Source organism: Stegostoma tigrinum, chromosome 13 (assembly GCF_030684315.1).
Source record: "Stegostoma tigrinum isolate sSteTig4 chromosome 13, sSteTig4.hap1, whole genome shotgun sequence".
NCBI classification, from domain to species: domain Eukaryota; kingdom Metazoa; phylum Chordata; class Chondrichthyes; order Orectolobiformes; family Stegostomatidae; genus Stegostoma; species Stegostoma tigrinum.
Genome location: NC_081366.1, coordinates 55,884,221 through 56,028,399, shown reverse-complemented (window position 1 = coordinate 56,028,399; position 144,179 = coordinate 55,884,221). Strand labels below are relative to the sequence as shown.

Below are 144,179 nucleotides of genomic sequence, written 5' to 3'. Positions count from 1 at the left end.
CACATTTTATCATAATGGGTCTTGATGTTTTTCTTTGTCCAGAGCTGGCTGCAAACAGACATCTAATTTTCAAGCCCTTCGTGTCAGTTTTTACTGGAATGTCTGTACAATGCAGGAGGCTCACAAGCTTCTGGAAATATAATTATGTGATCTGCCCTGGTCGTTTTTTGCATCTAGCAAAATTGTCCCTTGTTACAACTGGACTTTATTTTTTTTCCTTGAATGCCCTTTGAAAACAATTTCTATTCAATCAGGCACTTAGTTCATTACATCATTTAGAGGATGCTTAATCTCTTGAACTTCATTTGGAGGTTACCTCTTTCCCCCTGAAATAGTGAACATCATCTGGGGAATCTTTAGTCTCGTGAATGTCCCTAAACATCACTAAGGAATCCTTAATCTCATGAACGTCATTCACAGAAAACTGTTGGTCTATTAAAGTAGGTGTATCTGATATCTGAAATCCAGGCAATTCCATTTTAACAGAATCTTGGATCTTCACACCAGTGAAGTTTCTTCTTGTTTGTGTCCTGTATCACTGGGCATTAGTTGTTCCACCTCATTGATAGCTCACATGGAGTCATACAAAGCCCAACTTCAATCTATGCAAGTAAATCTTTATCCTTGATCCATCAGTTAATCTGTGCTAAACTTTATTATACTGTACACTATGCTTCGACTTGTTCATTAAGTTGCATATTTCTACTGACTCCCTGCAGTCACTTTACTGGTAAAACCAACATTTTCACTTCCCCAGTCATGCTACTTATGGATTGCTGCTTACTTAGTACAATAACCATCATTGGTACTGTTTATTCTTCCATGGATATTGAAGAATATTCTACTGGCACTTGTATCTTCACAGCATCTGCATAATATCTGAATCTGCCAAAATTAACAAATGAAATGTTCATTAATGTAGACCTCTTCGTGCCAAAATGATTTGCTTGGATTATCAATTTCTCTAAGAAAAACATTGATTTCTATTTGGGTAGCTCTGTCTCACCAATATTTTTGTGTGAGAAGCTATTTAACCTTTTGCGGCCTTGTAACCATGCCCTACTGCTGCACATCTTCTGGAAATTACCTATTGTTTCATAGATACAATATTCTTTTTAATTGTTGAACCTGTGAGGTTTACTTTACCCCATGACATTGACACTGCTCTGCAAGCACAAAGAGCCACAACTCCAGCTGACATCCACTTCAACTCCTCCTCCCACTCTCCTGGTGACATGTCCATCCTTGGCCTCCTCCACTGTCAGAGTAAGGCCAAATGCAAACTGGAGGAACAACACCTCATATTTTGCCTTGGAAACTTACAGCCCAGTGACCTGAATATTGACTTCACCAGCTTTACAATCTCTCCTCCCTCTACCTGTCCATCTTCTGACTCACAAATCCACTCCACCCTTCCCATTAACCAACTACAATAACCCCCATCTGCATCACCAGCTTCAAAATCTCTCAAGCCCCAACCTGGCCACCTTCCCACTCACCTATCCACTCCAGCCTTCCCACTGATCAAACACCATAACCCCTTACCTGCATCAGCTATCTCCATCTCACCTACCCTCCCCCCAGTCCCACCTTCTCCTTCTATTTATTTAAGAACATAGAACACAGAACACTACAGTGCAGTACAGACCCTTTGGCCCTTGATGTTGCGCCGACCTGTGAAACCAAACTGAAGCCCATCTAACCTACACTATTCTATTATTATCCATATGTTTATCCAATGACCATTTAAATGCCCTTAAATTTGATGAGTCTACCACTGTTGCAGGCAGGGCATTCCACGCCCTTACTACTCTCTGAGTAAAGAATCTACCACTGACATTTGTCCTATATCTATCACCCCTCAATTTAAAGATATGTCCCCTCATGCTAGCCATCTCCAGCCAAGGAAAAAGGCTCTCACTGTCCACCCTATCTAATCCCCTGATCTTCTTGTATGACTATATTAGGTCACCTCTTAACCTTCTTCTCTCTAACGAGAACAGCCTCAAGTCCCTCAGCCTTTCCTCATAAGGCCTTCCCTCCATACCAGGCAACATCCTGGTAAATCTCCTCCGCACCCTTTCCAGTACTTCCACATCCTTCCTATAATGCGGCGACCAGAACTATACGCAATACTCCAAGTGTGGCCGCATCAGAGTTTTGTACAGCTGCAACATGGCTCTGAAACTCAATCCCTCTACCAATAAAACTTAACACACCATACGCCTTCTTAACAACCCTATCAACCTGGGTGGCCACTTTCAGGGGTCTATGTATATGGACACCGAGATCTCTGCTTATCCACACTACCAAGAATCTTACCATTAGCCCCGTACTCTGTATTCCTGTTACTCCTTCCAAAGTGAATCATCTCACACCTTTCCACATTAAACACCATTTGCCACCTCTCAGCTCATCTCTGCAGCTTATCTATGTCCCTCTGTAACCTGCAACATCCTTCTGCACTGTCCACAACTCCACCGACTTTAGTGACATCTGCAAATTTACTGACCCATCCTTCTAACCCCTCATCCAGGTCATTTATAAAAATGACAAACAGCAGTGGCCCCAAAACAGATCCTTACGGTACACCACTAGTAACTGAACTCCAGGATGAATATTTTCCATCAACTACCACCCTCTGTCTTCTTCCAATTGGGCAATTTTTGATTCAAACTGCTAAATCACCCTCAATCCCATGACTCCGTATTTTATGTAATAGCCTACCGTGGGAAACCTTATCAAATGCTTTACTGAAATCCATATACACCACATCAACTGCTTTACCCTCATCCACCTCTTTAGTCACCTTCTCAAAGGTTTTTCTCAAGGTCTGATGCAAAAGGAATAAACTATAATTTGGTGGTTATGGCAGTAACGTTTAAAAACTGACATTAACAGAAAAATATACAGCATTCGCAGAACATTCAACAGGGTATAAGCAGACATTATGGCATGGTTTAATATCCTCTTTCTCTATTAATTTGTGTAATACATTAGTTGCTAATCAGCGTCCCTTATAATTTGAATCATGTCCTTGAACAAAAATGACAGTAGTACAAGTATGAATGAACACAAAATTCTATCACAGCACAAGGCTTACTGAGAACACAAACCAATTTTGCACTCAGCACTTCAATTGATAGTGTAGTCATTTAAATTGACTTGCTAAAATTGTTTGTCTATCACAGTCTCATGACGTGTTGAGAAGTGATGAAACAGCTGTCAAGTTTGTTTGCTTTATTATGCAACTTATGTTACAAGGAGGTGGGGTGAGAACGGTTGCCCTTGACATCAAGGCAGAATTTGACTGAGTAGTCCTTGTAAAACTGGAGTCAATTGGAATTGGTTAACGCTCTCTGCTGTTTGGAGTCATACCAAAAACAAAGAAAGATAGCTATGGTTTTTGAAGGTCAATCATTTTTATTTTGGGATATAACTGCAGAGGTTGGTCAGGATAATCTACTCGGCCTGGCCATCTTCAATTGATCATCAACATCCTTCCCACCATCACAAAGCCAGATGTTCTTCATTGGGTCTGTGCAGATGATAGGCCAAATGGCCTCTATGTGCAATGTAGAGATTTTATAATTGCAAACTGTTCAGAACTATTTGTAACTTCTCAAATATTGAAACAATTCATATCTGCATGCAGCAAGACATCAACAACATCCCGACTTGGGCTAATAAATGACAAACAATTCACACTACACACATGCCAGGCAAAGGCCATCTCCAATAAGACAGAATCTAACAATCACATTGTGACATTATAACTGGTGAATCCCCCACTATCAACATCCAAAGGGCTAGCATTGATCAGGAACTGAACTGGGCCAACATAAATACCATGGCTATAAGGGTGAATTAGAGATTCAGAATTATGTGAAGAGTAACTTATCTCCTGACTCATCAAAAGCGGTCCTCCATCGATTGAAATGTGACAGAATATTGTCAACTTTCCTGAATCAAACGGATTCAAAATTATTAAGAAGCCTGACACCATCCAGGACAAAACAGACTTCCTGATACACACCCGCTCCATCATCTTCAACATTCATTCCCTCCATTATTGTGCAAAAATGGCACCCCATAGTCTGCAGTGGTTGAAGAAGATAGTTTAGGGCTACATCCTCAAGAGGAATTAGAGATTAATGGGTAATAAATGCTGGCCTATCCAGTGAGACCCATATTCCATCAACGAATATAAAATAAAATTGGAGGCAAAGTAAGTCGCGAGGATGAATCAAGTCTGTAAGATGCAAGATGTAATGCAATATGACACAGGAGCAGGAGTAGGCCTTTCACTCTGTCGTGTCTGCTTCATCTTTCATTGACATCATGACTGATCTGACAATCCTCATTTTCACTTTCCTGCCTATTCCCCATAACCCCCGTTTCCTTTACTGTTTAAACATCTGTCACTCTCAGCTCCAAATTTACTTAATGATCCAAGATAACAAAGTGTGAAGCCGGATGAACACAGCAGGCCAAACAGCATCTCAGGAGCACAAAAAATTACGTTTTGGGACTAGATCCTTCATCTGATGAAGGGTCTAGGCCCAAAACGTCAGCTTTTGTGTTCCTGAGATACTGCTTGGCCTGCTGTGTTCATCCAGCTTCACACTTTGTTATCTTGGATTCTCCAGCATCTGCAGTTCCCATCATCTCTGATACTTAATGATCCAGCCTTGATAGCCCTTTACAATAAAGAATCCCACTAATTCACTGCCCTCTGAGAGAAGGAATTCCGTTTCATTTCTATCTTAAATGGGTGACCATCTGCTTTGAGATTGTGCCCTACAGTGCTAGGGTCTTCAGTAGGAAACAATTATGTTACTCCTGTCAAGTCCCCTAAGAATCTTAAGATAATAAAACATGAGGCTGGATGAACACAGCAGGCCAAGCAGCATCTCAGGAGCACAAAAGCTGACGTTTCGGGCCTAGGCCCTTCATCAGAGAGGGGGATGGGGAGAGGGAACTGGAATGAATAGGGAGAGAGGGGGAGGCGGACCGAAGATGGAGAGTAAAGAAGATGGGTGGAGAGAGTATAGGTGGGGAGTTAGGGAGGGGATAGGTCAGTCCAGGGAAGATGGACAGGTCAAGGAGGTGGGATGAGGTTAGTAGGTAGATGGGGGGTGTGGCTTGGAGTGGGAGGAAGGGATGGGTGAGAGGAAGAACCGGTTAGGGAGGCAGAGACAGGTTGGACTGGTTTTGGGATGCAGTGGATGGGGGGGAAGAGCTGGGCTGGTTGTGTGGTGCAGTGGGGGGAGGGGGCAAAATGGGCTGGTTTAGGGATGCAGTTGGGGAAGGGGAGATTTTGAAACTGGTGAAGTCCACATTGATACCATTAGGCTGCAGGGTTCCCAGGCGGAATATGAGTTGTTGTTCCTGCAACCTTCGGGTGGCATCATTGTGGCACTGCAGGAGGCCCATGATGGACATGTCATCTAAAGAATGGGAGGGGGAGTGGAAATGGTTTGCGACTGGGAGGTGCAGTTGTTTGTTGCGAACTGAGCGGAGGTGGTCTGCAAAGCGGTCTCCAAGCCTCCGCTTGGTTTCCCCAATGTAGAGGGAGCCACACCGGGTACAGTGGATGCAGTATACCACATTGGCAGATGTGCAGGTGAACCTCTGCTTAATGTGGAATGTCATCTTGGGGCCTGGGATGGGGGTGAGGGAGGAGGTGTGGGGGCAAGTGTAGCATTTCCTGCGGTTGCAGGGGAAGGTGCCGGGTGTGGTGGGGTTGGAGGGCAGTGTGGAGCGAACAAGGGAGTCACGGAGAGAGTGGTCTCTCCGGAAAGCAGACAGGGGTGGGGATGGAAACCCAACCCCTAAGACCAACCCCTAAGAATCTTAATTGTTTCAAGAAAGTCTCTTCTCAGTTTTGTAAACTCCAAAGCGCAACAGCCCAACTAACTCAATCTCTCATATGAAAATCCTCCATGCTCGGGATCAACCTAGTGAAGCTTCACTCGTCTGTTTCGATGGTAGTGAATCGTGCCTTAAATGAGGCAACCAAAGCTGCTCACTATGTTCTAGGTGCGATCTAACAAGTGCTTTCTATTGTTGTAGCTTTCTCTCTGAAGTAAGGGCCAACAGACCATGTGCCTACCCTATTACCCACAGGCTTTTTGTGAGTCAGGCACAAATTTATTAGAATTATTTGAGGAAATGGCAAGTAGGTTAAACAAAGGGGAAATCAGCAAACACAATATATTTGTATTTCCAAAAGGCTGCCAAACTAAAGCTATTCTGAGCTTACCTCTCCCTCCCCAATCCTGAAGAAGGGTTCCGACCTGAAATGCTGACTTTCCTTCTCCTTGGATGCTGTCTGACAGGCTATGCTTTTCCAGCTCCACGTTTTTTGACTCTAGCTTCCAGCACCTATAGTCCTTTATGTCTCCACATTGATACTCACACTTAGTATCTGCTGTCTGGTCTATTTTCTGAACTGGCTTGTGGACCAATAAAGAGATATTTGTTTGTGCGTATCTTTTGTAGCAGTGCTATGCAGATTTATCTTGACTCTCCCAGCATCAGCCAGTGCTGCTGGCTGTTACCTGCACAATCTATTGGATACTGCTAGGGTGTTACCCATTGTGATCAAGCCTCCACTAAGGCAAAAGCAATGACGATGTCTTGAAGGGGTTTGCCGATGGTTGGCCAGAGTGGGTATGGTGGACATTGCATCCAAAGAGGTGACTTGACAGCTGTGGCCAGAATTTATTTTTAAAAATCTAAATCTTTATAGAGGGCATGGCACCCTGGCAGCTGCTATCCTGGAATGAGCAGCACCCAGCTCTGACTGTGGAGCTGCAGTCATTTCAAGTAATGTGTAGTTTCTAACTCTCACATACGATATAAGGTTGCATTAGGTGGGGTATGGTTTTGTGGACTCAGTAGCCACTACTTTGTCTCTTTTGGGGAGTGTTTGTCTGTGCCATGCCATTCTTGAGATCAGATGGCAATAGTCTAAGTTTCACAAGGTAGAGGGGATGACTACAGAATGGAGATTAGAGAGTAATAAGCACGGTTCAAAGAATCTGCCAAGGTTAAAAGTTGGTCTGGCCAGGAATAAAAATTGGCCATGCACAGCCCCACTTCATGAACTGACCTTCTCAACTTATTAATGCAAATATTATCCAAGTCCCTGAAGAAATGAGTGATCTGTATAACGACAACTTGCATCCAGATGGTTCCTTGTAAAATGATTTGACATCTATCCCAAAACGAGGCTGCGCGATCAGGAAGTAAATTTACTAGCTTGGCTGCAAACCTATTTTTAATTTATTTTCCCTAAGCACACGAAAAAGATTACTTACTGATTTATGGAATATCACAGACCCACTTTCATTCAATCTGTTTTACTTACAATGAAATGTTGAGATTAAAGGAAATACTCAAAGTGCAGTGAATATAAACAGATATTATTCATTTTTGATTTTCTTGAGTATGACTGGGGCATGTGGTGTACTTAACAATTCATAGCAAATTAGTAAAGAAAAAGAATAAAGATTTTTCAATAATTAATCAATGTAGGAACTTCTCAAATGTTGACTACATTTGTGATTACATTAGTAACTGGAAATTGCATTCATTCTTGGGATTCTAGTGTAAGTGTAGTGTAAGGCAATTGTACATAAAAGTTATGCATTGTTCTGAACAACAATATCTGCAGAAAAGCCTTGTGTAGTGAAGTGAGAAGAAAAAATGGGATGTTCCATCAAAAGCTCTGCGTTAAACTATGTGTATATCTGTAGACTCGTGGAAATTTTTGTGTGATGATTAAATGAGATTGTTTACTGGAGTAGTTGAGCTATAGAGTTTAGCAATATCATAGGATTGATCTTCAGGCTGTGTTGAGTTAGCAGATCTCAGCTGGGTTGACAGTGGGGAACTACAAGTAATTAGCCTCAGTGCTCCTGTGATAGAAAGAGGAAAATTAGACCACTATCCTGTTCCCGATTGCTATCTAGTGGTTTGTCTTGAAACTGTTTTTGCTTGAGCAATGGTTGAGGACAGATTTGGGCACAGCTGTGGTGCCCTCAGTGGTCAAATATCACGTTAATGCTCATTATCAAGCCTCATGCATGAATAGCAGACACTTGGGTAAAGATTAGAGAGCACCTGGTGCTTGTGGAGCTGTGTTTGTGCAAGGAGTCAACACTTCCAAGGTGAGAGCAAGAATTATAACCAATGGGCTGTGCCATGACAGTGTTCAAAGGTTTTGTAATGCCACATTATTGCATGTAGCTTTTGATTGCTTCAAAATAAATTACTTAAAATAATAACATTTTTGAAAGCCTATTAATATACATATCGGGTCAAGGGAGGGGAGGCCATATAGAGGTCTATAAAATCATGAGAAGCATAGATAAGATAAATAACAAAGGTCTTTTCCCTAGGGTGGGGAATTTCAAAACCAGGCAGCATATTTTTAAGGTAAGAGGAGAACATTTTAAATAGGACATGAGGAGGGCAACTTTTTTACATTAAGAGTAGTTTGTGCTAGAGGAAGTGGTAGATGCAGATACAATTACAACATTTAAAAGACATTTGGATAAATCCATGAATAGGGAAGGTTTGGAGAGATAGCGGCAAAATGCAGGCACGTGGGGCTAGTTTAGTTTGGAAACATGGTTAGTTTAGACTAGTTGGACCAAAGCGTGTGGGCTATTGGCTCTGAGTAATACTGCTTTTTATGCCTCAAAAAGGAGATGGTTTCCACTGTACCTTATTTTGACACACAATTCTTAGCCTGCTGAGACTAAATTACAACAATTTTCTCTAGAGTATGTTCATTTTTTTTTCTCTTTTTTTAAGGTAAACAGAACAAAACCTGGTTCAACCCTGTTAATATGTGCAGGGTTGTTGAGCTGTTAACGCTCAGTTATGACACTCAAAACAAAATTCCTTCTGTTGCTTTTTGTACTTTAAAATTTCTATTTTTTTTAATCTAATGAATGAATGTTTGTTACAAATGTCACCTAAATAAACGTTAAACTTCTCCCTTATTCTTCAGCTGTCTTTTAAATTTTAATATAACTATTTCAATATTAATGTTAATTAAGCATGTATTCCCACTGTTACCTTCAGTTCAAAATGTACACACCATGTACAAATATGTTCAAACTCAGCATATAATGTGGTGCATCTAACTGCAGGAGGGATGTAGGTACATTTATGGACAGGCAAGCAACGTGCTTATTCTTTGCGCTTTAGGAAATGGAAACAATCTCATCACCAGTGAGGCCACAAATTGGTGGGTCATCGAGCAAGGAGAGCAGCTTGTGCTGAACAGCTGGGGCACGAGCCAGAAATCTCATTAAAGTAAGCTGCTTCTATTTTTGTCTGGTAATAGAGCTTTAGAGCTTGATTATTTTCTCTAAGGGCAGATCACTACAAATGCAGAGCTTTCTAACTTGTGTATTAATCTGACAAGAAATGTTAGAAAAAAAAATTAAATTGGGGTTGATATATATACATGGGTATACACATATGCATTTATAATTTTTATTTATACATTAAAATTACAGAAGAGTTTCAATTTTTGTTGCTGTTACATTAAAGTACCATCTAGCATTTGTAAATGCCTATGATGTACCTTGTTATATGTTTAAAAGTAATTAGATGCTTCAAGGCAGAATGCTCACAAAATGTTTACATTCTATGCTCATTAAATACTTCAATAGCAGTAGATGGCTCTTTATAAAGATTTTGACCATATTAAGTTAAACAACCTGCTATACAATTATAATCTGCAGCATTTGCAGATCTTGAAAATTTAAAACTGAACCACAAACATGGTACAGTCAAAGAGTCAAAGTGGAAATATCAATAAACTGATATTTCTTTGTGCCTAGAAACGAAGGAACTATCTGAAAGAATTTGATTTTTGTTTACCTAATGTTGGTAGGTTCAGATAGAGGCCTATAAGAAAATGTCCATTTGGAACATGTACACTGAAAGACAGAGAAAGGGATATTATACAAAAAATAGAAGAGAGTTATAACATTAGGAGGAGAAACACATTTCCTGGATTTGTAAGCAATGCTTCAGGATATCATTGTGTTAAATGCTCTGAGTTCAAAAGATAGTCTTAAATTTGGAAACAGCCTTCTTCTCAAATTTTTCAACATTTTTTCATGAAGAATTATGCGGACGCTAACAGACTGTTATTATCATGTAAGCTTGTGCATTGCACAATAGTATTTGGAGGAGCTGCTGATAATTTTATTTATATTTGCATCAGTTGAGAAACGAATGGTAAGTTGGATACCAGGAAAATATTTTCTGTTTTAATTAAGAGTCCATGGGAATTCCCCATTTTCTTTTGATGTGTCCAAATTAAAGTGGTTCTTTAATATTCATCTGGTAGCAATTTGAGTGCTCTCCTCCAAAATCAAGTCTCCCCCACAAGATACTTCTACCAGAGAAGACTGAAACTAGAGTTCATCAATAAAATTCACCAAGAAATCCAATGCAGCACTGAGGAGAAGCTTTATCTAAAGAGTTTAATAATGATAAAACTCGTATTAGTAATAATAACTATTAAGAGTCAGAATACAGAGTTCACTATAGCAAGTAATCTATACAGCTAGTATAGATGCCTTAAAGGGGGAGTTGGATATAGACAAGAGACAGAAAGGAATGGATTGCTATGCTGATGGGTTAGATGCAGTATTCAACATGTACAATTTTAAAGCCTTTACAGGATTTAAAAACTACTCATACAGTCTTTCAGTGGCTGCTGCAGCAGTTAGTCATGTTGCCTGCAGGCAAACTTGTGGAAAGATTAACAATAAAGAAATAGAACTTAATGGGAAAGCCTTTTACTTCAGACCTCAACAGAAACACAAATGAACATGATGGATAGAAGGTAGCCACATCTGCAGTTACAGATGCCACCTGGAAGGGAGGCTCATTAGAAGTTCATCCACAAAGCAAACTGGTATCAGAACTCCACCAGTAAAGTTGAAAATATCTGCTGGGTAAGGCAAAAACTTTAAATTGGCCTGGAAGAATCTGAGAAGGCTAGAAATTACAGAAGGAATATATATAGCTCACAATGTGCATTGACACCATGACAATTGGAGAAAAAATTCAATAGGGAAATCAAGGGTCATGGAAGTAATTTTAAAAATAAGGTTGTAGCCGTAGTAGTATCATTAAATCAGAATTAAGGTGGACAAGGGGGAAAATTAAAAGCCTAAACAGACAGAGTGTAACAGAAGAAAATAGATGACTATTGAGGCTGTTAATAAGAGTGGGAGATCATAATTTAAACTGTGGTTCAAGCAGGAAGAATTTATTATGGCATGAGGCTTTATTTGGGTAAACAATGGAAAAAGACCAGTATTATGTATTGGGCCACGAAGATGGAAAATCATCTGTTATGAGTGCAAAGAAGTAGGAAATGTTCATTGTGACTACAATTCACAGGAAAATCCCGAGTAAGCAGTGTACACGTGCAGATTGCTATATTACAGTTTAAAAGTCTAGTGGGTAAGACAGCATCACAACATTTACAAAGTAAGTATCCACTTGAGAATCAGATTAAAACAATACCAGACTAAAGCAAAAAAATTAAGAAGAATGAATAATCACATTCTGACAAAATAGCAGAAGACATAATACTGCCAAGCAGATTTAGTATCAGAGATGTTGATCAGACATTGTGCTCATCATAAGAAGGTTCAGCCCAGTGATGAATGTATTGGTGGGAGAACCTTTTAGTTTTACAGTATTAGACAGTGGATGTACATAGGCGGTGAATAGAATAGACTGACTAAAATGCTATCTAGATTCTCTGAGAAATAACAATTAGATAAATGTGAAGAAATTTGACAGTTCCATCAGTTTCAAATTTTTGGTTTAAAAATATTTAAAAACAGCAATCATTCCTGGCCAAAGAAGAAAAATAATCAAGCACTTATTAGCATGGATGCTAAAATATTGTTGTTATGAAAAAATGCAGATAAAACTGGATTTGAAAAACAACAAAATGACTGTATTTGAAAAATTTGTAAATTTGCAATTGATATAATCAGAATGCTATCATATAAATAACATTTCAATTAATGCCAGCTAGTGTTACAGGGACATCAGGGGCAAACATTTAGAAGGCAGAAGTTGATTGCATTAAAACTACAAAGATAATTTGCATATCTGTACTCAAAGTTTAACATTTTTATTAAGGGTCCAGGAATACGGAGTGATGAATACAATGGGATATAGAAAAGTGGTAGGCGTGAAATTTGAAAGAAAAGCAAAGGCCACAATCTAAAGTAATTAAAATAACTCTATCCTGAGCGAAGGAGTTTAATAAAATAGCAGCTATGGATTTAAAAGTGTGGGATAAAGATCAAAATATTTTCATTTTAGTTTTAATAGATTTGGGAACCAGATTTAGTCAGTCAGCAATAAGCATAGGAAAGTACAGAAAATCATTTGTGTGTAAGTAATAGAGAAGTGGACAGGGAGCGAACCTGGGCCACTGGCAATAGTTTTGAATACAGAAGTGGAAATCTCTTGTAGCAACAGGGTATGTGAAAGAAGCCATGCAGAAATAGATAAACCGATTCATAAAGTATTGCAGACCAGCTGAACTGAAAATGATCATCTGCAATGCCCACGCTAAGAACTTGCTGCAGTTTGTCAGAGGATATATTCCATACCAGTTGGATCTTGGTAGAAATCCCATAATTCCATAAAAAATAAGTAATCAACCCCAGGTTGGGAAGAAAACATACTTAATCTAGCAACACAGAGACACAGGTAAAGTTCTGCGGATTGGCAAATTGTGGAAATTGAATCTAACAAAAATCTAGAATTAAAAATCTATTGATGATCATGAAACCATTAGGATTGTGTATAAAAAACTGTTAGGTCCCTAATGCCCTTTGGAAGAGGAAACTGCCATCCTTACCTGAACTGGCCTACATGTAACACCAGACCATAGCGATATAATTGACACTTCACTGCTGTCTGAAATGGCCAAGCAAACTACTCAGTATTATGAAAAACAGAAATTGCTATAAAAACTCAGCAAGTTTAACAGCATCTGTGGAGAGAAATCAGAGTTAACATTTCGGGTCTAGTAACTTCTCAACCATCAATAAAGGGATAAAAGATGTCATCAACAGTACTATCAAGCAGCATTTGTTTATCAATAAGCTTCTCACTGATGGATTGTCTATGAAAGGACAGATCAGGTCTTATGAACAAAACAAGGCCATTGATTCCAAAAATATATGAAAAGTCTGCTCTAAAATAAATATTCACCAGAAGCGGTTAATGGAGAAACATGACCCTTATAAGCAGAGTTAATTGAATGTGCATGATGACGGGCAAAATGTTAGATTCATGGATTAGGAATATGGAGTATGCAAATGGAAGGCAAGAAAGTGCAGAGTACACTCAGGCAGTAGCTCTGGGAGCAAACATGTTCCTAGAAAGAAATTATAAATTATTGAAGCCCAAAACAACTAGAAAACAAGACAGAAAGTACAGTGCAATAAGGTTAAGAATTAAAGTATAGATCAGCATTTTCACCAGCTGCAGAATCCAACTTGATTGGGAAGTCTTAGTGGTTATTAACAACTTAGAAGACAAGGTAACAAAAGCTGCCCAAAAAAAAATTTACAAAACTGGAGAAAATTTGTGTAGTACAGAGGTGCCAGATAAGGGACAGCTAGCTCTCTCATGTAGATAGATATGCACGGAAAAAGTGTCTCTTGAATGGACCTACAAAGCTACAGCAAAGGTATTGACGCCAGATTGTGAGGAAAACCAGGCGATTAAGTTTTGTGTTGGCAACAAGTGCATGTGACTGTAGATTAATTGATATTAAAAGTTACATTTCTGCAGGAAGTCAGCTCAAAAGGAATTGTTTATTTGGTCATTAAAAGAGGAGCCAAATATATCAGGGACACTCTGAAAGTTAAATAAATGCAAATATAGCCTAAATTATGCCTTTACAGTTTTGTACTTCATGTAAAGTTCATCCTATTATACTTGGGTTGCCTGCAATTGAAAGCAGATCTTGTCATGTTTTACCTGCATCATGAGAGGCTCAGATATCTTTATGATGCAAGTAGAGAGTGCTCTTGAGGTCTGGATTCAAGTTCCACCTGCTCCAAATGGAAATCATAACATATCTGAACAGGTTGATTTAAAACATCTATGGTGCAGTTAGATGATTTTTGCAGCATGTGTGTAGCGAATGTGAAAACATTGTCATAAGTGGGTTTAATGCAGAATTCAGATTTAGAGGCTAGGCTTCTGAGACTTTCACGTGCATTAGATGGAAATCAAGCAGAACGAATCAAGTGTCGCTTTGGATCAGCAATCTTATTTGTAAAATGTTAGACAAGTCACAGTTAATCATAGTGGGTCCTCACGAAAAATGCAGTGCCTTCTAAAACTGAAATAAAGGAACTGTGAGTCTAATTGGAAAGCTAAATTGGTTGAGAACCCAGATGAGTCCAAAAAACCAGCAATAGGAAGGGTTTTATTGAGCTGGAAAGGGTTCAGAAGGGATTTACAAGGATACTGCCAGGTATGGAAAGTATGAGTTATGAAGAAAGGTTTTATTTCATTGGATCGTATAGGTTGAGGTGTTTATAAAATCATGAGAGGTATAGCAGGGTTAATGGTAAGTGTCTTTTCTGTAGGATGGATAATTTTAAGTCTAGGAAACTTTTAAGGGGAGAGGAGAGAGACTTTAAAAAAAGACATGAAGGGCAATTTTTTTTTACACAGTGTGCTAAGGATGTGGGCACAATAACAACGTTTAAAGGACATTTGGATAAGTACATGAAGAGGAAAGGTTTGGAGGAATATAGGCCAGGAGCACGCAGATGGGACGAGTTTAGTTTGGGATTATGTGCGGTATAGACTGTTTGGACCAAAGGGCCTGTTTTCCATGTTGTATGACGCTGTGACCCTACGAAGTGTTATAGCTGAGTACAAAGACTTAAAATTCAAAGATGGAAGATACTATTTGGGCAAATAACACATCAGAAAAGTTAAGATGTAGCATTGTGTTTTGAAATTTCCATCATCACGAAGTTCCAGGAATATGGAAATTATTGTTTGTAGCGACGCTTTTTCTGCAAATCTCTGTGGAGGTTTCTCAGGGAAGTTTGCAATTTTTCTTTTGGGAGCAGGAGATAATTGTTGCCTTTAGCTTAAAAAGCTAAAATGATCAGAATAGTCAGAAAAAGTACCTTAGCAGCAGGAGCTCTCCCTCTTTTTGAGGCAGTAGATGCGAAATATTTCTCTGTGAAAATATTGGAGAAAGTCTAAAAAGGGATTCACAGCAGGAATACCCATTGTTCCTTGCCCTTCATGTCTTTTTTTAAAATCTCTCTCCTTAAAAGTTTCCTAGACTTAAAATTATCCATCCTACAGAAAAGACACTTACAATTAACCCTACTATACCTCTCATGATTTTATAAACGCCTCAACCTATATACCCATTGAATACCCATTGTGCCATACTGTTCAAAAGTTACTATTTTAATAGCATACATTTGACAAAATGCATGCATGACAACACACTAAGAATTTATGTTGCAGTTTCAAACAGATGTTGGAGAATGAAAAAAGATCCAAATTGAAATAAGTAGTTAGCAGCAGTCTGATTGTTTCACAAGGAGAGGAATAAACTCTAAAAAACTAATGGAAATACTGAATAAAGGACACTTGGAATTCTCATATCACTAAAGAAGAGCAAGAACATTACATACCTGCAGTTTGCACAACATGCGGTAATTTTGTATTTTTGCTTTCATTGTTTTCCATTATTATTGTAGGTATTAATTTAGTTCAAAAAGAAAAAGTGGATCTGTAATCATCTAGTTGGGCTTGTCAAAGATGCTTAAGACCAATGAAACTAGGAAATATGTTACGTCAGGGTTAATTGGGAGAGAACTTGGCAAAATAAGTAATCAATGTGTTGGAATTTTGTGCTGTGTGGATTGGAATAAAACTAATAAAACTCTGACTTGAGAAGTATATACCTAGACTTTGTCAAACCAACCTAAATATCTGGTGTCTACTATTCCTGGGGAAGATTGGTTTGAAAGAACTTTTTTGTGTCAATACACTTCTAACTGATTTTAAGCATGATATAGAAGCAGGTGTCATTCAGTTATCGTATCATTTACTTTGAGTGAAGCAATAAAAATTACAACCAGCAGAGATGAACTTCTCTGGTCCAGGCAGAACTGTCCTCAATAATCAAGGTTTATTACCAGCAACACTGAAAAACAAAAGGAGTAAGGTTGTTGAGATGTGGACATAATTCATAATCCAGAAACCTTGCTCTTGAACATGCATTCATTTTATGCTCAAACTTCTTCAAGAAATTTAACCAGTTACAATAGACAGTGAACAGGTGAAAACAGAACAAGTCTGTCCAAAGACAGGCCAGTCAGAAGCAAATAGTTACTGAACAATCAGTTAAAGAACAACTGGCAGAACCAATCATTGGGCTTCCACGCTCATGGCAGAACTCAAAAGGAGGGATTTACTGCAATTAGCCTTGCTGGTATAAGATTTACGTTTCATACACCCAACAAGAACCATTGGCCAACAAATCAAAACAGACTGAAGAACATCTGATAAGAGCAAAAGACTGAGAACGTGCTATAATTTGCTGGCATTGATTGATAGCCAAACCAAAAGAGCAACAAGTCTGCTGAGAACATGTGCTTTGAACAGTGGCATCATTTTACAGTCATAGATATATTACAACAATATGAGATAAGTCTAGTTATTCCAGCTGACCTTTGGAATGTTGTGCTGGAAGGTTTACATTAGGGTAAAGGTAGGGGCAGCACAGTGCCTCAGCGGTTAGCACCGCAGCCTCACATCACCCGGGTTCGATTCCAGCCTCAGGTAACTGTCTGTGTGGAGTTTGCGCATTCTCCCCGTGTCTGTGTGGGTTTCCTCCGGGTGCTCCGGTTTCCTCCCACAATCCAAAGATATGCTGACTAGGTGGATTGGCCATGCTAAAGTGCCCATAATGTTCAGGAGTGTGTGTGGGTTATAGGGGGAAGGGTCTGGGTGGGGTGCTACAAGGTGGTGTGGGCTTGTTGGGCCGAAGGGCCTGTTTCCACACTGTAGGGAATCTAATCTTTAAAAAAAGGTAGAGTTGCCAAAATCCTGCCAGATCATAGGGCTGCTCTCCTATTACTGATAGTGTTTTAACCCGAGGGTCACCATGCCTCAGGCCAGGGGAGAGGCTGAGAAGCTTTTTGTAACCACCCCATCAACTTGTTCAGCTTGTTGTAAAAATAAGTGTTGAGTACTAATTGAAGAACAAGAGGGAGTCCTACTGGCATCCTAACTAATCATTGCCTCCAACAATTACATATGGTCATTCATTTTATTTACTTTTTGTATGGCCTGTTGTATATTATTGGCTGTGGTGTTTGCTAAAGTAATAACTATGACAAAATTAATGCACAAAGTCACATGAAATAATCAGATCTACATTTTACTGTTCGGCAGTGTATTTGTATTTTTCTCTAATTTCACCAACTTTTGAAGTAAATGTTGATGAACAGAAGATAAAACTATATCTAAGGCTCTTCCAGCAAATAAATATGCCCTGGTCTGTGGCATAGTTTTCAGGGAAAAAAGAATGTGGTTAGCATGTTTATAAAATAGCTTGAATACTCCATTTTGCTTAGTCATGCTGCTCTGCATGCACCTTCTGGCATACATAAATCAAAATGATTAAAGCAGCTCAGCACACAAATAAACTTAATTAATTAATTTCACAGGAAGCCTTCAGCATACCTTAGTCTTGAGAGGACCGAATAACCATGTCAGTCTCTATGTGGATATGGTTCAATGAATAATGTGAAATGTTATTCAAATAACAGATAATGAAAAGCTTCATCAAGCTGTCCTTTAGATAGGAGCATAAAATAAATGTTAAATCTTTTGCAAAGTCTGTATTTCTAAGTATGGTTTTTCCAAAAAATCTCTTCACCCTTCCCATCTTTTTCCGACACTATTTCCCACTCTGCCTTGGCTATTACATCCATCCCCGCACCCAGAAAATTTTCTTCAGCTAAAGGATGCTACTAACAACAGTGATACTCCAAACCAGTTTGGTAAAGAAAAGTACAAAATCAATATTCTGACGGAAAAGTAAGCTCTCTGTAATCCTGATTAGGTAAAATTCAGTATCTCTACTATCAGAGCATCTATGAAAGGAATACATGTACAGTATTATTAACTGAGTTGTAGTGAAATCCTGAGCTTGTTCCTTTTACTTTCAGGCTCCTTAACAAGAAAACCACAAGTTCAAAGTGTACGGTTAAACTAAAAAAGTTTGCTGCTTCAGGAAATTCTGGGCCAAGAATTACATACAACAAAAATGGGAGTTTACGGTAATTAAGCAAACATCATTTTGAGTGGACATGCCATAAATGAAAATTTTATTCCTTTCTTTTAAGAGGCTTGGACCTCTGCACTGGATAAATGTGCTGAAATGATACTGCACATGTACAGGAAATACTATCCAGAAGTCATAGTAGGCAAAACATGACAAACTATGGCGCAAAAAGGGCATCTATCTAAAAATTCTAAATGGTGAAACACAAAAGTCAAAATATGGAAGCAAAGTCATTGGGGTCATTTAAGAGACTGCTGGACATGCATATGGTCACAGAAATTTGAGGGTGCATACATGAGGATCAATGGTCGGCACAACATTGTCGGCTGAAGGGCCTGTTCTGTGCTGTACTGTTCTATGTTCTATAGCAGACCCAGGCACCAGGTAATCAATTTCAGATGAACAATTAACCTGCACTGAATGACTACAACGTAGGCGGTACATAAAATTTATGCTATCTGCTGTTTTAAGTGATTTCAACATCCATCCAGTTCCAACTGCACTGATGATTAGCCAGATATGACAGTAGTGTGGTTAACATTGAGTGGCTAATGCCAATCAAAGCTGGTCTACAGTGCTGCAGACTGTACCTCACAAACGGATGGGATAAAGTGGATGTAGAAGGTGCTAGCAGTCTTGCGGCACCTGTTCTGACCTGGTAAATACAGAAAAATCAATCACAGAATCCCTACAGTGTGCAAACAGGCCCTCCGGCCCAACAAGTCCACACCCACCCTCAAAGCATCCCATCCAGACCCATCACCCTATAACCCACCTAATCTACACATCCCTGAATACTACAGGCAATTTAGCATGGCCAATCCGTCTAGCCTGCACATCTTTGGTCTGTGGGAGGTAACTGGAGTACCCGGAGGACACCCACGCAGACTTGGGGAGAAAGTGCAAACTCACACAGACAGAGGCCTAAAGGTGGAATCGAACCGAGATCCCTGACGCTGTGAGACAGCAGTGCTAGCCACTGTGCCATTGTCCTGCCAAATGGGGGACAGCAAGCTCAAATGTTACATTGAAGGGCTTTTTGCTGTAGGAGGGGAAAGATAGAAGGATGTCCTAAAGTAGGCAAGAGCCATTTGGCACTCAACATTTCCTGCCTACCCAGACACATGGTCAGAGGACAGTGGGAGCAGATAATCATGGAAGTCAATGATGTAGGTCAGAATGAAACCATTTGCATCATAGCGCATGTCGGCCCACAGCTCCATTGTTCACTCAGTACTGCTTCCCTGGTGACTGTAATCTCACAAAGTTCCTCTCTCAGTTCCACCTCCTAACACACAGTTGCAAAGACGTGCATTCTGGCAGCCTGACTGAGGGATCCAAACAGCACCTTTTAGGAAAGAAGGGAGGAAGACACTTATGGTATCCCTTCAGATTGAGGTCATAAATGATAGAACCAACTCTCTAGGCTTGAATGTAACTCCATTTGGATATGTCTTCCATGGCAATCTTCAAACAAGCCAATAACCCAATGTCCTGACCACCACTGTCCTCTCCTCCATCCCACCCCTACCTAGTATCAGTGGACTTTCCTGCTTCTCCTGATGGTCTCCCTTGTGCTGCTAACTCAAACAAAAAAGAAAATCCTTGCCTCTGATCCAAAGATTGAGCAACCTCTCCTGGTGCATGCCACCTTTGAACTATCAGGGAACAGAAGGCTCAAATTCCCACTTATGAGCATTCATGGTATGCAAATACATTCCAAACAGATTACTGCAACTGGGTAGTGTGATTCATACTCGACCATTAACACACTGAGACTTTGCTGAACTCAATCCAACTCTTGGAAAACTTAAATGTTGACTTCTGCCTACTTATGACCCTTGACTGCCTCTTCATCTGCTTACTACAGTCCCATTACATTCCACTCAATGTGTGGTTAACATGTGGTTAACTGTTGGTTAATAAGAGTTTGGGACTGTAGTTTCTGGCATTGCACTCAGGTGAGTTAGATTCTGCCTCATCATATCCTGCTCCTGAAATGCTTGTTTTGTAACTGGGGTGAAGATTATCCCTTCATGATAACATGTTTCACTGCATGAAACAGACCATAACAAATCTTGTAACCTACTGGGGTACTTCTAGGCATTCCAGTCCCAATAATTACACTGACTTTGCCATGTATGCTCACAAAATTCCAGTCTTTACTCTCAACCTCTACTAAATTAAGTTGATCACAGACAGGAGCTGAAGGGGCCCCTCGGTTAACTGAGGGAGGGAGGCCAGGATTCTCATTCTTGAATTTGTATCAAGTGACCCTGCAGGAAACTGCGTTAGTGTGTGAATAGGATTGGGCTCAGCTGCGACATTTTCTTTCACCTCCCACATGGTCAAACAGCTTGCTGATACTTGATGCCAGCGTTTCAACCTGAAGAAAGGCCAATTTTAAAAAAAGTTAGCTCGCTGCCAGCACACTAACATATCAAGGGAAAAAACAGTTTAAGGAAAGAGAAGAATATCATCAATTCAATTAAACCAAATGCAGGACGTGCAAGTTACATTTAAACAGTGACTGATTAGCAATGGCAATGAGGTTGGCTTTTGGAATGATGTACATGGCCCATCCTAAACAAGCTATGTAATTCAGTAAATCAGATTTCAATGTTCCACTCACACAAAATGTTTCTACATTTTAAAATTAATATAAAAGATATTCTTTTATTCCATCCCTAATCTCTCAATGTTAACCATTGCTCAGTCTTTACCACTTTTCTTAGTCAATTAGAAGGTTGTATTTTCAAATCCCACTCCAGGGACTTGAATTCAAAAATCTAGGTTAACTGTCTGAGACAGTACACAGGGAACAGTGCACTGTCAGAAGTGTTGTCTTTCAGCTGAGAGGTGAAACAGAGCCCCAAATGCTCTGGAAGGAAAAAAAAATGTTCTCACAGCCAAAATTTCAACAAGAGGAAAATAGAACAGATTATCTGATCATTCTCACATTGCTTGTATTTGTGGGACATGTTTATAAAAACTGACTGTCATGTTTCCAATATTACAACAGAAACATTGGACTGATTTTAACTTCTATTGGCTATGTCAAAGTTGCATCAGACATTTTGCAAGGGATTCCCTCCGCAAGGCCCTGCCAGATTTCTTGCCATTCCTTAGTAAACTCATTTTATTAATTACTTCCCCTGCCCCTATGGCACACATCATGTCTGATTCTAGTCCTGATACCACATACCATTCTTGGAACAACTCTGCGAAAACATCACCATCCCTCTTTAAAAGACTATTGTGCACGTAGACAAGCACTGCCAGTCTAGAGCTGCCCTGCACAGTTTCCAACATTTATCCCAGACATGGCAGAAAGAGGAAAATTGGCATCTTCATGTAGTATATGTTTATTTTTTATATTTTTTTAATGAAATAAATAAATAAAACCAAACAATTAGAATGCATTCAATCACACTTGTCATCTGCATTTAAGATGAGGATGTAAAACCTCTCACCCATCACCATGCAAGTTTTTTTGTTTCAAGTCTGCGAGAGCAATGTATACTACTGCTGACTCAGAAGCAAGGATTTAGCTATCAAATACAGTTGCCAATGGCAGTGACATTAATTATTTAGAGATTGTTTCAAAGCTGTACAGTGCCCAAGAGAGACTTGTCCTTTCATTTTGTTTCCTACTGGCTCTTTTGAAATGCTATCCTGATGGAAACTACTCGCAGTGGGCTTGAATGTGAATTAAAATATCAAAGGAGAATTTATAAGGAGAATTACATTAAGGCCTACAAGGTATAAAATTCAACATGATGGCATTACCAGAAAATGTAACAATGTTTGTTTTTGATAACATGGGGCCTTTCTGCCTCTAGATTAGTGCAATGTGCCATGGACAAAAATGTGCAGGTTTATTGTTGGAGTTTGTCACCTGGTGAGAACTGTTTTTGACACAGCAAAGGATGCAATGAATTGAGAGGAAGGAAAACACTTTACTGTACTGTAGGGATATGTTTTCTATTCACTACTTATCAAAAGGAGGCACAAAACATAGCAAATCTGCCTAACCCTCTTAGTCAACATAATATAGGTAATATGAAGAAACAAAATGAATAAAAGTTGCATTCATGTCATTGATACGCAGCAATAATTTGCTGTTATGCATTTAATACAGAAAAATAAGATAAAGGAGCAGAATTTTGTGATTTGTTCCAATGAGTCTGATCTACCACTTGATCATGGCTGATATGTTTCTCAAACCCATTCTCCTGCCTTCTTCCCATGACCTTTGATGCCCTTACTAATCAAGAACTGATCTATCTATATAAAAAAGTGAAAGAACTGCTGATGCTGCAAATCAGAAACAAAAACAGAAATTGCTGGAAAAGTTCAGCAGCTTTGGCAGCATCTGTGGAGAGAAATCACAGTTAACATTTCGGGTTGAATAATCCTTCCTCAGAATTTCCCAGTTAACTCTGATTTCTCTCCACTGATCTATCTATGTCTTAAATACAAATGACATGGCCTCTCAGCCTTCTGTGACATTGAGTTCCACAGATTCACCACTCTCTGGTTGAAGAAAATCCTCCCCATTTTGGTTGTAAAAGGTCATGCCTTCCCTCTGAGGCTGCAACCTTTTGTCCTAGTCTCTCCTACTAGTGGAAACCCTATCCATTCTATCCAGGCCTCTCAGTATTCAGCAAGTTTTAATGAGAACCCAAATTCCATTGAGTACAGGCTCAGAGTTCTCAACCACTCATCACACAGGAAACCCTTCATGTCTGGGATTATTCTTATAAATCTCCTCTGGACCTCATCCAACAACTGCATATCCTTCCTTAGATACAAGGCCCAAAACTGCTACATTTCTGCACTTACATTCTAACCCTCTTGAAATTAATGCTAATATTGCACTTTCCTTCTAGACTACCAACTGACCTTGCATGTTAACCTTAAGAAAATCCTGAACTAGCATCTTCAGTCCCTTTGTGCTTCAGATTTCTGAAGCCTTTCTCCATTGAGAAAGTAGCCCACCACCTCCATTGATCCTACCCAAAGTCTATAACCTCACACTGTCCCACATTATATTCCATCTGCCACTTCTTTGTCTACTCTCCTAGCCTGTCGAAGTCCTTCTGCAGCATCCCCATTTCCTCAACACTACCTGTCCCTCCATCTATCTTTGTCATCAGTAAACTTCACAACAATGTCCTCAGTTTATTCACCCAAACTGTTAAAGTATACCTTATCTCAAGGAGCTGAATCATGCATTTTTTGGCTAAGTGCAAGTTGCCTTGAGTTTTTAGGTGCAATCTGTCCATAAGGCTCAGCAAATGTTTCTTAACATATCTTCTCAAACCCAACTCATTAACTACCTATGGAATCCCTCGCATCCAATTCGAGTCAGTCTATGCCACACACCATTCAAAGAATAGCTTGTCACTCACAGGATATCTACCAAAAGACCGGTATCCCATCTGTCAGCACTTTATTTGAAAACCTGCTGTGCACCCTGACAAGTATTGGCAACTTGCCATTACCCCTAAAAGGCAAAGTAGCCACAAAGCCACATTGCTCACAGCACAAAGCTTATGTGACTGATACTTCTTTGCACATTCACACATACTTGTCCTTAGTTATATCCCATCTAAACAAAATAAAAACAAAGAACTGTAGATTTTGGAAATCTGAAACAAAAACAGAAATTGCAGGAGAAACTCAGCAGATCTTGTATCTATATCTGTGAAGAGGGAAACAGTATCCAGTGACCCTTCTGCAGAACTGAAAACAGCTGGGAAAAGGTGGTATTTATGCTGATGGGCATGGGGTCATCTTTGGGCAGTGAATAGAGTACATGGAGATGGTACCAGAGAGAGAGAGAGAGAGAGAGAGAGAGGGAAGGGGCAGGAACAGAAAGAGGTTGCAGATAATAAGTTGAGAGAGAGAGGACGGAGAGATAAATACTGTGTAGGGTGCTAATAAGAAATGTAAATTGTGGAAAATGGGTTACTTTGTTGGGAACAACCCATTCAAACCATGACCTAGGATGTGGTGAGAGGATAATGAACATAGAGGAGAGTATCCTCACAACACCTTGCCATGCAATTGTAGAAGGTGCAACACTTGTCCATTTATCTCCTTCCTCCTCATTATCCAAGGCCCCTGACACACTTTCCAAGTGAATCAGTGATTTACCTGCACTTATTCAATCTAGACTACTGTATTTGCTGCTCACAATGTGGCTTCTTCTACACTGGGAGATGAAAAGCCATCTGCTTCTGCCCATAAAAATGACCCTGAGCTTCAAGTTACCAAGCATGTCAATGCATCGCTGTGTTTTCTTGCCAATATTTCTGTCTCAGGCCTGCTGTACTGTTCAAGCAAGGCTTAATACAAGCTACAGCAACACCACATCTTCCAGTTAGGCATCTTACAGCCTTCGGGACACAACATTGAGTTTTACGATTTCAGAAATTGAACACTCTCCTCTATACTCATTATCCCTACCTTAGTCCTGTTCAGTATGGGCTGCTCACAGCAAAACCAACCTATTTTCAACCATTTATTCTTATAATTAGCACCCTATTCAGCATTTCTGTCTCTCTCAGTTTATCTGCCAGCCAGTAGGATTTTTCCTGCACTTTCTGATTTTGTTTTCCATCTAAACAACCTCTCTAAGTCATTGCTGCTCTGTCCTCAAAATCCAATGAACAGTTGTCACCTGCATCTTGACATTGTCCATTAGAGGCCCATTACAAACAGACAAGTAGTTGGATAATTCCGAATATGAGATTTTTTTGACAATCAGCAAAACGTAACACAAAAGAAATGAATACAAACTGTAGTTCTCCCCCACACTGTGAACCAAATGACCTTGAAAATCCAGGTCCTGTCAGCCTTATATGGCCCAATGTAGCTGACCACTGTCATACACAAAGAGAGCTTCCTCTAGCATTCATCAGGAAGCTGTAATTGCTTGGTGTTCTCTAAGTACCTTTTAAAAGAGACCACACAGCAGCTCCTGACTGTTCCAGACGATCCAGACAAAAGTCTGTATTTTATAATTCAGCTGAAGTGTGCTGGTACCAGTGTCCTGTCGAACCATATAACGAGATTTGGAAAGAGAACTTTTACAGTAAACAGTGGAGGAAAAGGTTAGGTGAGAGAAGGATTCGAGAGTGCTTGTGTGTAAATCACAAGAAGTCTGCATATAATTACAATTAATTAATAAAACAATTTGAATACTAATCTTTATTAAAACAAGGATGAGAGAATACTGGTAAAGAGACTTGCTATGACTGTATAATGCATTAGTGAAACCACCCCAAAGGTGCTGAGCAAAAATTTGTATGCCTTACTTAAGTGCATATTCATATCGGAAGCAATTTACCAGGCTCATTTCTGGGATGAAGCATTTGCCTTATGAGGAAATTTTGAACAGACTATGCCTATACTCATTGGACTTTTGAAGAATTATATTGAAGCTAATAAGATTCAGGGGGAGTTTAAAGCTGGGAGGAGGTTTCCCCTCTTGGGATCATCTCATGTAAAACAAAAAGTCTCAATTTAGGATAAAAATGAGCAGCATTAGTTCTCACTTTAATATGTTGAAAACTGAGTCAAACAAACTTGTAATGTTCAAGAGGGTCAAGGGTTTTGAGGGACTAGGCAAAAAGTGGAATTGTGGCCAAAACTAGATCTGCCATGAACTTAATGAATGGTGGAGAATGGCTTGATGGGCCACGTGACCCATTCTTATTTATTGTCATTGCATATAGTCCACTTCATGAATTATGATTGTTGGTAAATACTTTTCACATTGGTAAATACTTTAACATATGCAACATAATCAAGATGAGAAATTAAAACTCTAGACCTGTAGAACTTTAACCTCAAAGAATGTCCAACTGGCATACATTAACTGACTTAAATAGAGGGTTAAAATTAATAATTGCAAATGACGTAAATCACTATTAACACAATCCCTCAAATGAGATTTGCTATGGGAATGATATGTAATCTGTATGAAATATCTTTAATTACAGATAATGGTAATTGGAGACTCATTTGTTTTATTCAATGTGCAATTTCTAAGAAAATGAGTAAATCTGAATTGAAATCAACTGAACCATGACATGTTCACACATTTAACTAGTGGGCTATTAAATCACAAGTAGTCACAAGATGTTTGATTTCTTACGGTCTTTAGCTGTTTTAAACCCAATCTGCTTCACATTCTTCCATTCTTAACAGTAGGGAAAACTATTCCAAACTGGCTTAACAGTAACCCAGCAGTCAATTGGTTGAACAACTGTACCACAATAAGTATCTCAATTTTTCACTAACTACATCAACAATACACTCAATGCCCTCTACCCCAACGTCACCTCACTGTTTTGACGTAAGCATGGTGCCACGTTCATCTTCATTTATTCTATTGCCTTCCGTAATCATAGATGATGAATCAGTACATTATGCATAATTAAGACACAGAAACAGTGCCTCTGAATCCTTTGGGAAATTTTCCTATGTTAAATATGCTATATAACTGTGAGTTTTATATGCATTTATATAGAATCATAGAGTCATAGAGATGTACAGCATGGAAAAGGATCCTTTGGCCCAGCTTGTCCATGGTGACAAAATATCCTAAATAAATCTAATCTGATTTGCCAGCATTTGGCTCATATGCCTTTAAGCCCTTCCTATTAATAGACTCAACCAGATGCCTTTTAAATGTTGTAATTGTACCAGCCTCCATGACTTCGTTTGGCAGCTCATTCCATATAAGCATGAAAAAGTTGTCCCTTAGATCTCTTTTAAAACTTTCCCCCCTCACATTAAGCCTATGCCCTCTAGTTTTGGACTCTCCCACTCCAGAGAAAAGCCCTTGTCTATTTATCCTATCCACAATATCACCCCTTAGCCTTCGACACTCCAGGCAAAATAGCCCCAACTATTCAACCTCTCCCTACACGTCAAATCCTCCAACACGAGCTACGCCCTTGTAAATCATTTCTGCACCCTTTCAAGGTCCATAACATCCTTCCTATAGCAGGGTGACCAGAATTGCACACAATATTCCAAAAGTGGCCTAATCAATGCCCTGTAAAGCTGCAACATGACCTCCCAACTCCTATACTCAATGCACCATGCAAGAGGTATAGATAAGGTAGATAACCAACAGCATTTGTCCTTGGTGGGGGAGCCTAAAACTAGAGGGCATAGGTTTAGGGTAAGAGAGGAGACACAGAAGGGACCAGAGAGGCAATGTTTCACACAGAGGGTGATGAATGTCTATAACGGGCTGCCAGACTATAAGACCAGTATAATTTTGTCATTTAAGAAATATTTGGATGGGTACATAGATAGGACAGATATGAAGGGATATGGACCAACTGCAGGCAAATGCGACTAAACTACTCGTGAAAACTGGATGGCATGAACAAATTCGGCGGCCAAAGGGCCCATAAACCTTTATGTTTCTAATTGTTTGTTGAGTAAGCACTTCATCACCTGTGGATGTTTGTTTTAAAATCAGGATGTTTGTTTTAAAATCAAGGTGCTTGGTCTCAACGACTTTCTCTGTGGCTCAATGCTTTCAAATGTGTCTTTGAATATGAAGACTGTAGGCTAAAGCCTGACTCCAGTGATTCAGGTATTCAAGTTTAACTAATACTCAATTTCAGTGTTAAGGGATTTCTGTACTGATGGAGGAACTGTCTTTCAAACAAGATTTTAAACTAAAGTCTTGTCTATGCTTTGTCCTTGCCAATATGCCAAGAGCAGCATCAGACATATCTGAAAATGAAGTGTCAACCTGTTGATGTCACAACACAGGACTACTTGTACACCAAAAGGTGGATACAGCATTGACAAGACAGAGCTCACAATCCTGTAACTGATTATCGGACCTAATGTCGGCAACTCTGCCACATCAGGCATGAATGGTGGTGACATTTGAGCAACTAATGATAGGATGAGGTCCCACAACTATCCCTGTCCACAATGGTGGGGAACCCCACAGATGCATGCAAAAGATAATGTGAAAGCACTTGCATCTATCTTCAGCCAGAAGTGTTGTGTGGTTGAACCATTTCAACCTCCTTCTGAGATCCCCAACATTTCAGCTGTAGGTCTTCAGCCAATCAATTAATTACAAGTGGTATCTAGAAACTGATGGTGACACTTAATATTGCAATGGCTATGAGATCTGACAACATACCTGCAATAGAACTGAAGTCTTGTACACCAGAACTAGCCAGACCTTTAGCCAAGTTGTTCCAATATAGCTACAACACTGATATCTATCCAACAACTTGGAATTTTTACTCTTGTCCATGGGGTATTTCTTGTCCACAAAAAGCATGACAAATCCAACCTGGCCAATTACTGGCCCTTCAGTCTACTCTCAATCATCAAAAAGTGATGTAAGGTATTATTGGCATACTACCAAGTGACACTTGCTCATCATTAATTTGTTCACTGATGCTCAATTTGCGCTCTGCCAATGCTACTTAGTTCCTAATCTAATTGCCTTGGTCCAAACATTGTTATAACAGTTTTTATGTTTGCTATCTGTGTCCAAAGAGTATACCCAACAGCTTCAGTTAATTGATTGAATAATAGACTGCACTACTACTGAAAAGCCCAACATCCACCAAACCCATGCCAACTAATGGGGGAGTTCAACAAATACAGAAACTGCTGAGGTGCCAGAAGAGGATCAAGGAGGAGGATAGTTCATGACAATGAGAGAGATGAAGCAACTTATCCTTCCTAACAACCTCAAATGTCAAGTGATGGTACTGGCTCATGATCACGTGAAACTAAATGCCAGAAAAGACAATGGCACTGACCAGGGGGCGATGTTATTGGCTTGGACATGCTGACATTGATGGTTACTGTTGAAATTGAAAAAGGTATACTTTGGTCAAAATAAGGAAGCAGCTGCACCCCAGCATAGGATCTCTCATTGTGAAGAGGCCTTTAGCGGTCCTTCCAATGGATTGATTGCTCTTGGCCTTAGCAGTAACTACAATGAATATTATCTTGTGTTCACAAATGCCTTCATCAAGTTCACTCAGGCTGTTCGCATCTGTGATCAGACGACCTCAACTAAAGCCCAAATGTCAGTTCATAATGGGTTCATTCGTGTTGGTGTCCAATGTCAGATCCACAGTGATTGGTGCATAACTTCAAGAGTAGGATCCTGCAGATACTTTGAAGAGGCTAGGGCATTGTCAAGAGCCACATGACTCTCTATCAATTGTAGGGTAATGGACAATGCAAATGATTCAACTGCCGTCTGAATGACCATTTGTACATCTTGCCTCCTAACAGTGAACTAAAGAGGCTCAACTGACGTCCAGATCTGGTCCATGCTTATGATTGCACCTCATATTCCTCCGTGGACTATTCTCCAAACTACTTCCTCTGTGGACAAGACCCAGTCATTCCTATGGACCATGTCCTTGGGTTCACCTTACATTTTGCTGTTGATGGCCAGACAAATTAGTGGATAACCAAGCATCACACAGACTAAACCAAATGCTTAAGATAGGGTTCAGGACCACACAGACAGACATGCTGCAAAGTAAACCACTACATGATTACAAGGCTTACAAGATTGGCCTTCTAATTGGTGAGAGAGTACTGCTCCAAAATCAGAGAATCAGACATCAGAATAAGTTACAGAATGTCTGGGACCCTGAACCTTACTGAGTCATCAACCAGATGTACACAGAACATTACAGCACAGTACAGGCTCTTCGGCCCTCGATGTTGTGCCCACCTGTCATACCGATCTCAAGCCCATCTAACGTACACTATTCCATGTACATCCATATACTTATCCAATTACGACTTAAATGTACCTAAAGTTGGCGAATCTACTACTGTTGCATGCAAAGCGTTCCATTCCCTTACTACTCTGAGTAAAGAAACTACCTCTGACATCTGTCCTATATCTTTCACCCCTCAATTTAAAGCTATGCCCCCTCGTGCTCGCCGTCACCATCCTAAGAAAAAGGCTCTCCCTATCCACCCTATCTAACCCTCTGATTATTTTATATGTTTCAATTGTCACCTCTCAACCTTCTTCTCTCTAATGAAAATAGCCTCAAGCCCCTCAGCCTTTCCTCGTAAGACCTTCCCTCCAGACCAGGCAACATCCTAGTAAATCTTCTCTGCACCCTTTCCAAAGCTTCCACATCCTTCTTATAATGCGGTGACTAGAACTGCACACAATACTCCAAGTGTGGCTGCACCAGAGTTTTGTACAGCTCAGACAGCCACACCTATTTTGTTGACCCAGTTGCTGGAGTGAAATCTGAGAAAATGGTTCATAAAAGGCAGTTGCTTGAGACCAAAATGTCTGGTGGACGATGAGGAGGCAAACAGTTCACTCAACAGATTGTGGATTATGAAGGGTTGGGACATGATGGCCCGAGTGACGTGGAGTCAGATATGTGATGAAGAGGCCAGAGTGACGTATGTTGGGAGGCTTACTCTGGCAAGGATGACATACTAGGAGATGATAACTGAAGTGACCAGTATTATTAATCATGTGGAGGCTCTTAGAGGCCTGGTCAATGTAGACCCATATCTGAGTGACCCACCACATAACCTGGATCACTTGGAAACTAAGACAATTGATAAAAAGTGCAAAACAAAACATCCTGACCAAATGCAGAATGTTCAGCACAATTTCCAAACTCCTCATATACTGAAGCAATTTGGTTCCACATGCAGCATGACCTGGACAACATCCAGACTTTCTCCAACAAATAGCATCTGCACGACTAATGTGCCCACTAAAGCACCCAATTTGATCAATTCAAACGAGAGAAAATTTATTTATCCCCTCAAGACATTCAATATCATTATCACCACTGTATTCCCCAGAATAACATACTGTATAATATTCCTGGGCATTACAATTGACCAGAAACTAAATTGGACTGTCTATATAAAGTCCTGACGAAGGGTTATACCCAAAACATTGACTGCTCCTTTCCTCCAGCTGCTGACTGGATTGCTGTGTTTTTCCAGTCTCCCATTTGTCCATATAAATACTTTTGCTACAAGAGCATGTAAAATGGTGGGAATTCTGCAGTGAGTAACTCAACTTCTGGCTCGTTAAATCCTGTCTACCACCTACAATGCATTAGTCAAGTGTGTTTTTTAATACTCATTAGAACATTACAGCGCAGTACAGGCCCTTTGGCCCTCGATGTTGTGCCAACCTGTCATACCAATCTCAAGCCCATCTAACCTACACTATTCCATGTACGTCCATATACTTATTCAATGACAACTTAAATGCACCTAAAGTTGGCGAAACTACTACCGTTGCATGCAAAGCGTTCCATTCCCTTACTACTCTCTGAGTAAAGAAACTACCTCTGACATCTGTCCTATATCTTTCACCCCTCAATTTAAAGCTATGCCCCCTCGTGCTCGCCGTCACCATCCTAAGAAAAAGGCTCTTCCTATCCACCCTATCTAACCCTCTGATTATTTTATATGTTTCAACTAAGTCACCTCTCAACCTTCTTCTCTCTAATGAAAACAGCCTCAAATCCCTCAGCCTTTCCTCGTAAGACCTTCCCTTCATACCAGGCAACATCCTAGTAAATCTTCTCTGCACCATTTCCAAAGCTTCCACATCCTTCTTATAATGCGGTGACCAGAACTGTATACAATACTCCAAGTGTGGCCGCACCAGAGTTTTGTACAGCTTCACCATAACCTCTTGGTTCCGGAACTCGATCCCTCTATTAATAAAAGCTAAAACACTGTATGCCTTCTTAACAGCCCTGTCAAACTGGGTGGCAACTTTCAAGGATCTGTGTACATGGACACCGAGATCCTCACTTGTCCAGATGGTTGCAGCTTCAGTAACACTCAAGAAGCGCAACATGATCTAGGTCAAAGCAGCCAGCTTGATTGGCACCACATCCACAGAGATTCAATGCATCCATTATGAACACTCTGTAGCACCGTTATATACTATCTACGAGTTCCACTGCAAAAACCTTCCATTGTTTTAGGGTCATGAGAACTTTGGGGTAAAGTGGCATTGCGGGAGATGATCATGTTCCACATGACCTAATTGAACTGTGGAATAAGCACAATGTGTTGAATGGCCTACTCCTATGTTCTTTCAACAGCACCTTCGAAATCTGTGACTTTTGCCATTTAGAAGGGTAAGGGCAGCAGCTAGTTGGGAACATCGGCAGTTGCAAGTTCTTCTCCACATCACATACCATCCTGACTTGGAGATAAATTGCTTTTTCTCCATTGTCACTTTGTCAAAATCCTGGAACTCTGTCTCCAGCAGAGCACTTCACTCACCACCGCAGTCCAAGAATGCAGCTCATCACCATCTTCTCAAGGGAAATTAGAAACAGTAAATAAATGCCAGTTTCATCAGTGACACCCATGAAAGATTGAAAATCACCTGTTCCTCAGACAATATTGTTAAATAATTGAATTGTTTATTTATATCATTACTCTTTGTTGTGCCTGGCTATGAGCAAATTAGCTGTAATGTTTACTTACACCGAAATGGATTTTCATTAGCTGGGTCCTGACGTTTTGGAAAATGCTATATAAATGAAGTTCTTTTTCTTTTTTTGCCCACCACCCCAGCAACTCAACCTTACTTTGAATCACACCATTCTTTGTAGTTTCTTCTCTACCTTCCCAAAGGCCTATTATTAAGGAGACAGTAGAAAAATATTTAGAAGATCATAATAAATTAGGTATAGTCAATGGGATTTTGTGAAATGGTTATTGAGTTCAACAAATTTATTAGAATTTGTTGCAGATACAACAGGCAGATGGATAGAGGAGTACCAGCTGAGGTTGTCTTCTTAATCTCTCTCCTCACCTGAGGGACGGCAATGCTCAGATTAAACTATCACCAGTCATCTCTGTCTCTCTCATGAGAGAGTAGCCAATGGTGTTCTGAGACTATGGTAGCTTACAGAAATATCAGTAAATGTACTTAATTTTAATTTCCAAAAGACATTCAATAAGTTTCCACCCAGAAAGAAATGACCGCACGCAATAAAAATTCAACGCATGGGGTTGATTTATCAACTACAATTGAGAATTGGCTAACTATCAGGAAGCAGGGTTGGGATAAATGGATAATTTTCAGGTTAGCAAGCTGCAACTAATATCCCAGAGCCTCAATAATTTTGGTCTATGTTTATGACTTGAATGAAGAGATTGACAATATTACATTAAAATGTTATGATGATACAAATTTAGAGAGGAAAGCAAATTAAAAAGATACAAAGAGCATGCAAAGATGTCTACAGGGGTTAAGTGACAGGACACTGTCGCTGGGTCAAAATCCTGGAAGTATCTTCCTACAGCGCTTTCGGTGTCTCAACACCCCAAGAACTGTAGCAGTTCAAGAAGGCAGCTCACCATCATTACCTGTAGGGAAATTAGTCATGAGCAACAAAATGTTGCCATAGTCAATGACACCAACACCTCATAAACAAATTTTTTAAAAAGATGAGCCACACGAAGATGCAGGTGTATAAATATCATGGGTGGGAATTTTAAAAAAATAGTTTGATTGATTTATTGTTGTCACGTGTACCGAGATACAGTGAAAAATGTTGTTTTATGTGCTATACAGGCAGATCATATAATACAAAGTGCATCAGGGTAATATAACAGAGTGCAGAATGCAGTTTTACAGCCACTGAGAAGGTGCAGAGAGAGAGAGAGAGAGAGAGAGAGATACCAGAATTAACATTTGAGAGGTCATTCAAAAGTCCAATAATAGCAGGGAAGAAGCTGTTTTTGAATCGGTTTGTACATGTATTCAAACTTTTCTAACTTCTGCCTAACCGGGGTGGGATCATCGCCCAATGTCTGGTACTATCCCAGTGCAAATTTTAAAACTGCACTGTGTCATAGTTATCATTGATTATCGTTTAAACCCAGTTTACAGGAGAAAGCTTAAGAAACCAAGCTGTTAGATGGGTCACAGGGAAGAGGGTGGCCTAGTGGTATTATCGCTGGACTGTTAATACAGAGGCCCAGATAATGTTCTGGGGATCAGGGTTCAGGTCCTGCCACAGCGGAATTTGATTTCAATAAATATCTGGAATTAAGAATCTAATGATGACCACAAATCCATTGCCAATTGTTGGAAAAACCCATCTGGTTCACTAATGCCCTTTGGAGGAGGAAACTGCCATCCTTACCTGATCGGGTCTACGTGGGACTCCAGACCCACAGCAATGTGGTTGACTCTTAACTGCCCTCTGAACAATTAGGGATGGGCAATAAATGCTGCTTAGCCAGCGATGCCCTCATCCATGAATGAATAAAGAAAAAAAATGGAGAAACTCAGCAGCTCTGGCAGCATCTTGGAGAGAAAAATGGAGTTGATGCTTCACTTCATTAGAATGTTTGCTATGTCTCTATTCCACAGCAGTGTTCTTCCAAGTTTTTCAAATATGCAATACTGATGAGTCAAAGCTTAATTACTGACAATATTTGCAAACTGGTCAGTTAATGAACTAACACTGCAAGATGTATCTTGACATGGTTTAACCACAGGTAAGAATAAATGCAAACGTGCAATTACAAGAGCCCTTATGAAATTCTAAAACCAATTAATGGCACTTCACCTAGATTATTTTTAAAGTACATCTTTTTATTGTAGAAAACATTTTAAATGAACACATTTCTGCAACACCGATAACTGTTGTTCAATTTTGTAAATGATTTCTTCTTTATTGTTGTGACTAGACTCTGGGTGAGATTCCTTAAGCTATTATGGTTCAAGATGGTACACCAAGTTGTCAAGTCCCAAGTTGGAGGGTGAAGCTGTTTCACTTGGCCCCTTGATTGATCACAAAAGGAATAATTTACAAAGGATCGCTTCATTTGTATGTATACCTTACTCCAAGGCTATTTTAATTTATGCTTTAAATGAAAGCAATTTTATTGGGCTTTCATCAGTTAACAAGCCTGAGTTCAGTAGCTTCTGAAGGTAATAAGAACTGAAAATGCAACACGTACACAGATTCAAAATGAGAGAAAGTCTGAAATAAAATTAAAGGGTAAGCAAGAGATCAGTCTCTATTGGTCATTTGTGAAATCTAGGTAATGGAGCATTGATAATTGATCAGTCAATTGCAAGATTCTTGATTTGCAATGAATTTTATTCATTTGTGGGATATGGGTGCAGCTGGCTTGCATTTATTGCCCATCCCTAAATTACTTTGTCCTGTTTCCTTTGACTGTCTTACTTGCTAGTTCAATTTTTGTACTCAGAACAAAAGAATCTTTTACCAGGTAACTAGTGGGTGGTTCTTTTAATCCATAATGTACTAGCATTTGATATTAGGCTATTACACATAAGTACTTCAGCCCACTGGCATATGTGAGCACCTCAGCTCACTAGCACTTCTTCGTCTACGAGCAAACACAGACTAGGGTTGAATTATCTCAATCTCTGCTATATCATTCCATGATTCAGAGGACAGATTTGAAGCGTTTCTGTACTTCATCGCACTTAGTACAAAGCATATTAATATTACTTCGGTCACCACCTTGTGCAGACTTTTAAAAAATTTTATCACTCTATTACTATTAATTCGTTGCCCCAAAAATTCAATATATTTATATATGAATTGACAGCCTCCTGCAAGATGCGACAGACAAAATTCAACATAATTGCAGTTCAGTGGTATAGTCTAATTTCTAGTCAAGTTGCAAAATGGGTGACAAAGCACAAACTGTTAATGTTGCATGACGTTGGCAGGTTAAAGTTTCTTTATACCCTTCTATTTAAGCCATAAGCCATTAATTTGTGTTCAACCCATTTTGTGGAGTGACCATTTTCAGACATCAAGGACATGGGTGCAATATCAAACACAATCATCAAAAAACACTGCTGAAATATAAATAAATAAAGCAGTATTCAAATCCAAACAGATTGCAGCAATAATTGAAAACTATTACTTTTTATTTTTGCTTTTCATATTATCAAATGAAATCCAAGCTTAAAACAACATTCAAGAAGTTTGACACCATCAAAGAGAACACACTGTTATTGTTTTGCCCGCCAACATTGCTTCAATCTATCCAGCTCAGCTCTACTCACTGGTTCAAAATTTTGGACCCCTCTTCCTATCAGCACCTTGGGCGAACCAACAAGGGCTTGGCATTAAATGCTGGTTTAGTTAGTGACATGCATAACCTGTGAACAAATAAATAAAAACAAAAATCTATTCGTATGCATCTTGAATTATTTGTGAAGTCTGACAAATTAAATTTTAAGTTATTAAGTAACAAGGACATCAAGCAAAATGCAACAAGATAGTAATACACGAAAATAATATGACAGATTTTGCAAGACTAACGTTTGGATATTTAATCAACATCATTTCAACAAGCTAGATTTTCTTGTTCGAGCAACTTGAGCTATAGAAGTTGTATTTGCAGAAAATAATGGCTGGGAGATGTGCTGGAGCTGCGCGGGAAGATTTAAACTAGTTTAGTTGGGGGTGGGGGGGATGGGGATAGTGGAGTGGTGGAGTGGGACCCAAGGCTTATGGACATAGTGTGGAAAGAAAATCAGTCTGAGACTGGTGAGCTTGGGAAAAGGAGTAAGTCAAACAGTCAGAGTAGGCAGAAACAAAGCGGAGAATGAGGTATGACTATAAATTAAACTGCATGTATTTCAACACAAGAGGCCGAACAGGTAAGACAGATGAACTCAGGGAATGGTTGGGAATGTAGGACAGAGATATCATACTGATTACTGAGTTGTGGCTCAGGGATGGACACCACTGGCAGGTTAATATTCCAGGGTACAGATGCTATATTAAGGATAGGAAAGGGGGTAAGAGAAGGGGGAGTGGCACTTGTGATTAGGAATAACATGACAGCTGAATTTAGGGAGGATATTCCTGGGAATTCATTCAGAGAAGTTATTTGGGTGGAACACAGCAATAAGGAAGGAATGATCACGTTATTGGGATTGTATTTTAAACTCCCCCCCCCCCGCCCAACCCTACATTACTCAGCAGGAAATTGAGAAACAAATATGTAGGGAGATCTCAGCTTTCTGTATAAATAATTGACTGGTTATGGTAGGGGATTTTAACTTTCCAAACATAGACTGGGACAGCTATAGTGATGAGAAATTTGTTAAGTGTGTACAATAACATTTTATGATTCTGGATGTGAAAGTACGTACTTTTGGGAAAGAAGGCAGGGCAGGTGGCTGAGGTGTCAGTGGGGGAACACTTTGGGGCCAGTGACCATAATTCTATTAGTTTTAAAATAGTGATGGGCAGGATAGACCAGATCTAAAAGTTAAAGCTTGAAATTGGAGGACAGCCAATTTTGACAGTATTAGGCAAGAACTTTCAAAAGTTGATTGGGGGCAAATGTTTGCAGGTAAAGTGACAGCTAAAAGTTGGGAAGCCTTCAAAAATGAGATCACGATACACCAGAAACAGTATGTTCCTGTTAGAATGAAGGCCAAGGCTGGTAGATGCAGGAATGGAAGCTGACCAGAGAATGTGAGGTTTTGGTCAAGAATAAGAAGGAAGCAGATGTCAGGCATGGACAGCAGAGATCAAGTGAATCCCTAAAGGACAAAAAAGGCAGCAAAAGTATATTTAAGAAGGTGATAAGGAGGGGACAAAGGGGACAAGAGATAGCTTTGGCAAATACAGTTAAGGCAAATCCTAAGGAATTCTGCAGATGCACTTTGGACAAAAAGGTAACTAGGGAGCGAATAGGACCCCTTAAAGGTTAGTAAGGGCATATATATGTGGAACAGCAGGAGATGGGAGATGCTAAACAAGTATTTTGCATCTGTGTTTAGTGTGGAGAAGGATGTGGAAGATGGGAGACTATGGGGAAATAAATAGCGACCTCTTGAAAAATGTTCATATTACAGCAGAGGAGGTGCTGGATGTCTCAAAACACATAAAGATGAGTAAATCCCTGGGACCAGATCAGGTGTACCCTAGAACTCTGTGGGAAACTAGAGCAGTGATTGCTGGGCCCCTTGATGAGATATTTGTATCATCAATAAAGTGAGGTGCCGGAAGGCTGGAGATTGGCTAACTTGGTACCACAATTTAGGGAAGGTGATAAAGAAAAGCTGGGGAACAGTAGACTTGTGAGCGTGACATCAGTGGTGGGTAAGTTGTTGGAGGGAATCCTGAGGGACAGTATTTACATGTATTTGGAAAGGCAAGAACTAATTAGGGATAGACAACACAGTTTTGCGCGTGGGAAATCATATCTCACTAACTTGATTGTGGTTTCTGAAGAAGTAACAAGAGGATTGATGATGGCAATGTGGTGGGCGTGATCTATATGGACTTCAGTCAGGCATTCAATAGGGTTTCTCATGGTAGACTTGTTGGCAAGGTTAGAACACATGGAATACAAGAAGAATTAGCCATTTGGATACAGAACTGGCTCAAAGATAGAATCATAGAAGCGTAGAATCCCTACAGGCCCTTTGGCCCAACAAGTTCACATTGACCCTTGGAGCATCCCACCCAGACCCATGCCCCTATAATCAACGCACCCCTGAACACTACGGGCAATTTAGCATGGACAATCCATCGAGCCTGCACATGCTTGGACTGTAGGAGGAAACTGGAGTACACAGAGGAAACCCATGCAGACACAGGGAGAATGTGCAAACTCCACACAGACAGTTGCCCGAGGCTGCAATCAAACCCTGGCGCTGTGAGGCTGCAGTGCTAGCCACTGAGCCACCGAACACAGAAGGAAGGTTGCAGATTGAAGACCTGGGACCAGCAGTGTGCCACAAACATCAGTATTGGGTCCAGAGATAGTGGGAACTGCTGATGCAGGAGAATCTGAGATAACAATGTATAGAGCTGGATGAACACAGCAGGCCAAGCAGCATCTGAAGAGCAGGAAAGCTGATGTTTCGGGTCTTCCCAAACCCCACCTCTTCCTCTGGTACATTGATGACTGTATCGGCGCCGCCTCTTGCTCCCCAGAGGAGCTCGAACAGTTCATCCACTTCACCAACACCTTCCACCCCAACCTTCAGTTCACCTGGGCCATCTCCAGCACATCCCTCACCTTCCTGGATCTCTCAGTCTTCATCTCAGGCAACCAGCTTGTAACTGATGTCCATTTCAAGCCACTGACTCCCACAGCTATCTAGAATACACCTCCTCCCACCCACCCTCCTGCAAAAATTCCATCCCCTATTCCCAATTCCTCCGCCTCCGCCACATCTGCTCCCACGATAAGACATTCCACTCCCGCACATCCCAGATGTCCAAGTTCTTCAAGGACCGCAACTTCCCCCCCCACAGTGATCGAGAACGCCCTTGACCGCGTCTCCCACATTTCCCGCAACACATCCCTCACACCCCGCCCCCGCCACAACCGCCCAAAGAGGATCCCCCTCGTTCTCACACACCACCCTACCAACCTCCGGATACAACGCATCATCCTCCGACACTTCCGCCATCTACAATCCAACCCCACCACCCAAGACATTTTTCCATCCCCTCCCCTGTCTGCTTTCCGGAGAGACCACTCTCTCCGTGACTCCCTTGTTCGCTCCACACTGCCCTCCAACCCCACCACACCCGGCACCTTCCCCTGCAACCGCAGGAAATGCTACACTTGCCCCCACACCTCCTCCCTCACCCCTATCCCAGGCCCCAAGATGACATTCCACATTAAGCAGAGGTTCACCTGCACATCTGTCAATGTGGTATACTGCATCCACTGTACCCAGTGTGGCTTCCTCTACATTGGGGAAATCAAGCGGAGGCTTGGGGACCGCTTTGCAGAACACCTCCGCTCGGTTCGCAACAAACAACTGCACCTCCCAGTCGCAAGCCATTTCCACTCCCCCTCCCATTCTTTAGATGACATGTCCATCATGGGCCTCCTGCAGTGCCACAATGATGCCACCCGAAGGTTGCAGGAACAGCAACTCATATGCCGCTTGGGAACCCTGCAGCCTAATGGTATCAATGTGGACTTCACCAGCTTCAAAATCTCCCCTTCCCCCACTGCATCCCAAAACCAGCCCAGTTCGTCCCCTCCCCCAACTGCACCACACAACCAGCCCAGCTCTTCCCCTCCACCCACTGCATCCCAAAACCAGTCCAACCTGTCTCTGCCTCCCTAACCTGTTCTTCCTCTCACCCATCCCTTCCTCCCACCCCAAGCCGCACCCCCATCTCCTACCTACTAACCTCATCCCACCTCCTTGACCTGTCCGTCTTCCCTGGACTGACCTATCCCCCCCCTACCTCCCCACCTATACTCTCTCCACCTATCTTCTTTTCTCTCCATCTTCGGTCCGCCTCCCCCTCTCTCCCTATTTATTCCAGAACCCTCACCCCATCCCCCTCTCTGATGAAGGATCTAGGCCCAAAACGTCAGCTTTTGTGCTCCTGAGATGCTGCTTGTGTTCATCCAGCCTCACATTTTTATTATCTTGGATTCTCCAGCATCTGCAGTTCCCATTGTCTCTCCTGCTAGGGTCCATTGCTTTTTGTCATTTATATAAGTGATTTGGATGTGCACATAGGAATTACGGTTGATAAGTTTGCAGATGGCACCAAAATTGGAGGTGTGAGGGACGGCAAAGAAGGTTACCTCAGGGTACAATGGGATCTTGATCAGATGGGCCAATGAGCCAAGGACTGGCAAATGGAGTTTAATTTAGATAAATGTGAGGTGCTGTATGATGGAAAGGCAAATCAGAGTTGGCCTTACACATTTAATGGTAAGGTCCTGGAAAGTATTATTGTTGTAGATTTCTAGTCCCTTGGAAGAGGAGTCACAGGTAGTCAGGATAGTGAAGGCATTTGGTATGCTTGCCTTTACTGGTCACTGCATTGAGCACAGGAGCTGGAGGTCATGCAGCAGTTATACTGGACATGGGTTAGGCCACTATTGGAATACTGCATGCAATTCTGGTCCCTGCTATTGGAATGATGTTGTGAAATTTACAAGGTTTCAGAAAAGATTTACAAGGATGTTGCCAGGGTTCGAGGATTTGAGATATAGGGAGAGGCTAAATAGGCTAGGGCTATTTTTCCTGGAGCATCGGAGGCTGAGGGGTGACCTTATGGAGGAGCATGGAGAGGCTGAATAGGCAAGGTCTTTTCCCCAGGATAGTGGAGTCCAAGGCTGGAGAACACAGTGAAAGTGGAAAGATTTTAAAGGGATCGAAGGGACTTTTTCACACAGAGGGTGGTGCATGTATGGAATGAGCTGCCAGAGGAAGTGGCAGAGGCTGATACAATTCCAACATTTAAAAGGCATCTGAATGGGTATTTGAATAGGAAGGGTTTAAGAGGGGTATGGGCCAAATACTGGCAAATGGGACTAGATTTATTTAGGATATCTGGTTGGCATGGATGAGTCGGACTGAAGAATCTGTTTCCACGCTGTACAGCTCTATGACACTATGATTGTAATAAGGCATTGATCTGAAACAAAGAGAAATTACTTTGGAAGTCTGTGAAGGTTCTAGCATATTCAAATTCATAGATACTTGGGCACTAAATTAATCAATGAATATTGAGATGAAGGAGGAAGGTGAAGTTGTTACAGAGACTCAGTGATTATTTATTGAATGGTGGAGGAGATTCAGGAGGCATTATGGTTTACATGTTTTTCTTAGGTTTTTACATACCTCATCCTCCAGTAAGCTATTCTTTAAAAGTTACCACTTAGACCAAACATTTGCCACCTCACCAAATAACCCCTTGTGGAACAACAGATTGTTAGAAAAGTTACAGCACACAAACAGGCAATTCAGCCTAGTGTGTCTACACCAGTTGAACGAAATAGCTGTCAATTCTAATCCCACAAGCCCAACATCTGCTCCACAGACTTGCTCATTACAGTGCTTCAGGTTCCCTTTGAATGTGTTGCAGTTTTCTGCCTCAACCACCAAATCAGGCAGTGAACTGCAGATACCTATCACGCTTTGGACATAACAAATATTTCCTCAGCGCCCCTCTAATTTTTCTATCAATCACCTAACTCACCATAAATGCTAGATTACCTCCTGGTACTTGACCAATTCATTAAGGAAAACAAGTCTTCCATATCTATTTTATCCCACACCCTCATTATTTGATACAACCTTAATTAAGTCACCCTTGAGCCTCCTTTGTTCAAAGGAAAACGATTTATCAACGTGCCTAGCATCACGTAAACATGCATTTTACAGTCTCTCACTTGATCTGTCCTTTTTACTATCCTCCCATTTATTGTACATTCCCCTGCTTTGTTTGCCTCTCCAAATGAACATCTCCAAATTGAATCCCATTTGTTACTGTAACACTCACTCAACCAAATTGATATCCTCTTCTAATCATTAGCCATTCTCTTCACCTTCAGTTACTCAGCCAATTTTGTGTCTTCTGCAAATTTAACCAATCATGTCCTCTGCATTCAAGTCTTAATCACTAATATAAATTACAACCACAAGCTCAGCCCTGTAGACTATCATTGAAAACCACTTTCCATTTGCAAAAGCATCCATTGGCCATTGCCCTTTGTTTTCTGTCACTGTGCCAATTTTAGACACAATAGTCACATTCATCTGTATCCTGCAACCTTATTTTTTGGCCAAACTGCATGTAGGACCTTGTCATGTGCATTTCATGTGCAGATAGTAAAAAGGACAGCATCCATTGCACTACCCTTATTGTTACTTCTTCAAAACGTTTAATGAAGTTAGTAAGACACAACCTTCCATTTACAAAATCATTCTGACTATCCCTGATTAATTTTGGACCACTCCAAATAGCAGTAATTTGCCCACTATCGAGGTCAGACTGGCTGGCCTAAAATTATTTGACCTTTCCCTCGTACCCTTTTTGAAAAAGGGTTCCATGTTTACAGACCACCTGTCCTCTGACGTCCTTCCTGTGTCTAGTGAAGATTAGAAAATAATCCTCAAAGCATCTATTATTTCCTTCCTTTAACGGTCAGGATATAATTCATCTGGTCCTGGTAATTTATCCACCTTCAACAACAGAGCCTCCAGTACTAACCTATGGCTTAGTGTCACAGTTTGTTTAACAATCCTACTATGTACTGTCTTAGGATATTTTACTATATTAAAGGTGCTATATAAATCTAACTTATTGTATGGATATACATTTGGTAATTACTTGTCCTGGTTCTATGTTTTCTATCATGACTTACAGTAAGAGATCATCAAAGCCTTTTTTTGTTGCTTACTTTTAGATCATTTTAATGTCTAATTGGGTATAAATCCCTGTGGAATATGTTTTCTGATTCTGTCATTTTGAGTTCTGCTTGAGTTGAATTTCAGAAGCTACCATATATCTTATCCCTTATATTGCAAAATCCATTGTCTCATGGAAGAATGACAAAACCAAACCTCACCCACTATCAAACAAAATGATAAGTTTTTGAAATTCTTCCAGGCATAACTTCACTTTTTCTTCATAACTGTCAAGGTCATGAACCTTGACTGGTATGAGATCAAATTTTCAAAGTATCTATTCAGAAGAGACTAATTGCATTATATTGTAAACATGTAGGCATTTGGGCTGAATCTTATTTTGTCTTGGCTAAGTGATAATTGCATTCAGTGTTATGAAGGGTTTTTAACAAGAGGCCAAATTTGATTTCTCGCTGTATCTTACCAAATGTGCTTCATTATCCACCTACCATGGCCTCCTCCCATCCCACCAACCCCCTCCCCTCAAAAGACTGTAGTGCAGAAGAACTGTCAGTCTGGAGCTTCCCTGTACAATTCTTGACATTTACTCCTGAAATGGCAGACATGGGAAATGAGCACCCTGTTCTGGCAGGGATGTGGAGGCTCTGCTCGACAGATGATACAGTCAAGAGATGTCCTTCTCCTGCAGAATCATTAACAGAGGTCGTGACACCAGACCATGCTAGCCTGGTGCAAGATTGCCACCCAGATCACGGCCATCTCAGCTGTCTGGAGGAATGCACAGCAGTGTAGGAGGACGTTCAATGACCTTCTTCACTCAACCGGTACAAATGCCATCCTCTCGTTGATATTTCACACTCACTCTATCTCTGCTACTATAACTACCTCCCACCAAGGGTTATGCTCTGTCACTTTCAATGTTCCATGTAAAAGCAAGAAAAGACAGATGTAATATGAACCTGGTATCTCTGGCTAAGGGGGTTAAGGGGAACATGGTAAGGCATGGCAATGTAATGCCCTGATTCAGAATGAGTGATTGTTACGATAGTGAGTAAATACAGCGGAAATGCAGCTTGGTCCAGTCCACGAATTGGGTGTAAGTCCCTGAGTGGAAAGTATCCATGCAGCAGCATTTTAATAATAGTCACCATTGCGCCCAGAAACATTCTTCAAGTGGACCAGAGATGTGCCATAAAAGTTTTTTTATGGCTAGCACACATCCCAATGTCAATGGTTGCGGGACTTGTGTGACAAGTGCCTAAGAAGTGTGTTCTCAGACAGCCACGCTCAGTGTCCAACATGGAGGACTTCTGGAACAAATACCAAGCTGCCAGGTACTCGCTGACATGCTCGTTGAGAATTCTTGCTGTAGCTTTTTGGTGCATTGGTAAAGATGAGAAGCTGAATATTTAAGAGGCAAGCTGTGGTGTGAATGGGGTGTTTCACAAGCTATAATTTCCCCAATTAGCAACTCAACACTGGCCAATGGGAAACTTACTTCATTGCGCGGTAGATGCACAAAAGCTGGAGCGAGATACTTCCAACGTTGAGACAGACTTTACCAGACTTCTCATTTGATCGCCATAGTCCCCTCCCTCAGGTGCCTATAGGATTGCCGTTGATTTTTATTTTTAAGCAGACGAAATCTTGACCCAAAATCAGATATCGAGTAAGTGTATACATATTCTGAGATAACAAGGTATAGAGCTGGTTTAACACAGCAGGCCAAGCAGCATCAAAGGAGCATTCCTGCTCCTCCGATGCTGCTTTGCCTGCTGTGTTCATCCAGGTCTACACCTTGTTATCTCAGATACTCCAGCATCGGCAGTTCCGACTATCGCTGTATATATATTCTGTTGTTCTGCTGATTTCACTGGAAAGAGATTGTTTTTGATTTTGGTGAGATTTCAACCTTTTAGTGGCGGTTACTCAAAGTGTACATTTTAATGAAACCAGCATTTCTATATTAGATAACAAGGTGTAGAGCTGGATGAACACAGCAGGCCAGGCAGCATCACAGGAGCAAGAAAACTAAGTTTCGGGCCTGGACCCTTCTTCAGAAGCATCAACTTTCCTGCTTCTCTGATGCTGCCTGGCCTGTTGTGTTCATCCAGCTCTACAGCTTGTTATCTCAGGTTCCCAAACATCCGCAGTTCCTACTAACTCTTAGCATTTCTATATTGTTCAGTTGCCACATAGTATCAGATTGACAGGTCGTCACCAAACTAGCAAGGGCTGTTGAATCTGGAGTTGCAGCTTCAGCAGCCCAGGAATTACAAAATCTGCAACCGAGCAGATAATTAACTGGTGAAATTAAAAGCAGACAAGCAGAAAAGGATGGCAAAGTTGCCCCATGGTTGATGTAAAATAGCAAAATTTGAAATTAAATACATTCTCTTTTTACATGGCCAATCATGGTGAAAGCAGCAATCAGCAATGTAAAAAAAGTGCTGCTAGACTACATAACCAAATTAAAGTACAAGTGGTACAAATTCTTGCTCAAATGACATAGTTCTCTGGGTAGAGTAAATTCTATTGAGCTCTAATCACCCAGACACATGGCAGGTGGCAGATCAGTATCTAGAGGAGACTCAAAGAAGTGTGATTAGAATGATCCCTAAAATGAAGGGGCTGTGTTTAATACAGGAATGTGAACTTTCAGAAAGTTCTAATCAGTAACTGGCATATTTAGGATTAATGTCAGAACCTATATTGTAATCTTTTCTAATACTGTAAAAAATTGCAAAAGACATTATGAGATTATTTAAGAACCAATTGAAATCTTTGATTGGGGATGGTATGATCTTACTCAACGGATGAGTTAAAATGGTTTAAATGACTCTCCCTGTGGAGATTCTGTAGCGCAAAGGATTGATTCTGAGACAACATGTCCAGTTTCCAGAAACCTAGAACCTGACGGCCTTGGAGGATAGGTTTTTTAATGCAGCTAAAAAGATTGATTGTGTAAAATCCTTTCTATATGTCTATTGCAGGCATTAAGAACAGCCAGAACTGTGTGATAGCTGCAATGCAACAGCGTTTCCATATTAAAAGGTATCACAAAGATGCTTTTGCCACAAGCTGTAGTCATGGCTAACATCCTCCTCGCTTTGAAAGGCTGTTGCTGATGAAATAGCCTTCCTTATCCATACCAATACTCTAATTATAGCACTTTTTGAAATGTGATTGAAACAGCTACAATTATACTGCATCATCTGAAATTGGCCATCCTCTATAATCCTGACATTTGTGTGGGGATTTTTTGTAAACATTCATTTTTATCCTTGTTAATCCGAGGCCCAGCTTTTGTCAGTGACTGTGTTGTGAGGGTGAAAGATCAGCTATTTCACCTTTTGCTTATATTGGTCATACATTAATAAAGCTAGGGTAAACATTTTAGCAACTCTTGTGCTCTGAGATTACCCAATACATTTTTCTTTTTGTCAGTGTGACTGTCAATGTATTATAGTCTGATCATTCAGGAGGAAAATAATATATTAAACAATGTATTACTCAAAATTAAATATTTTTTGTTGTCTCTTTTGGAAGAGTTGGACAAATGAGTTTTAAAAGACTTGAATGTAGTTTATAGGGCTCTATTAATGACAGCAAAAACAGAGCACAGATCTAGTTTCATGTTGATAAACAAGCTCATGCAGCAGGAAATTACATGCAAGATTTGTTTCACAAAGGGTTGTCTAACGGCTTAGTTCCAAAGTGTGCACTGAATGAACTAAATTACTAAAGTCCAGTGTGATGCAATGGACTGCATGAAGTAAATGAATGATTGGAAATGTGTTGTAATGTCTAATGTATAACAGACCAGAATGGATCATCTATTACATTTAAACGTTAGAGACTTTCTCAAAATAAAGGGAAAATAACAGAATTCAAATTGTCAAGTTACCTCACTTTGGACAATGTTACTCTCGATTCTGCTTTGTGTCTTATGATGAAAAGTGAGTGATTTACATATTTTAATTGTCTTACAATTTAGATTTTCAAAAAGTTTGTGGTAAACAGTGTTGGGTCTGTTTTTGTGAAGGGTTTTAAAAATTAACTATGTCTCTCGTTCCAAAACACTGATTTTAAAATAGTATGTGCGTCCTGAAGAGTTAATGGAAGTTTGTTTACATTGTGGGAACTTGTAACAGGAGAAAAAAAAATCAAGTCATTTAGCTTAGCAGAATATACAGTGCGATCCCATAATGCAACTAAGGGAAAAAGGTCTCATTGTTCATAGAACAAGATATGAGAAAATGCAGCTAAGTCAATCCTACCATCTGATAGAGAAGGAACTTCTCTGGATTTCTGAATTGCTATGTTATGATGGTATTGGAATATATGTGATATATTGCTTTGCCATGTATTGTGAAATTTTTAAAACCATAATCTATTTGGATAGTTTATTTTGTTTTATTTTAATCATGTAATAAACCTGTTGTACTGTTAAAAACCAAATCTGTAGCCACATACTTGAGGTTTGGTGAAAGACCATCACGTAAAGTTAAAATGAAACAAAATATCATTGATTAGGTCAGATTTAACTTTGCATTGATGACATCATCAGCACTACTTCCCTCTGATTCAATCATTTTAGAACACAAACGCCTTCTTCCATGTCCTTTACCCACACCCCACACCCCAGTCATGATTACTGACAGCCCACCATTTTCACCTGCTAAAGTCAGGTTTTGCTTCTCAGCTCTTATTTCTCCCTGGCTCATCATTATCCTTGCCTTTACTTGGAGTACCTTCTTTCCGTCTCCAATCATTAGTGCCTTTACCCAACCCCACCTCATATGGTTAAGCATTAATATCACCTTTTCCTAGTTATAATCATCAATTCTGAAGAAGGATCTGAAATGTTAACTCTACTTTCTCTCTACAGATGCTGCCAGGGTTGCTTAGTTTTTCTTAAAATTTCTGCTTTCATTTTGAAATACTTCCACAAAAGCCAGTATCCCTTCACCAAGTCACCCCTTATTTACACAAAGGAAGTCCTTGACTATGGTTAGAGGCTTATCAGAGTCAACTTCCAGAGTATCAGGATGTCTGATACTCCTGTTTTTAACTGTCAGCCAGTGCTCCCTGAAATAACCAGGTTAACAGCCTCAATCAGGGGTCTTTTACTCTATGAAGTCCACCTGGCTGACCTCATTATAATCACTGTAGTTTCAAATTCCTAGCACCTGCAGTTCTTTGTCTTTAATCTTGAAAAACACTTTAAGAGTTATTCTTTTCCTACCAAAAGATACACTTCATTCGACTTTGGGGGTGGAGTGGTGGAGGTATGATGAACATGAATGATCTATCTATATTCATATCAATATTTATAGTTTGGATTTTAAAGTATGATCATGTGGATATTGGGCTAATTTTGTGAACAGGTTTGGAGATTAACTAGATTAATATTTTTGGAATCATGAGTTTAAACCAACATGTGCCTCCAGAATTATTAACAGATATTTTTAATATCCTATTGTAGTTTCTGACAGGGGAGAAAGAAAGACAAGCAATCAGCTTAGAGCGTGTCGTGAGCTAATTTGTTTCTAACTTTGTTAAAAATATTGGAGGCATTGGATGTAAGTTTGCTCGCTGACTGGAAGGGTTGTTTTCAGATGTTTTGTCACTTTTTTTATTTGAAAAAAATATACTTTATTCATAGAATGTACAAAAAAGATAACATTTATACACCTACCCAGTCATGCAAGCCGCTCCGGGTTACCCAGGGAATACGTAAACCAATGAAAGGAAAAAAACAAAACAAAGGATAAAAAAACAAAGCAAAGAAAATACCCCGGCAGTCGTCTCCCCGCACAGTCCCCTTTGGCCCCCTGACCGGTTGGGGAAGGCGCCTGCTGGGCCCAGTTACCAGATAGGGCCCTTGTTTCTATTCTGGACGAGAGGTTTCAGACAGTGGTCTTTACCCGCCGCCCCTTGGCGGCAGCTGCCCCAAGCTTTAGTGCGTCCCTCAGCACATAGTCCTGGACCTTGGAGTGCGCCAGCCTGCAACACTCGGTTGGGGTCAGTTCTTTCAGCTGGAAGATCAGCAAGTTGCGGGCAGACCAAAGAGCGTCTTACACCGCATTGATGGTCCTCCAGGCGCAGTTGTTGTTGGTCTCGGTGTGCGTCCCGGGAAACAACACGGAGACCCGTGTCACGGAGCTGCTCGGGAAGAACCTCGACTAATACCACTGCATCGCCCTCCAGACCTCCTGCGCATAGGCACACTCTAGAACGAGGTGATAGACAGTCTCATCCCCCGCCGCAGCCGCCTCAAGGGTAGCGTGCAGTGGCGCAGAGATTCCGGGCGTGCGTAAAGGATCTCACTGGCAGAGCCCCTCTCACCGCCAGCCAAGCAATGTCCTTGTGCTTGTTTGAAAGTTCTGGCGATGAGGCATTCTGCCAAACGACTTTGGCAGTCTACATGGGGAGCCACACGATGGGATCCACCCTCTACTTTGTCCGAAGTGTCTCGAGAATACTACGTGCTGATCACTGCCTGATGTCCTTGTGGTCAAAGATGTTTCCTTTCAAAAATTTCTCCACGAAGGACAGGTGGTACGGGACGATCCAACTACTCTGAGCGTTCCGCGGCAACGAGGCCAGGCCCATCCTTCGCAACACCGGGGACAGGTAGAACCTCAGTAAGTAGTGACACTTGGTGTTTGCGTACTGAGGATCTACGCACAGCTTGATGCAGCCGCAGACAAAGGTAGCCATCAGGGCAAGGGTGGCGTTCGATACGTCCTTTCCCCCATTTTCCAGGTCTTTGTACATGGTGTCCCTGCGGACCCGGTCCATCCTCGACCCCCAAATGAAGTGGAAGATGGCCCGGGTGACCACAGCGGCGCAGGTTCAGGGAATAGGCCAGGCCTGCGCCACATACAACAGTACCGAAAGCCCCTCACACCTGACAGCCAGATTTTTACTCGCGATGGAGAGGGTCTGGATCGTCAGTACGGAGAGGGGTTCACGGCTGCGGACATTTACTGCCTGCTAATTTCCCTGGAGGAGGTTTCTACGATGTAACCTTCAGGAGTGCCACGTTTTGCGAACGCTTCCTGGAGGTTTTCAAGGAGAAAGGAGGTGAGGGCCCCCTCTCCGTACTGACCGCCGTCCCGCTGTTCGTGATGCCGGCGCAGAGGAGCTGTATGGCGACCGTATAACTCGCATGGTCCAGCAGCTGATGTCCTGACCTTCCTCGGAAGGTACGTGAAGGTGGAAGGGGACCTAACCAACATCATGGACCCCTTTGGGATCTGGACCAGTATGAGGCAGGTCAGGGTGACGCAGAGGATGGGCGCGGATGGTCACATCACACACCCACCATCCAGCTTCGCGATCGGCGGGAGCAAGGGCTACCTGACCTAAGCAGGGCAACCTAAAGTCTGCCATGCCTGTAGTAGGTCAGGTCACATGGCGGCCGACTGCAAAGCCATCATCTGCAGGGAGGAGGGGCACCTTGCAAAGGATTGCCCAAAAGAAAAAAGCTGCAACCTTTGCGGGGAAGCGGGCCACCTCTATAGGGCGGGGGACCACCTACACTCAGGTTGCCGGCAGGGCCAATGCGGGGCAAGCCCCTCCGGAGGAGAGGAAGGCACCAGGCCCCTGCAAGGACCCCCCTAGTGTGCAGGAGGGCCGTGTCGTGCAGGAGGGCCCAGCCCCGCAGGACAGACCCGAGGCCAGCAAAGCGACTCTGCAGACTCCGCTCCCCCCTGACAAACTGGAGTCGATGGAGGAGGCGACAGGTGACCCAGGGGAGTGGACGATGGTCCGCAAGGCGAGGAGGAAGGCGCGCTGGACAGCCCCAGCACCGCAACCATCAGGTGGGAAGAGGCAGCTACAGGGGCCTATAAGAGCTCCTCTGGCTAGGGGGATTCGGAGGAGGCCCGCCCAAAGCAGAAGCTGAAGATTTCCAGGGAGAAGGAAAGCAGCACCCCAATCCCAGGTGACGGGAGGTGTCCTGAGGCTCCCTCCAACACCCAGCCACGCGCCGCTGGGGCCCTGGAGGGCTCCACGGAATCTTCAGACGGGAAGCAGTAAACAGCATGTCCCCAGCCTGATCCAGAGCCGGACTCTCCTGCCTCCATACCCCCGACGGGGGGATGCCACCCAGAAGGCAGCACAGACGGGTTACTGAGCCAGGAGAGCGTCTAGCAGTTCGCCCGGGCAATGGGCATGAAGGGACAGATGGAGGGGCTGGACCTTGGACTCGGGGAGGGTACTGCAGTCACTGCCCACGATGAGGGTACGGGTTGCGAGCATTAATGTGCGCAGTGTCAAGTCAACCGCAAGATCTGTGTCCACGTTGGCCTACCTGACCACCGTCAAGGCAGACCTCCTGTTTCTGCAGGAGTGCGGGATACCGCACCTCAGCAGGTACGGGAAATGGTCGGGCGCCTGGACCTGTGGGCCTTCGATTTGGTCGGGGGGTAACGAATGTTGCTCCTCGGGCCTGGCTATTCTGCTGTGGGGGCGCAACTTCACCATCTCTCAAGTTCAGGAGGTGGTGGTGTGGCGCCTCCTAGTGGCTGATGTCACCTACAGGAACGCTCCCCTGAGGCTGATCAACGTGTACGCCCCAGCGGTACGGAGTGAGCGGTTGGCCGTCCTGCAGCGGCTTCCACCCCTGCTGGCTACGTCCAGGCCGGTCATCCTAGGCGGAGACCTCCACTGCATCATCGATGCAGATGGAACATCCGGCGTGGGGACAGCGGGTGGCGGGAGTAAACCGGACGTCACATCCAGATTCCTGATGGGCACGGTGAAGGACGCCAAGCTGCTTGACGTCTTCAGCACCCCTGCAGACGGAGTGCAGCGGAGATACACCTGGTCGTGGCCAGACGGGTCGATCCGTTCAAGGATAGATTTCCTGTTTGTTTCGCGGACGTTCTCGGCCAGGTCCACCAGCATCGAGCCAGTGTTCTTCTCTGACCACTGCCTCCTGCTGGCCAACTGTCACTTACAGGACAACCAGCAGGCCGACAAGGGGACGTGGAAGCTCAACACGACTCTATTGACCCCAGAGAACGTCCAGGAGCTCAAGAGGGAGTACGCCGGTTGGAGAACCATGAAACCCCTCTTTGAGTGTCCAGGCGACTGGTGGGAGACGGTGAAGGAGAACATCAAGAGGTTCTTTGTCGTCAAGGGTGTTTGGAAGGCGAGAGAGAGGTGGGGAAAGCTGTCGCGACTCCAGAAAAGGATGCAGAACCTGCTCTCTCTGCAGTCGATGGGGGTCGATGTCACGGAGGACCTCCGCGAGGTGAGGGGCCAGCAAGCCTCGCTCTTCGCCGCGGAGGCCTCCAGGATAATCTTCCGGTCCAGGGTCCGGTCCGTGGAGCAGGACGAGACGCGCTTGCATTTCTTCTTTCAGAAGGTGCACAAACAGAGCTCTGTGCTTAGACAGCTGAAGGAGGACAACGGCTCGGTGACGTCGTCTCGGCCCGACATTTTGAGCATCAGCAGACCCTTCTATGCCGGACTGTACGACATGAAGCCCACAAACAGCACGGCCTCCGAGTCGTTCCTGTCGTCTATCACGGAGGTCTTAGACGACGGCACGAGGGAGTGGCTGGACCGTCCAATATCCCTGGACGAGCTGACCAGAGCCTTCAAGTCCTTTGAGAGGAATAAGACTCCCGGGAGCGACGGCTTACCGGTCGAGCCGTATTCCGCTCTGAGGGACCTGGTCGGCCAGGACTTGCTGAAGGTGTACGATAGTGCGCTTCGGGCAGGGGAAATGTGCAAGTCCACGAGGAAGGGCATCATCACCCTTATTTACAAGAGGAAGGGGGAGAGGGCAGAAATTAAGAATTGGCGTCCCATTTCACTAGTGAACGTGGACTACAAAATCCTGGCCAAGGTCATAGCCAAGCGGGTCAGGTCTGTCCTGGAGTCGGTGATTCACCCTGACCAAACCTGTGCTGTGCTGGGCAGGAAGATCTCTGAGAGCCTCGCGCTCATCAGGGATACGATCACCTACGTGCAGGGGATAGGTCAGTCCAGGGAAGACGGACAGGTCAAGGAGGTGGGATGAGGTTAGTAGGTAGCTGGGGACTTCACCAGTTTCAAAATCTCCCCTTCCCCCACTGCATCCCTCAACCAGCCCAGTTCATCCCCTCCCCCCACTGCACCACACAACCAGCCCAGCTCTTCCCCCCCCACCCACTGCATCCCAAAACCAGTCCAACCTGTCTCTGCCTCCCTAACCGGTTCTTCCTCTCACCCATCCCTTCCTCCCACCCCAAGCCGCACCCCCAGCTACCTACTAACCTCATCCCACCTCCTTGACCTGTCCGTCTTCCCTGGACTGACCTATCCCCTCCCTACCTCCCCACCTACACCCTCTCCACCTATCTTCTTTACTCTCCATCTTCGGTCCGCCTCCCCCTCTCTCCCTATTTATTCCAGTTCCCTCCCCCCATCCCCCTCTCTGATGAAGGGTCTAGGCCCGAAACGTCAGCTTTTGTGCTCCTGAGATGCTGCTTGGCCTGCTGTGTTCATCCAGCCTCACATTTTATTATCATCCAATAACTAAGGGAGCTGAGGGAATCTTGCATGTTGATCGTGAAGCACCTGCAAGGCCTGCTCAGTGCCATTTGACTTACAGACAAAAGTAGAAGCAGAAATCAGAAGGCTGGAAAGCAAAGGAATCATCAAACCAATACAGTTTGCAGAATTGGCAGCACTGATTATTATGAGTGTGAAGACTGATTGGTGTCTGCCTTTGTGGAGATTTTAAGCATAAGCATACTGCTTTTCACAGCTAAATAAATAATCAGTCCCTTTCATAGATGATTTATAAGCAAAGATAACAGTGGTGGTGGTGGGGACGAGACGGAGAACATTTTACAAGATATATCCGAGGTTGCCATTTGTCAGAATGACATACCATTAACAGGGAAGACCAATAAGTAGCACTTCAAGAAACTGGACATAGTCCTTAGACATTTCTCCCAGGCAGACGTATGCTTTAGAAGGGTAAAATGTGTGTTCCAGGCACCCTAAGTGACCTAGGATAACATGGTGTGAAGCTGGATCAACACAGCAGGCTAAGCAGCATCAGAGGAGCAGGAAAGCTTGACGCTTTTGGTCAGGACCCTGCTTCAGAAATCAAAAATTCAGACATGGAAGGTAAAGTGAGGATGATCAAAGGTGCCCTGGCTCCCATGTCTGTACCAGAGGTTAGATCTTTCCTTGAGCTGGTGAATTATTATGGAAAGTTCATACAAAAACTGACTTCCGATGTTTGTATCAATTCTTAAGAAAACAGTCTGTTTTAGAAATGATTGGTCAGCCAAACCATAGCTTTCAGGGAAGTAAAACAAAAGTTATCACCCTGTAAGGTGTTGACACAGTATGACCCCAAGTGAAATCTGGTATTGATATGAGATCCGTCCCTGTATGGAATTGGGGTAGTATTTGCTCATAGGTGGCCCAATGGAGAGGAATGTCCAATAGTTTATGCATCCAGGACCTTGGCTAATGCAGAGAGTAAAAATATCCAGATAGAGAAGCAAGATTTGTCGGTCATATTTGGAGTCAACAAGATCTACCAAAACCTTTATAAATGTAAATATGTAATAATAATGGATGACAAACCCCCGCTATGTCTACGTAAGGAGAATAAGGCAGTACCACCCAAAGCTTCAGGTCAAATTCAGTGATGGGCCCTAATACAAAGTGCACATGATAACAAGTTGGATCCTCGTCTGGAGGCCAACTAGGAAATGCTAATGCATTGCGCCACCTCTCACTGGCAGAAGCACAAATGGTGGTACCACCACTGGAAGAATCTGTAATGATTTTATAGTTTCTGGACACATTTCTAGTCACAGCTAACAATATCAGGCTTTGGATGCAGAGAAATCCGTTCCTGGCAAAACAGAAGCGTTGGCAGTGATGGCAGAAGCTAAATGGCCATCACAACCGGAATTGAAACATTTTTGGACCCAACAGGACCAGATCACAGTGGACAATGAGATATTAATATAGGGAGCAAGAGTAATTATCTTGAGCAAAAATCGTCACCAGATACTAGCTGAACAGCAACAAGGGTATTCAGGTGTTTCCAAAATGAAGATGTTGATGAAAGTTACATCTGGTGGCCAGGGTTGGATGCAGATGTAGATGCAGTCATACGGCAGCTCCCAAAGTGCCAACAAGGACAAAACAAAAATCACCATCAGCTGCCCATATTAGACTTTAGAAAATTCAAGGAAATGCCTGGGCAAACCCTGGACTCAGCTCCATGTCAACTATGCAGATCCTTTCATGGGCTCAATATTAGTCATTGTGGATGCCCACTGAAAGTGGTTGGACAAGCATAGAGGTCATTTGTCAAACATAGGGATGATGATAGAAAAACTCCACGCCCGTTTTGCAAAACATGGACTCCGGAAGTGTTGGTCACAAATAATGGGCCATCGTTTACCAGCTGGAAGTTTGAGTGTTTCCTAAAATCAAAAGGTATTTGTAACACAAGCTCAGTTCCATACCATCCATTATCCAATGGTCTGGCAGAAAGAGCAGTCCAAACTGTGAAGGCACGCTTAAAGAAACAGTATACAGCTTCGCTAGATACCAAACTGTCCCCATTCCTATTTGATTATCTGACCACCCCTTATATAACTACAGGGACAGTTCCAGCAGAGTTGCTAATGGGGAGAAGACTCCACAACAGGTTAAATCTGATCTTCCTGGACATGGGTTGGGGTGGGGGGGTAGGGGGTGGTGAAACAGCATCAGGAACACCAATCCTGGACTCAAAACTCCATTAAGCAAGACAGATAGTTTACTTTAAGGAATCAAGGTTCGTGTAGGAACCACAGGAAGCGGCATGTTCGAAGAGAGGTCAGGTCCAGTAACGTACACAGTTCAGGTAGGTGCAATGATTCTGAGCAAGCATGTGGACTGTATGAAAGTTTAAAGCTTGCAAATGGTAAGAAGCAAAACGTACTGGGCTCCTTGACTGTCTTTCTGACTGTTCGGGAACCTGGGGTTCTTCCCCTCCACTAAGTGTTAAAGATTCCTCGGAATCTGAGATGGTCACAGTGAATTTGCTCCCTTGACACTTTTGCCACCTGAAGAAGAGAACAAATTTCCTCTGAGACACTCCAGGTGCAAGAGATGAGCTACTCAATGTTACGCCGAGCTTGTACCACAAGCAAAATTGGAGGAAACTGAGCTTGTGATAAAACGCCCCAGGAGGAGTTACGAAGAAAACTGACCTATGTCCTGGGACTCAGATTGGGAGGCACATAGTGATTGTAATGAGGTCAGTCAGATGGACCTCAAAAAAATGAGTTGCCCAATTGGGGCTATTAACCTGGTCCAATCAGAGAGCCCAGGCAGATATAAATAAGGAGTGCCAGAGTATCTGCTTTCTCTGACAGCTGGCTTTGAGGAAACTGGATCAATGTCAAGGACTTTCCACACATAAATCAAGGGTGACTTGGCTATGGGAAACCGGCCTCTGTAGTGTTACTTCACCTTCCATTCCACAATTAAGCTTTACAGATGGTTGAAAGGTTTTGGAAAATCAGAAAGGGAATGCCTTGTCACAGAGTACCTAGCTTCTGTAAAAGTCTTTTCAGTGTAATATTAATGTAGCTTCTCAATCATAACCCCCAGGATTTTGATTGCTGGGACTTGCATTATTTCCCTGAGGAACGCCTATAGTGATGCCCTAAGGCTGTGATGACTGCTTTCCAACAACCACATGCGTTCAAACTTGTATCAGAGATAACGGGAACTGTAGATGCTGGAGAATCCAAGATAGTAAAGTGTGAAGCTGGATGAACACAGTAGGCCAAGCAGCATCTCCTGAGATGTAGTCCTGAGATGCTGCTTGGCCTGCATTCAAACTTCTTGGTTCCATACACAGATTAAAAGGGCAGTCACTCTTGCCTCGCCTCTTAAAATTCAGCTCTTTTGTTTCTGTTTGGACCAGGGATGTAAAGAGGTCTGAGGCAGAATCGCCCAGGTGGGCAGGTTATTGATGAGCTTTGGCTATTAGAAAGCAGTACACAACATCTTTCATCACTTTTCTGTTGCTGTGAGTAGACTATGTTGATACTGCAAGTGGTTAAGCAGGTGATTAGAATTAATTGGCATAGAAAAGGGAACATGTGGGACTTGGGTGTGGAAGGAGGTGTAAGATTGAATACTTAATAAACTGTATACACAAAGAAAAGTACTTTGTTTTCTGTCTCACCAACTAGCTTGGACACATATTGATGGGCAATAATTAGCCACTTTGGACTAATCCAATTTTTTGCAGACAATATAAATCTGAAAAATTTCTTACCTCGTTCAGTAGATTTTAATGTTATAGCTTTTCTCAAACAGCTTGGGTAGACCATTAATTCTAATTATGGAGCATGACTGTAGTACTGCAGCCTGGATATTGTTAAGGTCTATAGCAGAATACTCAGCCATTTCTTCTTATTGAGTGGAATGAATTGACTTGTCTTTTGCAATGCTGGGGTCCTCAGAAAGAGTCAGGGGGATTGTCTGCTTCACATGTAAAACAGCAGTTGATGACAAACTGAATCAGCCTTGCCTTTTGCACCATGAAGCTAGGTTCTGCCATTACTGAGATTGTGGAATTAAAGGAGTTTGATTTTTTACTACCGTACACAATTGCATGTAGTAATACTGCAGTATTTTGGTCTAAGGTTATAGCTATGCAGGTTTGCTTAGCTTTTTATCCATTTATGCTCCTTCATTGTTTAGTATTCATGCAGTGCTGTGACACTGCCCCACAAATGGCGCCTCATTTTTCAGGTTTCTTGGACATGCTGCAAGCAAACTCTCTTCTACCTAGCACTGAGCCAGAATTGAGCACTGTTTGATGGTAATGAAAGGGTGAGGAACATGCCAAGATTATGGTGGAATAAAATTGTGCTGCACCTGATCGTCCACAGTGTCTCCTGGATGCTCAGTTTTGAGCCACTAGATCTGCTCTGAATCTGGCTATCCACAAAGTGGCAACTGGATTCTTTGTCACGAGGAGAGCTCAGCAGACTTCCTAATAATGTCACGGACAGGACATCTATGATAAGTAGGTTTGTGAGGATGAGTTCACGTCAGTCATTTTTCCTGTTTTTCTCTCACCATATGCCTCAGGCTATGCCTGGCAGGCTTATCTTTCAATGTTTAGCAGCTCAGCTATTGGAGGTGCTTTTGAGCCACTTTTACTGTTAGGCACTGAAATCCTTCACTCAGAGTACATTCTGCATCCTTCCTATTTCTTCCAAGTGGTGCTCAACGTGGAAGACTACTCATCCACCCTGAGGAAAGTCACGGGCCCGGAAACTGTCCCGGCCGAGCACTGTGATCCTGTGTGGACCAACTGATGGAGGTATTCACAGATATCTTTAACCTCTCCCTCTTACAAGCCGAAGTCCTCACCTGCTTCAAGAAGACCACCATCATCCCCATACCCAAGAAAACACATGCAATGTGTTAATAACTACTGCCCAAAAGCTCATTAAGTTTTTCAAGAGGCTCGTCATGGCCCACATCAACGGCAGTCTCCCAACGTGCCTTGATCCCCAACAGTTTGCCTACTGACTTAACAGGTCCAGAGGATGCCATATCCCTAGACCTGCATGCATCCCTGGAACATCTGGATAACAAAGGCATTTACATCAGACTCCTGCTCATTGACTACACCTCCACCTTCAACACCATTATGCCCTCCAGATTGATCCCAAAATTACGTGACCTTGGTTTTGGCTCCACCCTCGACAACTGGAACCTCAGCTTTTCAACTCATAAGCCGCACTCAGTGAGGATAGGTAATTGCACGTCTTCCACATTATCTCTCAACACTGGAGCTCCCCAAGGATGTGTCTTCAGCCCCCTACTGTACTCCCTCTACACCTAAGACTGTGTTGCCAAATTCCAAACAAACGCGATCAAGTTTGATGATGACACCACCATAGCGGGACATATATCTAACAACAAGTCAAGATACAGAAGGGGGATAGAGGGTTTGGTGACGTGGTGCAAAGAAAACAATCTATCTCTCAATGTCAGTAAAATTAAAGAACTGATCATCGACTTCAGAAAGAATGGAGAACATGCCCCAATCTACATCAACGGAACTGAGGTTGAGAGTGAAGTGCATCAAATTCTTTGGAGTGATGATAACTGATGACCTGTCCTGGACTTTCCACGTAAATGTGACAGCCAAGAAGGCACAACAATGCCTCTGCTTCCTCAGGTGGCTCAGGAAATTTGGCATATCCATAAAGTCTCTCACCAACTTCTACAAATGCACAACTGAAAGCATACTGTCCGGGTGCACAATGGCCTGGTATGGCAACTGCTCTGCCCAGGACCATAAGGAACTACAGAAGATGGAGTGCACAGCCCAGACCATCATGAAGCCAGTGTTCCTTCCATGGGCTCTATTTACACATCAAAAACCCACTGCATCCCAGTACTGATCTCCTACAGCACCATCTGTCAGGCAGAAGATACAGAAGCGTGAATACACACATGAGTAGGTTCAGAAACAGCATCTTTCTGGCTGTTATCAGACTGTTAAATGGGCTCTAGCCTCAAATAATGTAACCTGCAATGAAACTTGTATGTCTCTAAGTCTTTTCGATCGGTACATCCTCTGCTTGATTGATTTGCCTGCACTGCTCATAAATTTAGCACTACATGAGACAATAAAATCAATCAATCAATCATCAATTGAGGAAGGAGAGTAGGTAGCACTCAACAGGAAGTCTTCTTGTTCGTGCTTGACTTAATGCCATTAGTCATCATAGAACCATCTAAAACTAAAACAGAAATTGCTGGAGAAACTCAACAGGTCTTCTAGCAGATGTAGGAAGAAAGCAATGTAATATCTCAAGTCCAATGACCCTCTTCAGAGCTGTCTGGGCTTGGAAATGTTAACTTTGCTTTCCCTCCACTGATCCTGCCAGACCGGAACTTGTTTCAGATTTTCAGAATCTACAGTTCTTTATTTTACCATTTAAAACTATACTTGTGTATTTTGTTTCTATGTAAATTATGAATTTAATATTTAAAAGCTTTGAAAAGTTGCCAGTTAGTGTGCTTCTGCCAGAAGAAAAGCTTACATTTCTTATAAGTTCAGAAATTGGTGAAATTTAAAATACAAATAACACAGGTTTTACAAATTTATGCTGGAAGCATGACTTGTTACTGAAATAATCTCAGATTTTAATCCATAGCCTTAATTAACTTGACTGTAGGGATCAGAAGTGGAAGCAATGATATCTGTCAGTTTTTCTTGATCCCATTGGCTTGGATGTTGTAATTGTAGATAGAATCTGTGTGTTATATTTATTCCTTACTTTCATAGAAACAGAGATGATTGGAGCAGGAGGAGGCCATTGGGCCCTTTGAGCCTGCTCCGTCATTCATCACGATCATGGCTGATTGCCTAACTCAGTAGCCTAATCCTGCTTTCTCCCCATAACTTTGATCCCATTTGCCCCAAGTACTATATCAAGCCGCCTCTTGAATACATTCAATGTTTTGGTATCAACTACTTCCTGGGTAATGAATCCACAGGTTCACCACTCTTTGGGTGAAGAAATGTCTCCTCACGTCTATCCAAAATGGTCTACCCCGAATCCTCAGACTGTGACGCCTGTGCACAATGCCTTGATTAAGGTTAGTTCATGTGTGCATGAAATTTGGGGAATTTATTGATTTTCAAACAAACTGTCTTTATGGTGAAATGATTCAGACAATTTCTATACAGGTTGAGTGGTTAAGGGTCGAACTCGTGAACACTCTTGCTATACTAAAATGGTCTAAAATTATAGCAAGAGAAACCCATCTGGTAAGGCTCCCAAATGAGATGACTATGACTACTTAGTTCTTTTTGGGCTTGATTTAGAAGCACAGAAACTCAAGTTTTCATGAGTGGTTGATACAATATGGGATATGATTGCAACTATATTATTCATAACAAAGCGGCAATTGGATTTCCTTCAATATGGTTAATTCTGCTTTTTGGATAGTTTCAGACAAAATTTAAATTCACCTGATTGTGTTCTGCCAAAATTGGACTGTCATCCTGCATTTGACACAACATATACAGATATATTCCCTCATCTATTTCCTGCCAATTAGATTTCTTTGCTTGGTGAGGATAAACTGCTCGCATATATGAAGTGGATGAATTGATTCTTGAAAAAGGCATTTTATGCAGTAATTTTGATAATTAACTTTACTTGCCATATTACCCATTTCTGTTTTCATCTGTGTAATTTTGGGTATTAATTGTTTTCCTTTGTTTCCACTGCTGATACTATACTATAAATTTGCTACACTATAACTTTCGCACAAATGCTATTTGTTTTACATAGTGAACAGAACTGATACTCCTTTGGCAATTCCATTCTTCTCTAAGTAATAATTTAAAAAAGACTAAACCAATCAACCTGTTGAAATAGGTATTATGAAGCTCTCAAGCAGCTGAAGCTTGAACTAGGGTCTCCTGGCTCAGTGGCTGGGAAACTGCAACTGCACCATAAGAAAATTCCCTAACTTACTTTATAAGGAGATAAGAACAGCAAGTGGAATTAAAGATCAGGCTAGTAACAGCTGATCATACCATACAGCCCATACTTAAAAATCGAGATACGCTCATTACGATCTCATAGGCAAAAGCTTCTTTCACCATAAGGAAGGCAGATCATAAAGTTATGCAATTTCCACCAGATTTCTTTTATATTTCCTCATTCTTCCTGACCACATATGCTAATTCATTCAGCTGTCTACTTATACAACACATAAGTAGCACAGAGCAGACTTGGAAAGCATTACATTCATCACTGTTATTTGTAAAGGAGGAACAAATATATTTTTGGGTCAGAGTTCTCTATAGTGAACAGCATTACAAATCATACCCATGTATTTATCTCGCCATTTAGAGTCCTCAATCCCCTTTGCTAGTAAAATGGCCCTTTTCTCACTTTTGCTCACTAATTGCATTTTCTTCAATGTTAACAGTTGCCTGATGCTATCAAACTTTGGCGAGCAACCCACAGAATGATGTACTTTTTTAAGTTCTGGCTTACGGCTGTGTTGAGAGGTTTCATTTTTTAGATGTACAATGACAGAAAATAAACAAATATGAGAACTCTGCTTCTTTGACACACAGAATATTGGAAACTTGGGGAATGCCGAAAAGAAATTTCCGGCCTGCAGCTAGCATACTAGTCTGCAGTGTGATCCTGTCTCCTGGCATATTTTTAAGGAAGTCTTGCCAGGAGTAAGACAGCTGCTACCCACAAGCAATTCTCCTGAGTGAGTTCTGTTTGCCATTTTTCAGTTCACTTGACCAGGTTACTGATGTCTTATTATCATGTCACTTACATTTAAGTCTAAATTGTTGATATATATGTAAGAGTCCCGGCATTGAGCTCTATAGAACACCTATGGGAGCGGCTTTCAACAACTGATCAACAACTTTACTTTGCAGTACCAAGCAAATTTAACAGAAGGTTTACATAACATCACTGGCCTAGTAATCCAGGGCTTTAGACTGACATTCTGGGGACATGTGTGCAAACCCCACCATTGGCAGATTTGAAATTTTAATTTAAAAATTGTATCTAATGGTGACCATGTAATGATCACCATAAAAATTCATCTAGTTCACTAATGCTGTTTTTGAGAAAATATTCTGCCAATCTGGTCTGGCTTTCAAGTAACTTCAGACCCATAATGATGTGGTAGACTCTTAACTGCCCTCTGAAATGGCCTAGATTGCCACTGAGCTGTATCAAACCCCTGCAAGATATAAAGAAAGGAAAGACACTGAATGGACCATTCAGAATTGACCTAAACTGGGCTTCAATTTGCATCACCTAGACTGTTTCAGTAGCTAGCCAAGTTCCAAAGGATATAGGTCGGGCCCATTGCCCGTGGTGGTGAGGGAACCAACATGAGGGAAGCAGAAAGTGCTGGTGAAACTCAGCAAGTCTGGCAGCATCTATGTTTGGTTAATGGTAAACTCTTTTTCTCTTCACAGATGCTGTCAAGCCTGCCAAATTTCTCCAGCACTTAGCTTCGTATTTTTATTTCAGATATTTAGCATCTGTAGGATTTTGATTTTAATTTTAATCAACATGATAGAAAATCAAGTCAACCTTTTGCCACTAATCTATTATGTTGTAGATGCTTCCATCCATGGCAGTTTCATAGAACCCCTATGGTGCAGAAAGACGCCATTTGGTCCAATGAGTCTGCACCAATGGTCCCTGCTGCTGTGAGGCAGCAGTGCTAGCCACTGAGCCATGGTGCTGTTTTATCGGGAGGCAAAGTCCATTAAGGAAACCCTCCATCGTGTTAAGTAACACCATCAGCATGTTAAATGGTTTGAACTTCTAGCAACTCAAAACTGGGCAGCCGAAGTACTGTAAGGCATCAGCAGCACAGAATTGCTTTTAACCTCAACCTTTAACTTCATGGCCCAGCATATCACCCACTCCATAAATACCATTCAGAGATCAGTTCTAGTTTAATGATGAATGCAGGGGTGCATGCCACGAGTAACACCAGGCTTATCCAATAATGAGCTATTCATGTGTACTGTTTCCTGTCAGCTAACCAATCCTCTATCCATGTTGATATGTTATACTGGACAAAATGAGGTTTTATTTGCTCTTATTTTGTATAATAGCCAATGGTGTGACGCCTTATCAAGTTTCTCCTTTAAATCTAAGTACAACATTCGCAGGTTCCATTTTATCCATACAGTTTGTTACTTCCTTAAAGAACTCCAACAAATTAGTCAAACATGATTTCTGCTTCACAATAGGAGTACTGACCAGGTCTGATTAAGCGTTCATGCTAAAACCCCTTCAATTATAGATTCTGGAATTTTCCCTGTGACAGTTGTTAAACTAACTTGAATGACACAATCCAGTCCCTCTACTCTCTTGAATTGTAACATTTACATTCACTATTTTCCAAGCTGATGAGGCTTTTCCAGACTGTAGGGTTTTTTTGGAGAATTAAAATGAATGCATTTAATCTCTCAGAGATAGTCGGGACTGCAGATGCTGGAGAATCTGAGGTAACAAGGTGTAGAGCTGGATGAACACAGCAGGCCAAGCAGCATCCAAGGAGCAGGAAAGCTGACATTTCGGGCCTAGACCCTTCTTCAGAAATGGGGGAGGGGAAAGGGGTTCTTAAATAAATAGAGAGAGAGGGGGAGGCGGATAGAAAATGGATAAAGGACGAGACAGGTGGAAAGCACGTCATAGAGGCAGGGATGGAGCCAGTAGTGTGTAGGTAGCGGGGGGGGATAGGTCAGTCCAGAGAGGATAGACAGGTCAAGGGGGTGGGATGAGGCTAATAAGTAGGAGACGGGGGTGAGGAACGGTGGGAGGTAGGACAGGTTAGGGAGGCAGGGACAAGCTGGGCTGGTTTTGGGATGCAGTTGGGGGAGGGGAGATTTTGAAGCTTGTGAAGTCCACATTGATACCATTGGGCAGCAGGGTTCCGAAGTAGAATATGAGGTGCTGTTTCTGCAACCTTCAGGTTGCATCACTGTGACACTGCAGGAGGCCCAGGATGGACATGCCATCTGAGGAATGGGAGGGGGGAGTTGAAATGTTTTGTGACTGGGAGGTGCAGTTGTTGAGTGCGAACCTAGCTTAGGTATTCTGAAAAGCGATCCCCAAGCCTCCACTTGGTTTGCCCAATGTCGAGGAGGCCACAACGGGAACAGCAGATACAGTATACCATGTTAGCAGACATGCAGGTGAACATCTGCTTGATGTGGAAAGTCTTCTTGGGGCCTGTGATGGGGGTGAGGGGGGACGTGTAGGGGCAGGTGTAGCACTTCCTGCAGTTGCACGGGAAAATGCTGGGTATGGTGGGGTCGGAGGGGAGTGTGGAGTGGACAAGGGAGTCACGGAGAAAGCGGTCCCTCCAGAAAGCAGATAAGGGTGGGGAGGGAAAAATATCGTTGGGGGGGGGGGGGTTATATTGCAGATGGTGGAATTCTTGGAGAATGATACGTTGGATCCGGAGGTTGGTGGGGTGGTATGTGAGGACGAGGGAGGGCTCTGTTTTGGTTGTTATTGTGGGGAGGGGGTGTGAGGGATGACTTGTGGGAAATGCGGGAGACACGGTTGAGGGCGTTGTCGACCACTGAGGGGAGGGAAGTTGTATTCCTTGAAAAACGAGGACATCTGAGATGTTCGGGAGTGGAATGCCTCATCCTGGGAGCAGATGCAGTGGAGGTGAAGGAATTGGGAATAGGGGATGGCATTTTTGCAAGAAGGTGGGTGGAAGCAAGTGTATTCTAGGTAGCTGTGGGAATCAGTGGGCTTGAAATGGATATCAGTTTCCAGGTGGTTGCCAGAGATGGAAACACAGAGGTCCAGGAAGGAGAGAGAGACATCAGAGATGGTCCAGGTGAACTTAAGGTTGAAGGAGAAAGTGTTGGTGAAGTGGATGAACTGTTCGATCTCCTCATGGGAGCAAAAGGCAGCACCGATACAGTCATCAATGCAACAGAGGAAGCGGTGGGGTTTTGGGCCAGTGTAGGTACGGAAGAGGGATTGTTCCATGTATCCTACAAAGAAGGCAGGCATTGCTTTGGCCCATGCAGGTACCCATGGCCACCCCCTTTGTTCACAGGAAGTGGAAGGAATTGAAAGAGAAGCTGTTGAGGGTGCCGACGAGTTCGGCTAAGCAGCTGAGGATGTCAGAGGAGGGGGACTGGTCCACCGACCTTCCTGCAAAAATGCCATCCCCTGTTCTGCCATCTGCAAGCTGACACCACCCCCCCACACTAAAGGCATTTTTCCCTCCGCACCCTTATCTGCTTTCCAGAGGGAACAGAACGATGCTACGTGACGGGTGCGGGAACAGCACCTTATATTTCACTTGGGAGCCCTGCAGCCCAAAGGTACCAATGCGGACTTCACAAGCTTCAAAATCTCCCATCTCCAAACTGCAACCCAAAACCAGCCTCCCTAACTTGTCCTTCCTCCCACATATCCCTTACTCCCACCTCAAGCCCCACCCCCCCGGCTCCTACCTACCAGTCTCATCCTGCCCCCTTGACCTGTGCAGCTTTCCTGCTCTTCTGATGCTGCTTGGCCTGCTGTGTTCCTCCAGCTCTACACCTTATTATCTCATTTACTCTCTCAGCAGCTCTTACTTTTTTTATCCTATAATGAAGTCTATAATGACCAGGAAATCGCTTGTCAGCTTGTATTTCTGATAACCTTCTCGATAATCTGCAATTTTTTTAAGTCCCAGTCTGCACCCCAAACTTTCTACTCTTAATTTACAACTATTTCAGGGCTCTTACATAAGCCTCTACAATGAAAAAAGACAAATTATTTGTTTACTGTATCTGCCGTACCCTTATCTTGCATTATTAATTTCAAAAGTCTATTCGCAAAAGGACCAATGCTGATTTTGTTTACTCTTCCTTTTTAAATACCTGTGAGAATTATTACTTGCTGTTCTCTTCATTTTAGCTCGCTTTCTCTCGTACTCTATTTCTCCCTCATTTATTCTTTTAGTTACTCTGTCCAGTCTTCTGACTTGCCACCACTCTTTGTAGAATATAACGCTTTATCTTTGAATTTGATACTATCTTAATTTCTTTAATTGGTTCAAATAATTCTTTCTTGTTGGACTCTTTGCTGACCATTAAGAAATATCTTGTAAACGTTTGCTGGTGCATCACAGTAGCGTTATCCCTGAGCCTAACTTTCCACTTTACTTTAACCAGCTCTGTCTTTGTACCCTCGACACCTCTCCCTCGAACTGAATGCCTTTTCCAAGAGGTGATTACTTATTCTTGTCTTGTTGCCTATTATTAGACCTCGAATAGAATTCTCTGTAATCATTAAGCTGCTTTAAGAAACTATCCTGCAAACATACTTGGAACTTAGCTTCTGGATCACCTTTACCAATCTGATTTGTCCAATCTGTATGTAAGTTAAAATCACCCATTATCACTATTCTTTCTCATAGGCCCACATTACATCTTCCTGCACATCATGTCCTACGATGTTGTCTCTAACTACACTGAAAAGTGGTTTGCTGCTTTTGATATTTCTTATCAATATGTAAAGTGATTTTACATTTTAATTTTAGAACTATGTTTATTTCTCTCTGTTTTTCTAATGCCATCTTTAATTCACACAGCTATTGTTCCATTCTTTCTTCACTTTCTAGATTCATATTGCACTGGAGGGTACAGAAAAGATTCAGCAGAATGTTGCCCAGGTTTGACTACTTCAGCAATGGAGAGGCTGGACAGGCTCTTGTTTTTTTCTTTAAAGCAGAGAAGGCCTGTTGAGGTGCATGAGATTTTCAGTGAGGTGGACAGGGGTGGATACTGTCGTGATTGTAATGGGGTTAGCCGGATGGATCTCAGAATATGAGTTACCTGATTTGGCCTACTAATCTGATCCAGTCAGGGAACCCTGACTGACAGATATAAACAGGAGTGTCAGGAGCCCTGTTCTCTCCAAGAGCTGGTTCTGCTGAAGCTAGAGCAGTTTTAAGGACCCTTCACATATAAATAAGGGGTGGCCTGGTGATGGGATATCAGCCTCTGTAGAGTTATTTCAGAAAGGAAGCAGCTGTTCCCCTTAGTTGAAGAGTCAATAATGAGGTGGCATAAATTTAAGGTGAACAGCAGATGGTTTGGAGAGGATGTAAGTAAAAATCTGTACACCCAGAGCGGTAGAATCTGGAATATACTGCCTGTGAGCATAGTAGAGCTGGGAAACCTTACAACCCTCTAAACTGTACATGCACCAGCAGTTGAAATGTCATAACATTCAAGACTATAGGCCAGCTGCTGAAAAATCGGATTACTATAGATAGATCTGCATAGACTTGATGAACCAAAGGGCCTCTTCTGTGCTATATGATCTATGATTCTTTCTGTGTTTAGAAATGTCATTAGCTATTGGATATTTGGGTCCCGGGCTTTGTCATCTTGCAGCCAAACTCTATAGTGGCAAGTAAGTCAATATATTTATTTCCATTTGAGCATCAATTTATCGTTTCCTTACAAATGCTACATTAACAAAGTTTTTTGTTCTATCTTCTTCCTATTTTTGCAACTGCTAGTCTTATCTTTTGGCACACCCTTAAGTTTGAGTGCTGTATCCCCTCCTGCTGTGCTCTGATCATGATTTCCCTTACTGCTACTTTGCTTTCTTGCTTTGCCCTGTACAAAAAAAAATCAGGTCTTCCCTGACTTGATCCCTCAGCCCTACTATTTAATTTAAAGCCTTCTCTACTGCCCTAATTGTATATCTCACAAAAACACTGGTCCCAGCATGGATCAGATGAAGTATGTCCAAGTGGTACAGCTCCAACTTTTCACAGTCCTGTTGTCAGTTCCCCATTAATCGGAACACATTTCTCCCACATGAATATTTGAAACACGCATTTAAATCTCTAATTTTTCTTACCCTATGCTAATTTGCTCATTGGTTTGAGCAATAATCTAGATTATTATTTTTGAGGTTCTATTGTTTTCAGTTCCTAGCTGCTTATATTCTCGATCCAAGGTGGAACATTTTCCTCTTCCTGCCTATGCTGGATTCTACCCCTCATTTTACAATTTACTCTGCAGCACTGAGCAAATATCCAGAACTGGATAGAAAACACAGACTTCTGGACTCATGCTCTTCGCTACAGAGAAGTGGTAACCCGACCCCCGCAGCCCCCAACAACCTCCCCACCCCTTCCACCCACACTCACTCCCCCACCCACACGCCCCCACCCTCCCATATCCCACCCAAGCCCCCCACCCTCCCCCATCCCACTCACCCACATTCCCCCCTACATCCTCCCCACCACTATACTATCCCTAGTGTACTGAATGGCTTCCTGTACCAAAATGCCTTAGTCAATTCACTGATTCAGCATGCAAGCTGCAAGAAACTCAGACTAGGCCTGAAACATCAGCTTTCCTGCTCCTAAGATGCTGCTTGGCCTGCTGTGTTCATCCAGTTCCACACCTTGTAATCGCAGAAACGCAAACCTGTGAGACAATTACAAGGGCTTAGACTCCATCTCCACCTTCTTGATCCACTTACCTACCATACTTGCAGTCATACACTTCTATTCCTGGCCATGGACCAAATTGGAAGATCTAATGCTAAGAAGTGTTGGCTTCAGGGACAAAGTATCCAAAGTATCCAGACGGCACAGTGGCTCAGTCGTTAGCACTGCAGCCTCAGAGCACCAGGAGCCCAGGTTCGATTCCAGCGTCGGGCAACTGTCTGTGCGCAATTTGCACATTCTCCCTGTGTCTGCGTGGGCGTGCTCTGGTTTCCTCCCACAGTCCAAAGATGGACTGGCCATGCTAAATTGTATTCATTAGAGTTTAGAAGGCTGAGGGGAGATCTAATAGAAACTTACAAGATAATGTATGGCTTAGAAAGGGTGGACGCTAGGAAGTTGTTTCCGTTAACGGGGAAACTAGGACCTTGCAGGCACAGCCTTAGAATTAGAGGGGGTACATTTAAAATGAAAATGAGGAGACATTTCTTCAGCCAGAGAGTGGTGGACTTGTGGAATTCATCGCCACGGAGTGCAGTGGAGGCCGGGACGTTAGATGCCTTCAAGGCAGAGATCGATAAATTCTTGATCTCACAAGGAAACAAGGGCTACGGGGAGAGTGCAGGGAAGCGGAGTTGAAATGCCCATCAGCCATGATTTAAATGGCGAAGTGGACTCAATGGGCCAAATGGCCTTACTTCCACTCCTATGTCTTATGGTCTTATGGTCTAAATTGCCCGTAGTGTTCAGAGGTGTGTGGGTTATAGGGGGATGGGTATGGGTGTAATGCTCCAAAGGGCGGTGTGGACTTGTTGGGCCAAAGAGCCTGTTTCCACACTGTAGAGAATCTAATCAACCGGTGAGCCTGATGTCAGTGGCAGGGAAACTACTGGAGAAGACACTGAGGGATAGGATCTATTCCCATTTGGAAGAAAATGGGCTTATCAGTGATAGGCAACATGGTTTTGTGCAGGGAAGGTCATGTCTTACCAACTTAATAGAACTCTTTGAGGACATGACAAAGTTGATGGATGAGGGAAAGGCTGTAGATGTCATATACATGGACTTCAGTAAGGCGTTTGATAAGGTTCCCCATGGCAGGCTGATGGAGAAAATGAAGTTACATGGGGTACAGGGTGTGCTAGATAAATGGATAAAAAACAGGCTAGGCAACAGGAGGCAGAGAGTAGTAGTAGAAGGGAGTTTCTCAAATTGGAGACTTGTGACCAGTGGTGTTCCACAGGGATCTGTGCTGAGACCACTGTTGTTCGTGATATATGTAAATGATTTGGAGGAAGGTGTAGGTGGTCTGATCAGCAAGTTTGCAGATGACACTAAGATTGGTGGAGTAGCAGATAGTGAGGGGGACTGTCAGAGATTACAGCAGAATATAGATAGATTGGAGAGTTGGGCAGATAAATGGCAGATGGGAGTTCAATCCGAGCAAATGCAAGGTGATGCATTTTGGAAGATCAAATTCAAGGGCAAACTATACAGTGAATGAAAAAGTCCTAGGGAAAATTGATGAACAGAGAGATCTGGGTGTTCAGGTCCATTGTTCCCTGAAGGTGCCAACGCAGGTCAATAGGGTGGTCAAGAAGGCATATGGCATGCTTTCCTTCATTGGACAGGGTATTGAGTACAAGAGTTGGCAGGTCACGTTGCAGTTGTATAGGACTTTAGTTTGGCCACATTTGGAGTACTGTGTACAGTTCTGGTCGCCACATTACCAAAAGGATGTGGATGCTGTGGAGAGGGTGCAGAGGAGGTTCACCAAGATGTTGCCTGGTATGGAGGGTGCTAGCTATGAAGAGAGGTTGAGTAGATTAGTATTATTTCCATTAGAAAGACGGAGATTGAGGGTGGTCCTGATTGAGGTCTACAAAATCATGAGGAGTACAGACAGGGTGGATAGCAAGAAGCAGAGTGGGGGACTCAATTACTAGGGGTCATGAGTTCAAAGTTAGAGAAGGAAAGTTTAAGAGAGATATGCATGGAAAGTTCTTTACACAGAGGGTGGTGGGTGCCTGGAACACGTTGCCAGCGGAGGTGGTAGACGCAGACACATTACCGTCTTTTCAGATATATTTGGACAGGTACATGGATGGGCAGGGAGCAATTGGACATGGACCCTTAGAAAATAGATGACAGGTTAGACAGAGGATCTCGATCGGTGCAGGCTTGGAGGGCCGAAGGGCCTGTTCCTGAGCTGTAATTTTCGGTTCGCAATAAACAACTGCCCCTCCCAGTTGCGAACCATTCTAACTCCCCCTCCCATATTAGACGACATGTCCATCATGGGTCTCCTGCAGTGCCACAAGGATGCCACCCAAAGGTTGCAGGAACAACAACTCATATTCCGCTTGGGAACCCTGCAGCCCAATGGTATCAATGTGGTCTTCACCAGCTTCAAAATCTCCCCTTCCCCCACCGCATCCCAAAACCAGCCCAGTTCGTCCCCTCCTCCCACTGCACCACACAACTAGCCCAGCTCATCCCCTCCCCCCACTGCATCTCAAAACCAGCCCAGCCTGCCTCTGCCTCCCTAACCTGTTCTTCCTCTCGCCCATCCCTTCCTCCCACCTCAAGCTGCACCTCCACGTCCTACCTACTAACCTCATCCCACCTCCTTGACCTGTCCGTCTTCCCTGGACTGACCTATCTCCTCCCTACCTCCCCACCTATACTGTCCTCTCCACCTATCTTCTTTTCTCTCCATCTTCGGTCCACCTCCCCCTCTCTCCCTATTTATTCCAGAACCCTTTCCCCATCCCCCTCTCTGATGAAGGGTCTAGGCCTGAAACGTCAGCTTTTGTGCTCCTGAGATGCTGCTTGGCCTGCTGTGTTCATCCAGCTTCACACTTTATTATCTGTAATTTTCTTTGTTCTTTGTTATAACCTAACCTTCTCTCTTCCTGATTCATCACAGTGTCTGCAGTTTGGATTCCAGCTCAATGGCTCTGAGCAAAACTGCTCATTGCAGGTTTGTTTGCTATGGGCTCCATCAGCTCTCACATTATGCAGTCACAATGTATCACTTGCTCTGCTGTCATTTTTACGTGGAAATTTATTTTTGCTCAATCAACTTACAATTTAAAATCCTCCAACTTACAATAGATTTTCTACTATTCAGTAGCTATTACTATTGTCAATAAAGCCTTACAATTATTAATGTGCGGTCAAAGTTTTGAAAGATAAAGAAGAGAAGTTTCTCTGGGCTAAGTGATTCATAAGAACATAAGAACTAGGAGCAGGAGTCGGCCATCCGGCCCCTCGAGTCTGCCCCGCCATTTGATAAGATCGTGGCCGATCTTTTTGAGGCTCAGCTCCACTTACCCAGCCACTCACCATAACCCTTAATTCCTTTACTGATCAAAAATGTAACGAGCCTTGCCTTAAAAACATTCTACGAGGTAGTGTCAACCGCTCCACTGGGCAGGGAATTCCACAGATTCACAACCTTTTGGGTGAAGAAGTTCCTTTCCTGACCTCAGTCCTACATCTGCTTCCCTTTATTTTGAGGCAATGCCCTCTAGTCCTAGTTTCACCTGCTAGTGGAAACAACTTCCCTGCCTCCAACTTATCTATTCCCTTCATAATATTATATGTTTCTATGATATCTCCCCTCATTATTCTGAATTCCAATGAGTATAATCACAGTCTACTCAGTCTCTCCTCATAATCCAACTCTCTCACCTCTGGAATCAACTGAGTGAATCTCCTCCGCACCCCCTCCAGTGCTGGTATATCTCTTCTCAAGTAAGGAGACCAAAACTGCACACAGTACTCCAGGGGTGGCCTCACCAGAACTCTATACAGCTGCAGCACAGCCTCCCTGTTTTTAATCTCTATCAATGGCAGACAAAATTCCATCTGCCTTTTTAATCACCTGCTGCACCTGCAATCCTACTTTTAGCAATTCATGCACAAGAACACCCAAGTCTCTCTGCACAGCAGCGTGCTGCAATTTTTTACCATTTAAAATACAGTCCATTTTGCTGTTATTCCTACCAAAATGGATGACCTCACACCTATCAATATTGTATTCCATCTGCCAGACCTTTGCCCACTCACTTAGACTATCTATATCCCTCTGCAGACTTTCAGTGTCTTCTGCACACTTTGCTCTACCACTCACCTTAATGTTATCTGCAATTTTTGACACACCACACTTAGTCCCCAATTCCAAATTATCTATGTAAATTGTGAACAACTGCAGTCCTAATACCGATCCCTGAGGTACACCACTAGCCACTCTTTCCTCTCAGTCCACAGGCTGAGTTGTTCTGAGCTGAGTCCCTTTTTCGTTCCCTCGGCGTTTTGGCATTCGCTGGCTTGTGTAATTGTCCAACATTGTGGTGACTCTTTAACTAGGATTGCGAAATTGTTTTTTATAGTTAAGCAGAACCAACATGAATAAGTGTTATAAGATTTAAAACACAATTAATCAAAAATCTAAAATAATCTAAATGGACACAAACATTTTACAGGAGAAGTTAAAATAAATCCTTTTAACTTTCTTGAAGCTGTAATTACACTGGACAAGAGCACCACTGCCAAATAGAAAAGCAGGCATTAAAAATGTTAGAGGCTATTGTGCATCAGCATGAGCTGAGACAGATTTCACTTCTGTTGCTACAAACCCAGGTACAACAGACGTTAAACTGCAAATTTCACCACAGACTTGTGATTGAATAAGCAGAAAATTTGTGGAAGGGAATGGATATGATATGGTAACATCAGATACATGAACGCACCATTCTTCCTCGATTTATTAATTTTTTGGTAGATTGCTTAAATTAATTGGTGACAGAAATCTATTTATAAAACAAAACCTGAACTTATGTACTGTCTTTCTTGACCTCAGGACATTCCAAAATTACTTTTGATGTTTTGTCATTGTTGCAGAGAAACATGAAAGCTGACTTTCACTCAAACTGGTCCAAGGAACAACAATGAGATCTAAAAGCAAACAATTTGTTTTAATGATAACTAGTGGCCAGATTACTGACAGAACCTACTAGGCACTAAAGAAATCTCACAGTGATTGAATTGAATCTTGAACTTCATCAAACGTTAAGTTCTTCTTTATTTCAAAATATCACTTTGTCAAAGGAGATTGACCACAAGCAAAAAAAGGCTACTTTGAAATTCGCCCTCGAGCTACTGTCTGTCAGGAGTTTGAACATTCTCCCTATAGCTGCATGAGTTTCTTCTGTGTGTTCTGGTTTCCTCCCACAGTCCAAGTATGTGCAGATTAGGTGGACTGGCCATGTTAAATTGCCCACAGTGTCAGGGATGTGCAGGCTATAAAAAAAATTGTACACGGTGCTGCCTTTAGATCTCTAAAATTCAACAAGATGTTAATTGAAAAATCATGCACATAAATCTTGTTAAAATTAGTCCTGGCACAACGAACAGAAGTAAAATACTTTGGAAATGGATTTCTCATTCTGATGATCAATCTACTTAGTATTATTTAACAGCATATCTAAAATAAAATCTGATTTAAAACAATAGTAAAAGGTCTTACATTTTATCCCATTTCCTACTATGACAGCTGGTTGACGAATAGGACATAAGCCAAAAACACCACCTCAGCAACGCCAACACACAATGAAAATGGGCTAACTTGCATGTTTTCTACAAAAATTTCATTGTATTTTGACAATTTTTAAAATTCATTGGTGGGCTGTGGGCAATGTTGGCTATAGCCACCATTTATTGCCCATCCCTAATTACTCTTGAGAAGGTGGTGATGAGCTGCCTACTTGAGCTGCTGCAGTGGATTTTTTTTTGTAGGTAGACCCACAATGCCATGAGGGAGAATATTCCAGGATTTTGACTCAGTGACACGGAAAGAACAGTGATATATTTCCAAGATGGTGAGTGGCTTAGCAAGGAACTTGGGTTCCCATCTACCTTCTGCCCTTGTCATTCGAGATGGTGATGGGCAAAGGCTCAAAAGATGTTGTCTAAGGACAGTTTATGAATTTCTGCAGCGCATCTTGTGGATAATACGCATTACTGTGACTTAGCATTAGTAGTGGAGGGAATGCATGTGGTGCCAATCAAGCAGGCTGCTTTGTCCTGCATGGTGTCAAGTTTCTTGAGTGTTATTGGAACTGCACTGATCCTGACAACACACCTGATTTATGCCTTCTAGATGGTGTGGAGAAAAATTGCAGTGCTTTCCATATTATTTATTTGGCATGTCCAGTTTACATCCCGATCAGAAATAGCAAGGCAAGTTCAGTTCTGAACAAGGGACACTGGCCCTGAAACATTAACTCTGCTTTCTTTCTGCAGATGCAGGCAGCCCTGTTGAGCTTTTCCAGTAATTTCCGTGTTTGTTTCTAATTTCCAGCATCTGCAATTTTTTGTGTTTTCTTTTCAATTTCTGATCAACTAGAATCCTAAGAATGCAAATAGTGGAGGATTCAGCAATGTTAATGCTATTACCTATTAATTATAACATGGACTTGTAAATGGGCAGGACTTACACAATTTTATAATTCTTCAAAAAAAAGGGCTAAGACCAAGGGCAGTGGATACCATAATAATGTGCAGACATCATGTCATTTGCATTTTTTTTAACTAGAACTACAGCTGTTACTGATAAGGGTAATACACAACAAATTTCAGCTATTACATCTAATTTATTCCTTTTCTTATAGCTATATTCTGCCAGCAATAACAACACTATGCGCATTTATATAGTATTCTTAGTGTAAGGTAATGATCTCATGACTTCACAAAGCATAAGAAAATGAACATTAAGTCAAAGATGAAGAAATTTGGAAGGATAATGAAAGGTTTAGTCAAGAAGAATGGCCTTTTAGGGGAGAGGTAGGTGAAATAACAAATGCGTTTAGACAGAAAATTATAGGTCCTGTGTTTAGGAAAATGTAGGTGTAGCTTTTAATGGTAAGGTGTGGAAAGGGTGGTGACACAAGAGACTGAGTTTAGAAGAAAATACACTTTGGCATCAACACTGACATGTGGAACAGAGTAGTGGGGGAGGGAAAGGCTTAAAAAGTTTGAAAACTGAAAGAGTATCGCAAATCCCAATATATTGGACTATGTCTAAAAGAGACATTCGAAGTCTCACCTGCTAACTGCAGGAATCCAGCCTTATCTTCTTTTAAAGTAAACCGACTGAATTAAGTGCTAATTATGTATTTGACAGGCCAGCGGCAAACGTTCCCTCGGAAGAGGCATTGCAGCGCTACAAATGCTACCCGATTGTAGACCAGCAACTCAGGTCAATGGCAGCGCCACTGGGAAGACAGCGGCTGCCAACAATATTACATCCACTAAGACACAGGATTGTTGCTGTATCTCGGACCATACATGAATGAAGACAGGGAGCGTTTGTGGGGTGAGAGAAGCAGTCAGGAGCAAGTGCAAGGTCTTGGTGTACCAACCCCACCTCACTTTCACATCGTTTCAATTATGAAAGCTTGTCCATAAGGCTATCCACCAGGGATTTAAACAGATTGAAGCTGAGAAGACAACTGGGTCTCCTCACACAACTCTCCTGACTAACAAAATGATCTGTCTCTTTGCCACCAAAACCATCACAGGAGAGCTGTACAGATATCAGTTTGGTATTTGTCTATGGCTATGGGCCACATGCATTTCTGGATATCTATTCACAAAAATTGAATGGGGTTTATCGAGAACCACTGCCACAGTAGCAGACCTGACAAGTTCAGTTGTGGGGATTAGAGGTAGCATGCTAGGATACAGCTGGGATAACAATTGTGAAGGAGGGAAAGTCAACATATGAGAGAGAAGATGATAATGCATGGGAGGGAAAGGGATAATGAGGTGGCGGGGGGAATTAGCAACAATTAGCAGTGTCTTGACTTTGTCAGGATAGCACACAATGTCTGGCGTGATGGTGTCATATGCATTGGGTTCAGAGGGTTTGGTCATAAACTGTGGAGCAAAACAGTTAAATGGATTGTTTGTGTGGAAATGTAAGGAAAATCAAAGCCATTTTAGTGGACAGAGTAGACAACCAAGAAGGGAATATGAAGATATGAGGGGTCAATTACACTGAGAGATTGACTGTGTGACTCACTCTGTAAAGCACAACCGCTGTGTCCAGACTGCAAGTGTATAATGGGGCTCTAAAGAGCTGCCATCACACCTGGTATTTCATTCTAAAAGGGAGAAGGTACCACTTTTGTGCAAGATGATGTCCTTCAACAGCAGTAGCATTGGCTAGATAGCCACAAAATGTCCAGATGAAGTACACAAACAATACAAAGTGCTGTATGTGCACCTAAAACATAGGCCTTCTGTGTGGAATTCAAATCCCGGCTACACTCTTGACGACATCATACAACATCACAAATCAATTCCACTAATGCTTCTGATATGCAAGCAATGTATTGAAGTCTGGAAAGATTCACACCAGCTGCCAAAGTATCAAGGACTATTAACCCCCCACAGCTACCTAGAATACACCTCTTCCCACCCACCCTCCTGCAAAAATTCCATCCCCTATTCCCAATTCCTCCGCCTCCACCGCATCTGCTCCCACGATAAGACATTCCACTCCCGCACATCCCAGATGTCCAAGTTCTTTAAGGACCGCAACTTTCCCCCCACAGTGATCGAGAACGCCCTTGACCGCGTCTCCCGCATTTCCCGCAACACATCCCTCACACCCCGCTCCCGCCACAACCGCCCTAAGAGGATCCCCCTCGTTCTCACACACCACCCTACCAACCTCCGGATACAACGCATCATCCTCCGACACTTCCGTCATTTACAATCCGACCCCACCACCCAAGACATTTTTCCATCCCCACCCCTGTCTGCTTTCCGGAGAGACCACTCTCTCCGTGACTCCCTTGTTCGCTCCACACTGCCCTCCAACCCCACCACACCCAGCACCTTCCCCAAGATAAAAGCTTTTGTGCTCCTGAGATGCTGCTTGGCCTGCTGTGTTCATCCAGCCTCACATTTTATTATCAAGGACTATTAACCTGTTGTGGTACAGGAACTGTATCAAGAGATAATGGGAACTGCAGATGCTGGAGAATCCAAGATAATAAAGTGTGAAGCTGGATGAACACAGCAGGCCAAGCAGCATCTCAGGAGCATGCTGCTGAGATGCTGCTTGGCCTGCTGTTGTCATCCAGCTTCACACTTTATTGTCGTGGTACAGGAACTGTTCACTTCAGAACACAGGAACAGGAATGGGCCATATAATTCAATAAACCTTTCCTACTATTATCAGTTAAAAGTCACAGTTTACAACAACTGTGGCAGGTAAGATGAATTAGGTTTCTTCAGGCTTACAGTGAATTTTGACAGCAAAGAACAGAAGGACTACTCACTAGTTAGGCAAGAACTTAAAACTTGCCTTTCTCTCTCTCTGTAACTTGTTCCCAGCTCTACACTGACAATTCACCTGAGAACAAATCACACCATTATTGGCAGGCTAAAATACCTCTTCATCAATAAAGGATCACTAGTCTATATGTCAATCAACTCGTTGCCAACAAAAGCTATGTCTGTATACCTCTCAGCTCCATATAATCTGCAATTCAAGCCACAGTTACGACTTGTTCAAACAGTTTCTTACACAATGCTTGTCGTGGTGTCAGGTTACTTGCTTTCAAGATATGCAGTGCTTTCAAACAGTGCTTTTAAAACAGCTCTTTCTCAATTCAGCCCACAGCTTAAAAACAAAGAAAATGGAAAAGACACAGTCCGTCCCTTTGGAGATAGCAGGAACTGCAGGTGCTGGAGAATCTGAGACAACAAGGTATAGAGCTGGATGGACACAGCAGACCATGCAGCATCAGAGGAGCAGGAAGGCTGGCTTTTCGGGCCTAGACCCTTTCAGCATTTCTGAAGAAAGGTCTAGGCCCGAAACGTCAGCCTTCCTGCTTCTCTGAAGCTGCTTAGCCTGCTGTGTTATTCCAGCTCTAGTTCTTCCCTTTATGTTTGTAATCACCTGACACCACCAGAATTAAAGAAAAAATCCCTGTTTCATGATCTCCAGGTTATCCTTGTGTTCAGATTTCATGAAAGTTTCTCTGATATGTTCTAATGTTTTATTCTTGTTCACCGTCATTACTTTTGTTGTTGTTTCTGGTGTTCAACAAGGTATTTGCCATCACTCACTTCCACAGCCATATCGCATTCCTCAGTGGTTGCTTCTGGCTCAGACTCACCCCAATGGATTCCAACTGAAGTTCAATACCTTGTGTTTTGAATTCACACAGGATCACAGTAGTGATGTACAACATTCCGTTGGCATTTGTTCTCACCTCATCCTGAGACGTGCACTCGGTGCCATGCATCACCATATGCACTCAACCTCTCTCTCCATCAGCACCACCTCACCCTGGTTCAGAACTGTTCCCCAGTTCCATTTCATCCTCCAGCTCATTTGACATTCTAACAATTAACTTTTTCTTTTCCTTTCAGGCAGTAAGGAATGCAAGATGCAACAACTCAGAAGTACCCTTGCCCCTCCAGAACCTTCCCCCTTTCCCTATACCTCGACTTCATTCCCTGTCCTTACTCCAACTCTTGTCATGCATTTTCTATCCCTTCTGACCCTTTGTTCTCTGATGCTGAAAGTCCTGTACTCCACAGAGATCTTTGTTTTATTCCCCTGCAAACCCACCTCAATAAATTTCAGGCATGACATGATTTTGAACTTTTCTTCCATTTTGAACTTTTCTTCCATTGCTTTCATCTCTATGCCCATTTCTATGGACAAGAATCCTCTTCCCATCCCATAGATGGCTTCACCCACCTCCACCACTGTCCCTCCACCTGGATTCCTGCTTCTGGCCTTTTACCTGCACTCGACCTTCATTAAGAAGTGTCAATGTGACATTGGTCGCCTAGTTTCTCTACAACCACACCTCCATCCATTTAAACCTTCTCCCCATGAACTGACTGCAATCGTGCTCTCATATCCAACCCTGACTTTGTTATCAAGCCTGAAAACACGGGTGATGCTGTTATTTAGAGAGGTAGTAGGAACAGCAGACGCTGGAGAATCTGAGATAACAAGGTATAGAGGTGGATGAACACAGCAGGCTAAGCAGCATCAGAGGAGCAGGAAAGCTGTCATTTCAGGTCTAGACCCTTCTTCAGAAATGGGGAAGGGGAAGGGGCTTCTGAAATAAATAGGGAGAACGGGGGAGGCGGATAGAAGATGGACAAAGGACAGGACAGATGGAGAGGAGACAGAAAGGTTAAAGAGGCAGGGGTGGAGCCAATACTCAAACCGATATCCATTTCAAGCCCACCGACTCCCACAGCTACTTCCTCCCACCCACCTTCCTGCAAAAATGCCATCCCCTATTCCCAATACCATTGCCTCCGCCATGTCTGCTCCCAGGATGAGGCATTCCACTCCCAAACATCTCAGATGTCCTCGTTTCTCATGGATCGCAACTTCCCTCACTCAGTGGTCGAGAATGCTCTCGACTGTGTCTCCCACATTCTCTGCAACTCATCCCTCACATCCACTCCCTACAATAACAACCAAAACAGAAACTCCCTCGCTCTCAAGTACCACACGACCAACCTCTGGATCCAATGCATCATCCTTTGACACTTCCACCATCTGCAATCCAACCCCGCCACCAAAGACATTTTTCACTCCCCATCCTTATCTGCTTTCCAGAGGGACCACTCTCTCCATGACTCCTTTGTCCGCACCACACTACCCTCCAGCCCTCTCACACCTGGCATATGCCCTGCAACTGCAGGAAGTGCTACACCCAGCCTACACCTCCCCTCTCATCCCCATCCCAGGCCCCAAGAAGACCTTCCACTTCAAGCAGATGTTCATCTGCATATCTGCTAATGTCGTATACTGTATCCAGATGTGGCCTCCTCTACATGGGGGAAACCAAGTAGAGGCTTGGGGACCGCTTTGTGGAACACCTACACTCGGTTCGCACTAAATAACTGCACCTCCCAGTCACAAACAATTACAAATCCACCTCCCATTCCTCAGACGGCATGTCCATCCTGAGCCTCCTGCAGTGCCACAACTATGCCACCTGAAGGTTGCAGGAACAGCACCTCATATTCCACTTGGGAAACCTGCAGCCCAATGTGGACTTCACAAGTTTCAAAATCTACTCTCCCCCTACCGCATCCCAAAGCCAGCCCACCTTGTCCCTGCCTCCCTAACCTGTCCTTCCTCCCACCTATCCCCTCCTCCCACCTCAATTCCCATCCCCATCTCCTATCTGCTAGCCTCATTCCACCCTCTTGAACTGTCCGTCCTCCCTAGACTGACCTATCTCCTCCCGAACTCCCCACGTACGCTCACTGGCTCCACCCCTGCTTCTTTGGCCTGTGTATCTCCTCTCCACCTATCTTGTCCTTTATCCAATTTCTATCTGCCTTCCCCTCTCTCCCTATTTGTTTCAGAACCCCCTGCCCCTCCCCCATTTCTGAAGAAGGGTCTAGGCCCAAAACGTCAGCCTTCCTGCTCCTCTGATGCTGCTTGGCCTGCTGTGCTCATCTAGCTCTATACCTTGTTATCCCTAAGATACTAGCTGAGTGTCTGGATTAACAGTCTAACCATAATACATTAGACCATCACATCTCTCGAAACAAAGATTACTGAACTCTCTTTTCAGTTTTTTCTCTCCACACATCACTTATTTTTACAATGATTGTCTGTTATGTGAGTGTAAGGGGGAGTTTTATTAAGGACTAGAGTCTAAATTAGTAGAACTATATGCCATTAGTTTATAACAGTTTGGTTGTAGCTTGTGTCTAATGACTTGTAATAAATAGTAGTTATTGTTTAGTACGGAACCCTGGTCAATTTTGCTTATTGATCTGGGTTTGAAAGTCAGATAGATCGGGAAACTTTGTGTACTTTATAAAATATTTAGCTTTTGTGATAACTGTGTGAATAATGGTGCTCAATTTTCGGTGCACTGCCCTAATGAATTGTAAAAGTATTTGCATGAAATCTGTATCAGAGATAATGGGAACTGCAGATGCTGGAGAATTCCAAGATAATAAAATGTGAGGCTGGATGAACACAGCAGGCCAAGCAGCACCTCAGGAGCACAAAAGCTGACGTTTCGGGCCTAGACCCTTCATCAGAGGACCCTCTGATGAAGGGTCTAGGCCCGAAACGTCAGCTTTTGTGCTCCTGAGATGCTGCTTGGCCTGCTGTGTTCATCCAGCCTCACATTTTATTATCTTGCATGAAATCTGTATTCCGGTTTGTATTGGGTTGAGGAAACTGATTTTTATGGGCTCCTTCTTCCCATGGATCCTTCTTTTTCCAAAGACATCATTTTTTCCAGTAAGGCCCCATTTGACTGCTCTAGCTACTTTCCCTCGTTGTTGCCAAGTGGGTGCCGAAGGTCCTGATACAACTGATTGAAGCACCTGCTTAGTACCCTTGCTCAGAGTCACCATCTACTGCAGAAGGTTCCTTTAAATGAATATCACACCTCATCAGCATTTGAAGGACCTGACTGTTTGCAAATTAGCCCTATTTCAACAGCGCCTAAATCAAAAAGTACTTCCTTGGCTGTAAAGCCACCTCATGTGACATGACGTCCTGACTGCTCTGAAGTAAAATGCCTGCTAGGTTAACTAATGCACTGCAACAAAAGTAATGTAACAAAAGTAATGCAACAAAATCTTAATTTTGCATGACGCCGTAAAACAAATGACAGAGACGGCTATCAACTCACTATGTTTTTTCCATTGAACTCAGAAGAAATGAATATTGAGAGGGATGTAAAGTGGGATACCAACTTAATGTCATCTGCTTTACTCCATTGCACAAAATCAAGAACTTCCTCAATGGATTTTATCGCAATTCACTTTGTTTTAACTGCAGTTAATTAGGATAAAATACAGTTGTGTTAGAAATGGCCATAAGCTGAGCAGAATTAACTTATACTGTATCTCAGTTCTTCTCTTAATTAACAATGTGTGATTTAACAGATCCGTCTGTTTACCCTTATTTTTTTCCAGTGAAGTGAACAAAATAAGGTCTGTGACACATGAATTTGCCTAAATTCCTTGCAAGCACAGTATCATTGCCATAAATCCAATCATGGAGATGGCTTTTTTTTATTAAATTCCAATTCTTATTTCCTGTCACTTTGATTGTTTCTGGGATGATTATAAAAGGAGATTCCTGAGGACAGAGATTAACCCATTTTTATAGAATGTCCCTCACACATGCTATGTATATTCTCCTTCTCTGTGTGCTGCCAATTCAATGAGAACAACTGCTTGAAAATAAGAAACGAGGTCAAAATAATATAGCAGTTAAAACTGTTGAGCTCATTGCAATAAATTGTAATTTTTCCACATTTCCAAGCATATATGGAACATTTAAGAATTAAAATTGAATGTTTCATAAAGGATCCAAGCTACAGGAGGATCAGGATAATGTTGTAGCACATCAGGAAAGTGTCACGGAAGACTTATTTCTCTAAATTAGAATATGAAGAAAATGAGAACCAATTTGTTTAACTTGAAGAATACTAAAAACTTTGAATGCACATTGAACTGTAAAGGAGATAGACTGATTTTCATATTAATGTCAAGCTATGGGCTTCATTAATTGATTGGTAGTATGGTAACTACCTCAGTTTTGGACAACATACCAAAACTATACGATATCTACCTATGAACGTGCTAATGGTTAAAGGTGCTTTAGATAAATCCATGTTAGAAAGGCAGTCAATGGTACTGCAATATTGCTTCTTGAGCAGTGATAAGGGCATGACAAGCATGCTTTGAAAGTTTCCTAAAATGATGCCATTGCAAATAACTGGAAATTACAAAGGAGGGGAGGGTTGCAGGCAATAATTTATAATTAAAATGCTTTTGACCTTTGTTATATTCAATTGGCCAAAATGAGCGTTATGCCAGCAGTGTACGGACATCAAATGCCTGCTTGCCCTAAGGTGATACATGAAATACCTGCTTTCATTTTCACTTCTTCATACTCCTTTATTTATTTAATTATTTTTTAAAAAACAAGGCCTGCACATTTTTAATGAACAACATTGCCTTTTTAAATCTCTGAAATTCCAAATGAGTCAATGCCTTCACTGACGTTTTAAGGGCCTAATAGGAAGGATGTACAATCTTAAAATTTTCAGTAACTTTGGACTCTTGCTTAAGATGAAAACAATGTATTATTCTTGTTTATTGGGTAGTTTGAAAGCAAAATCAGTTGCCTGGTAAAACCTATTTACTTTTATTCTTCTGTAGATTTTTCTGTCAAAGTGTTGATCGCAGTTGTTGGTAGCAGATCCCGTGTACAATCTCAAACTTCAGCAAGCTGGCCCTGCACTGTCCTTGCCCCTGCTCTAGCTTCAGCGTTCCCCTGCCTGGTGTACCGCCACATACAGATTCTTTGTAATTTTGCTATCCACCAAAATTTGTGCAGCAACTGTATCTGAACTAATCACTGCAAAAGTAAAGTTAATTGGCTGTGAATCTTCATCCTACCTCCCTACCTGCCTGCCCAGGTTGGATATTCTTCGGAATCTGAAAAGATAAAGGTACAAGAATAAGGTTGAAGAAGGGTTGTGGGGGAATGAAGGCAAGTGTATATGAGGTACATAAGCGGTGTTTGTATCATTTACAATTTGTAGAGGAGAAGAATTTGAAAGAAGAGGGAAATTGGAATGTGAGAAAGAGATTAGGTGTAATCATACCATCATCTTCAATGGATTTATGGCTTCAGGAATGGCTGATACAATAAAGGACTGGAGCATCTCTTCAACATTTATTCCCCCTTTGGTTAGTGCCCATTGCTTCTGGCTGCAGACCACGTTCTCCTGAAAAAAGTGCAAGATGTTGCAATTGATCAACCAGAAGGACTTCGTAGAATATGAGTTCCCTGATTAGGACTGCTAATCTGATCCAAACTAGCGGCCCTGGCTGACAAATATAAGCAAGAGTTTCAGGGATTCTGTTCATTCTAGATGCCGGCACTGATCCAGCTGGGTTATTGTCATGTATTGTGTATGTGTAAGTAAAGGGTGACTTGTGACAGGATATTGCCATTCATGGATTTAGTTCAGTGGCATTGAGAGTGGGGTTAATGGGGTGAGCATGTAAAAGTGCCTACTAACTGAAACCCAACTGGACTTCAGACAGGCACTACAAGTGGCTTTGTCATTAGAAAATGAAGCAAGTGGAGCATGGGAGCTATAGGATATTCTGACAGAAGTGGACACCATTGCCAAGCCAATTGAACTTGGGGGACACACTTGAGTAAAGGCAATTACATAGCCTCATTCAGTGCACATTTTGCTCAGAGACTTTAGGTCATTGCAGAACAAAACTCGAAAACAAAGCCAAACCTCAGTATGATGGTTAAAATTTTCTTGAGGATTCAGACCAGTAGGCCATTGTAGTTGCTGCCAGGACGCAGACTCAAAGCTAACAAAAGTGTCCCACTAGGCCTGAAATGGGTAAGAGAACTCATTGGCCAGTATCCAAGAGATTGCATACCTTGGAAAGTCCACCTAGCCCTGGGTTGGAATAATTAAATTGCTTAGCAACATCCAGATCAGAACCAATCAAAATAAATGTCTGGTTAAATGGTCACCCAGTTCTAATGGAGGTTGATACTGGCATGACTATATCAATGGTTGTGGAAGTAGTCTTTCCCAATATTTGGTCTGGACTTCAACACTTAATTTTGCATAAGACCACAGCCAGGCTGAGAACATATACCAGGGAACCCTTACAACTTCATTTCCAGTTTCTTATTAGAAGCTGTTGGTTTACCACTGATTATGGTAAAAGTCTTCAGCTCAAGATTGATGGGCTGGCATCATTCAGGTGAGATTCACCTAGATCGGCTCAACATTTTTCAATTAGCAAATGGCTGCTTCAGTAAAGTCCTAATTAAATACCCAGAAGATTTTAAGGAAGGTCTAGGGATTATCAAAGGGGCCAAGGCCACCTTACATGCTGACCAAGAAGCAATTTCATGATACTGCATAGCCTACCCAGTGCTATTTGCCTTGCGTACAAAAGTAGAGGCAGAAATCTGGAAGCTAGAAAGCGAAGGGATGATCATACATCATCTTCCAAACCCATGACCACTTCCATCTAGAGGGACAAGGGCAGCTGATACTTGGGAACGCAACCTTCTGCAAGTTCCCTCCAAGCCATTCACCATCTAGACTTGTAAGTATATAACTGTTCCTTCAATGCTGCTGGATCAAAATCCTGAAACTTCCTCCATCATAGCAGTGTGCTCACACCAAATGGATTGTGCTGGTTCAAGAAGGAAGCTCAATGCCACCTTCTCAAGGACATTTAGGGATGGGCAATAAATGCTGGATCAGTCAGCAATGCCCACATCCCACAATGAATAAGAAGAACACACTGAGTGATTTGCCAGATGGTGTAGTGGGTGAAGTTGGTCTATACATCTAGTGTGAAATCAACTTACAGCATTTCAGCAGCTGCTCTTTCATTGTGCCCAATCTCCTTTCCACTAAAGTTCAACGAACAGTTCAAACATCTTTTGCAGCCTTATTTCCAAGTCTCACTGTTGCTTTTATTTGGTTTGAAATTAAAAACCTTGGCATTTTCTTCACAAGTTAATGGAAAATATATTAGACACAGTTACTATTACTATTTACTATGCATGCATTTCAAATTTCTGGTATAGACAAATTACCCCCTCATAAAATAATATATAGGTTGCGACATGTCGTGAGCTGTAACTCCCTAAAGATTTGATATGATTTCATGAGCATGAGAGCAAAAGTTGAGCTATTTATCAAAATTATTTCATGTCTTCAAGCTGTTATTCTATGTTTTAAGTAAAAGAGTAGCTTCATGTTTTTGTTTTTCAACAAATTTTTAGCTAGTGGCAGATGGTTAGCTGGACAAGATGCCTTTGCAATTGAGTTGCATATTTTACCATCATATGTAATTCTCTGTTACAAAAGTTCTGCCCAGTTCTGAGGGTTTTCAAGAATGCCAGGTGTAGTTCTGCAGTCAATGGATGCCCAGCATTATCTTCATACAGTCATAGAATCATAGAATAATACAGCATGGAAACAAACTCCTCAGTATAAACTGATCCATACTGACCCTGGTGCCCACTCACTTAGTTCCAATTGCCCACATTTGGTTCATATCCCTCTAAACCCTTTGCCATCCATGTACCTATCTAAATGTTTTTTTCAATGTTACTATTGTACCTGCCTGAACTACTTTCTCTGGATGCCCATTCTATATATGCACCACTTTCCGCATGAAGAACTTGCCCCTCAAGTCCTTCTTAAATCTATCCCCCCTCACCTTAAACCTGTGCCCTCCAGTTTTCAATTCCCCATCACTGAGTAAAAGACTAAATACATTCATCCTATCTATGGCCCTCATTATTTCATATACATCAATAAGCTCACCCCTCATTCTCCTATATTCCAAGGAATAAAGTCCTATTCTGGCTAGTCTGTCCCTATAACTCAGGCCTACTAGTCCTGGCAACATCCTTGTAAATTTTCTTTGCACACTTTCCAGTTTCACCATGTCTTTCCGATAACAGGGAGACCAAAACTGTGCACAATACTCCAAGTGCTGCCTCACTAACAACTTTTATCTTGACACCTTCATCCTGTTAATGAATAAAAAAAGGTGCATACTGTTCCAGGACTCTTGACAGTGCACTTTTAAAAGCCTCCCATTTGCTAGTCATTCCTTTTCATCCAAATAACATAGAACATAGAACATTACAGCACATTACAGGCCCTTCGGCCCTCGATGTTGTGCCGACCTGTCATATCGATCTCAAGCCCATCTAACCTGCGCTACTCCATATACGTCCATATGCTTATCCAATGACGACTTAAATGTACTTAAAGTTGGGGAATCTACTACCGTTGCAGGCAAAGCGTTCCATACCCTTACTACTCTCTGAGTAAAGAAACTACCTCTGACATCTGTCCTATATCTTTCACCCATTAATTTAAAGCTATGCCCCCTCATGCACGCAGTCACCATCCTAGGAAAAAGGCTCTCCCTATCCACCCTATCTAACCCTCTGATTATTTTATATGTCTCAATTAAGTCACCTCTCAACCTTCTTCTCTCTAACGAAAACAGCATCAAGTCCCTCAGCCTTTCCTCGTAAGACCTTCCCTCCAGACCAGGCAACATCCCAGTAAACCTCCTCTGCACCATTTCCAAAGCTTCCACATCCTTCTTATAATGCAGTGACCAGAACTGTACACAATACTCCAAGTGCGGCCGCATCAGAGTTTTGTACAGCTTCGCCATAACCTCTTGGTTCCGGAACTCGATCCCTCTATTAAATAAAACCTCAGGCAATCTTTAGTTCATTCCTTACAGCTAGTTTTTATATTCAATATTTCATAGTCTCCCTTCATAAAAATAATTGACATCAGACTTATCTCGGCTTTTTTGATGAAAAATAGGCCGATAATGTAAGGCATCTATTATGACGTGCCTTTGACATTGGAGACAGAGAGTTGCAAGTAAATAATTTGCTTGTCTGAGTATGAAAATCAGGATTACATGGATCTGATTTTCAGAAAATACAGTGAAAAGAAACAATTTCGATCTATGATATAAACGGATTACTTTGATATATTTCTCATTGATACACTACGTTTTACATAGCTTCAGATTGAAGTTTTTGCAAGCCTGCCAAATTTTCACAGCAACATTAAAAACAATGGATTACCCTGCCGGGAAGGAGAAGATGGTTTCCTGCACAATTTTTTTGACATGGGTTATGTTCCTTACTGGCCTTACCTCTAAAACATGGAATTACTCTGGATTACTCTTGCTTCAACTCTTTGTCTATGGTTTAACAGCCATTTACAGACGTTGCAGGTATCTATAGGCATCTGAACTGTTATATTTTGTAGAGCTTTTTCAGTGTTTTCATTTTGTCACATAATTTGTATAAAGGGCAGGCCAAGTGCACAGTAATTTCAGCCTTTGGGCATTCCAGGAATTTCTTCCTGCATTTCTGCACCCCGATGAGACAGACTGAGTGAAGCTATATATAGTGGGACTGGCCAGTACTTTTATCTGTAACTAAGTGTAACACCATGTGAACAGCTATAATCAGAGGTGAATTTATTTGGAATATTATTTTTGAACTGCCATGGTGCTGTGTGCCTGGACGCCAATACATGTGCTATGGGGTGATGTTACCAGCATTCATTCATTTCTGAAGAAGGGTCACTGGGCCTGAAACATTAACTCTGCTTTTCACCACAGATGTTTCAGATCTGCTGAATTTTCCCAGCAATTTCTGTTTTGTTTCATTCATGCAATTGTCTTCTCCATGTCACTGAACTAGTAGTAACAATGGCCATGTGTAGCAGTACCGGACACTTCTCCACAGATAGGGGGGATTATCTTCCAGCTGCTGTTGTACCATCTGATTGCAACTGGTTCGGAGCAGCTTTGGCATGAGCTTATGAGTGGTGTATCATCTACTCTCTTCACTGCTGTCAGTGTGTAATCGCTGCTGATCAAGGAAAAGAGAGAAATGCAAGCTCTTTGCCTTCACATGAAACAACATAATGAGTTATAATTAACCAAACCATTCACAGCTAAATTAAATGAATCTCTCATTAATAAGAAGTGCACAATTCGCAATCCGTTACAATATACTGAATGTATGTTTCATCAGACATTTACTTGTAAAAAGTTCTTGTGGTGACGACAGAGCTCTGGGCACTATCAGAGTCACAGAAATATCTGGACCGTTCTCAAAATGGAGTCAGTTTGCAGGAATGTTATTTTCACAATCTTAATACTTGGTGTACCTCAGAAAATCAACATAACTCTCACTTTACTGGATCATGCTCAGGATCATTACAATTTCAACAACACAAGGGCCACTTAGTTGTAGGTGTCAGTAGACATTTGTAGCAACCCTCTCCAAGTTATTCAAATTTTCAATCCTTTCTAATATGGTTATTGACAATCCACTCCCTGCGCTCTCAGTTATACTTTCAATATTCTTCATTGCACTACTATCTTTATGTCTTTTATGGTCGGTTTTACTTAAGTGTAAATATTATATTGCGGTGCTTCCATATGACTGCAAATTAGAACTGGATGATTTTCGGAATATTTAAAATTAAAAGATTACACATTAGTAGTCAATTACCAAAATTTGTTGCTTCATAAACAGATATTCTATTGGCCCTGAAAGTCTTTTCCCATTCAGTCAACTTTAATGTGTGAACGTGTTTTTAATATTTAAAATGGCTAGGAGAATGTTTATTTGTCAGGATTTCCTAACACTTCCTATTACGTAAAGTCATTGAAGGTCAATTTTTTCAGTTTTTTTTCTTTTAAATTCTCTATCCTCCAGGAACGGTGCCAGTAATGAACATATCAAGTTGAGGAAAGTACATCTGATGAAGATTTAAGATAATGGATAAAATCCAACTCTAGTAGTAATGAAATTGGGTAGAACACTGAAATCACATAGAATATATTTACTTTCTTTATGTAAAGACAGCTGGTATCATATCATGTGAGTAAATGAACAGATGGACTGTAATTAAGGCAAATGGCTGAATGATATCAGACATATAAAATTAGAAAATTTATTTTACATGTGCAGATTAGAACAGGGCATATAAAATGTATTTATGCTATATAATGATATAGAAGTGACTTTAAATAGCCGTATAAACATACAGATCTAGGCTGACAGGTACTTCTGTATGGCAGAAAAGATTTGTGAAGGACACAATTGATAAATGGATTTTGTTGCAAAGAAACCAATGTTTTGTTTTAAATTCATTGGTGGGATGTAGACTTTGTTTGCTGGGCTAGCATTTATTGCCCGTCCATTGTTGCACTGGATAAAGAGTTGGTGAGCTGTGTTCTTGAACCATTCCGGTTCATTTGTGTAGATACATTCACATTACCATTCAGGAGGGAGTTCCAGGATTCTGACCCAGTGACACTAAAGGAATGACTATATATTTCCAAATCAGGATGGTGAGTAGCTTGGAGGGGAATTTAGACCATAAGACCATAAGCCATAGGAGTGGAAGTAAGGCCATTCGGCCCATCAAGACCATTCCGTCATATAATCATGGCTGATGGGCATTTCAACTCCACTTCCCTGCACTCTCCCCATAGCCCTTGATTCCTTGTGAGATCAAGAATTTATCAATCTCTGCCTTGAAGACATTTAATTGCCACTGCGGTCTGTGGCAATGAATTCCACAGGCCCAGCACTCTCTGGTTGAAGAAATGTCTCCTCATTTCCATTTTAAATTATATCCTCTAATTCTAAGGCTGTGCCCACGGGTCCTAGTCTTCCTGCCTAACAGAAACAACTTCCTAGCATCTACCCTTTCTAAACCATACATTATCTTGTAAGTTTCTATTAGATCTCCCCCTCAACCTTCTAAACTCTAATGAATACAATCCCAGGATCCTCAGCTGTTCATTTGCAGGTGATGATGCTTCCATGTCTAGCAGGTGCTGCCTAAGGAGCTATGGTGAATTTTTGTCGTGCATTTTTTACATAGTACACACAGCTGTTACTGAGCATCGATGTTGGAGCGAATGGATGTTTGTGAATATGGTGCCTATTTATGCAGGCTTTTTTGTCCTGGATGATGTGAATCTTCCTGAATATTGTTGAAGCTGCATCTATCACACTCTGGATTTCTGCTGTGTAGATAGTGGACAGATATTGAGGAGTCAGGAGGTGAGTGATGTGTTGAAGAATTCCTAACCATTGATCTGCTTTGTAACTGTAGTTTCCATATGGCTCATCCAATTCAGTTTCTGACTGTTGGTACTGCTGTATTCAGTGCTGGTAATGCCATTGAATGTCAAGGGTCAATGGTTAGATTCTCTCTTGAAGGCCTTTGTATGAAGCAAACGTTACTTGCTTCTCATTAGGATTAACATGAATATTGCACAGGTCTTGTTGCATTTGGACATGGACTCCTTCAGTATCTGAGGAGTCAAGAATTTTTCTGAACATTGTGTGGTCATCAGTGAACATCCCACTTGTATCCTCATAATGGAGTTAAAGTCATTGATGAAGCAACTAGAGATGGTTGGGCTTAGGACACTACCCTGAGGAACTCCTGAATTGATAAGTTTGATCTCTAACGACCACAATCATCTTCCTATTTAACGGGTATAACTCGAACCAGGGAACAGTTCTCATCCTGATTCCCTTTGACTCCAGTTTTATTAGGGCTGCATGCTGCTACATTCAATCAATTTCAGCTTGCAGGCCATAGAAACTGCTAAGCTCTGATTGGCTGGCAGTTTCTGATCTCTGAGGCCAAGGACAGGTCAAGATACTTACTGTTGCTTGACTGTCAGCTCTTCAAGATTGGTAGGTGATGAGGTCATCTGTTGGGCAGCACCTAACACAATCACTCTCACCTCACCTCAGGAATTTAACTCTTTTGACCATGTTTGAATTAAACTTTTGTAAATATTCATTGGGTGCCACAATACAAAAGAAGAGCATTGCCTTTAAAGTGTTTTGGAGCAATCTCTTGTTATGAGAAACACAACATAAATGTTGTTCATTCTTTTCACTAATTTATTGTAGAATCAGATAATCATAGAATGATTACAGTACAGAAGAAGTCCACTTGGCCCATTGTGTGTGCAAGGAAACAAATTTATGCAGTAACTGTAGGGGACCACTGTTAAAAATTCTCCTCTAACCCCATTATTTTATCTTGAAGAAAGTAATAAATCTTTGGAACTCTCTTCACCAAACAGTAGTTGAGGCAGAGTCATTAAATATTTTAACACTGAGATTAATTCTTCACTAAATCAAGGGCCAAGAAGAAAGTGAATTTGAAGCCTCAATCAGATTTGGCCATGATTTATTGACTGCTTGATGGCTGAATGGCCTAGTTATGTGTCTAATTCATATATTCAACTCATCATATGTTTTCCAATTCACCTCAAAACCTCTGTATGGGAGCACACCGTCCATTTCAAAAAATTAAGCAGTCATACTTATCTGTGCAAAAATATTTTAAAATTTTATGTTATGCCAAAATAATTGATCAAAATTTCAGAGCATTAGTATTAAATTGTATCTAATGCATTCAACCGTCATAATTGAATATTGTTTGCAGATACCAGTTTGAAATATGTTTTTAATATCGCCAAATCCTTGTTTTTCAGAAACATGGGCAGAATTTTCCTAGATAACACAGTGTGAAGCTGGATGAACACAGCAGGCCAAGCAACATCTCAGGAGCAAGAAAGTTTGACTTTTCAGGTCGAGATCCTTCTTCAGAAAATTTCTCCAGCATCGGCAGTTCCTACTATCTCTGTAACAGATTTTTCCTACATTTTTTCCTGAGTGTAAGGATGATTGTGTTAGGTGCTGCCCAACAGACCATTCTCACCAGCAGGATAGATCATCTCATCATCTACCGATCTTGAAGAGCTGACAGTCAGGCAACAGCAAGCATCTTGACCTGTCCTTGGCCTCAAAGATCAGAAACTGCCAGCCAATCAGAGCTCAGCAGTTGCTATTTCCTGAGGTGTGCTGGTCAAGGCCTTCTCAGTAGGGATTCAGACTTGAAAAGGTCAGTGTTAATTTTTCTTTCTTTTCAAGGAGTGGGGGCTGTATGGGCATGAGACTCAGGGGTTCGGAAACAAGGGAAGGGATTATGACTTTCAGATCCCATCCTCTTTCTCATGTCCATGCTTCTGGATGTGCCAAGATTGGGGAATTGGAGGGCCTCCAAACTGACAGCCTATGTTCGCTCAGTTGGAAAATAACCAGCTTTCCCAACTGCAAGTGATTGGTGAGGTATGGAATGAGGTAGACTGTACCCCTAGAACATTAGCCTTGAACTGACCTCTTTAAAAGCCTTCATTGCTGGTCAGTTGAGAACGCCTACAAAGGACTTTCCCATCTAGCACCCAATAGCTGCGGTGGTGAGAGGGAGGTAAGTTTGTCTGCACAGCCAACTCATTTTATTATTAGAGATAATGGGAACTGCAGATGCTGGAGATTCCAAGATAATAAAATGTGAGGCTGGATGAACACAGCAGGCCAAGCAGCATCTCAGGAGCACAAAAGCTGACGTTTCGGGCCTAGACCCTTCATCAGAGAGGGGGATGGGGGGAGGGAACTGGAATAAATAGGGAGAGAGGGGGAGGCGGACCGAAGATGGAGAGTAAAGAAGATAGGTGGAGAGGGTGTAGGTGGGGAGGTAGGGAGGGGATAGGTCAGTCCAGGGAAGACGGACAGGTCAAGGAGGTGGGATGAGGTTAGTAGGTAGCTGGGGGTGCGGCTTGGGGTGGGAGGAAGGGATGGGTGAGAGGAAGAACTGGTTAGGGAGGCAGAGACAGGTTGGACTGGTTTTGGGATGCAGTGGGTGGGGGGGAAGAGCTGGGCTGGTTGTGTGGTGCAGTGGGGGGAGGGGATGAACTGGGCTGGTTGAGGGATGCAGTGGGGGAAGGGGAGATTTTGAAACTGGTGAAGTCCACATTGATACCATATGGCTGCAGGGTTCCCAGGCGGAATATGAGTTGCTGTTCCTGCAACCTTCGGGTGGCATCATTGTGGCAGTGCAGGAGGCCCATGATGGACATGTCATTAAGAGAATGGGAGGGGGAGTGGAAATGGTTTGCGACTGGGAGGTGCAGTTGTTTGTTGCGAACTGAGCGGAGGTGTTCTGCAAAGCGGTCCCCAAGCCTCCGCTTGGTTTCCCCAATGTAGAGAAAGCCGCACCGGGTACAGTGGATGCAGTATACCACATTGGCAGATGTGCAGGTGAACCTCTGCTTAATGTGGAATGTCATCTTGGGGCCTGGGATGGGGGTGAGGGAGGAGGTGTGGGGACAAGTGTAGCATTTCCTGCGGTTGCAGGGGAAGGTGCCGGGTGTGGTGGGGTTGGAGGGCAGTGTGGAGCGAACAAGGGAGTCACGGAGAGAGTGGTCTCTCCGGAAAGCAGACAGGGGTGGGGATGGAAAAATGTCTTGGGTGGTGGGGTCGGATTGTAAATGGCGGAAGTGTCGGAGGATAATGCGTTGTATCCGGAGGTTGGTAGGGTGGTGTGTGAGAACGAGGGGGATCCTCTTGGGGCGGTTGTGGCGGGGGCGGGGTGTGAGGGATGTGTCGCGGGAAATGCGGGAGACGCGGTCAAGGGCGTTCTCAATCACCGTGGGGGGGAAGTTGCGGTCCTTAAAGAACTTGGACATCTGGGATGTGCGGGAGTGGAATGTCTTATCGTGGGAGCAGATGCGGCGGAGGCGGAGGAATTGGGAATAGGGGATGGAATTTTTGCAGGAGGGTGGGTGGGAGGAGGTGTATTCTAGGTAGCTGTGGGAGTCGGTGGGCTTGTAATGGACATCAGTTACAAGCTGGTTGCCTGAGATGGAGACTGAGAGGTCCAGGAAGGTGAGGGATGTGCTGGAGATGGCCCAGGTGAACTGAAGGTTGGGGTGGAAGGTGTTGGTGAAGTGGATGAACTGTTCGAGCTCCTCTGGGGAGCAAGAGGCGGCGCCGATACAGTCATCAATGTACCGGAGGAAGAGGTGGGGTTTGGGGCCTGTGTAGGTGCGGAAGATGGACTGTTCCACGTAACCTACAAAGAGGCAGGCATAGCTGGGGCCCATGCGGGTTTCGAGCTCCTCTGGGGAGCAAGAGGCGGCGCCGATACAGTCATCAATGTACCGGAGGAAGAGGTGGGGTTTGGGGCCTGTGTAGGTGCGGAAGATGGACTGTTCCACGTAACCTCCTCCGACACTTCCGCCATTTACAATCCGACCCCACCACCCAAGACATTTTTCCATCCCCACCCCTGTCTGCTTTCCGGAGAGACCACTCTCTCCGTGACTCCCTTGTTCGCTCCACACTGCCCTCCAACCCCACCACACCCGGCACCTTCCCCTGCAACCGCAGGAAATGCTACACTTGTCCCCACACCTCCTCCCTCACCCCCATCCCAGGCCCCAAGATGACATTCCACATTAAGCAGAGGTTCACCTGCACATCTGCCAATGTGGTATACTGCATCCACTGTACCCGGTGCGGCTTTCTCTACATTGGGGAAACCAAGCGGAGGCTTGGGGACCGCTTTGCAGAACACCTCCGCTCAGTTCGCAACAAACAACTGCACCTCCCAGTCGCAAACCATTTCCACTCCCCCTCCCATTCTCTTAATGACATGTCCATCATGGGCCTCCTGCACTGCCACAATGATGCCACCCGAAGGTTGCAGGAACAGCAACTCATATTCCGCCTGGGAACCCTGCAGCCATATGGTATCAATGTGGACTTCACCAGTTTCAAAATCTCCCCTTCCCCCACTGCATCCCTCAACCAGCCCAGTTCATCCCCTCCCCCCACTGCACCACACAACCAGCCCAGCTCTTCCCCCCCACCCACTGCATCCCAAAACCAGTCCAACCTGTCTCTGCCTCCCTAACCAGTTCTTCCTCTCACCCATCCCTTCCTCCCACCCCAAGCCGCACCCCCAGCTACCTACTAACCTCATCCCACCTCCTTGACCTGTCCGTCTTCCCTGGACTGACCTATCCCCTCCCTACCTCCCCACCTACACCCTCTCCACCTATCTTCTTTACTCTCCATCTTCGGTCCGCCTCCCCCTCTCTCCCTATTTATTCCAGTTCCCTCCCCCCATCCCCCTCTCTGATGAAGGGTCTAGGCCCGAAACGTCAGCTTTTGTGCTCCTGAGATGCTGCTTGGCCTGCTGTGTTCATCCAGCCTCACATTTTATTATCATTTTATTATTTCTCCTTTTTAAGACCTCTCTCACCATCTCCAAGGAAGGGAAAATTGCACCCAAAATAATTCCCCTCACAAAATACTTTGAGCTCCCAGTACACGATACAATTAATTGTTCATGTCCAAAACTAATAACCCCTTAACAAAAACATTTAATATTACTAACATGATTAAGTTATGAATATAAAATATCCATGACAGATTTGAATCAACACAAAAGATTTTTTTCTCTCTGAACTGATTTGGATGTTCAAAGAAGTGATTTACTTTTGCTTGTCATTAATCAACTTCTGATGCTCAGCCAAGCAGCTGCATTGAGATAAATCAGAAATTGCAGGAGAAACTCAGAACTACTGGTAGCATCTGTGGATAGAGAAACAGAATTAATGTTTAATATTTGTTGAATGTATTCCCATCCTGGATTGACCTATTTCGTGTAGACATAGTATGAATTGATTACCATGAAGACCAGAGTAGGATCTGTAATTGGGAAGGAGGTAAAGATGCAGGATTGTTGGCAGTTAACAGGAGATTCAGATCAACAATAGGAAGAGAGGAACCACATGAGATTGTGCAGTTGGAGGGGGGAATGATTGAGGCAGAAGATTTTCTCAAAAGTCCTGGAGAAAGCAATCCCTCTTCCTCTCGTTCATAAACATAGCTAGAAAAATATTTTCTTACTAGATTTTCAGTCCCTGATTCCACCCCCCCCCCCCGCAATTAATCGTTTCATTTTGTTCAGAGAGTCAAAGGCCCTGAGAAATACAGTTGATTGACACTAAAATTAAATGCCTAGGAAAATATCAGGAAGAGCCTTATTATCATATTATTATCACTCAACTTATCTTTCCAGAGTGAGTTATGCAGGTGCCCTCAAAATTCATTGTAGAAAATGTCCAATTTTCTTAACGTTGAAACATTGGGAATGAAAATATTACAGGTTTGTGAAGGATGACCAATCTGGACTGCTAGCTTATACAAAAAGAAAGAAAAATGAGAAAGAAAAGCACCACACTGAAAACAATTTGCTTTGATGATGACAATTTATAAGTCAGAAGCTTCTTTAGGTCAAATTATCAAAATTATTTGGTTCCTGGTCATAAGACTTTTCTAATACATTGATATTTAAGTGAATTGCTAATCCAGTTACTCTTTCATTTATCTAATGTTTAAAGATATTATTTCACAAGTTATGGTTTTCACTAGCAGGGTCAACATCCATAATTACCATTGTTCTGTGTAAATTGGTAGGGGACAGTTTAGAGGCCATTACTGTGGATCTGGAGTCACATTTAGGCCAGACTCGGTAAGGACAATAGAATTATCTCCCTAAAGGATACAACTAACCTATACTGATGATAGTTTCATGATCACCATTACTGAGACTAGTTTACAGTATCAAATTAGTAATAGAAATTGAATTCAACCAGTTACCATGGTGGGATTCAAGCCCATGTCCGTAGAATTTTAGCCTAGACTACCAGTTCAATAACATTACCAATATGCCATCAGCTCCTCTTTATCAGGTTAAGTGAACCATTTGTTTCACTCAAATAGGTTGGGGAGCACTGGGATTCTCAATTTTAAGTTGTATTGTGCTCGGTGTAAGTTAGACATCAGGAGCTGGTCCTGAACCTCTCGAATAGACCGTGCATATCATTCAAGACCATCAAACAAGATCTAGGCTTGACTCTGAGTTGGATGGAGATCACCTTATACTAAACTGAATGGGACTGTTAGAGTCAGAATGATCTTTTTGACTAATTTCAAAAGGGGTTTGAGAGGAATTTCCCAGTTATTTGGTCTAAATTGGCTTGATTTTGTATTTGGGCTTTAACAAGCATTTAGGTGGGGTTCAGAGTCAATATATATTGACACACAAGGCATCACAATTGTATTGGGCAGTCGAGATTGACCAGAAGGAATTCTGTTCACTTTTGTTTTGATGTTTATGTTTATATGGGTGTTTAAGTTTGAAGGGGATGAAAGAGATTGACTTCAACTTTCAATTAAAAAAAACAGAAAAAGATATTGCTAACTGACACTGCAGCAGACCCAACCACATAAAGCCTCCATTAGAGCATTTCTCTGGAAAATAAAATGTCCCAGTAGGTTTTAATTACATTTTAAAATATTTACGTCCAGGTATTGCAAAGCAGTTGATGTGCCAAACCTTGCTGCCTTTGAAGCAACCAGATTTGTTGTAAACAAGCTTTTTACATAAGTACATTTTCATTGAACTCTGTTAGTAAACGGATGTATTGTTGCTTGAAATGACTCTTCAAAATATATGTCCCCCAAAATCTTTTTAAGTGATAGTAATTATTAAGCATCTTACTGAAACCATACTATTTAATAGTTCAAAGACCTGAATGCTATAGAATCAGTTTAGAATATAATTGCATATATTGCAATTGTCCAGTATTCCAACTAAATTACCATGTGAAGGAATAGAATGACAGTTCTTTTAAATTAAAATTACTGCCTTCTAAAAAGTAACAAAATGAATTTTTGACTTTCATAGAAGCAAATATTTGCAGTCACCATAGTGCTTAATTTTTGTCTGTACTCTGATTCCATTTCCTTAATTGCTTTTAAGAAAAATTAGTCATTGTAGTTCAGCAGCTGGGAATGATCTTTTTCAGTCTGACCACAACTTTTTTTTTGTAAAGTCAGGTTAACTTTAAATTTGAAGATTTATAGAATATGAGCTGCTCTCCGGATTAAAGAGTCTTAACTTGACTACTTTACAATATCAACCTGTCATCCTGATTAATGGAGACTGACACAAAAGAACTACAAGGGAATGGGTAGTTTTCCAGCTGGTCACAATTTTAACTGAAACTTACTGCCATGTGGGAAATGCTTGTCTAGGTGCTGAGGCACATTTATAGAAAACTGATATTAAGGAACAAACTCAATAATTGGTTTAATGTAGACTTTACATTATACTAATAAATTAATGGCATTCACATAACCATTTATTTGCAGGAAGATTCAATATCTTTATTTAGAGGTTGTAGTATCATCAAAAAACATAAAGAAGGCAGGAGAAACTCATCAGGTCTGTCAGCATCTATGGAGAGAGAGAAGCAGTGTACACATTTTGAGTCATGTATGAATCTTGCTGCCTGACCTGCTGGGTTTCTCCAGCATTCTCTATGTTCGTTTCAGTTTTTCATCAACCACAACATTTTGCCTTCATTGCAGCATCAGTAGTTATGCTCTCTATTTTGCTGGTCTGTAAAATTGAACCTAAAACATTTTTTTCTACATGTGAACATATAAAACTGAAGCAGGTATAGGCCGTTTCGTCCCTTGAACCTGTTCTGCCATTCTATAAGATCATGGTCTTAATTCCACTTTACTACATGCTCCTTCTGTATTTCCATAAACACTTGTAGCTCAAAAATCTGTCTGGTTCAACTTGGAATATGTGCAATGACCCAGTCTTTGCTGATCTGTTAAGACAATGAAATACAAAGATAATGGCCCTCTGACAGAAGAAATTTCAACAACTAAAAATTAAGTTAAAGATTACTTACAGAGTGGCATGGTGGCTCAGTGGTTAGCACTGTTGCCTCACAGGCCAGATTCAATCCCAGCCTCAGCCTAATGCATGGAAAATTGTGCAACATGCTTCTAAAATACTGATAATTTGAATGGATTGGCTTGGATCACAAATCCACTGATATTATTGATATCATTGGAAGGCAAAAAGTCTGTTTGGCTTCCCTTTCAAAACAAAGGCTAAGTTTAAAATCAAATCTGTTCTTTCATTCAAAATATCAATTAAAACAAGCATTTCTATTGCATGTTTAAAATTTCTATGCTATTTGTAATGGACAGTACAGTAAGGTGGCTCATTATAGCAGCATTATGTAGTGCTCATAACAAAGATCAGATTGAAACAGAAAATGCCAGATTGAATTGCTGCAGTCTCTCCTACTTTGAGTGATGAAAATTTGTGGCCCATGGAATTAATCTATTCTCCACATATTAATTATAAGTGATTTCAGAATTACAATGAAGCAGATAAGAGTAAAGCTCACTATATCACTGCTTACTGCAGGGAGCCTTTTGCAGTAACTGTGGACGCTAAAGATTTGCTCTCAACTGAATCTTGTTGGCACTTATCTACTTCAGTGTGTATGAAATAAAAGCTGCTAAAAGGGAACGGTTAAAAATAAGTCAATGGATATTTTAATAATTTTCAACTAAAAATTGTAGCACATGACCTCTGGTTCTGCCCTTTTGAAAGACTGCTAACTAAATTTAAGGCACACTAACAAATTAATGAAGCATGAGAGGTAGAATTCCAAAATTAAAAATAAGGCACCCTTTAGCTCATGAACACAGGCAAGGGTGAATTGTTGAAATGGCTATCAACTTAATTTATTTGCCATAATTAAAATATTCAACAATTTTATAGGGATATTTATTTTTGTTGTTTACTGTAATATACATGAAAACAATAATTTATTTCATGAAAAGTATTTAACTGATTCTGTACAATAAAGGTAAAAATTAAATCTCACATTGTCACAGAACCACAGAATTCTCACAGCCCAGAAAGAAGCTATTCGACCCCTTGTGTCTGCACCAGTTCTTTAAACAAGCATCATCAATTAGTTCCAATTTCCTGCTTTCTCCCTATACCCTTGCACTCTATGTGTTTTGAGATAATAATCTGGAGCCCTCTTGAATATCTCAATTGACACTGTCTCAACTGCACTTCCTGTGTATTCCATAATCACCCTTGCTTCTTTTGCACATCACTTTAAATCAATGACCTCTCATTCTTGTTCCTTTTACAAGAGAGAAAGTTTCTCCTCATCTACTGTATCCAGCTTGCTCATGATTTGAAAACCTCTATCAATTCGCCTCTCAGTGTCCTTCTCCCCAAGAAGAACAATCTCAACTTCTTTAATGCATCCTCATAATTAAAGATTCTCATCCCTGGAGCTATTCTTGTAAATTACTTCTGCACTTTCTGCAATGTTTTAACATTTTTCCTTTCCTATGGCATCCAAAATTTTGCACAGTACTCATGCTGAGGTCTAGCAAGAGTGTTGTAAATGTTCAACATCACCTCCTTTCTTTTGTACTGAGTACCCCTATTAATAAAGACAAGGACACTATATACTTTATTAACTGCACTCCCTTTGCCCGCCACTTGCTGTGATTTGGTATACACCCAAGCACTCCTGCTTGTACACTGACTTTGAAATTGTACCCCCTATTTTATCTTGTCTTTCAATGTTCTTCCTATCAAAATTCATCACCTCCACTTCTCTGCATTAAAACTGATCTGCCACACATCCACCCATTCCACTAATTTGACTATTCCACTATTGGATTTCCACTCAATCCTCTGCACAGTTGATAATTTTTTCAAGTTTCCTGTCATCTCAAACTTTGAAACTGACCCATGTCATCAAGATCCAAGTCACTCATAAATATCAGAAAAGACATTGATCCCAATGCTAACCCTGGGGAATCTCAACTACAAACTTTCCTCTATCTCGAAGTAAATCACTCACCATTTCTTTCTGTTTCCTATCATTCAGCCAATTTCGTATCTAATTTGCTACTGCCCCTTTTATACTATGAACTATGAATTTTCTCACAAGTCCATGTGTAGCACAATATCAGATGCCCTCTGAAAATCCCTGTATACTATCAATCTTTGCTATTATCTCTTTAACAAACTCAGGTAAGTTAGTTAAACACAATTTCCTCTTTAGAAACCCATGATGACTCTTTCTAACTTCTTTTTCCCATATGCCTATTAATACCACACTGGAATTTGTTTCTAGAATATTCCTGAACAACAAAGTAAAGCTAACTGGTCTGTAATAGCCAGGATTATCCTTACAACCTTTCTTGACCAAGGCTGAAAAGTTTGCAATTCTTTTTGTGGCACCATCTGAGACCAGGGAACACTAAAATATTATGGCTAGTGCACTTGCATGTTCTACTCTCATTTCCTTCAACATCTGTTGATGCCTCTTATACAATCCTGTTGCCTTGTCAACTTTTAATATTAACAGTTTATCCAAGAATTCTTTCTGAGTAATTTTGAACCATCCTAGTGACAGAGTTTCTTTCTCTGTCACCATAGCCTGAACAGCATCTTCTTCTAGGGTGAATACAGGTGCAAAGTATCCATTTAACACCTTAGCTATGGACGCAGTCTCCATGAATAATCCCTGTTTTTAGACTCTGATGGGCCGTATTCTTTCTTTAATTACTTCTTTACTATTTATCTACCTGTAGAAGACTTTGGGATTTCCCTTTATTTCAGCTGCTGTTTTTTTCTCATAATTCCTCTTTATTTCAGATTTATTTTTCACCCCCAGATCTTTTGTGCTCCTGTTTGTAGTCAGTTGTAATTTATGTCTCACACTTGACATTAGCACACTTAACATTCACATGGTTACAGAATCAAAACCCTTTGGAAACATTTCAATGTTAATTTCCACCTCTTTTATCATACAGTGAACTCTGGATTTGTTTGCCCTACCTTTTTCATTTGAGGGAATATACTTTGAATGTACCTAAGTCATCTTCTCTTGAAAGGTAGCCAATTGTTCAGTAACTGTTTCTTCGACCAACCTCTTGTTCCAGTCATTCCTGTCCAGCTCTGTTCTTGATAACAAAGTGTGGGGCCGGATGAACACAGCAGGCCAAGCAGCATCTTAGGAGCACAAAAGCTGACGTTTCAGGCCTAGATCCTTGGGTCTAGGCCCGAAACGTCAGCTTTTGTGCTCCTAAGATGCAGCTTGGCCTGCTGTGCTCACCCAGCCCTACACTTTGTTATCTTGGATTCTCCAGCATCTGCAGTTCCCATTATCCAGCTCTGTTCTTGCCCCAGTTAATTGGGCTCTCCGCCAATTGATTTTTCTCACACTAGATTGCAACAAATTAATCTCCATCATTATATGGAATCTATGATCTATGATCCTGAACCTAATCATACAATCATGAGTGTCTCCTGAATGGCCCCCACTGACACTTGGTCAATTTGGCTGAATGCATTTTCAAGGACCAGCTCCTAGAGTGCATCATTTCTTGTTGGACAGGTCACATACTGCTGCAGGAAACTCTTCTGAAAACATTCCAGAAATATCTGCAACTCACTGCCCCTTAACACTATCTGTATGTCAGTCTATATTCAGCTAACCGATGTTCCCCATTACAATTACTTTGTAATGTTGGCATTTCCCTACAATTTCCCTGCAGGTTTGCTCCTCATCATTCTTTCCATTAATTGGTGATCGATAAACTGCATCAAGTAATGAAGATATACACTTTTTATTCTTTAATTCGAGCCAAGTTGTCTCTGTCCTGGAACACTCTGAGGTATGGGGTGGCACGGTGGATCAGTGGCTAGCACTGCTGCCTCACAGCACCAGGGACCCAGGTTTGATTCCCCCGTGGGTGACGGTCCTGTGTGGAGTTTGTATGTTCTCCCCATGTCTGCATGGGTTTCCTCTGGGTGCTCTGGTTTCCTCCTCCAGTCCAAAAGATGTGCAGGCTAGGCAGATTGGCCATGCTAAATTGCCCGCCTTTGTTCAAGGATGTGTAGGTGAGGTGGGTTATAGAGGGATAGGTTTCAGTGGGATGCTCTGAGAGTCGGTGTGGGCGTCTTGGGCTGAAGGGCCTGTTTCCACACTATAAGAATTCTAATGAATTCTAATTCTAACGACATCCTCTTTCTCCAGCAGTGAAATGATCTTCTTCACCAAAATGACTTACTTTCCACCTTTCCTTCCTTTTTCTGTCTTTCTCAAACAGCTTAAACCCAGAAATATTTCATCTTGCCCTTCCTTGAGCTGAATTTTTGTAAATAACAAGATAAGATATTTCCACATAGGGCGGCATGGTGGCTCAGTGGTTAGCACTGCTGCCTCACAGCACCAGGGACCTAGGGTCAAATCCAGGCTCAGGTGACTGTCTGTGTGGAGTTTGCACATTCTCCCAGTGTCTGTGTGGCTTTCCTCTGGATGCTCTGTTTTTCTCCCACAGTCAGGTTAGGTAGATTGGCCATGCTAAATTGCCCTTAGCGTTCAGGTGGGCTATGGGGGGGTGGTCTGTGTGGGATGTTCTGAGGTTTGGTGTGGTCTTGTTGGGGTGTAGGGCCTGTTTGTACACTGTAGGGATTCTAGATTCTACATGGCAATCTGCATCTGTAACTTTGCAAATTTATTTACTATACTCCATGCTTTTACTTATATGCATGTAAACTCTGTTTTGGACTTAATTAGTTTAAAGCCCTTCCAACTGCGCTAGCAAAATGCCTCACAAGGAACTCTGTCCCAGTTCTGTTCAGGTGCAACCTATCTGCATTGCAGAGACACCATCTTCACTGGAGCCGATCCAATGTCCTAAGATTCTGAAGTCTTCCCTTCTATTAGATATTGCACGCCTTCATCTACCCTATCCTTCTATTTCTGCACTCACTTGCACATTACTAGGAGTACTGCATTTGACATCCTGCTTGCCAACTTTCTACTTAATTTCCCAAATTCTAACTGTAGAGCAGAATCACTGAAATTTAATAATCCTGCAGAAAGATATGAAAATACGTCACTTGCTTTCTAAGTGCAACACATTTTATAGTGATTCTCAAAGATAATTCATAACAACATTTTTCTTTGTTCTATAATTATGACGCAGCTCCTCACAATTTGGAAATATTTGTTACTGCCTCGGCAAGGGTGATAACACTTGTCTTAAATGAGTAGATGTAAATTATCACAAGCGTACTAAAATGAGATATAAGAAGCCTTGCTTTTACAGCAATCTTTTTGATTTATTTTATCTTTTGCAGAACAGTACGTTAAATGAAAGATATGAAGAAAACATAAAAAGTTTTGAAAACTTATGCTTTCATTAAAGAAAAGACTGAAGGAAGTTGTTTTATCCATGAAGCTATACAGACATGTAAAAACTGTGCAATGAAAGATTGCAATAAGTCTGTTTAAATTCCTGGGGAAGGATTTTACAAGTATTTCTGTGCCTTCAGAGATTAATCATAAGGTCTCCAAATTACCTCAGTAATATTATGCTAGTTATTTTTCAGTCTACTATTCCTATTGTTACAGTAGTTTCATCATGTTTTACACAGCATTCAATTGTTTCCAGCTGTAATTCAGTCCTGTTGCTACATTCATCCGACAGTTTCACTTTTCAAAGCATTATCCTGATGGAAACTGAATACAATCTCAGTTTTTTAGATGTGTCTAGTGATTTTTCTTCCTTTGAGTCAGGAGGAATGATGAAATAATATCCTATCTTAGTAAATTTGGGGATAGTAGGAACTGCAGATGCTGGAGAATTGAGATAACGAGGTGTCGAGCTGGATGAACACAGCAGGCCAAAGAGCATCAGAGGAGCAGGAAAGCTGATGTTTTGGGCCTAGACCCGTCTTCATTTCTGAAGAAGGGTCTAGGCCTGAAATGTCAGCCTTCCTGCTCATCTGATGCCGCTTGGCCTGTTGTGTTCATCCAGCTCTACACCTTGTTATTTTAGTAAATTCGGGATTCCGCTGTGCTTATTTGTGGTGAGGTGACACTTATAAGCTTTCCTAACACTGAGCATTAAAAGAGACAGTGGACTTTCTCAAAAATATATCATGTATAAATATTCTAGCAGCGGACAAGCACCGAGGGAACATTAGCTTCAGCTGGACTTGGAATAGTTGCACACCAGATAAATAGCATCGATCCAGATTGGGCTGCTTCCAATTACTGGGGAAAATGTAGCAAATTTTGTTCTCTCCCACTCACTTCAAAATAAATCTGCATTCCTTGAGCATAATGACTGTTTATTTTGTCCGTAGCAATGAGATATGGGCACTGATTGAATTGCTGAATCACAGTTTAACTGACTTACTATTGATTGCTGGGATTATTCTTGGCAGTAAATTATCAGACCATGGGCAGAATTTTCCCACTCTGAGCCAAAGGCTCAGATTTTCTAATGCCAACTAGCAGTTTCTGCAGCATAGATGTGAGTTGGATGTCAGGACCCTATGGAATCCCTGGTTTAGAAGTCTCTGAGGGCATTGCTGGGAAATTGAAAATCCTGGTGGGCACTTCCCCTCAAGCCTACTTCCTTGATGACTCCCAAACAGTGCACGCAGGTGAACACACACACACACACACACACACACACACACACACACACACACACACACACACACACACACACACACACACACACACACACACACACACACACACTCACAACTCAGCATTCCTGGAGTGAGTAACTGACAACGTGCTTCCCCAAAGACTGTCCGCCATCTACAGGGCACAAGTCCTCACATAACAGCACAAAGACAGCTCATCACCACCTTTTCTTACAAAGGTGCAAGAAAAGCTAAGGTTGGATATTAAAAGCTTGAAAAAACCAGCAATGGCCACATTCCCGTGAATAAATAAAAGAACTATACCTCTCCCAGACTCCTCACTTTCCCAGCCCCACCACCAAAACCAACATCATAATCCCACCCATACTGGAATGGAACTGGCACACCCACCTCTCCTGCTGAATTCCAACACCTCTTATCCCTGCCTGTCAGACCCTATACTCTACCCACCTGGCAGCCAACTCATATGGCACCCTGGCAAACTGAACCCGTGGATCCATACTTAGCTGGCACTCTGGTTTCCTACTTATTTCATGCGATTAAGAGTATTTGTCAGATAAGTAACTTTGCTAACTCTTCTAATGATCTTGTATAGATCACAGAATTTCACACTCAGCGGTTCACTCTGCAAAGACAGTAATATCAATACTTTGTTTCCTCTGTGAAATATTGTAGTCGTAGTATATTTGTGTGCCCTTTCCTTCATTTTCACTTGTGGAATTTTTAAATAATCTTGCGCTACTTTACATGCTCATGTAAGTGTCTCTAGAAACACAGTCACAGAATCTAACATTGAGGATTCATCTTCCTAATTCGGACCTCTTATGTTATGATTGTTGTTTAATTTGAATGGACTAAATCCAATAGATTCATTTGGAGAAATCTAAGTCTTTGACCCAATAACCTGCCAATGACGTATAATATGAAATGGGTGCCATTACTGAATCAGTGAACACAACCTTCATATTTAGCAGAGCCTCAAATGCAAAGATTTTACACCACCCGAAAGAAACAAAATATTAACCTACTCCACATGCAATTTCAGCCGTTTTATATTGTTATAGCACAGTTGATTTTGGATCGTAGATTTCAAGGTTTCAACTTTGTCTCCTTCTAAGTGATTTGTAGGCTCTGCCTGAGGTACAAGACAATTCCCCATCCTTTGTGTTCCCATTTTGTATTGTTGTCCCCATGTCCCAGATAAACTTTCAGACTCCCCCTATTTTTGTTCATCTTTTATGTAACAGTTAATGTCCCTAAACTGAAGGTCTTGTTTCCATGCTGTATGAATCTAATTTAGCACCCGGGCCCAGGGTGTCTTGGTTCATGGAGTGTATCCGAACGGTTCTTTTCGTATTCTGTTAAATGTAGTTAAGAGAAGACTCAACTATAGCAATTTTCTTAAATATGAACATTTATTGAGTAATAATAAAAGATGAAAAGGGAAAGGAACATCTATTAAGTAAATAAAAAGAATGAAAAAGAAAGGAAATAAAGAATAAGCCTCATGCTCTTCTGCCCGTCAGGGATCCCTCAATCAATGGCTGGTCTGAAGGCTGAAGTTGTTCCTGGCACTGTTCACGATCCCAGTCCGAGGTGAAGACCAGCGACTTGGAATGAAACTCATTCTTTCTTATATAGTGCAACAAGCAGCAAGGTACTGAAAACTCAACTACAGAAAAACAAGTTGATTGTGCCGGCTTTGGCATGTACATAAATGTCCACAGGACTCATGTAGGTCATGAAGCTGCCAAATATCATCAACAATTTTAGCCCTTTAGCCCATTCCATACAATCCATCGCTGATGATATTTGACAGCGCATGTTACAATTGTAGATGCAGATGCAAATCAGCGACAGCCACGTGAGAACTTAAAATAAGAGTATGTAACCTAGTCCAGAAGATTAAAACTACAATGAAAATAACCATCACCAACACGAAGAATACAACAGTGAGGTGTATCATCGAATTAATTATTACAGTGGCCACTGGGGACCAACCCTTAAATATGTGTCCCACCCCTGATGTCCAGTCAAGGCCATGATGGAACCAGCAAGCTGTGCTGCCTGACTGATGCAACCGGAATATCGTCTGCATTTTTTTCAGTTAATCTATTTACATAATTTGCTCTAAAATTCCAGATTCAGCTTCCTTAATTTGTGTTTTTTTAATCCTCCAGTTCTCTATCCACAGATTACTTCACCCAGTAACAGTAAAGTAACATCATACATTAACTCAAAATTTCTCCAACTCTCTTCATCTGTATCCATCTTGAGGATATTTCTTCAATATGTTTCCCTTTTTGTCAGTTTTACGAATAGTTGTACCATTGAGTGGTAACTACCACCATATGCAAGTACCCTCTTTAAGCTACAATAAATATGGGATCAGACACTACAGCTCTCATATTCGTCAGGCTTTACTTTCAACTTATGCGTCTCACCTTTAATTTTTCACCGGGGTTCCCTTACCACAGACTCCTCCACCAACTGAATCTTAGCTCAGCCTTCTTTCACATATACTAACTGTCCTAACTCATTACAGTTTCACCTGCTGGTTTAAACACTGAAGTACTTGCATCATACAAAAGCTCAAGATAGGGTATCTGTATGTCATCCAATGGGCCCTTTCACTCAGCCCATCATTACATCTCCCAGATCCTTTCATTTCTGTAACATGTTAACGTAAGAGCCAAGCACACCTTTATTTTGATTGTAATTCTTTTTACATCCCTTTCAGTAATACAACTTCCATTGTTTTAAAGACATTTTCTCCATGGAATTTGTGTCTGTGTCTTACCTTTTAAACTATGTTTTTGTGCTCTTCCAAGTCACACCAATCCTTTTGCCAAGTAGGTGTACATATCTGAGACCTGTTCTTCAGTGATAATGGGAACTGCAGATGCTGGAGAATCCAAGATAACAAAGTGTGAAGCTGGGTGAACACAGCAGGCCAAGCAGCATCTCAGGAGCACAAAAGCTGACGTTTCGGGCCTAGACCCTTCATCAGAGAGGGGGATGGGGAGAGGGTTCTGAAAGTTCCCATTATCTCTGATCACAATTTTATCGATCTTCGGTCTGCCTCCCCTTCTCTCCCTATTTATTTCAGAGCCCTCTCCCCATCCCCCTCTCTGATGAAGGGTCTAGGCCCGAAACATCAGCTTTTGTGCTCCTGAGATGCTGCTTGGCCTGCTGTGTTCATCCACCTTCACACTTTGTTACCCTGTTCTTCAGTGCATGTTTTTACATCTCCTGTTTGTTACGTCCAAGGTAATATTCATTTTTGCAGACTTCCATCGGTATCTCAAGACCATGTCATGGATTCTTGACTCCCACATATGATCTATGAGGTTTTACCTTTCTCTCCATGTATGGCCCTCATGCCTTGGGTAGGGGCTAGTTCACTAAATCAGTTCACTTAAAAGGAAAGGCAAATATCAGCAGGCGAAAGTTATCAATTCCACGCTCTCATCTAAACCTCCTTTTCACTACTGTAATATTTTAACCTGAATTGCCGCTTCACCTCAATATTCTAATATTTTTTGTCTTCTGCCATCAATTCTCATACTTAATTACTTCATTTCATCCAAATTTGCAACTTAATTATTACCACCATATCTGATTCGAGAAATCTGTAGAGATTTGAAGTACATGGAACATAATCTTACAATATTTTAAAACAAAAGTCAAACATTTCTGTTCAAATCAGGAACAATAAGTTTGTGTGTTCTTCCGTTAAGATGACCCTTTTTTTCTTAAAGTTACTTGATAATTCATTTTAGATACTTGATATATCTCTACATAAATTTTGTCAAATTCAACATTCTGTTGACTCCCTTAAAGTCACTAAACATTTCATGCATTGAAACTACAGATACTGCAGGCATGCACTATATAATTTCCCAGAATCTCTTTAAATTTTCAGATAACTATCATACTTAAAGTTTTTAGAATACCAGGGCAGGTGGGTCCAAATATAGGTTTTGTCATCATTTGTGTAAGTGTAGTCAGACTCAGACGTTTTGAGACTCCTAACACTCATTATAATTAATATTTCTACAGTACTTCCCCAACACTGATGAGTATCATTGATGAATAGCTTTAAGTTGAGCGTGCCTCATCCATCACTGTATTGCGGCGTTGAAAGTCTACAAACAGGTTCCACATTCAGTGTCTCCAATTTCTCAAAAAAATACTCCATCCATTCCATGTCAAGCAGAATGGGTTAAATAATATTAATCTACTATAGATTAAAAAAAATGGTGTGGGGTGTCAACTCTTGCATGTACTTACGTCATCCGTCCCTCCTGCTCCTGCAAGGAAGATAAATGAATATGCTTTTAAGGAGGAAAAGCCCACCCCTTTGTTAAAATTGCCTTTCCTAATCTCCTCACCCACAGAGAGTTGCATTTTCAACATTCAAATTTCCCTATCACTTGGATATTTACAATGAGTCAATCTTATCATCTGGAATTAAAGATTGAATCATGTGTCAAAACAGTATTTGGAAGCTCACTCTGGCCAGAAAACAAAATTCCAAACATGGTAATTTGTGGGATTAAAATCTACCAGAGACTCTTTTTGACTTTATTTTTTTCCAATACATTTTAATCACCTATGACCAATTTCAAGAAATAAATTTTACTGTGCTTTAAGGTACAAATTCCGGATCAAAAATTCACTGCAGATTTCTGCTTTACACAACCACAGATGATTTCTTTAAAGGACATTACATTAACCGCATGCGTCCCTCACTGATACAGACTGGAGGAGGATGGTGACCATGGAGCAGAGGGTGCGGTGTGCGGGGAGGGGTGGAGTGGGAGAAGGTGGGGTTGTGAACAGGAGTAGAGAGGAAGATCCGTGAAGTGGGGGGTGAAGGAGGAAAAGGGCTGTAAGATCCAGTTGAAACGAGCCTACTGCTTCAGATTGGACTTTGGTTCAAAGTTCAGGGCAGCTTTTTGTTGAGAATTATTTGAGACCGATTGATTGAATAAATCATTGTCACGTTCTAAATTATTGTGAGGAATGGCTTGTGATGTTGTACCCAGAAAGTATTAATCTTTCTTCCATGTCCTGGCTTAATACTTTCTGCCTTCAGACTTCGATACAGAAAGCAACTACATCAGCAGTCACATGGCTATGGAAAATCACAGTATACGAACACATCTCTCCGAACAGTACCCTCAAGAGCACCAAAAGGAAGAAATTAGACAATATTTAAAAAAAACAATTTAATGTGACAGGTTTTACATGAAATACCTAGTCAACATGATGCCATTGTCAGGGATCAAATACTCAAATGGAGCATTGTGGCCTTAAATAAAGTTTGCAAACTGACTCCGTTTTTAAATCATAATCACGTTCTTGGTGTCACACAGTTGCTGGGAGCTTCAGGTATCGGAGGTGATTAGCATCGATAGAGACATCCTGCACTGTGACTTTGTGCTTAGTGCTTTCAACTGAGGAGAGGAATGGAAAAGCAAATTTAAGAAAAACAATAACAGTTGATAAATAGAAATTTGTTTGCATCTGAGTCAAGAATTCCTGCTAATGTATGGCCTTTAAAATTCTACTCATGTAGTGCACCAGTGGGGAATTGGAGAATGTGTTGTTCACAGTGTAAGCCTCAATACAAAGCTGTTCCCTTGGTTTGACAGACAGCATTCATTGTCCTACTGACTGTTTTCACTGTATTGCCTGTTCACTGGGTGCCATAAGGATAATGTGGTAAAATTAATTTTGATTGCTATTTTATAGAATTTTTATTTTCATTTTATTATAAACATTCTCTCCACATATGGTTCATTTTCCAGCATCCTTTGTAAAAAAGAAAGCAACAAACAGTGGTGTCATTGTTGGACCACGATCAAATTTTCACTCATGAGCTTTGCTTGGAGTTTCTGCTGTGCAATATTTTACACAGAACAAGCAAGCTCATAGTAATTAATAGCACAAGGTCTGTATTCCATAAATTAAACTAGGTCAGACAAAGCAGAGCTTGATGGTATGCACAGGCCTACAGCAATGCATGGCCAACCATATGGATAAGCCCAATATCAAGTAAGAATTGCAGATTCTCCACCTTCCCCCACTCACGGAGCCTAAAATAACAGAATTAAACACTATCTGAAAAAATGATTTGTTAAACGTATTAAGCAGAAAGTTTCTCCATGAACAAATATATGATAATATATATTTAGATAAACTTTTATTCAGCCAAAGGGTGGTTCATCTGTGGAACTCATTTTTGCAGAAGCTGTGGAGGCTGAATCATGTAGTGTATTTAAGACAGAGATAAATATGTTCTTAATTAGTACAGGATCAAAGATTATGAGGAAAAAGCAAAAGCATAGGATTAAAAAACATATCAGACATGATGGAATGGCAGAACTGACTTGATAGGCCGTATGGTCTAATTCTGCTTCTATATCCTATGAACTAATGGTCTTATAGAACACAAGACCAACAAGTCCACATTTATTTTTCACTCTTTTTTTCTATCATCACATTAATTAATTCTTTAATTCTTTGTTTAGAACTCCGTTTTGTACTTTCAATAGTGCTAATGGTGATTGGTATATTAACGCAATTGTTAACCTGGTATCAACGTATTATTGCAAAGTGTTTTCAATTTACTTTCAGTGTCAGCATTGAGGCAAAGGTATGGAGTAATTTCAGTTGCTTATTTGATAATACTATCTTTGTTTGATTGGTTCTGACATGCCAAATGTTGTTGTCATGTCATGCTGCCCACCCAAGAGAAAACATATCTACAGGCCCTTCGGATAAAGCACAATGCACTGGGAGTATAGAATTTTGGTCAGGTGTGGGGCATAACTCTTTATACAGTTGGCAACCAGCTTCTTCTGTTAGGTTGCAAGTCCAGTCTGCCACTAAAGCTATTTTCAGCGTGGCCAATTTAAAATGTTACAATTGAGATTTGTGCCACAAATTTGAAAATTAAACTTTTGAGCAGTTAGCATTTAATGATTCTATTAAAATAGTTCACATACATAAAGCAGAAAATGGCACATCTCCCATTAATAATTAATTTATTTGTTAGAAAACAATTCAAATTTGCTATCAATTTTTACAGGGTTTCACAACTGTCCGTTAGCTGTCATGTGAACATATTGGAAGCTCATCTGGAATGCTTTCACGATGAATGTAGCAACATTAGCAACCACTCAATGGACAATGTTTAGTAAGTTGTAGACTACACAGGTTTTATGTCAATAGCTCTCATTATTTATTTAACTTGTGCATAAAAACAAAGTTTGAATTACTTTGATATGGTTTGGCTGTAACACTCTAAATCTCTAACCCTGTACCAGGGGAATATTGCTTGTTCTTTCGGTATTGCATTCAAGTAAAATTTTGATTATAAAGAATTAAAATTCTGCAGTGGTGAGTTTTAACAAACTCAAAACATGTGGGCTGGGTTCAGGAGAGATGTGAACATTTTAAAGATCTGAAACATGGTCCCAACCCTCCTCCACCCTGCTCCCTGTAGTTCAACTGGGAAAAGGGATAGATAGCTGAACCATTCCCTGGAAGTAAGTTGGCAATTTAAATATATTAATAAGATTGGTAGACTCCGATTTCAACAGTTTTGCAGGGAAACCAACAGCTGTAGGGAAGCAAAAATAGCTTTGAATGTAAAAGCTAAGTGCCTTTATAGCCCTTGCTTGTGGATCAGGAGAAACTGTAGTGCTTCCACCTAGCCTTAAAATCATTCCACCATCAAACATTTCTCCTGATCAACTCAGGTTTGAATAAACATAAAGATTAGACACTCGAATGATTGCAAGATCTGACTTCTGCTCCTGGATCAGAACTTCTGCTTTTTGTCTCTTTTTATCTGAGTGAATTACCTGAGAAACTTATTTAAGGTAACTGACTCTTTTAGCAACAGGTAGTATTGCAAAGTTAGGTAGAATACTTGTGGATTGGGAGGTACAAAGTTAGAATTTGGTGTTTGTAAAGTTCGGGGGGGGGAAGCATTGAGTGGTCCCTTTAAAAGATCATGTGCCTTTTCTGTGCTTAGTGATTTAAAATGGATGTTTGTGAGCAGCAGCTTGAAAGTTTGCAAGTACACAGAGAGCACGCAAATTGAAACATTTGTATCAAAAGGCGATACATTTAGTAAGCCAAGCAGCAGTTTTTACCAAGACAATGGACTTCTGAATTTATCAATTTGAAATATTCAATTTATTTTTCAAAAATGATTCAGTTTGAACCAGGTACTTTAATTCCAAAAGTCTATTAAATTTATGTCTGATGGCTTTGGCAACATAGGACCAATCCTATTATAAGAAATATTTATATGTCATCAATGATATAAAAGGTGGGGGAAGTTGGACAAAGACTCCAAAGTTAGCTGCCATCTGCCAGAGCTAACTGCCCTCAGCTCTTAAGAGAGAATTGCTAGCTTTCACAGCTTCCTCTATGTCTTAGGGAAAGCACCATCAAAATAACAACAGTATCAACAGCACAACTATCTGTAAAAGGAGTGTGAAAAATGGTAACACATATGTGTTAATATTCCTGACAGAAGAATTGACAGAGAAGACATTCTTGACAGAAGAAATGACGGAGGAAGCACAGAACATTCCAGAAGACATGTAACCTGGCTGTAATATTGAGAGACTAATTTTTTTTATATATAAATGAGACTTGCATTTATTGGAAGAGCATACCATTAGAATCTTGCTTCATTTGGGTATAGTTAGTAATCAGAAATGATTTGTTCAATTAGTAGTTTAGTTAATTTGCTCACTGTCGGAGTTAGATATATAAATTGTTACTTATTGATTTTAAAGTGAGTGTCAGGGACTTATTTTATTTAAGCAGTAGAATTTGCTGAAAAGCAGCTTACACCATTTTTCACACTCCTTTTACAGATTATGGGGCGAGGTGCTCCCCTTTGGGTGCTTTGGTTTTAGTTCGTGGGGGGGGGGTTCAACCTCCACTTTATAAAGGTAGTGCTTTTCATGTGGCAGTTTAGCTCAGTGGGCATTCTTGTCTCGTTAGAAGCTTGTGGTTTCAAAACTAAACTCAGAGACCAGAATATGTAATCTTATCTGACACTTCTGTACAGTATTGAGGAAGCACTGTACTGTCAAATGTGTTGATTTTTAGACAAATTGTTAATCTGAGGCCTCATTTTCCCTCTCAGATGGATGTAAACTATTTCAAGGTACTATTTGAAGGACAACTGGGGAATTCTTGTATGTCTTATCCAGAAACTGCCTAATCTAAAACCCAAATGTGATCATCAAGTCATTTATTTCATTGCTGTCTAGTGTACTTTGCTGTACATAATTTAGTTGCCATGTATCTTGCATTACATCAGTGTCACTCTTCAAAAGTACTTCATTGTCTGTAAACCATTTTGAGAATGCCGAATGTAATGAGAAATGTTCGTATTTAGTATCTGAGTGGTTTTATCCTGATCCAGATTAATCTGCTGATCTGGGCAGTAAAGTGGCAAAATTATGGACCAAAGAGTTCAGTACTCATTCAAAGTGTAGTGCTCTGATCTTAGGGAATTTTCCATTGTTACACATTTTCACAAACCATCTAACCCAGACTAGGCTGTCATCCAAATGCTCACCATCAGCAGGAAGCAGAAATAGGATGTATTTGCACCTTTTAATGATTGCAACCACAAATGAAAAAGGTAATTTAAAGGTCTGGATTTTCACCCCTAGATCAAGAGTACAGCTTTGAGACATCTCCAGCCTCTGCAAATGCAAACTGGGCAAAAGACAAGGCCCTAAAGATTTATTTTCTGAGGTGGCAAGGTCCTGCTACTTGATGTAACTGCGAATTAGATTATGGTATCAACAGCAATAGAGAATTATCAAATGAAAGCTTATGACATTTTGCACTCTCAACTTTGCTTGTCATGTGTAAGATGGAGGGTTGGCCTAATAACTATGCAACAGTACCTGTAGATATATCCACAAGGAGAGATTGCACTCTCTGTAATATCTGCATTGTCACATTTGTACTCACTTGACATAGTACAATCTGAAAAAGAAAGCCAATGCTCAGAAATTACTTAAATCATCTGTTTTAATATTTAACAGGAAAAATCTCTTAACATTGCTCTTGGGTGGTCTGTAGCCTATTGTTTAGTTGCTCAAAAAGCTCCACTTGGGCATGTCCACTTACCTATTGCAGCAAAAACATTTGGAATCTTGATATATTAGCATATTTTTGGTTTTTAACATGGTTAGCTCATATAAAGTATATCAACCTTCAAACAAAAAAGGCAAGAACAAAATTTGCTCAAAAGATTTAACTACCGACAGTTGCATTTATCCAGCAGTCAAAATATACTCCAGCTGTTAGCTTGAACAGACAGTTAAGAAACCTTGTCAATAAATGGGTCAGAGAAAGAGTGTGGTGTATATGTGGAAAATATTTCAGGGGAAACAAACATCACATATGAAAAGTAATATGGAAAGGGTAATTGAAAGCATACAGGAAGATAACTTTGGCTACTAGCAGCTCCCAAATAGTTTCCAAGTAACCAAAGAAGGAATTGACATAGACGTAAGAGTTCAAGTTGAGATGAAGATAATATGCCAGGAGACCATAATTATGGAATAGTAAACTATAGGACTATAAATGGAGTGCTTATTTCTAGAGCCGTTGAATCTGAGGAATTAATGGTCAAACTGTCAAGTTTCTTTTAGGTAAAAGCAAAATATTGCGAATGCTGGAGATCTGAAACAAGCACAGAGAAAGTTGGAGAAACTCAGCAGGTCTAACGGCTTCTATGAAGAGAGAAGGAGAGCCAATATTTTTAGTCCAGTATAACGCTTCTTCAGAATTTTATCATATCAGTTTAATTTAGAATTTGAATACATGTCCAGATTAGTTCCTCAGACGTGAGGAAACATTTTCTTACTCAGTGGGTGGTTATTATCTGGAAAGAATGCCCGAAAGGCAAGTGGGAACAGTTCGGATGGTAACTGTGATATTTTCTTCGATGACCACTACTGACATTTTGTGGTATTTGTCAACTTTACCAGAATGTGGAATAAAGCTAAAAAGTAACAGAGAAAGTCAGCACCTGGGGACGGATAATTGGAGTTAATGTTTTGAGTCTGATATATCTTCTTTACAACTCATACCAGACTGAAAACACTGGCTCTAACAGTTGGAATCGAACTCTCAGTATCCACCCTCAGGCACTGTGAGAGGTCACTAAGGTATATGCAACCAATGTAACAAGAACACTAACCACTTTAAAACCATTACCTTATGTAACAGTTGCTTTCAAAAGAAAATTGGAACACTTGAAGAGGGAGCACATTAGAAGGCTATGAGATGAATGGAACCAATTGGATAATTCTAACAAGGATGATAAAATGAATATCTGCCCCAAGATACTACTACACGACTGAGATTACATGACTTTGAAGTTTTGGGTGAACATTTAGAGGAAAAATCCATAAGGCTGTCACAGAAATAAATGAGGAAGGCTTTTTTAGCTACAGTAGGAGTGTCTTGAAAGACAAGAAGCGGTGTTTAAGATTACACATAGTATAGAAGTGGTAAATCTGGAAAATACATAAAGCTAAACTGAGTTTAAAATAAGGAGATATAGGTTCACACTGTTAAATACATTTTCGGATGCATGTCAAGAGACTATTTTGTTAACTGTGATTGATGTGTGGAATCAGGTTACAAATGAATAGTGGCAGCAGAAACCCTGGAATCATTTTAAAAATAATTATTACCATGATGCAGAATTATAGGATAGATAGGCATCCGCTTTAGTTCATTGATGACTGCCACGTAATTTATATTAAAATTATTTCAATTCTGTTTGGAAGTGCACTGTGCATCCTTTCTTTGGGAATGTATCAAATAAGCAATCATATAGTGGGCTGTATTTTTAGGTGGAGGCAGGGAGGAAACAAGGAAGCTCAGGTGAAATTGGGAAGCTCGGGTTTCTTTCAGGCTGTGCCTACTTAAATGCCAGGACCTGAATATCATTTTTTTTCTCTCCATTTTTTGGTCACCAGCAAGTAGATAGAGAAACCAGCAGATTATTTGGCAGTTGGTCTTCACCACATGAGTTGGGAAGCAGAGAGGAGGTGGGGAGAGAGGTGTAGGAGGTTGGAACGGGGCTGAAGTGGGTGCAGGGCAGGTTTGCGTGTTTTTAAGATAGAAGAATGTGGATAAGTACCAGAGGACAGTAATTGGGGTGAGTGGAGTGGAACTTCATGCCAATGGAGGGGCAGGGATTGTTGGTGTTTGAGTGAAAAGCAGTGTAGGAGTCATTGAGATACGAGGGCAGGACAGGAGGATGAGGATGGTCTAATCACAGAGGCTAATGAAGCAGCTAAGTGGAAAGATTGTCACCTCCTGGATCCAGTAATTTTCATGTCCTTTTAGTCACTAAGTTCCAAATTCTTCACATCAAGGAAATTCTGAACAGAGTTAAATTCAAAATTATAGATCAATTATGAGGCCTGCAGTTCCATGTTCACAATTAACTTGCTCGTCTGCTCAGTGTCATCTGCCTCCTCTGTCCCATCTTCATTAAACCACACAGTTGAAGGTGGTGTCATGACAATGAAGCAGAATCCTACAGACATTGCTTTAAATTTTGAATTCCAAACAAGATAAACCACATTGCAGAAATAAATTCAGTGGCTGGCAATGTTCTGTGTGGGACCCACGGATTGATACATTTTTGGACTAAAAATGAGTGAAAACAGGAAATGTTGATGGAGAAAAAGAGAGCCATGACAAGAAGAAATAATGAGGGTGTCGACTAATTCCTCTCCCTCGGTAGAAAGTCATATCCTGTAAACATTCCTTCATATTTTCGCCTTCTGAGAATACACAAAAATGGGTTAATAAAACTGACTACAAACTTTGTCTTTGTAACAAAAGCAAAACACAGCTGATTCTGGAAACCACTGAAAAACAGAACCTGAAGTAAAGCCAACCACGTTAATACACAAGGTACATAAATAACGAGCCGGACAGAACACCAACACTTCACTGGAGATGCACTGATGATGTTACCTAGCAGGGCAACGAAACATCTGCCACCAAACACACCAGCTGGGTGAGCAAGTCTGCAACCTCATTCATAACCTGAGCTACAAATCTTCTCAAAAACTTTAGATTCTGGTAATCTAAAGTGCTGGAGAAATCCAACATGTTAGGGTGCATTGATGGAGACAGAAACAAAGTTAATGTTTCAACCTTGATATGAGACTTCTTCAGGACTGATTTGTGTTTGCAAGTGGAGAAGATGATGTACTAGTGAACTGAGGTCCATGTGCATTGGTTTGGGCTTGAGTGCTATTGGGCTGTGAAGGCTCTAGTCAAATAATCACCCATAAGTTACCCCAACATTGCAGATGAATGATTCTATGCTCTGCAATGATTCTATCACTCTGATTGCAAAATGACAACTAGACAACAAGCTAATTAGAAGAAAACAAGACAAGGAAGCTCCCCTCACTGTGAGTCCCGCCAACGAACCACTGTCAAAAGGAAACAAGGCAAAAGGATTTTAATTAGCCTGCAAAACCAAGAATCTTGAAATCAACAGTTCAACCATCATCAATCAACTACCTAGTCTTCAAGAATTACCCAGAAAGACTGATCCACGTATCCTTTTTTTAAATTTTTTTGGTTCAGTCCTTATTCCGAATTTATGTGGCTGTGTTGTAGTATTTGCTTTGTTTAAAATATCTAATAAATACACTCTTTTGTTAATCAAGAAAGCCTAGTTAAAACATAACATCAGTTATTTGAGAGAAAAAAGGTGAGTTCAAAAGAAGGACCCTTTTTGAATTAACCAGATTTGGCGTATACCATCTCGAACGACAACAAACTGGGGAATTCTGCCCAAGGACTGGTTCGAACAGTGGTTTGGGATTCAGATTTAGAGTTTTGAAATGGAAAGAAAGGCTGAGATTTTATACAGCACTGTTCACAACAATCAGAGATTCAAAGCTCTATAGATTTCATGAAGCTCTTTTTGAAGTGCATTTGCTGTTGCATTGTAAGAATTGCAATAACCATTATGCAACTCAACAACAGAAAACATACACAAGTAAGAAAGAACAAATTAATCTGTTTCTGTGATTTTCATTGGGGGTTAAATATTGGTCATGATACCATGGGGAGCCCCCTGCTGTTTATCAAAATAGTGCCACGGACTCTTTGACATCCATCCAAGAAGGGAGCTGGGGCTTTGGTTTAATGTCTCATCCAAAATACAGTATCACTGAAGGTTTAGCAGTCTGTTCCCACAGTATTGCAGTGCAGTTACTGTCCTGTTACCGGTTCCCAAACTGTAGAGTGAGACTTGAATCCAGAACGTTTTGAGTTAAGACTGCAACCCACTGAAGTATGCACAAAGCTAACTTTCCATCTGACCCCAAGCAACCAGTTTTTTGATGGTAAAAGGTTTACTTGACATGTTAAAAATATATCGCCTGTGCTAGATGCACGACTTCATAAATCATAAAAATAGAAGAATGAAGTGTATTCTTCACTTTTACTTATATTTCTCATGATTCCATCAGAAGTCTTTGCTGCAAAATTCCAAAATTCTTACAGTTCATTTTCCTTGTGGATAATTTAGCAGCAATTTGATTCAAAGTCAGAAGAACGTGTCTTCAAATCCAATTTAAAAATTAGCATAAAATCTGGGTTGCCGTTTCATCAGTGTATCAATTGGACATTGGATTGCTGGAGATACAGTTTTTGTTCTCAAGTAATACATTATGTCAGACTCATGTCCATTATTTCAATCTTTTTTCTTCTAGGACTGTTTTTCTTCCAACCCTTTTGCTGTTTACCTTTCCTCAGGTACTTTGGCCAATCAATCACAATTCCCTGAACTCCATTCCAACTCAAATCCCCCTTGAATAAGTTCACTTTCTGTACTAGTCTTGACATTTTATTTACGGCCTATCAATATCTGATCACAGTTTTCTTATAAGAGCAACACAATTGCTAATTTACTCTCCTATTTTACTTACTTTACCTCTCAATACTTCCCGAAACATTAGTTTTTGCACTCCTAAGATGCTGCTTGGCCTGCTGTGTTCATCCAGCTCCACATTTTGTTATCTCGGATTCTCCAGTATCTACAGTTCCCATTATCTCTGACTTCAATCTTAATTTTTTTTTCCATACCTTATACTCTGACTGTAGATATTTTGCTAGCCCTTTCCACACTTCTCTCATCAACATCATTTTTGTGTTTAAATCTACTCTAATCTCTTCCTAGTCTCTGTAACCAACACAATCAAAGACCCCTCTCACCACAGTTATTTCCTATTCTACCTTCATCCTTTGGGCAGAAGATAGAAAAGTTTGATTACACTTATGACCAGATTCAAGAACAGCTTCTCCCCCTATTATCAGACTTTTGAACAGAACTATCAAATATTTATTCTGATCTCTGTCTCTGCGCCACCTCGGTGGCTGAAACTCTGTATTCTGCACTCTGTTCTGTTACTCTGATGTACTTTATAAGGTACGATGTAAAGCAACACTTTTCATTAATCTTGGTACATGTGGCAACAACAAATCCAACTGAAAGTATAAACTTCTTCAATATTTCAGCCAACTTCCTGTGATATTGATGGTCATTTGTGCAATCCCCTTCCTTTTAACCAACTATGTTTTCAGTTTTGGAATTCCTTCCACGAACCCCTCAGCCTCTTCACATCACCTTTTATCTTTCGGACATTCTTAAAACCCACCTATTTGATCAACCTTTTGGTCATCTCTCCAAACACATCCTCCTTTATAGCATCTAATTTTTCCTTATCCTTCTGAGGAAGTATTTCACGATGTTCATACAATGTTGAAGGCACTATATAAATCAAATTGCCATAAAAATAAAACATCCTGACTGTGGAAACAACTGATAGGAATCTACAGAGAATGAACTCCTACCTATTTCATTCTTTCAATAATAGCAACATGCAATTTATTGTGCCTTCATTATATTAAATCATCTGAAGACATTTCATGGGAGCAACATCAAACAAACTTTTATATCAAACTGAATAAGTAGATATTAGACAATTTGTCTGTGCGTTTGCTTAAACATGACAGTTTTCGCTTAAGGAAAGAGAAGTAAAGAGCTGAAGCTGATCAAGCTCAATAGCCTAATCCCATCCTCCCCCATATCCCTTAATCCATTTAGTTACCAGAGCTATATCTACCTCCTTGAAAATTTTAAAAAGGATGATGTAAAATATAATTATATACCTTTCAATGTTACTGTTATGTCTACAGATCAAAAATTACACGCCATTTAGAAACTCTGGCTTTCATAAAGATGGTGGACAGATTTTTCTGGCTTCTGACCTCACCACCTGAAGGAGCAGTGGGAAATGTATCCTTGAATGGTAGCTAGCTGCCCTGTATCTGCTTATTGCTCTAAGAAGTATTCATTGGTTTGCTATGAGACTTCTACTTACAAATAGTGCCTAGAATCCAACACCTGGAGTTCAGAACCAGATACGTGCAGATGGTCTCATGGTAAAGAGGGAAACTGAGGCATGAAGAAGCTGGGGAAATAGGCATGTTGAGGAGTGAAGGACAGGTTAATGGATATGTCAGGGTAAGGGACAGGGCTGACCTTGTGGAGGAGTGCTCATGGTAGAAAGGAGGGCAGTGAAGAAAGGGTCCCTTCCCCCCACCCAAGAGCCTAAGCAAGATGATTTTCCAGGCTTATGTTCCTCTTTAAATGAACATGCTACACCTATGTGCACAGTTGTGTATTGTAGTTTAAAGTGACAGCATAATTATTTGTTTGTTTTATATGATCTTTCAGGATGATTAATGTACAGGCAAAGATGCATTTCTAAGGAATAGCTTCATTCCTAGTTGACTGTTGAAATATAAGTACTCAATAGATAAACAATCGGAGATGTGTTTGTGTTTGCATGCATTTCGCATGCAACATGTTTCTCAGTATTCATCCCTTTCTAAGAAAGGATCTGTGTGTGTCGATTAATAATCACTATTGGAAACCTTCTTGTGGTAGAATATGCTTGAGCACTCATGGAAAAACCATCAGTTTAATCGTTGCCTCTGCCCTCTGTCTTATTTATTGCATGCATCTATCACACAGTAATGGTTCTAGTCAACTTGTGACCAAATTAAATGACCCTGATACTTGAAGAGGTCACAGAGTGTTCTGACGAGATGCGCTTTCTGGCTATATTGTTGTTCCAACTCAGATTCTATCCAAACCACAACGCAAAGTTATTACATTTACAGAAAGCATATGCAATGTTCTTGATTTCAAACATTAGCCCTTACTTTGAGTGTGAAGATTATCTCAGATTGGAACATTGGTTTCTTGGTTGTTTTTCTCCAAGTATGCATATCTTAAGTAGGTATTATGTAAAAAAAGGTTGCTAATGCAGTTAATCATTTACAGGAAAGCACTGTTCTAAGATGACACTTGTGATGTCTTGTGTCAGTGTAGGATATTGTGTGGTTTGCTTTGTTTCCCCCAGTTAGTCACCATTGGTAGAAAGATATGCCAGTCTTCATGAGTATTTTTTAAATGTGATTCTGATTTGAGTTGGTATTTCTTATCTGTTGATTGTATCTCTGTCAACTAGTTCAGTGCACCTACTCGATTATGTAATCATAAAATAATGGAAGAGTCAGCCAAGAACAACACGCAGTAAGCAATCATGACAAATTACTAGACACATTGTTTTTGCTTTATCATTAAATGCTAATGAAACTTCTGTTCCTGGCATGCCGTGTAAAAACAAACAAATTGTTAACAACATTTTTCTCAAGGGAGCAAAATTCATTATGTGCATCCAATCTTACATTGTGGTGATAAAATGCCTTGAAGCTTTTCCCACTGGGATGTTGATGCTATCAACCAATCCTCTGTCAAAAGTAATTTTATCTTTCCTTTCCAATGCCAGAAGAAGAACTACTTAATGGCAATACAGGAATTATTTAGTGCAACATAATGGAAACTTCAATATATTCAAGATAGTTCAAAAGGCAAAAAATCTGCAGGATGCAATTTTGTTGTGCAATTGCAAATTTGTAAATCCATGCTGAAAAGTACAGTGCTCAATTTTCCAGAACTTCTCTCTTTAATGTAAATCATCTACAAAACTATTCAGCCCAACACTTCTTTTAGCTTTAAATGCCTTCAAATTTGGAGAGCCTTTTCATCAAATTCTAAATGAATTGGCTATCGACCACACTCAAAACTAAATCAAGATAGGTTGTGCACATGTGATAACCTAATGAAGAAGTAGCTTTGATATTATACAGCAATTGACTGGCAGAGGACCATCTGGAAAACAGGCAAAGATCTGAATCCCTAAGCTTTTTTTAGCACCTTCATCTTAATTCATAGCGTGTCACTGGTATACATGTGCTTAAATAACTCCAATCCCTGTTAAACACATAAGCAAATGGTGGGTACTTTGTCCTACTTAATTATGAAAGTGTCCTTGTTGAAATATTTTTGGCTTCAAATCTCATATATGCAAGATGTGTTCAAAGAAACATTAAATGTTGCTCCATGAAGGTGATCTCTGTGAGAACTAGAATCATTGTGAATTATAATTGTCATTTTTCATTTCTGACATCTAGATTCAAATCTATTCAATAGTTTAGGGGTATCGTGTGCCAGTGTAGGATATTGTGTAGTTTGCTTTTGTTTTCCCCAGCTAGTCACCATTGACAGAAAGGTATACCAGCCTTCATGAGCTTTTTTTAATGTGATTCTGATTTGAGTTAGTTATTCTCATCTGTTGACTGTATCCCCGTAAATCAGTTCAGGACATTTACTCGCTTATGTAATCATAAAATAATGGAAGACTCAGCCATTTTCTTTATAGTAACAATTTCCTGCAACAACAACAACACAAATCTAAAATGTTTTTAGTATAAACCATATTTCAAGAATCTCACAAATTGAATAACTAAAGGACAAGCTAGAGGCAGATTCCCTACAGTGCAGGTAGAGGACATTTGGCACATTGTGTCTACACTGACCCTCTGAAGACCATCTGACCTAGACCCAGCTCCATCCCTGTGATTACCCCTCCCTCAATTTTGCATGGTTAATCCACCTAGCCTACACATTCCTGAACACTTTGGAACAAAAACAAAGTTGCTGGAAAAGCTCAGCAGATCTGGCAGCACCTGTGAAGGAGAAAACAGAGCTAATGTTTTGAGTCCGGTGACCCTTCCTCAGAACACTTTGGGACAACCTAGCATGGCCAATTCACCTAACCTGCGTATCTTTGGACCGTGGGAGGAAATTTGAGTCTGGCAGAAACCCACATAGACTCGGAGAGAACATATAAACTCCACACAATCACCTAAGGCTGGAATCAAACCCAGATCCCTGGTGCTCTGAGACAGCAGTGCTAACCACTGAGCCACCACTCCACCCAAATGGACGACAAAAGTATTAGTATTCAAGTCCAGTGTAGTCAGAAGTTTAAATTTTTAATGTAAGTTTATTTGCTGCTTTCTATTCTCAAAGATATGGTAATTAGAAAATTACATTTTCCCAGGTGTCTCATTTAGTTGCTCCAAAGGTAGTGAGAGATTTTTTCTCCCCTCTCAAGAGATTGCAAAAGATTCCATGACGGTATTTTAAACTTGATCTGAGATAGTAAGGTGTGGAGCTGGATGAACACAGCAGGCCAAGCAGCATCGTAGGAGCAGAAAATATCCCCTCCCCCCACCACATCCCAAAACCAGACCAACTCAACCCCGCCTCGCTACCCTGTTCTTCCTCTCACCTATCCCGTCCTCCTACTTCAAGCCACAGCCCCATTTCCTACCTACTAACCTCATCCTGCCCCCTTGACCTGTCCGTCCTCCCTGGGCTGACCTATCTCCTCCCTAGCCCTCCACCTACACTCATCTTTACTGGCTCCATCCCCAGCTCTTTGCCCGGTTTGTTTCCTCTCCACCCATCTTCTCCTCTATCCATCTTCAATCCGCCTCCCCCTCTCTCCCTATTTATTCCAGAACCCTCTTCCCCTTCCCCATTTCTGATGAAGGGTCTAGGCCTGAAACATCAGCTTTCCTGCTCCTAAGATGCTGCTTGGCCTGCTGTGTTCATCGAGCTCCACACCTGTTATCTTGGATTCTCCAGCATCTGCAGTTCCTATTATCTCAGGGGAGTTATCCCTGATTTCCTGACCAATATTGATCCACCAATAAGCAATGTTAAAAAATAATTATAAAGGCAATATGCTGTGAAATCTGGAAATCTGAAATGTAAACAGATATTGTTGCAAATACTTGGCAGCACAGGCAGCCATCTCTGGAGTGAGAATCAGAGTTAGTGCCTCTGATCAATGACCTTTCATCAGCGTGGCTGGCCTGACATACTGGGGGAATCTTGTTGAAATTCAGGAGTCTTGCCTTCTGTCTGGCAAAAGTCAGAAGTCACACAACACAATGGTATAGTCCAACACTGTTATCTGAAATCATAAGCTTTTGGAGCACTGCTCCGTCATTAGGTGAAATGATAGAAGGAGCAGTGCTCTGAAAGCTTGTGATTTCAAATAACCCTGTTGGACAATAGCTGGGAGTCGTGGGACATCTGACTTTGTCCACCCCAGTGCAACACTGACTTCCTGCTAGAAAGCCAGAGGGGGAGCCGTCGTGTCCATTTATGAAAAACCAGCAGCAGATCTTCCCCAGGAATCAAGACCTGAGGTCTTAAGTCTTATCCACCAAGAGCTGTCAGATAATCAGAAGTTGACATCCTTTGTGCTTAGCAGTGCCACTGTTGAGGCCATGGCAGCTGCCAGAAGAACAACATTCTGGAATCCCAGGATTAGGGCATTGTACTGGACATACATAAGTAAGGTAAGGGGCTTCATGAGGGACATTGTGGGAGTAGGCTGCAGGAGGGTCAGTAGCAAGTCAGGGCTGTGGCTCTCAGTAGCCTTCCCCACCCTCTTCTCAATGAACAGTCCCTTGGTCAGGCACTGAGAGCTGTTGATTGAAGGACTACATCCTATGCTGGCCGTTGATCTCAGATGTGGCTCTTAAGTGGCCAATAATCAGCCACTTACAAACGCCACTTACCAGGAGAATGGGAAGACAAAACAAGGACCTTACTGCCCAAGACTTAATTCTGGCAGAAGTGAGAAAGCAGCATTCATTCCAATGACATGCTATTCCTACCTCCAATCTCACCAACAGATCGAGGAGAAAACAGACATTGCCTGGCCTATGGAGTATTTTCAGCTCTTTTACTATTTCTTAAAAACAATTAGCTAGCCGTTATCTGGCTTTTGCTGTTGCAAATTTCTGATCATGATTCCTGTATCACTGCACTGATTTACACTTCAAAGGTCATTCATTATTTGCGCAGCTCTTGAGGAGGCCTTGATATTATAAATGTTGTTGTCTTGACCTTGCACGTTACCAAGCAGGAATCAGAAGAAATACAACAGCAACTCACATTTATATAATGCCTTTAAGATAATAAAATGCCTCAAGGTGCTTCACAGGAGCATTGTAAGTGAAATTATGACACCAAGTCATAAAGTGGCAGGGAAGTAGATTTTAGGATACCAAGAGATAACAAGGTGATGAACACAGCAGGACAAGAAGCATCAGAGGAGTAGGAAAGCTGAAGTTTTGGGCCTTGACCCTTACCATGATCAACCAAGGTATCATTGAATGATGTAGCAGACCTTGAATGCTGAATGGCCTACTTCAGTTCCTATGCCTTAGGGTCTTCAGGAGATATTAAGTTTGATTAACAAAAGTTCAGCTAAACAGGCAGATTTTAAGAAGCATCTTAAAGGAGGAAAGCAAGACAAAGAGGCAAAGAGGCATTGGGAGTGTATTCTACAGTTTGAGACCCAGGTATAGCTAGCAATGGCAAAACATTTAAATCTGGGATGCTGAGAGGCTAGAATTATAGGAACACATTTCTTGGATGGTTGAGGCTTTGGCAGAGATTATAGAAGGGAGGGAAGGGTGAGATCACTCAGAGAACTGAAAACAATCATCTTTGAAGTCAATTTATTAGTATTTCCATAGGCATGACACTGACCTCTCAGTCATTGCCATGCTCTCATGGTAGTATTATTGATCTGGGCTCACTGCAATGTTCCAATGACGCACAATGCAAATTCAAAAAATAACACCTCAATAACACTTTAGAGCTTTGAGTTCTGAACATTGAATTCCACAACTTCAGAAACTGATCACACTATGTCTGTTCTCCATTTCTTACATTCTTTCCCTTCTCCACCCCCACTCCCACAGCCTTGACTATAATTGCTATTAGTAGAGAGGGACCATTGTTTCCTTTTCAGACCTTAATTTATACCATTTTGCATTTTTTTCCATCTTGCATCTCCTTTAACAATCCTATTGTCTTTTGCACTGGGTTTCTATGTCCTCTGCCCCTTGCTCTTCCTCCATCTCTGTCAAAAGTATATAAAACATTCCAACACATTTTAATTCTGAAGAAGGGTTATACGAGACTTAAAACATTAACTTTGCTTCTCCTTTTTCTAAAGAGTCATGAGGACATTATGCACTTCCTCATGGACTTGTGGTCAAAGGCTTTTTTTGCAAATTATTCCACAAGTTGATACAGAAAGATTCAACTGTTTGGAGCATTCCACTGGAAGAGAGGCCAGTCCCATCTTTCACATCACAAGGGACAGATAGAAACTCAGTGTGAAGTGACACTTGGTGTTTGCATACTGAGGGTCTATACACAGCTTGATGCAGTCGCTCACAAAGGTGGCCATCAGGATGACAATGGTGAAAACAAAATATGCTGGAAACCATAATGACTTAGGAGAGAGGGCAAGCTAACGTTTTAAGTCTAGGCGGCTCTTCGCAGATGCTATCTGACCCATTGTAATTTCCATTTTTTTTGTTTTCAATACAGATTCCAGCACCTGCAGTAATTTGTTTCTGTACAGGACGATGGTAGTGTTGGGTATGTCTTTCCCTCCCTTATCCAGGGCTACGTACATGGTGTCCCTGCAGGCGCAGTTCATCTTTGACCTCCTGATGAAGTCTACAGTGAGTGCAGTGGTGCAGTCTCAGGGAATGGACCAGGTCTGCACCATGTATAACAACACCTAGAGTGCCTCACATCTGATGACCAGGCTTTTAGCTGCAATGGAGAGAGAGTGGTACTCCCGTAAGGTAAGTTTCTGCCTCACCTCAGAAATATACTCCTCCCAAGTTTTGGTGCATGGCCCATTTAGTTGTCAGACTCTCTTGTTACCTGCACAAGCAGTGAATGTTTTTGTTGTTCGCAGCTGTGGAGCAGTCAAAATTCCAATGTCTGGCTTGGAGTTTTTTTTGCAACTGTACAGGTATAATTTATAATTTTGTGTGTGCTTTCAGTAAATTTTTATGAATAGAGTATATTTTGGAAAATTAAAAGAATTAACTCTTTCCCTTTCTTCAGATGCTGCCAGACCTGTTGAGTTTTTCCAGCATTTTCTGTTTTTATTTCAGATTTCTGGCATCCAAAATATATTGCTCTTATGAAGGTTTCATTGGCCACTACAAAAGTTTAAATAGGTGATCCGAGTGAAGGCGCCAATAGGAGGTTAGAGATAATGGGAACTGCAGATACTGGAGAATCTGAGATAACAAAATGTGGAGCTGGATGAAGATAGCTGGCCAAGCAGCATCTTATTGTGCTCCTAAGATGCTGCTTGGCCTGCTGTGTTCACCCAGCTCCACACTTTTTAACGGAAGATTAGAAGCTTGTCTTGGGACCAAATTTTGGCAACATGGGTTGCCAGCAGACTGGCTTCATCTCAAATACTCACTACGGAGAAGAGGCATGGAGTTGGTTGCTAGGGAATGTAAAACAATGACTTATTTTTCCCCTATTATTACAAGAAGAAAAGAGCTTATTTGCATTTTTTTCCATCTTGCATCTCCTTTAACAATCCTATTGTCTTTTGCACTGGGTTTCTATGTCCTCTACCCCTTGCTCTTTTTCCATCTCTGTCAAAAGTATATAAAGTATTCCAACACATTTTAATTCTGAAGAAGGGTCATACGAGTCTTAAAACATTAACTTTGCTTCTCCTTTTTCTAAAGAGTCTTGAGGACATTATGCACTTCCTCATGGACTTGTGGTCAAAGGCTTTTTTTGCAAATCATTCCACAAGTTGATACAGAAAGATTCAACTGTTTGGAGCATTCCACTGGAAGAGAGGCCAGTCCCATCCTTCACATCACAAGGGATAGATAGAAACTCAGTATGAAGTGACACTTGGTGTTTGCATACTGAGGGTCTATACACAGCTTGATGCAGTCAATGTTATCAGCAGAAACTCCACGCCTCTGGATTTTTCAGGTCCCACATCTCCAATTCCAACCAAAAGCCCCACCTCCTTACCTAGGTGTCCCTGCACTCCTCTTGCCTGCTAATAAACATCATGGTCTTTAATTCCCATTTTTAGATTTTATCCTTGAGCTTACAGTGTTTTCCACCCTATGTGCTGTTGTCGATAACTGAGGAAATAGGTTACATGTTAGTTGTCCTACATCACTAGCATGTCTTATTGAAGTATCCTCTGTTACTTATGATAAAATCTTTTAATTGCGAGGAAGTGCCGATCAGCAGACTGTGAATAGCAAAGTGCCCATCATTTAAATAATTGCTTCAGAGGTCAGTTAAGCAGTTAGCAGCCTATCAAACAAAACAAAGGAAGCTCTGCAGCTTTCAGAAGAAGGGTCCTGACCTGAAACATTAAGCTTTCCTGCTCTTCTGATGCTGCTTGGCCTGCTGTGTTCATCCAGCTTCACATTGTGTTATCTCAGATTCTCCAGCATTGGCAGTTCCTACTATGTCTGCAGTAAAAGTGAGATTAAAAACAAAAATGATAGAAATATTCAACTGGTCAAACAACATCTGAGGAGTAATAAATAGATTTAATGTTTCAGCTTTTCAACAAATTTAGAAATGTAATTTGTTGTAAGGAAGCAAAAGGGTGGGAGGCGAATGTAGATAAAAAGAACAAAATAGATATGATTGAGTGGAAGCATTGTGGATTGTTGTATAATACAATAACAAAATACTAAAAAAAATCAACTGATTAGGCAGTATCTTTGGAGTTAAAATTTCAGGTTGGATTTCCAGGATCCGGATTGTTTTGCTTTTGAAAACAAATCATATATGGTGCAAGGCCAGAAACAATGCTCATGGGATAAGTAAAGAAACAAAATTTACCTAGTGGAGGTGTGAATGGCAGAATCATGAACAGTTGTTGCTGGAGAATAAAAAATGGGGAAGGAAAGAAAACCAGGGAGAAAAGCAAAGACCAGTACAGAAACAGAAAATAGAATGTTGCAGGAGTTTATGATTTAATATGGCTCAACTCAATGATGAGCCTTCATGGCTATCAAGTGCCCAGTCATCAGATGATACGCTGCTCTTCAAGCTCAGGTTGAGTTTCATTGAGTTATAATAAATGCACCTACGGTTAATTAGTATATAAATATGACCCAACCACCTTGTTATAATGAATGGCTTATTATGAGTTAGCCGATCCCAACTGGAATAGGATGTTACAATTGGCTTTAAGACCTTCAGAAGAACAAAGGCAAAATTCAGCTTCAGGTTCCTAATCCTGCTCATAATGCAGTGAACACGTGCTGGAAACTGTGTGCATATGGATGTACCGAGTAGTTGATACACAGTAACAGCTAACAGCTAGTAACTGTCTTAAATTCATTGGGATTTCCCGCTTTGATGAGCTACTGAAGGATGGGTGCCTAATGTATGTAAAACTATGTTCAAGCAGGACTCAAAGAAAGAGGAGGCGCAGAGGTTAACAAAATGTATAAAAACCACAGACAGAAACTTTAAATGGCAGCAGTTGGTAACATTTACAACATCAACCACAATAGCTCAGCTTAATTGAGTACAGATTGTTCCAGAAGCTAAATCTACCCATTGTCTATAAACATCCTCATAATGATTACACAACCCCTTTAATTGGGATTTGGTAGCAATTTGAAATGGTGTCCACCACTGCATTTCATAAAGTATTTCAAAGTTAGTGAAAACAATTCTGTTCAGCGAATGAGGCGCAATTAAATAATACAAGAAAGGAGATACCTGTAATCCTCTTAGGAGCATATAATAGTTAATTGGACTCCATGAGACTGTATTACTCTGTTTTTACAACAAGACTATTATCAAGTGAAATAGCTGATTAACTAAATTAGTCAAAACAAAGATTGTCTGACACTTTAATACCTTTTTAGACCAAAGAATGACCCCAATTTGCCGCTACGGCATGTCTGTAATGGTGAACAATGTGGCTATAACAACCTAGATTACATCATTGCTGGAGCCAGAATGAATACACACCCATTAGTTTGTTTAGCCTCTCAGTTATTAACAGAGTCAGCAATACAATTTCCCCTCACATTTTTGTAGAATCCAGCACTTAACCCTTTGGTTTCACAAGTATAATTTTGACATTTTTGTACTTTATCTTATTAGAATAATGACTTCTAAAAGTTGCTGTATATCTGGCTATAAGGTTTTTTTTAGAAATGATTAAGGTTTCAAAGTAGTGTTTATTGTATTTTTAATATAATTTTGCGACTTGCATATCAAAAGAATGGAAGTTATCAGAATTATATTGAGAAGTCGAAGACAGAACATAGAGGTTACTCAGTTTTGAAAAGTTGTCAAACCTTACTAAATCAGTAATAAACAAGTCTATACCTTGTATTATCATTTTGCCCATATCCTAGCAGATAGAAATTGGACAATTATTTCATGCAATTATGTATGCATGTTATGTAACCTATATTTCTTTCATCTTGTGCTTCATATTATTGTAATAAATAAACTTCTGGCGCTGAGCTTCATTAATTTTAATAGTTACTTTTAACGATGCAGGTGGCATATAGTTTGTCCCTAATGTCTGTGAGTAGAAACTAATGAAGGAAACACATATGGGGAGGCTGAAATTTCAAACTTTAAAATTTATTGAAGAAACCCAAAAGTCTGAAATTTTTGTTCTTGGGTCACTGTTGGGGCAGTTCCCTGTTCAGCAAACCTGACCTGGGAGAAGGGATAATGGGAACTGCAGATGCTGGAGAATTCCAAGATAATAAAATGTGAGGCTGGATGAACACAGCAGGCCAAGCAGCATCTCAGGAGCACAAAAGCTGACGTTTCGGGCCTAGACCCTTCATCAGAGAGGGGGATGGGGGGAGGGAACTGGAATAAATAGGGAGAGACGGGGAGGCGGACCGAAGATGGAGAGTAAAGAAGATGGGTGGAGAGAGTGTAGGTGGGGAGGTAGGGAGGGGATAGGTCAGTCCAGGGAAGACGGACAGGTCAAGGAGGTGGGATGAGGTTAGTAGGTAGCGGGGGGTGCGGCTTGGGGTGGGAGGAAGGGATGGGTGAGAGGAAGAACCGGTTAGGGAGGCAGAGACAGGTTGGACTGGTTTTGGGATGCAGTGGGTGGGGGGGAAGAGCTGAGCTGGTTGTGTGGTGCAGTGGGGGGAGGGGATGAACTGGGCTGGTTTAGGGATGCAGTAGGGGAAGGGGAGATTTTGAAACTGGTGAAGTCCACATTGATACCATATGGCTGCAGGGTTCCCAGGTGGAATATGAGTTGCTGTTCCTGCAACCTTCGGGTGGCATCATTGTGGCAGTGCAGGAGGCCCATGATGGACATGTCATCAAGAGAATGGGAGGGGGAGTGGAAATGATTTGCGACTGGGAGGTGCAGTTGTTTGTTGCGAACTGAGCGGAGGTGTTCTGCAAAGCGGTCCCCAAGCCTCCGCTTGGTTTCCCCAATGTAGAGGAAGCCGCACCGGGTACAGTGGATGCAGTATACCACATTGGCAGATGTGCAGGTGAACCTCTGCTTGATGTGGAATGTCATCTTGGGGCCTGGGATGGGGGTGAGGGAGGAGGTGTGGGGACAAGTGTAGCATTTCCTGCGGTTGCAGGGGAAGGTGCCGGGTGTGGTGGGGTTGGAGGGCAGTGTGGAGCGAACAAGGGAGTCACGGAGAGAGTGGTCTCTCCGGAAAGCAGACAGGGGAGGGGATGGAAAAATGTCTTGGGTGGTGGGGTCGGATTGTAAATGGCAGAAGTGTCGGAGGATAATGCGTTGTATCCGGAGGTTGGTAGGGTGGTGTGTGAGAACGAGGGGGATCCTCTTGGGGCGGTTGTGGCGGGGGCGGGGTGTGAGGGATGTGTCGCGGGAAATGCGGGAGACGCGGTCAAGGGCGTTCTCGATCACCGTGGGGGGAAAGTTGCAGTCCTTAAAGAACTTGGACATCTGGGATGTGCGGGAGTGGAATGTCTTATCGTGGGAGCAGATGCGGCGGAGGCGGAGGAATTGGGAATAGGGGATGGAATTTTTGCAGGAGGGTGGGTGGGAGGAGGTGTATTCTAGGTAGCTGTGGGAGTCGGTGGGCTTGAAATGGACATCAGTTACAAGCTGGTTGCCTGAGATGGAGACTGAGAGGTCCAGGAAGGTGAGGGATGTGCTGGAGATGGCCCAGGTGAACTGAAGGTTGGGGTGGAAGGTGTTGGTGAAGTGGATGAACTGTTCGAGCTCCTCCCAGATGTCCAAGTTCTTTAAGGACCGCAACTTTCCCCCCACGGTGATAATAGAGGCAAGAGTCCTTGTGTATATTTGAGGCTGACATAGATAGATTCTTGATCAGTAGAGGAATCAAGGAAGCTAGATCACTGTTGAGGACTTTCCACGTGTAAATAAAGGGTAACTTGGTGATGAGATACCAGCCTTTGTGAAGTTAATTCACTATTGAATGGTCGAGTAGGTTCAAGGCGTCAAGCAGACTACACCTGTTCCTGTTTCTTATGGTTTTATTGTTCAATGACTTTGAAATGCCTTGGCAGCCAGGCAGTTGTTTTAGACATCCTTGGGGCTGTTCTTTTTGACATTTCTTTTCAATGTTTCCTTTTGTCAGGTCCAATGAAATTGACAGTTCTAATGAGTTTATGAACTTTTAAGATACTCCATGCCTAACAATCACAAAGAACACATGACCTCATCTAAAAAGGGCCTAATCCCTACAAAGGGGACCTAACTTTGCCCAAAGGTTTCCCAGGAAGATATCCAAAGGAATACTTCACCTCTTCAAAAGGATATCATACCTATACAAGTAAATATGCAAAATTTATACCTGCTCCCAATTGATATAAATTATAGATGTTCTGTTTCCTGCTCCTAATTGACTAAAAAAAGTCATGATCAGCAGACACAAAAACAAAGTTTCTGGAAAAGCTCAGCAGGTCTGGCAGCATCCGTGAAGAAAAAGTCAGAGTTAACGTTTCGGTTCCAGTAACCCTTCCTCAGAACATGATTAGCAGAAGCTGCTGTTTTATGGACATGGTTTTATGAAACACCTATGTACAAAACATAATGTGCTCCCATGCAAAACTGATGGGGCCATGTTTAGGTGTAGGACTTGTTGCCATTTTATCAATGATATTAAAATTGACGTGGTCCTACCGGACCACAGGGCTGATCTTTCCTTAAAGAGAGAGAGACACAACTGGTGGTAGTTTAACTTGAAAGTCCCCACACTTCAGGCAAGGGGTCAAGTCAAGAAGGCAAGACCTTCATGGTGACCTCAAACTCTGTGGGAATTGAACCAATGCTGTTGGCCTTGCAATGCGTTGGAAATCAGCCATTCCAATCAAATGAACCAGCTTTCAATGCTGGAGTAGTTCTATATCATTGTATAAATTCAGACTAAATAGTATTTATAGATAATGGCAACCATCCCATTAGATCAGAAGCAATTTTACTATCTAAGAAAAACCATGATTTAATAGTGGAAATTCCCCACCCCCAACAATCCTCCAGGATTGAAAGGACAACTCTCCACCCTGTCCAACATAGACGAAAAAGAAACTGACCTGTAATTGATAGTCCCCAAATTATGACTTTACATGCAAAAGTAAAGTTGCTATAATCCTGCTTGACCATAGACTTGTTAGAGAGAGAGAGAGACTGATGGCGGATTGACCTCATGGTCACCATGCCTGAGGTGAGGACAGAATTTTAGGGGCAGTTCTTTAACTCATCGTAGTTACACTGTAATGTCTGACATTAGATTGATTTTACTATTGTATCAATTTTATTAAATGATTTTGATTGTATTAAGGGCTACACCAGAAACCAATTTAAGACTATCATTTGGACTTGCAGTGTGATTCAGATATGTGTGCTTGAAGCTATATCCTTCGCACACAGAGCCATGCTCTTTAAGGATATACAAAATACATTCACACATTGCTTCATTTTCACTAAAGTAAGGCCAAGGGGATGGACAATCCCTGTTACATCCCCATGGCAATGCACTGGCGAATTAGAGATGAATTGGTTAGGGTGAACTTCATTCGTTAACGATAATGGTTAATAGTTTTTGCTGTATCTCCATGGTAACCACAGTCTAACTAACCAACATCCTCTTCTCATGCTCTAAAAATTGTTATTCCTTTGAAGTTGCTTCTCGTGTCTTTCAGTTCTGATGAGTACAAGATGAAAAGCTTCCACATAGAGAGTGGCATGGTGGCTCAGTGGTTAGCACTGCTGCCTCACAGTGCCAGAGACCTGGGTTTGATTCCAACCTCAGGCAACTGTCTGTGTGGAGTTTGCACATTGTCAGCGTGGGTTTCCCCCAGGTGCTGCAGTTTCCTTCCACAGGACAAAGACGTCCAGGCTAAGTAGATTGGCCATGTTAAATGCCTGTAGCTTTCAGGAATGTGTAGATTATAGGAGGATGGGCCTGGGTGGGATGATCTGAAGGGTGGTGTGGACTTGTTGGGCTAAACGGCCTGTTTCCATACTGTCAGGATCCTATGAATCATGTTTCTTTTGGATACGTAGAGAATTTGTCTTTTCTGCTTACACATATCTTATCAGCTGCTATTTTCTGAATGTCCTGATATCTGCAGAATGGAAAAGTCATTGAATAGAAAAAAAGAGATTAGAGTTTAATTTGAATGCCAACTCAAGTTAAGAATTCCTGAATGTGCAATTGCTTCATTTGAGACTGTGAAGGCAGAATGCAACATGTGAATGTTTGTTTGGATTGAGAATGTTAAGTGTATAATGTGATGAGTGGTGACGTGTGTGATACAGGAGGCAGATTGCTTACAGGTCATGTTGAGAGATGGTGAAATGAAGGACTGTACTCATCCTCACTTGTGATCAAACATTGCCTCAATTAGATCCTGATGCTGCAGAGCATATTCCTGAACCTAGCCATCGTTGCACTCTTATTCTGGACCTGCTGTGCACCAGTCTTGGCAATTGTCCTCCTTGAAAAAGAGAGACAATCCTTCTTAATCTCAGAATCCTGGGGGTCACTTCTGACTAAAAGGCACAACCTCAATAAAGTGAGTGCCAACTGGACATTACTACTTTAAAAAGGGGTATAGAATCCAACTAGAAATTACATGCAAGTTTGAGCAAGTAGCCCATTAATCACATTTTAATCAGAGTAAAAATATAAAAGCAGACTATTGCCAAAACTGAAAATCTGAAAATAGAGTGTTGGGCGTACTCAATAAGTTAATTACTATCTATGAAGAGAACAAGTGTTATTGTTTCAGGTTGATCATGACCCTGGACCTTCATTGACTAGAAATTTTGCCTTGAAATTAATGAAGCCTGTCGAAGTGGGATTTGTTGGGGGCAGTGTGGGGGGGGCTTGTACACAATCATATGAGAGCAGGAGAGCCAAATCCAGACAGTAGAAATTGATGGAGGAATCAAATGATTGGAAAGTACTGAGGTGACAAACCCACATGAATGCAGTAGAAAGCCATGTAAGATTGTTGAACAAGTACTAAAGAATCAATCTGTTAAGCGCTATCAAAATATTATAAATGGCTGTCAGATCCCTGGGAGTGGAAGCTTGTTGCATTGAAGTGGGGTGTCCCTTCAAAGTGAAAGATTTTGCAGCTTCGTTCAAGAGGGCGATGAGAATGATTCTGGAAATTTATAGTCAGAGGAGGAAGGCTGATGACATAATCTGAAGTACGTCGATCAGGTTGGGAGGACTTGATGCCATGGGCTGAGAAGTACACATTGGCACATTAAATTAAGAATTGCATCCAATGAAAGGGCTCAAACTAGATTTTGAGGTCACATACCTATTATTGTTGGACGAATGATCAATGAAGAAGCAGCACTAAGAAATGAGTCTGCTGGCAGTCTGCTGTTATTGTCAAGTGTGTAATCAGATTAATCTATGATGTTTAATAGCTTTGTAAAGGAAGAAAAGGTAAATAGTTTGAAAATCTTCCATAAGGCCACAATGATGAGTTATACTTTAGGCTGCTTTGGGAGAAGACTGTTGAGAATGGAGTTGACTTTATTTGGGTAATTCTAAGAATAGCTCAGCAAACTATGTGGGGTGTGACACAGCCTAGATACAATGTAGAATGGTTGAGAATATGTAATGTCATACTTACCAGCACTAACACCCATTAGATTGGCATGGAAAGAACCCCAAGCCATCTAATGGGTGTTTCCTCCGGTGAATGTAATTGAGGGCTGATATCACATGCTGTCAATCATATGTTGCAGCACAGATAAGAACTTTGTTAGGTGGCTCCAACACTTCATGTCACTACATTCCACAGACATTGTGTAAAGATACAAACAAAGGAATACCCTGTCTTCTATCTGAAGCTGCCTAATCTAATGTGACTTGACTATCGCTTGGGAATTGAATAGTTTCTGTTTTCAAACTTAAGCCAAACTTGCACAGCTGAGTAGATTTGGTTGAGAACATAGGTTGCACAGAATATGCAGTCCTCATGTGTGCTTTTGTAAGGGCAGATTGCCATGGAAGTGGGTCATGCAGCATGCTTTTCTCCCCCCACCCCACTAATGTGTGCCACTGATGTTGTTAGAGGCTGGAGTTTAAATAAGCTACCTTTTGATTGATGTATGTTGCTGCTTGAGGCAGCTTCCTTTCTCCTGCAACCATTTTCTCCAAATAAAGACATGCAGAACAATTCAACACCACTTTTTCCCTCAAAGTATGAACAACAGGTCATGATGCCTGCACTGCCACATTCAAAAACTTGACGCAAGGTTTACGACGTTTTCAAGTCAGGAGCTGATGGTAATCATGGGATCTGTCCTGCCATTGAATAATGGACAGCCTTGACTTGAGTTCAACCCAAGCCAAAGCTGGAACATGAATTAAATCAACAGAAGAAAATCACTCACCAAACTACTGACTGACCCTCACTCGATATTGCTGCTTTACCAGGTCTAAATTATGAGGATAGGTACCATAGAAGGCTAAGTGGTGCACTTATTGTGAAGTCAGTAATTTCAATCCCAACACACTCTGTATTCAGAGAGTCATAGAATCATACAGTTTGGAAGCTAACGCTTCGGCCCAAATCCTCCGTGCCAACCAAGTTTCCTAAACTGAACTAGTCCCATTGGCTTGCATTTGCCCAATATCCCTCTAAACCTGTCCTATCCATGTATCTGTCTGAACATCTTTTAATGTTTTAATTGTAACCACTTCTATCACTTCCTGTGGCAGTTCGTTTCATGACATGCACCACCCACTGCGTGAAAAAGTTGCCTTCAGGTCCCTTTTATACCTTTCCCCTCTAAAACCTATGCCGCCTAGTTTTGGATTCCTCTGTCCTGTGGAAAAGACCTTGGCTATTCACCTTATCTATACCCAATATGATTTTATAAACATCTACAAGGTCACTTCTCAGCTTCTATGCTCCAAGAAAAAAAAATTCCCAGCCAACCCAGCCTCACCTTGTAACTCAAACCGTCCAAGCTCAGTTACATCCTTGTCAATCTTTTTTGTACCCTTTCCAGTTTATTAATATCCTTTTAAAAGTAGGGTGATCAGAATTGTTTGCAGTATTCTAAATGTGGCCTTACCAATGTCCTGCAGAGCTGTAACATAATGTCCCAACTTCTGTATTCAATGCTCTGACTTGTGAAGACAAACATGCCAAACGCCTTCTTCACCAACTTGACTTCCTGTGATGCCACTTTAAAGTAACCATGTACTGAACTCCTAAGTTTCTCTGTTCGACAACCTTCCCCAGCACCCTACTATTAAATGATTAAGTCCTGCTCTGGTTTGTCTTACCGAGATGCAGCACCTCGCATTTATCTGCATTGAACTTCACCTGCCATTCCTCAATCCATTGATCAAGATCCCATTGTACTCTTAGATAACCTTCTTCACCGTCCACCATACCACCAACAGAAGTTTGGTGTCAAAAACCCTCAAAATTACTAACTACGCCTCCTATATTTTCATCCAAATTGTTTATATAAATGACGGACAACAGTGGACACAGTAACAATTTTTGTGGCATTCCCATGGCCACAGGCTTCCAGTCGAACAGCAACCCTCTACCACCAACCTATGTTTCCTGCCATCAACCCAATTTTGGAGCCAAATGGCTAGCTATCCCTGGGTCATATGTATCGTAACCTTACTAATAGTCTGCCATAGGGGACTTGTCAAAGGCCTTGCTAAAGGTAATGTGGAAAGTGTCTAGCTCTCTGCCTTCATCTACCTTTTTAGTTGCCTCTTCAAAAAACTCAATTGAGTTTTATGATTTCCTACGCACAAAGCCATGTTCACTATCCCTAATCAGTCCTTGCCTTTCCAAATGCATGTAGATCCAATATCTTAGAACGCCTTCCATAAAATTACTCACCACTGACAGTAGGCTCACCAGTTCCTTGGCTTTTTCTTGCAGCCTTTCTGAAATAATGGCAGAATACTAGCCACGCTCCAGTCTTTTGGCATTGTCTACCATGGTTGTAGATGATACAAATACCTCGGCTAGGAGACCCACAATTTATTCCCTAGTTTCCCACAATGTCTTGGGGTACGTTTGATCCGGTCCTGGGAATTTACCGTCCTTTATGCATTTTAAGACCTCCAGCATTTCCTCTTCTTTAACATGGACTTTTTTCAAGACATCACTATTTATTTCCCCTTGTTCCCTAGCTTCCATGTCTTTCTCCACAGGAAATACTGACATGAAATGATCCACACATAGATGACCTTCTGGATCTTAAAGGGGCCCTATTCGCTCTCCAGTTAATCTTTTGCCTTTAATAATCTTATAGAATCTCTTTGGAATCTTCTTAACCTAATCTGCTAATGCTATCTCACATTCATATTACGCCTTCCTGAATTCCCTTTTAAGTGTACTCCTATACCCCCATACTACTTGAGGCTAGGTGATGGCCTACTAATATTATTGCTAGACTATTAATCCAGGAACCCAGATAATAATCACACCACGGAAGATTCTTTATTCATTCACCGGATGAGGGTGTCACTGGCTAGGCAGCATTTATTGCTCATCCCAGTTTCCCAGAGAGCAGTTAAAAGCCAACCATTTTGCTGTGGGCCTGGCCAAGTAAGGATGGCAGTTTCCTTCCCTAAAGGATATTAGTGAACTAGATGGCTCTTTTCCTGACAATCAACAATGGATTCATGGTCATCATTATATTCTTATTTCCTGATATTTATTGAAATCAAATTCTACCATCTGCAGTGGCAGGATTCAAACCTGGGTCCTCAGAACATTAGCGATGACGAGGTGTAGAGCTGGATGAACACAGCAAGACTTTTTCTGAAGAAGTGTCTAGGCCTGAAACGTCAGCTTTCCTGCTCCTCTGATGCTGCTTGGCCTGCTGTGTTCATCCAGCTCTACACCTTGTTATCTTAGGTTCTCCAGCATCTGCAGTTCCTACTATCTCTCTCCAGACATTATCTGGTTTTCTAGATTAACAGCCCAGTGATTATACCACCAAACCACCCACATCATGGTGACCCACCCAATGGTGAAATTCAAATAATGTATTAAAAAGTTTGGAATTAAGAATCTACTGACCACCATGAGATCTTCACCCATTGTTGGAAAAACCCATCTGGTTCAATAAAGTCTCAAAGAAATGAAACCTGATGTCAGCCTACACAGCTGAAAAGACAACAGCAGAAACAGCCCTGTCGACCCTGCAAAGAGCTCCTCACTAACATTTGGGGGGGTAGTGCCAAAATTAGGAGAGCTGTCTCACAGATCAGTTTAGCAACAGCCTAACATAGTCATATTCTCAGAATCATACCTTACAAGTAATGTCCCAGACGCCATCCTCACCATCCCTGGATATGTCCCATGCCAAGAGCAGGACAGACCCAGCAGAGGTGGCGGCACAGTGTTGTACAGTCAGGAGGCTGTTGCTCTTGGTGTCCTCAACATTGACTCTGGACCTCATAAAATCTAATGGCTTCAGGTTAAACATAAGCAAGGAAGCCTCCTGATGATTACCACATACCGTCCTTCCTCAGCTAATGAATCAGTACACCTCAATGTTGAACAGCACTTAGAGGAATTATTGAGGATGACAAGGGCACAATATGCACCCTGTGTGGGGGATTTTAATGTCCACCGCCAAGATCGGCTCAGAGGCGGTACTACTAA

At 41.5% G+C, this 144,179-nt stretch overlaps 1 long non-coding RNA gene across 2 annotated transcripts; it reads left to right on the top strand.

The window, feature by feature from the left end:
- Window positions 1–47,503: 47,503 nt before the first annotated feature.
- On the top strand, window positions 47,504–112,989 carry LOC125458128 (uncharacterized). Of its 2 annotated transcripts, XR_009446620.1 has the most exons (4): window positions 47,504–47,587; window positions 93,891–94,300; window positions 109,159–109,289; window positions 112,734–112,989. It is a non-coding gene; the product is annotated as an uncharacterized LOC125458128 (long non-coding RNA). The 2 variants fall into 2 exon arrangements; XR_009446621.1 differs by lacking the exons at window positions 109,159–109,289; window positions 112,734–112,989 and adding an exon at window positions 106,310–106,808.
- The last annotated feature ends 31,190 nt before the right edge of the window (window positions 112,990–144,179 follow it).